At 34.5% G+C, this 143,771-nt stretch overlaps 16 protein-coding genes and 3 long non-coding RNA genes across 24 annotated transcripts in view; 12 read left to right on the forward strand and 7 right to left on the reverse strand.

Moving 5' to 3' along the window:
* The first annotated feature begins 3,905 nt into the window (after positions 1–3,905).
* Positions 3,906–6,702, forward strand: LOC148766791 (uncharacterized). Its single transcript, XR_016034327.1, has 2 exons — positions 3,906–4,418; positions 6,300–6,702. It is a non-coding gene; the product is annotated as an uncharacterized LOC148766791 (long non-coding RNA).
* A 5,433-nt stretch (positions 6,703–12,135) lies between these two features.
* Positions 12,136–18,407, forward strand: LOC105965533 (MATE efflux family protein). The gene is made up of 8 exons (XM_088825065.1): positions 12,136–12,621; positions 12,764–13,305; positions 15,911–15,997; positions 16,988–17,044; positions 17,418–17,656; positions 17,751–17,869; positions 17,966–18,052; positions 18,173–18,407. The coding sequence occupies exons 1-8, from the start codon at positions 12,277–12,279 to the stop codon at positions 18,239–18,241; spliced, it is 1,545 nt and encodes a 514-aa protein (XP_088681191.1). The 5' UTR covers positions 12,136–12,276; the 3' UTR covers positions 18,242–18,407.
* Positions 18,408–19,508: 1,101 nt separating this feature from the next.
* LOC105965541 (Ribosomal protein L18e/L15 superfamily protein) lies at positions 19,509–20,142 on the reverse strand. Its single transcript, XM_012990101.2, has one exon. It carries the CDS (start codon positions 19,979–19,981, stop codon positions 19,541–19,543), a length of 441 nt encoding a protein of 146 aa, XP_012845555.2. The 5' UTR covers positions 19,982–20,142; the 3' UTR covers positions 19,509–19,540.
* Positions 20,143–21,598: 1,456 nt separating this feature from the next.
* On the reverse strand, positions 21,599–24,046 carry LOC105965520 (Tetratricopeptide repeat (TPR)-like superfamily protein). Its single transcript, XM_012990076.2, has 4 exons — positions 23,371–24,046; positions 23,051–23,203; positions 22,737–22,942; positions 21,599–21,955 (listed from the first exon to the last, which is right to left on the reverse strand). The coding sequence occupies exons 1-4, from the start codon at positions 23,863–23,865 to the stop codon at positions 21,748–21,750; spliced, it is 1,062 nt and encodes a 353-aa protein (XP_012845530.2). The 5' UTR covers positions 23,866–24,046; the 3' UTR covers positions 21,599–21,747.
* A 3,800-nt stretch (positions 24,047–27,846) lies between these two features.
* Positions 27,847–33,519, forward strand: ABCB26 (transporter associated with antigen processing protein 1). Its single transcript, XM_088825786.1, has 18 exons — positions 27,847–28,497; positions 29,313–29,440; positions 29,615–29,657; positions 29,780–29,824; positions 29,936–30,058; positions 30,147–30,250; positions 30,332–30,386; positions 30,934–31,004; positions 31,122–31,224; positions 31,293–31,503; positions 31,682–31,755; positions 31,837–31,893; positions 31,993–32,067; positions 32,176–32,250; positions 32,348–32,629; positions 32,719–32,783; positions 32,867–32,927; positions 33,049–33,519. Exons 1-18 carry the CDS (start codon positions 28,045–28,047, stop codon positions 33,127–33,129), a joined length of 2,106 nt encoding a protein of 701 aa, XP_088681912.1. The 5' UTR covers positions 27,847–28,044; the 3' UTR covers positions 33,130–33,519.
* Positions 33,520–36,150: 2,631 nt separating this feature from the next.
* Positions 36,151–42,689, forward strand: LOC105965474 (cyclin-like protein). 5 transcript variants are annotated; one of them, XM_012990017.2, is made up of 12 exons: positions 36,151–36,719; positions 37,592–37,640; positions 38,027–38,437; positions 38,942–39,306; positions 39,396–39,581; positions 39,654–39,851; positions 40,100–40,174; positions 40,251–40,317; positions 40,475–41,630; positions 41,715–41,771; positions 42,107–42,181; positions 42,346–42,689. In XM_012990017.2, exons 1-12 carry the CDS (start codon positions 36,321–36,323, stop codon positions 42,398–42,400), a joined length of 3,093 nt encoding a protein of 1,030 aa, XP_012845471.2. In that variant the 5' UTR covers positions 36,151–36,320; the 3' UTR covers positions 42,401–42,689. The 5 variants fall into 5 exon arrangements, with proteins under 5 accessions (XP_012845471.2, XP_012845472.2, XP_088681159.1 ...); XM_012990018.2 differs by having other exon boundaries at positions 36,170–36,719; positions 40,481–41,630; XM_088825033.1 differs by having other exon boundaries at positions 36,189–36,719; positions 38,021–38,437.
* Positions 42,690–43,912: 1,223 nt separating this feature from the next.
* On the forward strand, positions 43,913–47,393 carry PHT2;1 (phosphate transporter 2;1). The gene is made up of 3 exons (XM_012990015.2): positions 43,913–44,863; positions 46,011–46,202; positions 46,303–47,393. The coding sequence occupies exons 1-3, from the start codon at positions 44,132–44,134 to the stop codon at positions 47,125–47,127; spliced, it is 1,749 nt and encodes a 582-aa protein (XP_012845469.2). The 5' UTR covers positions 43,913–44,131; the 3' UTR covers positions 47,128–47,393.
* On the reverse strand, positions 47,385–51,497 carry LOC105965470 (Nucleotide-diphospho-sugar transferase family protein). 2 transcript variants are annotated; one of them, XM_088825036.1, is made up of 7 exons: positions 51,053–51,277; positions 50,720–50,985; positions 50,294–50,622; positions 49,946–50,198; positions 49,121–49,870; positions 48,775–49,021; positions 47,385–48,673 (listed from the first exon to the last, which is right to left on the reverse strand). In XM_088825036.1, the coding sequence occupies exons 2-7, from the start codon at positions 50,765–50,767 to the stop codon at positions 48,225–48,227; spliced, it is 2,076 nt and encodes a 691-aa protein (XP_088681162.1). In that variant the 5' UTR covers positions 50,768–50,985; positions 51,053–51,277; the 3' UTR covers positions 47,385–48,224. The 2 variants fall into 2 exon arrangements, with proteins under 2 accessions (XP_088681162.1, XP_012845468.2); XM_012990014.2 differs by having other exon boundaries at positions 50,720–51,497.
* Positions 51,498–51,681: 184 nt separating this feature from the next.
* On the reverse strand, positions 51,682–54,987 carry LOC105958341 (subtilisin-like protease). The gene has a single exon (XM_012982348.2). The coding sequence runs from the start codon at positions 54,078–54,080 to the stop codon at positions 51,861–51,863; it is 2,220 nt and encodes a 739-aa protein (XP_012837802.2). The 5' UTR covers positions 54,081–54,987; the 3' UTR covers positions 51,682–51,860.
* Positions 54,988–62,235: 7,248 nt separating this feature from the next.
* Positions 62,236–63,476, forward strand: LOC105965469 (Octicosapeptide/Phox/Bem1p family protein). Its single transcript, XM_012990013.2, has 2 exons — positions 62,236–62,641; positions 62,757–63,476. Exons 1-2 carry the CDS (start codon positions 62,512–62,514, stop codon positions 63,191–63,193), a joined length of 567 nt encoding a protein of 188 aa, XP_012845467.2. The 5' UTR covers positions 62,236–62,511; the 3' UTR covers positions 63,194–63,476.
* Positions 63,477–65,328: 1,852 nt separating this feature from the next.
* PIRL2 (plant intracellular ras group-related LRR 2) lies at positions 65,329–67,091 on the forward strand. The gene is made up of 2 exons (XM_012990011.2): positions 65,329–65,821; positions 66,112–67,091. Exons 1-2 carry the CDS (start codon positions 65,585–65,587, stop codon positions 66,910–66,912), a joined length of 1,038 nt encoding a protein of 345 aa, XP_012845465.2. The 5' UTR covers positions 65,329–65,584; the 3' UTR covers positions 66,913–67,091.
* A 2,345-nt stretch (positions 67,092–69,436) lies between these two features.
* On the forward strand, positions 69,437–71,295 carry LOC105965410 (uncharacterized). Its single transcript, XM_088825285.1, has 4 exons — positions 69,437–69,680; positions 70,102–70,704; positions 70,802–70,951; positions 71,030–71,295. Exons 1-4 carry the CDS (start codon positions 69,525–69,527, stop codon positions 71,054–71,056), a joined length of 936 nt encoding a protein of 311 aa, XP_088681411.1. The 5' UTR covers positions 69,437–69,524; the 3' UTR covers positions 71,057–71,295.
* A 1,333-nt stretch (positions 71,296–72,628) lies between these two features.
* Positions 72,629–78,947, forward strand: LOC105965409 (uncharacterized). The gene is made up of 4 exons (XM_088825286.1): positions 72,629–73,522; positions 73,611–73,826; positions 76,347–78,353; positions 78,431–78,947. The coding sequence occupies exons 1-4, from the start codon at positions 72,658–72,660 to the stop codon at positions 78,793–78,795; spliced, it is 3,453 nt and encodes a 1,150-aa protein (XP_088681412.1). The 5' UTR covers positions 72,629–72,657; the 3' UTR covers positions 78,796–78,947.
* A 12,139-nt stretch (positions 78,948–91,086) lies between these two features.
* LOC105965408 (ethylene-responsive transcription factor ESR2) lies at positions 91,087–92,643 on the forward strand. Its single transcript, XM_088825270.1, has one exon. The coding sequence runs from the start codon at positions 91,237–91,239 to the stop codon at positions 92,470–92,472; it is 1,236 nt and encodes a 411-aa protein (XP_088681396.1). The 5' UTR covers positions 91,087–91,236; the 3' UTR covers positions 92,473–92,643.
* A 15,658-nt stretch (positions 92,644–108,301) lies between these two features.
* On the reverse strand, positions 108,302–111,246 carry LOC148766792 (Phototropic-responsive NPH3 family protein). The gene is made up of 4 exons (XM_088825171.1): positions 111,180–111,246; positions 110,973–111,042; positions 109,584–110,846; positions 108,302–109,024 (listed from the first exon to the last, which is right to left on the reverse strand). The coding sequence occupies exons 1-4, from the start codon at positions 111,236–111,238 to the stop codon at positions 108,509–108,511; spliced, it is 1,908 nt and encodes a 635-aa protein (XP_088681297.1). The 5' UTR covers positions 111,239–111,246; the 3' UTR covers positions 108,302–108,508.
* An 88-nt stretch (positions 111,247–111,334) lies between these two features.
* LOC148766793 (uncharacterized) lies at positions 111,335–111,799 on the reverse strand. The gene is made up of 2 exons (XR_016034201.1): positions 111,699–111,799; positions 111,335–111,452 (listed from the first exon to the last, which is right to left on the reverse strand). It is a non-coding gene; the product is annotated as an uncharacterized LOC148766793 (long non-coding RNA).
* Positions 111,800–125,901: 14,102 nt separating this feature from the next.
* LOC148766794 (uncharacterized) lies at positions 125,902–127,404 on the forward strand. The gene is made up of 2 exons (XR_016034396.1): positions 125,902–126,319; positions 126,929–127,404. It is a non-coding gene; the product is annotated as an uncharacterized LOC148766794 (long non-coding RNA).
* A 10,993-nt stretch (positions 127,405–138,397) lies between these two features.
* On the forward strand, positions 138,398–141,050 carry LOC105965530 (uncharacterized). The gene is made up of 2 exons (XM_012990088.2): positions 138,398–139,006; positions 139,576–141,050. Exons 1-2 carry the CDS (start codon positions 138,899–138,901, stop codon positions 140,671–140,673), a joined length of 1,206 nt encoding a protein of 401 aa, XP_012845542.1. The 5' UTR covers positions 138,398–138,898; the 3' UTR covers positions 140,674–141,050.
* A 1,803-nt stretch (positions 141,051–142,853) lies between these two features.
* The window catches only part of LOC105965564 (uncharacterized), a 2,609-nt gene continuing 1,691 nt past the window's right edge, over positions 142,854–143,771 (reverse strand). The window contains exon 3 of the mRNA XM_012990127.2: positions 142,854–143,632. Within this exon, the coding sequence (XP_012845581.2) occupies positions 142,934–143,632 (699 nt within the window). The 3' untranslated portion in view covers positions 142,854–142,933. The remainder of the gene's footprint in view (positions 143,633–143,771) is intronic.

Genomic DNA, 143,771 nt, shown 5'->3' on the forward strand with positions numbered 1-143,771 from the left:
ATTACAATCGCCACCCTCCTCAACTAGGAAAATTTGGAAGAGCGGAATCCAATCCTCCATTCTGATCAACTAGGGTTTTTGATTTAGGGAATTTTTTTTTTTTTTGGGTACCTCCTCAATGGCTAATCCCATATTAACAATTTAAAATCTCCCACGAACAATTTAAAACCCTTATTGTCCGCGGCGTAATAATAATGTATTTTCTTACACGCTTATCCTTACTTTGTGAAATTTACATAGGGGTGTTTATCCAGTCGGTAAACCAGCTGAACTGAACCGTATGAAAATTCGGTACACTCCGAAGAGGTATTTCGGTTCGATATTCAGTTATTTATTTATTATATATATGTTTTATATGAATATTAGTATTTAAACTAAACTGAATTAAAAATAAAAATTAAAAACAAATTTTTAAATATTTTTAATAGAATTTCGATAATTCAAATATTTACCGAACCGTACAATAAACCGTATGAAAATTTGGCGAACCGAATTTTCAGTACGATTTTATCGAATGAACAACTCTAAATTTACCAACTTAAAGTGTTTTTTCGTAAGACAATACATAGTTGAGGAGTGGCTGTAATTATGCAAACAAAAAGATTTTTTCGTAATTTAACCTTACCTTAAGGGGTGACTATATTTGCCCTAAAAAAAATATGGCTTGAATCAGCTTAATTTATGTTAATTAAAAGCAAAATATGCATTTGCAAAACATTCTATGAGCCGAGAAAAGCTTATAATTTGTTTCCAAAAACTTTTGCAATCACAACTCAACTTTGTAGTGCTTTTCATAACTGTGGAAAGTGGCGTAAACGTATCGTTTCGAGTCGAATGCATGTTTGTTCAAATTTATTTCAAAATTTTATCTAGTTTTATCTATTGATTACTCAAAATTGATTTTCATAATATTTTTGCAAAAACACCCAATAGAGTTTTAAAATTAGCACTTATTTTAAGGTTGATTCAGACTAACTTATGCTCATGTAAAAGTCTCTGCACACAAAACATTACATGAAAACTAATTTCAATTAGAAAATCTTCGTTGAAGATGAATTTAATACCACGCCATGATCGAGCCCACATATAATGATAAATTAAATAAGTAATAATAATAAAATAAGGGTAAATTACACATATACCCCTGACGTATGTTATAATAACTTTAAGGTCCTTATAGTATAAATAATTACAATCATTCCCCTAAAACATTGTAAGAAACCGAACGAAATAATGCATTAGATAAGTTATTCCGTTAGGGTTCTAACATGCTATTAGTTTCAGGCAGCTGTTGAAAAACCAAAAAGCTAAGGGATGACATTGCTTTCCTAACAGTTCTTCAATCCTTATTATTTTATATAAGATTTATAAGTTTTCGTCTATGGTAGCATTAACGGTCCCGCGGGAAACAAATATAGCGCTTATCGGTCATCCGGACATGAAATCTTGGCTCTAATAATTGTTTACGGGGTGTGGCTGTAATTACCAATACAACAGGGATCTTAAACTTATTTTAGCATACATCAGGGGTGTAGGTGTAATTTACCATAAAAATAATAATGATAGCAATAATAATTAAAAAAAAAGGGCAAATTACGGCCACCCCTGAGGTATTGCCAAATTACGAAAACACCCCTCTTGTTTGGGTAATTATAGCCACCCCTAAACTATGTATTATAATCTTACAAAAATACCCTCTGGAGGTAAATTTAGTGATGTTAAATCGGTAAAACCGAACAGAAATTTCGGTACGCCAATATTTCATACAGTTTACCGAACTAAATATAATATTTGGTTCGGTAAATAATCGAATTACATGAATTTTATGTAAAAATATTTAAAAGGAGGGGTGGGGTGGCTGTAATTAACCAAACAAGATGGGTGTTTTCGTAATTTGACCATATCTCAGGGGGTGGCCGTAATTTTCCCTAAAAAAATATAAACAAATCGACAAACCACCTCTATATAAGAAAAATACAATTTTCAGCCCCCACGTTTGCACCGATTTTACATTTAAAAAATAAAAAAAGAAAATTAACTGTTAAAATATTGTCACCGACAGTTAAATAACTGCTGGAGACAGTAATTTAGCACCAAATACAGTAATATTAATTAAAAATATTTTTTTAAGAATAAAAAAAGTCAGTTAACAATAAAATTACTGTCTCCGACAGTTAAATAACTGCTGGAGACAGTAATTTAGCAACGAATACAGTAATATTAATTAAAATATTTTTAAAAAAAATTAATTAACAGTTAAATTACTGTCTCCGACAGTTAAATAACTGCTGGAGACAGTAATTTAGTAGCAAAGACAATAATATTAATTAAAATATTTTTGCAGAAAAAAAAAAAAAAGTCAATTTACAGTTAAATTACTGTCTCCGACAGTTAAATAACTGCCGGAGACAGTAATTTAGCAGCCATGACAGTAATATTAATTAAAATATTTTTTTTAAGAAAAAAACAAAATTATAAAAAAAAAAAAAAAAGTCAACGCCAGAGACCGCGGTCAACGGCAGTTGACCGGCCGGAAAAAAATTATGGGGAAAAAAAAGTTTTTCAAAAAAAAAAAAAAAAAAAAAAAAAAAAGTCAACGCCGGTCAACGGCGGCGGTTGGCGGTCTCCGGTGGTGGCGGGTCAAAATTGAAATTAGGGTTAAAATTTGTTAATTGATGAAATTTGGCTAAATTGGGGTGTAAATCATGAAATTTGAGTTGAATTGGGTTTCAATGAATTGGAGGTAATTTTGGTATATATAAAGGGATTTTCCTTATTTGCAAATAAGTTTGAATTGGCTGGATTTATTTGAAAGACAAAAAAGTTGAATGTCCCTCATTTAATTAAGTTCATTTAATTAAGTGCCCTTGTCATGGGCTTATTTGCCATTTACCCTATTAAATATTTGTTGTGTTGATGTCATGCTTTATCCCTAATGTATTGTTGATGTCTGTTTTAAATACATCCTAAATAGCTTACATGCTAGAATTCAATTGGGGAAAGTAAAAAAAAAAATTTGGGGAAACAACAAAAAAAAAACGAATGGATTTTTTAGGAAGAAAAAAGAAAGATTAAGCCTAACTTCAAATGTGAAAGAACGTATGAATTCGAAGTTTCACCATTGAAACTCAACTATGAATTTTTATAATTGTTTCTAACTATTGTCAAACTCATGATTTGGTTTAAGATTAAATAAATAAGTTGTTCACAATATCCCTGTAAAGAAGAATTGATTCTACTGAATACTTTTATCTATCACAAAAACTAATTATGATTCATGTTTTATTTTTATAGGAGTTTTGTTACGGATATAAGATTTGCTCTGACGGTGGAAACGTCATCGAATAAAAGCTGATTGGACTTCTTTGAGTGCATATAGTTATTGTCACTTCAGATGTTATTGGTAAATAAATATATCGATCAATAAATTGAATCTTGACTTGGATTGGTGAATTATTTTATATCTTTTTATCGTAGTTTTGAAGTACATTATATTAATCAACTATAAAAGAACGTACAAAAGCGTATGATAAACGCTAACATAGCATTTACAATAGCGCAAGGAAAACACTATTGTAGGTTTTTATGCCACAGCGTTTCAAAACGCTATTAAAAATCAGATATCTATTATAGCTATTAAAAATCAGATATCTATTATAACTCCGGCAGACATAGCGTTTGCAAAAACGCTATGATAGCCTATGATAGCGTTTTTCAAGCCCTATGGATGACGTTTTATGTTGTAGTTGTTCTAGAAAACTATCCAGAAGTCTCTGCACTAGAAGCTTCATTAGGCTAACTAATTTTAATTATAACATTAATTAGGTTGGTGGATTTAAGTACTGCTCCCAAACCTCCGTCTTTATTATGTATAAATAGGCATGAGGCTAATATAATGCGGAATAGAGAGAAAATAGCAGTATTCAAAAGATGTATTATTTGATATCTTATCTCTCTACACAAATGTGTCTTTTATGAACAAGGAGAACTAAATGTGAAATCGTTACAAACTTGAGGGATGAAATTGTAAATTTCCCCCTCTATCTCATTATATATAACAGTCCCCCACCACTGCACAAATCAAAGCCCAAATAAGTTCCACCATCCCTTGTATTAATTGGTTCTGCTCTAATCAGAGTGTGAAAATGGAGTGCAACACCAAACTACAGCAGCCATATTCAGCCGCAGTTGCCGGAGATGACATTGATCCGGTCATCGGAGTTGATGGATTCTTAAGGGCTTTCAAACTGGAGTCGAGAAAGCTTTGGTCTTTGGCGGGGCCCGCCATTTTAACTTCCGTTTGCCAGTACTCTCTTAACGCCGTCACACAAACATTCGCCGGCCACATCGGCACATTTGAGCTAGCCACTTTCTCCGTCGAGAATTCCATCATCAGCGGTTTATGTTACGGCATCATGGTATACCAATCCCACTTCATATCACCGTCTATATATATATATATATATATATATATATATATATATATATATATATATATATATATATATATATATATATATATATATATATATCATAATTATCGAATCGGAAAATATCGGCGTATCGTTTTCCTCCGTGTATCGTATCGTACGATATTTAACCAACTATTAAAAATAATTATATATATATATATATATATATATATATATATATATATATATATATATATATATATATATATATATATATATATATATATATATATATATATATATATACATGATAAAAATACTATAAAAATGTAAAATTTAATATTTTAAAGTCAAACCACTCATTCCTAATTTCTTAAAAACAATAATCTATCATAAAATATATCATAAAATAGGACAGAAGTCATAGATGCTCACAAAGTTCAAATTTTGATCTCTAATTTGTAAAAAACTAATCTTTCACTCATAATTTTCAAGATCAATGTAACTTAAATTTTTTTTACCCACCAATTTCAAACGAGTGTCTTCATCCTCATGTTCATCAATCTCTTCAACTTCATCAACTCAAACTTTGACCTTTTTTCCTATTTTCTCTTATCAATGTAAAACTTGGCGTGTAAATTTCTTGAATCTAATATATGTAAAAAATAACATTAAATAATATTGAAATTCGTTTTCAGGCCTCATAATGTGAATATTTCGTTTTCTTTTTTTTTTTTTTCTTTTTTTTCCCTTTAATTTTTTAATTTTTTTTTTAATAATTTGACTAATATCGTAAATATCGTATCGTATCGTGATATGGCGATACGATACGATATCTCGCGATATTTAATGATATTTATGCATAGCCGACACATATTATGAGTTGTATCGTTTTGATTGGGACCGTACCGTCTCGCGATATATATCGCGGTATCTCGCGAGTTTAACTAATATATATATATATATATATATATATATATATATATATATATATATATATATATATATATATATATATATATATATATATATATATATATATATATATATATATATATATATATATATATATATATATATATATATATATATATATATATATATATATATATAATATTACGGTAGAACCTTATTATATTAATAACCGTTGTTTAAATAATAGTTTCTTCTGGTCCCGACTTGGTAAAAACCTACTAAATTATTAGTTCGATAATTTAATATTTTGCTAAATTAATAAAAGTTCGCTAGTCTTGACTGTATTAATTTATAGAAATTTAACTATATATACGATGTTGGTATATATTAAAAGAAAAAACATTAAATGCAATTTTTTTTGGGATGATTACAAATAAGCCCATCAATGGTTACTTATTTATAAAGAGATCCAGACAAAAAACTCATTTACAAATAAGTCCACGCATGCTCCAGATTTTTGTAAAAAAACTAAAAATAGCCCATCATACTTTAACATGCTCCAATTTCATCCTTAATTTAATTTAACCTCTATTTGACCCCAAATTTCACAAATTATTCAATTTTGACCCAAAACTTTTTTTTTTTCAAAAAACTTTTTTTTCCGCCGGTTCCGGCGTTGACTTTTCGATTTTTTTTTTCTGTAACATTTTTTTAGTTTAAACAGCAATATTGCTATGATTGACAGTAATATTAAATATATTACTGTTAAACACAATAAAATTAACTAAACTACAGTTTAACACGTCAATATTGATATATTAATCTCTAGCACAGTAATATTAACACAACAAAACTCATTATTATTGTATAATAGAGTAATATTACTATGTTGACCGCTCTCTCCATCTTGTTCTCTTCTTCTCCATCTCCCCTCTCTCCAACTTTTCTCTTCCATCTTCTCAACGAAAACAGTTTGCTATGTTCAGCAAAGGTGAAGGGCCAGCGGTGTGCACTAGCGGCGATGGGATGCGGTTTACACGTTGGCGGCGGAAGACGGTTATGTGCAGCACGGCGGTGAGCGGTTGTGTGCAGGGACGTTGAAGACCGGTGGTTTGCGACGACCATATGTGACGGTTCAGAATACTGCTTGGTTGATTACTCAATAATAGAGTTTTTAAACAATCTTTTTTTTAGATCTACGAATCCATGGTCGCATTATTTGATGACTCGTAAATTTTGTTTCCCACGAAATTTATTTTATCAGAGTCCACAACAAAGAAGGGATCATATGGCAAAAAGCATAAAATATTGTAGTCATCTACACCGAGAGTCAACTATAAATTACGGGTAGTTCACTATATTGTTCCGAAGTAAACTATAATTTTTTCCGATGTCAACTATAAAAAATTGTAGTCAACTATAAAAGAAATGGGTAGTTAACAATATTGCTGCCAGAGTCAACTATAAATTTAGATAGTCAACTATAATTTTTCCGATGTCAACTATAAAAAATTGGTAGTTAACTATATTTTTTTCTGTAATTCACTATATTATTATTCGATTGAAGAAACTATGGTGTTGTAAAATGGAATATTGACGATAATAAATCTCATCTCCAGTGAAAACACGACATTTTATAGAGTAGAAAATAAATTGATTTCAACGGCAAAAAAAATGAGATGTAGAAGAAAAGGCAAAGTAGTGTGAAGAAATGGGGAAAAATACAGAGAAAAAAAAAAGAATCAGAAAATGACGAGAAGAGAGAAAATGGCAGAAGAGAGGAATGAGAGGGGAGAGAGGAGAGAGGAGATAGGGAGAAGAAAAATAAAACAAAAAACAATTCAAAGTGAGAAAAAAAAAGGAATAGAGAGAAATGAATGGAGAATATAAAATGACGGATAAAAGAGAAATAATGAGAAAAATATGGACAAAAAGGGCATAATGGGTATTAACATAAGACTAGGGGGTCATACAATTCAAAAAATATTATATGAGTTTATTTATAAAGTGTCAATTATAAATTGGGCTCACACTCTATTATTTTACCTAATGAGGGGTTATCCCTCGTTTTCCCTAATAATAATTGGTAAATATAAACCCAATAAATAAAGTATTGAATAATTGGAAAAGGACTTGACGAATTAATATAAAAGGCATGGTCAAAGAAAGTACCAACTAGAGTAAAAAAGAAGGACCATTTGTGATTTTGTGTGATGTTCTTTGTTAAGAAATAGCAAGGCAATGTCTGGCCCCCTTTCGAGTGCTATATTTCGATTTTATTCTCTTAGAAAAAGAAAAGTAAATAAATAAAAAAGAACGTAATTAGAGGGCAATGTGAGAAATAAAGTTTCTTTTTATTTTCCGAAAAAGAAAAATAATAATAATAACAACTCATAGCCACGGTCAAATTATATTTAAAAATGTTTCGATAAAGTATTATTTATTATAAAAAAAAAAAATAGTCTGTCAATAGGATAAGTAGAGATCCATTTACCCATAAGGATGACTTAGTCGTTGACCCGGGTTTGGATAGTCTCGCCAATGCAACTAACATAACTAATGCCTCGTGTGATTTGTTTAAGGAATATTATATTTTTCGATCATCAAGTTTGCATTGATTTCACATTTGATTTCTCATAGTTTAAAAAAAATACATTTGATCCCTCATGTTTCAATAATTTAACAGTTTTGGTTATTTCCGTTAGTCCATCAGTTAAAGTAATGACGGGCGCACGCTTGATTCTGAGGGACTAAAAATTGAAAGAAATTACTAAAAATATTGAATTTTTGAAACACGAGGGACCGATCTTGAGGGACCAGATGTGACATTATTGTAAACTTGAGGAACGAAAACTATATTTCCCCTTTTTTTGTATAAAAGGATAAATAATTGATAAAGTAACAGTTATTAAAAAAAAAATTGAAGCATGTAATGGTAAAAAAATAACAGGTAAAACAATAATAAGCAATTATGCAGCTTATTATCAATCACTAGTTTATCAATGATTAGCTTAAACTTACAAAACAAATATACATAAATGGTTTGTAATAAATAAACAAATGATTGGTATAAAAGGGCCAAGAAACCAGCTTTTTATTCATCATAGTGTCAGAAAAAGAAAAAAAAAAAAAAAAAAAGGAAAAATGAATTTTTGAATCTTTGGTACGATTTGATAATCTTTTACCGTCAAGTGCACTTTGGTCCCCTACTGCAAATAAAAAAAATTGCACGATCGTACATGGATTCACTAACTTGTTGCATCGGTGATTAAAAAAATTCATTTTTGGCAACAGAAATGCCCAATATAATCCAAATTTAAGTCAGTTGCCACAAGTTCACTTGATCCAACCGCTAAGTTACGCGCGGACATAAAAAGTATAATTTGATTTCATGAAAAGAAGACATATATTGACATGTATGGGCATTATTGTAATAAATAGAAGTGTATGAATCACCTTATTAGTCGAAACAACTTAACCCTATTGATTTAGACACAAACTCGTCACAGATTTTGCAGTTACATCTAGTTAAATATATTGAATAATTTTTTTTATATCGATAATATGTGAATATGTAAAATAGAAAGTGAATATATGAATCTATCCATTATATAATATTACTGCGTAAATTACAACTACCTCTGAGGTATGGTCAATTTACGAAAAAAATCTTCTTGTTTGGATAATTACATCTACCCCTCAATTATGATTTTTTTCTTACATGTACATCCTTATGGTGTCAAATTCAACATAATCATCTAGATTTCGTAGAATGTGCTCTAGTTTGTACTCGTTTTGTGTAAACATACAGTTTCTGATGCACCACAATCTGATATATATATATACAAGCCAAAGAACACATATTATGATCATCTTGCTTCAAAATGTGGAGTTCGAATGGGATAAAACGGGTACAAAAGTGATAATATTCTATATAATCACGAAGATTCCACTAAATTTGAAACCGCAAGGGTGGACGTATAAGAAAATTTATAGTTGGAACTTGAGAGAATGGTTGTAATTACCGAAACAAGATGAGGGTTTTTGTAATTTAACCATACATCACGGGTGGTTGTAATTTACCCAATATTATATAACTCGTGACAAGCATAAATCACGTTGAACCACGTCTTTGAATCTATTAATTAATTAGTTGGTTAACCCATAGATTTGATGTTAACTTGGCCACTAATTCTCATTAATTAAGGATCGATCGTGAGCATAATATGTCCATAAACAATAATTAATAATTAAAACTCATTAGAAGCTAATTAGATGGAATCTTCTATTTAGTATTTGATTAAAAAACCGTTAAAATTTATTATTTGACGTTCAATTTAAATATAAGAAAATATCAACGAGATCTATGTAGTCGTCAATTAAATTTAAAGTCAACCAACATATTCTGGAATCTTCCCAAATACACACGAATAGTTTCTTTTAATTATTTTTAATTTAATTTGTTTTTTTTTTAAATAATAGAATAGTTTGATAACACGACTCTTCAATTTGAGTGAATTTGAACCGTCGATTAGATTAAATAATTATGCACTAAATACTCACACATATAAATGTGTGTGATTATATGTAGATTTATGGTTCAAATAACCAAGTGTGTGACATCTAATTCCCAATTAGCGTTAATGTTATATTATTCTTTGTTGTGATTAAAATCAAATTGACTATTAATAGAAGTTTATAAGTATAAACTGAATTACGTTTCATCAATGTTTATAATGATAAATATAATTGAATTAATTATGATATAAACATGGCTCGAAATGATCAAAATAGTCAAACAATCCACATAGTTCACATTTCTTTATGGCCATGACTGGTCAACAATTAGGTAAAAGAGCTAATCCAAAAGCATGTGATTAACGAAACTTTAGACTAATTATTGCCAATATTGAGGATATTAAAATATTAAAAATTCAACAACAAAAAAATTGTTTTATATTTTCCATTTTTTTTTACATGTTCTTCATTAGATGGCCTCCATAAATCTCAATTAAACTACTACATACATATATGTTATTTCTTATCTTTTGAGGAAAAATGGTTTTATGTTTTCCCTTTGGTCTTTCGAGTTTATGTGATTAGCGGTTTCAAATATGCAGTTCAAGAAATGACTAATTTTCTCAAACTGAAATAGTAAATGTCGTTTATATTTTACTAATATTGTTTTGATTACAAAAGTAATTTTGAAAACTTTTTTTTTCTTTTTTCTGATTTTGATAAAATGTGAAACGCGAAAATTGTAGTCATTTGAGATAGCTTTTAAATTCAACTTGAATCATCTAGATTGGGTCTTGGGAATCATTATAGTTTTGTAACTTTGGAAAGTTTAGGTACAGTAATGCGTGAATAAGTTACGTTTTGAATTTCAAACAACTCAAAACATCAAAATTATTGGCAGTGTTCATTGAATCATGTTGGATTCAAAAGTTAACTCAAACAAGTACAAATTCCGTGTTTTGAGTTTTGCCAAATCCTCAAAACCATGTTTGGAGTTGAAACGGTGCATTTAAAAATGAAATGACATTTATCTCATCTAAAACTACATTTTTTTTAGGACATAATTATGATTGAATGTTGGTCATGAAATAAGAAATTAACCTCATATTAAGAGTCATTAAAAATTTCCGTATAGAAGCCCCTTAAATAAACAACAAGTGTGCACAAGCCGATTTTCCTAATTAATTGTAGATTATAGATAGGCTGAAAACACTTATTAAATTCACGGTACTACAAATTTAATGTAACGTAGAAAATGCTGCAGAACTCGATAATTACATTTTTGAAACTCCAACAAAATTAAATCGATTTCAAAGATCAAGATTACTTACTCGGACTGTTCAATTTTATCCATACAATTTGGCCCTTATAATTTATTATTATTTTACATTTTTTTAGAGAGAATTTGACCATTTAATTTTTAATAGTAGTAATATTTTCAATATCAAGATTATTTTATTATTATTTTATTTCAACCATAAAAATAGCAGTTTCAATATACTCCTCTGTTTCTAAATAGGTGTCGTTTTTCACATTGGCACAAATCTTAAGAATCTCAATAAATATGTCTTGATTTTAGAAAAATATATATTGATGGACCAAAATACCCTTGTTTAATAATTAATGCAGGAAGTGTGCTGCAGAGTTAATAAGGGTAAAATTGAAAAATAAGCAATTAATGCAGCATTGGAATTGTAAAGTAACAGATAATATGAAACAAAATAAATCCTCAAAAAGACAGATATTACGGAACAGAGGGAGTATCGTGGAAGATTTGTACAAAAATCATGTTAGCAACTCCATTTTCCCCTCTTTTATTCATTTTATTATTTAGGGTAAATTACGCTCACACCCCTGAGGTATGCTTAAATAATTTTAAGGTCCATGTGGTATCGATAATTATACTCACCCCCTGAAATGTAGTTAGAAACTCTAACGGGATAATGCATTGGATACATTATTTCGATAGAGTTCTAATGGACTACTACTTTTAGCTAGTGGTGGAGATAACATCGAGTTATTGGGAGTTTTGGGGTGACATGGTTCCCCCAATATTTCTTAAATCACCAATAACTCTTTGTTGTCTCTACCACTTCCTGAAACCAATAGTCCGTTAGAACTCTACCGTAATAACTTATCCAATGCATTATCCTATTAGAGTTTATAACTACGTTTCAAGGGGGTGAGTGTAATTATCGATACCACAAGGATCTTAAAGTTATTTAAGCATACCTCAGGGGTGTGGGTGTAATTTACCCTATTATTTATTATTCTACATACGAATACAATTATTAAAAACCTGACACAAATTCCCAACAATCCAAACACGCCCTTCTTCCTTCACCACAACTAATTAGATCATAAATCAAACACATAATAACAAGAAGAAGAAGAAGAAAGAAGAATCATTAGTTACTCTGCTGCTATATCAATGGAAAACACCTCTTCGAACCAGCCACTTCTTCCGGCGGCGGCGGCGGACGATGAACACCAATTATATCAAACGCAGAGATGGTCGACCAATTCCTTCGTTTCATCCTTCGTCGTCGACGGCGAGGATATTCCTCCGATCACCGGAGCCGGCCTCTTCTTCAAGGCGTTCACCAGAGAGTCGAAGAAGCTCTGGTACTTGGCCGGACCGGCCATCTTCACCTCCATCTGCCAATACTCCCTCGGCGCCATCACCCAAACCTTCGCCGGCCACGTCGGAACCCTAGACCTCGCCGCCTTCTCCATCGAGAACTCCGTCATCGCCGGTTTATCTTTCGGCGTCATGGTAATTTAGTAATTATATCATACCAATTCGTACCAATTTTTTTTTTTAGATCCTAAATTAACACGTGCGAGTATGTGTAAAAGTGTGTCACGTGACGGAAACTGAATTTTCGGAGTTTGTTACGCTTTTGATGAACGTACAGTTGGGAATGGGGAGCGCGTTGGAAACGCTGTGCGGGCAGGCGTACGGCGCCGGGCAGATCGAGATGCTCGGCGTGTATATGCAGAGATCGTGGGTGATCCTCGTCGCGACGGCGTTCCTGCTGATGTTCCTGTACATCTTCGCGACGCCGTTCCTGCTGCTGATCGGGCAGACGGAGGACATCTCACGCGCCGCCGGGAAGTTCGCGCTGTGGATGATCCCGCAGCTCTACGCCTACGCGCTCAACTTTCCGATCGCCAAGTTCCTGCAGGCGCAGAGCAGGATCATGGCCATGGCGTGGATCGCCGCGGCGGCGCTCGTGCTGCACGTGGCGTTCAGCTGGCTGCTGATGCTGAAGCTCGGCTGGGGGATGGCCGGAGGTGCGGTGGTTTTGAACTTGTCGTGGTGGTTCATAGTGGTGGCGCAGCTGGTGTATATATTCAGCGGGAGCTGCGGCGGCGCTTGGACGGGGTTCTCGTGGAGGGCGTTTCAGAATCTATGGGGTTTTGTGAGGTTATCGCTTGCGTCAGCAGTCATGCTGTGGTAAGTAAAATATCTAACTATTTTATTTACGGTAAATTACGAAAACCTCCATGAATTTAGGCTAAATATCAAAAAACTCATCAACCTATTCGTAATTACGTAAAAACCCTTGAGGTTTGTTTCCGTTATACACCAACTCTAACCGTGTGACTTTTCATGATTTTTTTTTTGTTCAAGGGAATAGACTTTACACAATTTTAGATATTATTTTTTTTATTTTTCACCTATTTAACATAAGGTATAATAAGTTGTACATATTTTCTGTTAAAAAACTTGATAAACAGTTAATCAGAGGAAATTTTGGTTATTACAAATAGATTAAAGTGTTTTTCGTTATTCAGCTTAAGTTTAGGGGATTTTCATAATTTACCCTTTTTAATGTTCAATGCCTAATGAATCTAACTGAATTAAGTGATTATGGTAATTAGGTGGTGTTTGCATAAACTTACTTAAAAACATATGCTATGGGTTATAATTTAAGTGCATATTTTTTAGAGTTGAATGTGTTTACAAATTTATTGGAAAATAAACTTAAATTGAAAAAAATAGAATTATACGTGTTTCACGAATTATAGTTTAAAGTTGTTTATTTTAAAAGTAACGAAAGCAAAAGTTCATTTTACAAACACTTCAAATCGATTATGAGCAAAAAAGAAGAAATAAAAATTTACAATTTATTTGTAAAAACTTTTGTCAACACCACCTAACTGAATGGAGTGAGTATGGTAATTAATATTTTTGAAAGGATTTTTCATCTTACAAAAAATATTTAAAGCACATGCCTTATTAAATTAAATCCACGTGCCTTATTAAATGTAAACCAACCCTATGACGGTGTCCACAATTCGATGCACAATATAATACATGCATAATATATTAATCCATAAACATTCTCATTTACCAAAAAAACTTTGCATTTTGGACTATGCACATAAATTTATTTTAAAAAATTGATACATATTATTTTAGGAGAAATATATATAAAGCCACTAAATAATATTACACCTTAAAATCATCTTTCAACTAATTAAAAGCTACTATAATTAAGAGTGATACAAAAAGTTAGAAAAAGTGCAATTGATATTCATATTAAAAATCTAAAAAATAACAATTAATTTAATAAATTTCCTCAAAACGATCAGCATTGAATCAGTATAACGTGGAAGGTAGGCATTCACATCTATCAATCATAATTGTCAAAAAAAAAGACATCTATCAATCATAATCTATAATTAATAATTATTTATTAAATTAAATGTACCTTTTTTAAGAAAAATAATTCCACCTAAAACGTATAGTTGGTATTATTAATATTTTTTTAATTGCTGATGATAATGACTTGCATGTATTGAAATTAATTTAAAGAAACTGAAATGCTAATTGTAGCGGGACTTTTACTGAAATTGACTTATTTGCAGCAATAGTCTCATTTGTCAATTTTCTAACTTTCTAAAAAAATCGAAACTCTCTCAACTAAAAACAGTCGAAAACTTAGAATTTGAAACTCGTTCGACAAATTCAAAAACGAACAATGACTTATTCGATGGCTGATCAGAATAACTTTTATATGGTAAAAATAAAGAAAAAAAAAATTATAAGATGGTGTAATCGTGCTATACAACACGAGAAGTATCAAAAAAGTCCAAAATTTTGGAGTTACCCGCGTTGTACAGCACGGGAACTTGGTTCTGAATTTTCAATTTTTTTTTTCCTTTGTATTATTAAATTTCATAATTTGGTAGGGTGATGATGGTGATTTTGACGAAAAAATTGACGATGAATGTACACACGAGTACAATAATCCGAATATGTGTTATCATGCTTCTCAAATAATTATAAAATTCGATATTTAGAAAAAAAGATTAAAAAAAATAAAAAAATATTAACTTTAAGTTCCCGTTCTGCAGAACACGGGAACTTGAATAATCTTCAAGTTCCCGTGTTCTGCAGAACGGGAACTTCATGTTTTTGGAGTCCTCCGTTCTGCAGAGCACGGGAACATGAAGATTATTCAAGTTCCTGTGTTCTACAGCACGGGTGATTCATATTAAAATTTTTTTTTTTGCGAAAATAAAAATTCAAAAAACTGTTTGAAGGTCCCGTTTTCTGGAGCACGAAATTTTGAATCTCCCGTTTTCTGGAGCACGGAAACTCGAAGAAAATTCAAGTTCCCGTGCTCTGCAGAACGGGGGATTCAAGCCGTTTGAATCTCTCGTTCTGCAGGGCACGGAAACTCGAATGTTCTTCGAGTTCCCGTGCTCCATAATACGTAAGCTTTAAATTTTTTTTTTTTCGAAATTTTGCTAGATCTAATCCTAAACATGTGTTTTTATCTAAATCGGAAATTAAACTAATTAAAAGTAGTAGGATATTGAAAATTTACCGGAATCGAGCCTCGTTTGCTACGGTTTGAATATCGAAAAATTTACGAAATTCGAATTTCTAGAGAGAGTTTGGGAATAGGAGAGAGAAATTAAATGAAAAAGGTACCGCTGCAAATAAACCAATTTCAGTAAACGTCCCGCTGCAAATAGTAACACTGTTAAAGAAAATGTATTAAATATTTATTGATGACTTTAATTAATTGTGTTAAATGTGTGGACAGTTTGGAAACGTGGTACTTTATGGCACTGGTCCTGTTCGCTGGATATTTGAAGAACGCAGAAATTGCAGTGGATGCCCTCTCAATATGGTAATCTATTTATTTACATCTTTGCCCATAAATAGTAATAAATAGTAATACCAACCCCCGTTTCAAACTTTTCCTCCATCGGTCAAAATCTCATCTCATTTAAAGCTTGCTTATCTTATCTCTTCTAAACCATGCTGCCCGATTCGTGATCGTCTCGTCATTCTATCTGATTTCGTAGTTCGTTCGATTATCGTTGTTAAGTAGGTGTTTGGTTAAGTTTATAAGCTGTTAAAAAAAGTTTATAAAATGTTTAAGTTTTTGTTATCAGTTGTTTCAAAGTATTAGATCATTTTTTGAAAAAAAATCTTAACAATGCAAAAGGTAAGTTGTTGTAGAGCTTTTCTAAAAATTAGTTCTGAATAAATACATAATAACTTATTAGCTCTTAAAATAACTTATCAGATATAAGTGTTTATCGGCCGTTTAAAATAAATTTAGCCAACTCTGTATTATCTAAAAAATATGTATATGGTGGTAATATTTAAATTGTTTACACGTGCAACAAAAATTAAGATCGGGACTTAGGAAATTTTATTCGTCAAATTAGAATTTTGTAAAATTAATATTTGATTAATTGTTTATTAACTAAATTATTTTCTTTATTCCAATTAGAAAAGTTAGATAATAATATTTATAACTGCAAATACCTCTTCATACTTATCTTTTATTTACACATGCCAAGTTCTTTATAAATAGATCCAGCATTAAATAAGTTTTATAATTTATCATATTCTATGGTTTGAGTGATAACGCCAAGTATATAATTAATTAATTATACACGACCACGAAAAAAATTGATTTTTATCGGGGTTTTTTTTCATTTTTTTTAACTACAGTGATTTCTAATTAATTCCCCTCTCTCTCTCTCTCTCTCTCTCTCTCTCTCTCTCTCTCTCTCTCTCTCTCTCTCTCTCTCTCTCTCCCTTTATTTATTTATTTTTAATGAAACTGAATAAGGCTAATTTTAAAATTATTTATATGTTTTTGTAGCACAAACATACTTGGGTGGACAGTCATGGTTTCCATGGGATTCAATGCAGCAATAAGGTAACCAAATTCAATTATTTAAAAGTCCATCTCTCTCTCTCTCTCTCTCTCTCTCTCTCTCTCTCTCTCTCTCTCTCTCTATATATATATATATATATATATATATATATATATATATATATGTTTATTTATTTATTTAAATACATATAAAACACAATACAAACACAATACAGTTAAACATCTATAAATTAATAGAATCAGGACTAGCAAAATTCTATTAATTTAGCGAAATATTAAATTACCGAAATTTTACTCGAGTCGGGACGAGAATAAACTATTATTTAAGTGAGATTATTAATTTATCGAGTACAAATTTATTGAGGTTTATACAATTGTATAATGTATGTATTTAACTCGATTCACCGTGGTGCAGTGTAAGAGTTTCTAACGAATTAGGAGCAGACCATCCAAGAACGGCGAAATTTTCCGTACTAGTGGTGGTCGTTTCTTCATTCGCAATCGGCCTTTTAATCACAACAGTTCTTCTCGTCTTCCAAAAGCAATATCCATCTTTATTTTCAGACAGCTCGGCGGTGAAAGAAGTTGTTTATCAGCTCACACCTTTGCTTGCGTTCTGTATCGTGGTCAACAACGTTCAACCTTCTCTTTCGGGTAACTCTATAAATCGGATCTTTATCTCGATCATTACATAAATGATCTCTATTCGTAAAAATAAATTTCGATTTCGGGATGAATGGTTGAGCAGGAGTTGCTATTGGAGCTGGATGGCAAGCTTTGGTTGCCTATGTTAATATTGCATGCTACTATATTTTTGGCATTCCATTGGGTCTAATATTGGGATATTCACTTGACATGGGTGTCAAAGTAAGTATATATATATACAATTAAATGTATAGATACAACTTTGAAATGACAAAAAAAAAAAGAAAAAAAAAATGAAATTTTGAATGTGATTTGCAGGGTATATGGTATGGAATGGTAACAGGAACACTTGTGCAAACAATAATCCTCTTTTACATTGTTTACAGAACTAATTGGCAGAAAGAGGTATGTATGCACTTATAAACAACATTGATTTGATTTGATTTTATTTTATTTTATTTTTATTTGTTTCGAAGTTTTCGATTTTCTTTTTCTGTTTGTGAAATGTATTTTTGGGATTTTTAGGCTTCTGTGGCGGCTCAAAGGATCAAGATGTGGGGAGGCGACGATAAAGAACAAGATATCGAGAAATAAAATTTTAGAAAAAGAAAAAAAACACGAGAAAAACCCCAGAATTAAGGGGCTTTCGATTTCTGGGGATCTTTTTGAAATGTTGGTTGACGAATTTGATTCCAATAGAAGAATTATGATCTGGATAGAGATAATAAATTATAGACATAATTAATTATCATCACTCAAATCACACACTTAGATTTGCAGATGTTAGATGAATACATTATCGTAAAACCGCACATAATCACATTGCACATCAACGAACATAATAATCTACACTACGATTGGGTATCATATCACTAAATGATGGAACTAGTAGCTTCGTCGTGTATAGCATGTAATAAACATATTTATTTACATATATACTTTTATCCATAACCGATAAAAATTCACGGAGACATGTACAGTCGGATCTAAACCGATAAAATTCACATTCACGGAAATTAGTTCTATCATGAACAGCACAAAATGTGCCGATGTAAAACAGCCAAAAAGATATTCTGGTCTTTGCAGCTAAACATAACAGCACACATAAATATATTGATGTAGGCGTATGAAGGTACATTAACATATTGACTCATTTATATATATCGGGTGCAACATCGAGTAAATCAACAAATTTACGATTAAAATCCAAAGCTAAACACATAGGATAAATAAACCAATATACACGTACAATAAGACGGATATAATTCGAACTCACTGAATTTCGCATAGAGTGATTGACAATGCATATGCTACACACAAACATATTTGTACATACATACATACATTTGAATATGTGATAAGCAAATTGCCAATGCCAATGTACACGAGGTTGTAAGATGCTAAAGCCTCAACGAGCATACGACAACAGTATTATCATAAAATTTGACTGAAACGATACGCATATTCATCATGTGTAAAATGTGAGTAAAGTAATTCAAAAAAATAGCACATGATTTCACATTCGTATATACCAATGCACAGAATAAGGCAGAAAACATATCTATAATTATGCTAACAACAACACCCAAAAGGCCCGTTAACTCGATTTCTAGTGCAGAATCTTTCGATTATGCATTATTCGAATTTTTCAGAATGCCACAGAGACAAATTCACAAACACATAGCATGCACATTTGGAGAATACAGCAGCAAAAATCAGAATGAAACACATAAATGCAAAAGAATCTAAGCATAAGCAAAATCTGCATAAACCCGAATTAAAATATAACAGCATCACGTTCAGAAACAAAAAAAAAAAAGAAAAACTCATAAAACTGTATCTAAAAATCTCATCTTTTAAAAAAAAAAAAGAAAAACAGAAATGCAGGAAATTCTAAGCAGTGAGAACAACAGCACCTCCGGCTTCCTTGATCTTCTTCTCGGCGACCTTGGAGATGAGCTTCGCCTTCACGACCAACGGCTTGTTCTCCGGCAGGAGCCCCTTGCCCAGAACCTTGAAGTACCCGAACTGGGTGACGTCGATCATCGGCGCGTTGTCCTTTGTCGCCTTGTCCCTGACATCCTGTGGAATCATCGACCAGAGCTTCTCGATGTTGACAATGGGGCAGTGGAACTGGTTTCGGAGCTTGTGGAAGTAGCGCATACCGACCTTCCCGAAGTATCCGGGATGGTACTTGTCGAAAAGGATGCGGTGGTGGTGCATGCCTCCGGCGTTTCCTCTGCCTCCGGGATGCTTGCGGTGCTTTCCGATACGGCCGTGTCCGGCGCTGACGTGGCCTCTCTTCTTCCTGTTCTTCCTCAGGCGGGTCGTCATTGCTGCTTACTGTGTGTGTGTGTGGATCGGCGGCGCAACGGAGGCGATGAGAGATGGAGAAATGGGACTAGGGTTTTTGTATTTGAGGCTGAAGATTTGGGGATCGGATGGGTAGAGATGGAATTACGAATTTGACCTTCGTGTGGGTGTGATGTATCGCTTGTGTGCTGAGGGTGAAGATGTAAATTCACATGTCTAGGGTTTCTTGAGGGGTAATGGGCTTTTTTAAGCCTTGAAATGTATGGGCTTTCATTCAGTGTGTTTTTAGATGGGGCCGAGTATTGTTGACCTAGTACAACCATTTAATTCGAATTGTTCTTAAGAAAGGGGTTTACTATTCATAGTGTAATTTTTTACAGTTACAGTGCGAAATAATTCATTTGTCAAGAATTCATTTAACTTTTTTCCAAATTCTCTCAACCTCCGAATTTTTAAACTTTCGAATCGTCAAATTTTTTCGATAATATCAATTAAAACACAATAATTATCAATACGAAAGAAACCTACTTCGATTTTGAGATAAAAAAAAAACGTATTTTTTATCGAATTTTGACATTTTTATGCATTTCGTGTTGTATTGCACGAAATGAAACACTGCATTCCGTGCAATATAACACGAAATGCCTTTTTTTTCACAAATTTGTTTTATTTCGTGTAAATTTACACGAAATGCAAGCTTGTATTTCGTGTAAATTTATACGAAATAAAACAAATTTGTGAAAAAAAAGGCATTTCGTGTTACATTGCACGAAATGCAGTATTTCATTTCGTGCAATACAACACGAAATGCATAAAAAACTTAAATTTATGGTTTCGTGTATCGTGAAAAAACACTATTTCGTGCTTCTTTGCACGAAATGCCTTCATTCATTTCGTGTTAGGGAATACGAAATGTCCATGCACGAAATACAGTTGGGAAATGATTTGAGAGGATTGTGGTTTTTTACTTTGAAAATTACAAATGAAATAAAGTCGCACTGCAAGGTGGTAAAATATGTTCTATGAATAGCATTTCAGTTAAGAAATTATTCATTTATTTACCACAAATTAATAAAAAAAAAAAAAAAAATAGCATTTATCGCTAAATGAATAAACTTTATTTCTCCTCTAAAATAAATAAATAAATCAAGTATATTTCCTAAAATATATTAATTGATCTCATTAATATTCATTGTGGAGATTTTAAAATTAGCTTGTGTGCCTCTGCGGTTGTACTAAGGGGCGGAACGAATATGAATTAACACTTTCGAGAAAAATGGAAATAAAGTAATTCCAATTCCAATAAGAAATTAATTGAAAATCTTTTTTTTTTTAATTCGAATGAAAATTTTGTAGCAAAATTGAAAATTCGGACAAAAAATCAAAAAAAATGTTATTATATTATAGTTGTACTATTTGGAGATCTAAATCTCATATATTATATAATTTCAATAAAATAAAACTTCCGAAAAAATTGAAAATCAGAATTCTTGAAATTCAGAATAATTTTTTTTTTAATTCCAAAATTGGAAATTTGGATCGAATATTCAAAAAATAATTTTATTCTGATTTTCGCCCATAGTTTGTATGTATATATATGTATATGGCATTTTCGGACATTTGATAAACATATGCTCATTAATAGACAACAAATATATTTCATTAGTGGAAATATGGTACAAGTACAACAGCAATCATGCATACATATATGGAGACACCAAACTGTAATAGAATTGCAGCAAACTAACAATACCAGCTCTAAAATGACATCTGTACAAATGTGAGCTTCATCTCTGCAGTAAGAGAGCAGCTCCGACGAGACCCATCCACAAAGTTAGAGAAACCCAGAATGTTCGATTCTTCTCCATTCCGACGGGCGGTTTCCACACCAGAAAATCCCCCAAATAGTCTTTTGATGATGTCAGCTGATTCGTCGTGGAGCCGCTCATCCTTTCGTCTTTGTCCTTGTTTTTATCCGTCCAAGTAGCTGCGTAACTGATTATAAGAACAATGCACCAGTCACTTATCGAACTTTCCGGTTAATTCTCAATCATGAAAAGCAAACTACTGATCTAGAGACTAAAAACCGATCAAATTCATGTGAACTCGAAGACCAGAACGGAGGGCCATGGGGGGCCATGCCCCCCCCACCGCGTCTCAAAAACAAAATCCTGGTTTGGCTAACGGTAACATAACAAGGTGTATAAACACTACTGTCTCAAGCTGGGGTGGGGCGGTATCTGAGATATATGTGAGGTTTCGAAGGTCATATAACTAAAATACCTACAAATACGAGATTTCAGATACAAACCCCCAAATCGACTATATGGAAATCCAGTTATAACTGAAAAAAAACGAGTACAATTTCTCGAAATCTCCCTGTTTCAGAAATCGTTAACAAGAATCGGAACCCTCTTTTTCAAGAAAAGGGCAAGTTAAGGAAGAAGCTATGGGCAGTCATTTCAATCCGACAATAACATGGAAACGTGTAATTTACACTCAAAGCACCAAATTCTTTGCATCAGAAATTTAAGTTAATCACTTCACAGAAAGTGAAAAGGTATCTTTTGGCGCTAATGTTCGTTCAAGCCCACAATCAGTGTTTGTCTAGTTCATTTCTGACCGGAGATCATGAATAACCTCAATTAAACTAGAGAGAAACCTAATAAATTTCATTATTTATTATTTTATTTTTTTGCGCTGTATTATGGTCCGGAAACGAGAAATATATACTGCTGGAAATAATAGAAAAGTAATGGCAGAAAAATAAGCTTACCTATCATAACTGGAACCTATTAGTGGGATGGTGACCATCTCTTCCTGCGATATCTTAAGCTTGGGTGCTTGCAGAATGTAGCGCAGCTCCGAGGCTTGCCTTCGAATACTGACACTGGGATGCTTCCTTTCCAACTGCTTATAAAGATCAATGCAGTCCGCATGGCGATTGCTAGCCTCGTAAGCCATTGCCAGCCATATTTGTATCTGGTTTCACAAGAACATAATCGAAGTACTAAATTGAGAAACGTGAAAAGAAATAAAACAATCATAGATTATTATACGAAAAAATTGTAGAGGCCATTAATCACCGACCTCACCGCCAAACAAGGTTGGCCTGGGAATGATTGTGAGTGCACCTTCGAGAAATTCAATGGCGCGTCCGTACATACCCCTTCCGTATGCTTTTTGCCCCAAATCGAACATCAATTGAGCGGTTTTCCTCCGTTCTGCTTGCTCCTTTGCTACCTATTAACACATACCTTGCTAAGAGATTCATCGAACCGGATATGAGATAACATAAATCTTATTACTTTATTTTTCCCCCCTTTTCATATAGAAAACCTCAGATTTTCAATTTCGTAATTCGAGGTTTATGGAAAATGATTGAATTCAGGAATACTAATCGAACAAACCTTCTCTAGTTCTTTCTTAACCCTCATCCGCTTCTGTTCTTCAGTTTCGTCATCCGGCTCGCCGTTGCCACCGCGGCCGTCGCCGAACTCCTGATCGACTTTGTACTGCAATTCTTCGGCTTTCTTCTCCAACTCCCTCATTTCTTCAATTTCTTTCACTCTCTTCCTCATCTCCTTCTCCCAGTTGAATTCATCGGCTTCATCTCCGAGCTCATCCTCGAACCCGCTGCCGTTCTCGTCGTCGCTGGAATTGTCGTACTCCACTCCGTTCACCTTCGACTGGTTCGATTTCCTCTTGTTCGAGTGCCTCTCACGGTTATCGAACACCGATTCGAACGCCGCGTGGAAATTAGGGTTCTGGTGGAGGTCTTTGTTGAAGAGGTTCAGGAGCGCGTCGGAGGGGAAGGGGCGGAGGCGGCGGTCGGGGATTATGGGCCGAGGCGGCGAGGTGGAGAGGTCTAGGAACGGAGAAACGTTGCCGAGCACTACCGCCATGGAAAAATGGCGTCGGAATTCTTCAAACAGAGAGATGAAATTTGAGGGTTTTTGATTTTTTGTTTTTGAGCTACAGTTGTTGATTTAGGAATTTCTGTTGGGGAAGAAAGATGCAGTGAGATTTTTTTGGCAAGTGGGAGATGAAAAGACTGAAATGGGTCTGGGGATTTTAGCTTGGTGTGAGGCGGAACTGCGTTGAGCTTAGTGGGATTTTGAGGGGTAATATTGTCTACATGAAAAGAGAGACGTGGCGTGTGGCGGCAATTGTAGCTATGATTGATTTCCACACGATATATAATAATAAATAATAATAATAATAATAATAATAATAATAATCTCAAGAAACAAGCTATAGAAAGGATATATTTGGTAGAAGTGTTAATTTCAATTAATTAGAAATTTAGAATTTTGAAAAACAAAATGTATTAGAATTTAAAAAGCTTTTAGTTGGCACCTTTGATCGAAGAACTTAATGAAGTGTTAATTTCAATTAATTAGATATGTTTAGGTGCACATGTTAATAGTCTATTTCAATATTCGTCATTTTTTCGAACTTCAATTTAATGAGCCCTTGAAGTTATCTTGATAACTACTGTTATGCTTATATGCAAAATTAGTTAGCTAATTTGATTGGGTTGTGATCAGTTGTTCTCTTTATGTGCATAATTAGTTGATTATCTAAAAGTAATGTATACCGTAAGAATTTCCATTGCAATGATTGGGTGTGTAGTCTGATTATCTGTATTTGATTGTAGTCTGTATTCTTTTTTTGGACAGATTTAAAAAAAATGAGAATTAATACCTTCAAAATTTGTTTCCATACATCATCCCCCGCGGTTACAACGTTAGTAGCTTGATCCCACTCCACCCCCGGTAGAGTTAACATCCAACCAAATGTATCGTACCTCATTTCGAGAATGGTTAACTTCTTAAGAAAATATTTTGAAGAGAAGTGTTTGCCATGTTTTTTTTGGATAATATTTTTTGCCATTCGGATGGAATCTCTCTCTTTTTTTTTTCCAACAATGAAATCCCCCAGACGAGCTTGGTAGGACAAAACTTGAATGAAGGTATCATCCACCTTCTCATCCCAATCTAACTCATACATGAAATCAGCTTGGGAGAAGATGATGGATTTATTGGCAGCCATACAATGATATGAGGAGGAGGAATGCAGAAGCAAATTGTGTATGTTTGTGGCTTGGGAAAGTCATTTGAAGTTCATCTATGTATAGGCAAGAATGGTGTAATGTACTGCATTTTCTTCCCAATAACAATGATGATTTTTATGAAATATGTTACTTTGCGTGGGAATATATCATTTGGCAGAAAAAAAGAATATTGTGGTGCAGAAAAAGCACAATATTCTCTACATAACCACTGTAATTACAGAATGGCTAAACTAGATAATAATATTCATTTGAAATTTGTCAAATTAAAAGAATAATCATAAAAATAGATAATAATTTATTTACTTTCAATAATAGAAACATACAATAAGCAAAATACAACTTTTTGTTGTTTTACTACACCATAGATAAACGAGTAGTACATCATATCTAAAAACAAGAAGAGCATTACAACTACACAACAATTAATTATACTACAATGTATACAACACCACCAACATGAGGAAAAGTAAGATTAGAGCAAGTGATGAACATATAGCAACCGTTCTATAGAATTTCGTTTTGCTGGATTCAAGATCCAGCTGCAATTTCAACCCTTCAATTCTTTCCTTCAATGCGTAAATAACGCCACTGAATTTTCACAAAATTCGTCGTTAACCCATCTGAAGAACTTGCATTTTAAATCATGTAGGATATTATAATTTTATAAAAAAAATTTGAGCAATTAAAATTTGGCTTTTACTTTTAAATGAATAACTGATATAAATAATTAATTAACAATGAATATGGAAAATTGACCAACTAAATTACCCTCCTTTGTTCCGGACATGAAACAAACCGACGACCTGGATTGGCACTCGTCGACGACGTCTTTACTGATAACTTCAACCCACAGTAGCAAAATAGCGGCTCTGCTTCACCAAAATGACGACCACAACCTGTAGAACCGCTTCCACGTGCCCTCGCACCCGAAGAATTGCTGCTACTCATGGCGAGATGGTGAACAATACGGTCAATACGAACTATTGGAACAAACAATCGATGTGATTTTGAGATGAGCAAATCGTATGCCACACAATCGAGAAAAGATGAATGAGTTAGGGTAAGTTTTTTTTTATTTGGGGAAAAATCAAAACGTATGGTTTTTTTTTTTTTAATAAGTGGCCCCCTGCAAAAATAAAGAAATTTCAGAATATTTTAAATGGCTCCAAGGGGGCAATTTTATAATTTCACACAAAATCCGGAATCAATCAAACAAAACTAATGCAAGATTGATAAGGGATGCCACAATCCAAATGTTCAAATCAAAGATACCAAACCTGAGCTACGTACCAATTTACCTTTTCCAAACAGTGTAATCCGACCAAAATAGTCCAATCCCACAAAAACCCTTCCAAGAAACCAAAACAGCCTTATAGGGACTGATCTGCATGTTAAACTTCTGAAACCGGGAATAATGCAATGGTGGAAACCATATATGGACTAACTAACATTTTGCATTTCATTTAAAGATTCATCTCTATTTACCTTTTTTATATATAAAAGCTATATTTAAATAGTTCAAATGGTTTCAAAATTCACATAAATTTGCTTCAATCAAGCTTTAAAATGTTGTCAATTTGGATTTCCATATCATCACATGTTTATTGAAAAATGTTAATATATATGTTTTTTTTTTGAGAAAAACAGACTCATAATTGCATTAATGAGAAAAATCAGAAATTACAATGCTAGATATGAAATCTGGGAAAAACATCAGCCGTAAAAGTTGATCTTAAGGACAATTTTGCGATTTCGTAGGCAGCACGGTTACCTTCCCTTTTGACATGGCAAACTTTGAAGTCTTTAAATACGGATGAGAGTCTTTTAATATCGTCGATGAGGTGACCAAAGCTGAAAAAAATACCCTCCTTCACCTTGGATAGCTGCAACAATCAGGGGCGGAACCAGAATCAAAATGTAGGGGGGGCTAACTAAAATTTCGTGGTTCGGGGCAGCGCCCCGAAAAAAAAATTTATGTTCACAAGACATAGTAAAAAAAAGTTTATATTGATAATTTTTAATTAAATTAGCATATATATTATAGTTTTATCATATTTTAAGCATGACAAAAAAATCTTAATGTATTGCACTTAAGTATTTTGGAGATTAATGGCATCGTCTCATATTATTTTTAAGAGACATAGATAAATAAATCAAAAATAAGTAAATATTCATAAATATTATATAAAATAATACCAATTTTAACCATTTTATTAAATATTTTTATGTTAAATATGATATATACAAATATAATTTATATAAGATTGTGGAGAGAAAATAAAAAAATTGAAGGTTAAGACATATATTTACTAAAACTTTAGGGGGGCCAAAAGTAATATTCTAAAACTACAATGCAAAAATACCTAAAAAATTTTTTTTTTTTTTTGGGGGGGGGCAACGGCCCCCCCTGCCCCTTATATGTTCCGCCGCTGGCAACAATGGTGCTGGAATCGCTTTCTAAAATAACTCGATGCATATCATGATTGCGAGCGAACTCCATCGCTCTGAGTGCTGCCATTGTCTCTGCTGTAGTTGCGTCTAGACGTTGATTGCAGCAAGAAGAGAACCAAACAACACATTTACCGTCAAAAGATCTTGCTAATCCACCTAAACCGCAACTATTTTCATCTGAATCAAGGGAAGCATCAAAAATTATTTTAACATTCTTCCAACGGCTCGAGACGAGTGGAAAAATGTTAATATTTAATGTATAAGAAAAAAAAAAAAAAAAAAAAAAAAAAAAAAAAAAGAAAAATGACAATCAAATCAATGGATCCTACTTAAATATATCAATTAATATCAGATTTGTAATTTAATTGCCTTCTTATTTTAATTTTACCTTTGGGCTCTACGTGGAACGAGTGGTGCCGCCGCAACACAACAATCACATCCACCAGAAAATTACAGGAAAATCAAAATCCAAACTCAATTTTTTTTTTTCTCCATTACCCAGAAATTCACTAAGCAAAATCATGCATATCTTCCGATTCCTAACTGAAATTCATTAATGGCTCTCCGTTTATGCAATCTCCAACCCCTATCTGCATTCCCACCCGCGCAAAGAAAATTCCCCATAAAAATCCGTTCTTTAGTGAATCTCCACTCCAATCAAGAAAAACCCCGCCTTCAATTCTTCGCCCACCCCAGCAAAAGATTCCATCGCATTCCTCCATTAAATTCAGCTTCAGTTAATGGGCACCCGTTAATCAACAGCTCGAACGACGGAGCTTCCGCGGAGAGCGAGAAAGTAGAGTTGAGTGAGAAGTTGAAGAAATGGGTGAAGTTCGTGGGACAAGTATTCCCCGGCGGAGAGTGGTGGAGGCTTTCGACCGAAGAGGTCGAAAGCGTCTTCTCCGCGAAGCCCGTTACGGTCATTCGGGCTTTGAGGAAAATGTGGGAGTTGGTGGCCGAGGATCGGTGGGTTGTGTTTTTCGCCTTTGTTGCACTCATCATCACAGCTGTATGTACACAAAATTCAGTAGTTAATTTATTGTTTTTTTGAGTGTTGCGTTGTGAAAATGCACTCGAATTCGGAATGATTTTGTTTCGTTAAGTAGTTAGTATTCTTGTTGTTTTGACTCGACATTGTTGGACAACGATCTCGTTTTTGTGAATGTCGACGGGATTGATAAGATTGATTGACTTGCATTTTGAGTATTGGATTTTGAAAATGAACTCGAATTTGGAATGATTTTGTTTCGTTAAGTAGTTAGTAGTATTCTTGTTGTTTTGACTCGACATTGTTGGACAACGATCTCGTTTTTGTGAATGTTGATGGGATTGATAAGATTGATTGAGTTGCCTTTTCAGTATTGGATTTTGAAAATGAACTCGAATTTGGAATGATTTATTTTCGTTAAGTAGTTAATATTCTTGTTGTTTTGACTGGACTTTGGACTCGTTTTGCGTATGTCGATGGGATTGATAAGATTGATTGAGTTGGATAGGATTGCATTGTTCATGATGATATAATATGTTATTATCTTATGTTTTGAGATTTATAGTTACGCAATCAATAGCTTTCGTAGGAATCATGTAATACTAGGGGGTTGAGTTTGGCCTCATTATCATTTCATATGCTTGATAAAAATTCCGAGCCCGTTTAAAAATTTGATACACCTTGATTATATTGTCTATCAAGTTATATATCCTTATTCCCAAACGAGTCTTTTGTCGCTTGACCTGTTAATCATAAAATTGTCGAGTTAGACTTTCTTGCTTACTTTCATTAGCTTAAAATATCTCATCCCGAATTGCGTTTTTTTTACGGCTCAGGTTTCAGAGGTATCGATTCCACATTATCTGACAGCATCAATCTTTTCTGCGCAAAGTAGTACGATTCCCCTGTTTCATCAGAATGTACGGCGTTTGGTTCTGTTGTGCATTACTGCAGGAATATGCAGGTTAAGATCTTGTACGGTCGTAACTCCCTTCTTCTTAACGTGCAATTTGAGTTTAGTTTATTTTAAAAATATTGCCCCCAATAACTCAACTAGCTCTTGTGAAGTAAAAGTTGCGGCATTCGCTAGAATTTATGTCTGTATAAACTGATTCTCTCACTGTACTAAAATTTTCAGTGGCATTCGAGGTTGCTTGTTTGGGGTAGCAAATATGATCCTCGTGAGTTCTCTCTTTCTCTCTCTCTCTCTCTCTCTCTCTCTCTCTCTCTCACACACACACACACACACACACACTAGTAATACGTGTTTATATTGGTTACATAGTTTAATCTTGTTTATTAGGTCAAGCGACTGAGGGAAAAATTATACTCGACTCTTCTTCTTCAGGTTAACCGATTCTTATACCTTTTTTTTTTTTTTTCGTCTCTCAAATAATTTTACGCATTTTATTTTGCACCACACGATGCTAAATTTGTACGGTGAATATATTCTTTGTAGGACATATCGTTTTTTGACTCGGAAACAGTTGGCGGTTTGACGAGTAGGCTCGGTTCCGATTGTCAGCAAGTCTCGCGTGTGATAGGAAACGACCTAAACCTGATAATGCGCAATGTTCTTCAGGTACGCCTGTTAATTTTTACACGTAAAATAAGACGCATTTTATAGTTACGGTTTGAAAACTGAGAATCTCATTACGAAAACCATGTAGGGAACAGGTGCATTGGCTTACTTGCTGTTTTTGTCGTTGCCACTTGGACTTTGCGTATTGGTCATTTGCATCTCTCTCTCTGCCATTATGCTGATATACGGACAGTACGATTCTCTTTCTTCTTTATTTCCGTCGTATATTCGATATTTTTTTTGTCGGTTAATCATCTTGCATGTGTTGTGTAGGTATCAAAAGAAATCTGCCAAGTTGACTCAAGAATTCACTGCTTCTGCTAACGAAGTTAATCTTGAATCTTTCTTATTACATTGATTTATAGGGTAAATTACAGCCACACTGAGGTAATGTCAAATTACGAAAAAATCCCTCATATTTGGGTAATTACAACCACCCCTTTAACTATGAATCTTCGTACACGTCCACCCTTATGGTGTCAAATTCAACATAATCTTTAAATTCCGTGGAATGTTCTCTAGTTTGTACTCGTTTTGTGCAAAAATGCAGTTTCTGATGCACCACAATCTGATATTTACAAGCTGATAGAGACATCTTATGATCATCTTGTTTCAAAATGTGGAGCTCGAATGGGGTAAAACGGGTACAAACTGGAGAATATTCCACATAATCTAGAAGATTCCACTAAATTTGACACCGCAAGGGTGGATGTGTAAGAAGATTCATAGTTGAGGGTGGTGGTTGTAATTACCCAAACATGAGGGATTTTTCGTAATTCGACCTTACCTCAGGGGTGGCCGTAATTTACCCTTGATTTATAATTATTCAGTTAATTGATTTTCTCATATTACAAGACTTTCTCTTTGCTGTATAGGTTGCACAAGAGACGTTCTCTTTGATGAGAACTGTTCGTGTATACGGGACAGAAAAACTCGAACTTGGACGGTAAAAAATTCAACTCGTGTTATTTTTCAAGATGTACTTGAACTAGTTATATTTCTTTGACGGTAGCACAAAAATCGTAACCGTTTCCGAATATATTTTAATTCTCTTGGTAAATAGGTATAAGCAATGGCTGGACAAATTAGCTGGCATAAGCTTACGACAAAGTGCTGCTTACGGTTTCTGGAACTTCGGCTTCAACACTCTGTATCACTCGACTCAGGTTCAAAATCTTGAGAAAATCTAATTTTTTTTTTTTTAAATATCTAACTGCCGATTTATTTTTTATAGGTTATTGCGGTGCTGATAGGGGGAATGTCGATTCTGAGCGGTCAAATAACAGCCGAGCAGCTTACGAAATTTATTTTGTATAGCGAATGGCTAATCTATTCAACTTGGTGGGTCGGAGATAATTTATCGAATTTGATGCAATCTATAGGAGCTAGTGAAAAAGTCTTCCATTTGATCGATCTTTCGCCCAGCGATCAGTTCACTGCAAAAGGCATGCACTTTTTTTTTCGATTTTTTTCCGATATTTTTAGTATTTACTAGTAGCACGAGAATCCTCTAATCAGTTCAAAAAAAAAAAAAAAAATCGGGCTATATATTCTCGATTGTTTATTGTTGGATTGTTATAGCGTCACTTCATTGATTTGGATATAAAATCGAATACATTACAGGATTGAAGTTGCAGAAGTTGACGGGGCGAGTTGAATTTGTGAACGTGTCTTTTCACTATCCTTCCAGAACAATGGTGAGCTTTTCACTATCGTTCGAGAACAGTGCCTTATATAAAATTTCATACTTGGTAATTCTTATTTTTTGGAGCTAACAGGTGCCTGTATTGCAACATTTCAACTTAACAGTTCATCCCGGGGAAGTAGTTGCTCTTGTAAGTACAAGTGTTTTCGTTTCCGTTTTTCGTGATATTTAATCGACGTTTAATTTTTATGACACAAATCCCTTTTTTTATATTCTTAAAAATTCTTAGGTTGGCCTTAGTGGTAGTGGGAAGAGCACCATCGTAAATCTTTTGCTACGTCTTTATGAGCCAGCAAACGGCGAGGTAAAACCCTTTATCCTAATCCCCGATAATTAATTAGCACATAATTTCGATTATTTATTTTGTGATTCTTATAAAAATTTTATCGACATTTTCTTTGTCCAAAATCAGATACTGATTGACGGATATCCGATGAAAGAACTGAACGTTAAGTATTTGAGGGAAAAGATTGGATACGTCGGACAGGTATGTATATATAACTCAATATCTTCTTTCTTCCGTAAACGAATTTAATTTGAAAAAAAATAAATAGAAAATTGTTGAATATAATATTCATGTGTAGGAGCCAAGATTATTCCGTATGGATGTTAGTTCGAATATAAAATACGGGTGCCCTCGAGAAGTTAGTGAGCAGGAAGTGGAGTGGGCAGCCAAACAGGCCTTTGCTCATGATTTCATTTCGGCCCTACCTAATGGCTACCAAACACTAGTGGACGATGATTTGCTTAGTGGGGGGCAGAAGCAACGAATTGCTATTGCCAGAGCTGTTCTTCGAGACCCGAGCATTTTGATCCTTGATGAAGCTACTAGCGCTCTTGATGCCGAGAGCGAACACAATGTTAAGGTATATATATATATATATATATATATATATATATATGCAAGTGAAAACCTAATTTTGTTCGAGTTGATTAATTTGGCGTTGTTAAATAGGGTGTTCTTCGTGCTGTGGAAAGTGACCAAGAAACCAAGAGGACGGTTTTCGTAATCGCGCATAGGTAAGTGGGTTCAGTCAAAATACTTATTACGTGGCAATGGCATAATTGAAATTTTGGCATTTATTGACAACCGTCTTTGGCAGGCTTTCGACCATCCAAACTGCGGACCGAATAATCGTAATGGATGGTGGTAGAATTATCGAGGTATGTTCTCTAGGCCTCGTTTGGTTGCCCGAAAAGTCATTCGGCTAATCAAACATCAATCCCTAATTATTTAATTTATCGTGACTTAATTTTTACGCAATTTTTCTTTGAATTTTTTCAGATGGGAAGCCACACAGATCTTGTAAAAAACGACGGCTTATATGCTCGATTAATCAGAAGGCAGGCAGATGCAGTTGCCTGAATACTATAGCCACCTTTTCATTACTAAAAAAAAAAAAGACAAATATACCCCTCATATACGCCCCCCTAAACCAATAGAAACAGAGAATAACGGAACTTCTTTTTCAAGAAATGGAAATCGAAATTCTCGACATTATTTTACGATGGCTCGAGATGTGAAAAGACAAAGGTATATTTTTGTGTCTTCTTTCTTTTCTACGTATTTCCATTTTTCATTTATACGTAATGCGATTGAGTTATCGAAGAGCGTACATTGTGTAATATGAAAATTGTAATCTGAGCATTTGTAAATGTTTTATTGCAGAAAGTGAAAGAAGAACTAGTTTAATGCCTTTTGCAGGAATATTGATTGTGGTATATATTTCATAATAATACATTTGTTGGTTCATTATATTTTCGGGCGAATGGCAAAAAGGCCCATTACATGGGACTTAAATGCATTTTGGTCCACAAAAAAAACAGTCTCTCAATTAAACACATCCCCATGTCTTTAGTCTAAAATACCCTCCATAATATAATTCTTATCAATTCCACCCATTATGCTCTAACTTCCTTAATATTACACATTGACCCCGGATTTAAACAAATATATCGCATTAACCCCCAAAATTTTTTTTTTCAGAAAATAATTTTTTTTCTGAAATGTTTTTTTTTTCCGACCAGATTCCGGCGTTGACTTTTTTTTTTTCTTTTTTTGAAAATATTTTTTTTTTCCTGAAATTTTTTTCCGGCCGGTCAACCACCGTTGACCGTCGATCTCCGGCGTTGACTTTTTTTTTTTTTTTTGAATTTTTTGACAGTAATATTATTAATATTATTGTCTAAGACAGTTAAATTACTGTTGGAGACAGTAATTTAGCAGTCAATGCAGTCAATGCAGTAATATTAATTAAAATAATTTTTTTTAAGAAAAATTTAAAAAAAAAAAAAAAAGTCAATTAACAGTTAAATTACTGTCTACGACAGTTAAATAACTGCTGGAGACAGTAATTTAGCAAAGAATACAGTAATATTAATTAAAAATATTTTTTTGAAGAATAAAAAAGTCAATTAACCGTTAAATTATTGTCTCCGACAGTTAAATAACTGCTGGAGACAGTAATTTAGCAACGAATACAGTAATATTAATTAAAAATATTTTTTTTAAGAATAAAAAAGTCAATTAACAGTTAAATTACTATCTCCGACAGTTAAATAACTGCTGGAGACAGTAATTTATCAACGAATACAGTAATATTAATTAAATTATTTTTTTTAAGAAAAAACAAAATTATAAATAAAAAAAAAAAGGTCAACGTCGATCGCCGGAAAAAAATTTCTGGGAAAAAAAAAGTTTTTCAAAAAAAAAAACAAAAAAACAAAAAGTCAACGCCGGAGACCGCCGGTCTCCGGTGGTGGCGGGTCAAAATTGAAATTATGGTTAAAATTGGTTAATTGATGAAATTTGGCTAAATTGTGGTGTAAATCATGAAATTGGAGTTGAATTGGGTTTCAATGAATTGTGGGTAATTTTGGTATATATAAAAGGATTTTCCTTATTTGCAAATAAGTTTGAATGGGCAGGATTTATTTGAAAGACAAAAAAGTTGGATGCCCCTCTTTTAATTAAGTGCCCTTGTCATGGACCTATTTGCCATTTACCCTATATTTTCTTTACTTACTATAAATGAGTAATGACAAAACTAGGTTTATGATACAAAATTAGTTTTGCCATTAGTGGTGTAAATTAGTCGAGCGATGCAAGCTCGAGCTTAAGTTCAAACATTTTTAGTTGATCATGAGCTGACTCGTCAGTTTTCTTTCATCATTTTTTAATTATAAAAATTTAGTATATAATTATACAAAGTAAAATAATGTAATAAATAAATAATTTTAGGTCATGTTTAATTTTTTTTTATTAGGGCAAATTACGGCTACCCCGAGTTATGGTCAAATTAAGAAAACCCTCTTTTATTTGGTAATTACAGTCACCTCCTCAACTATGTATTATCTTACGAAAATATTGCTCTAGAGGTAAATTTAGGGATGTTAAATCGGTAAAACCGAACTGAAATTTCGGTACGCCAATATTTTATACTGTTTACCGAACTGAATATACGATTTGGTTCGGTAAGTAACCGAATTACATAAATTTTATGTAAAAATATTTAAAAGGAGGAGTGACTGTAATTACCCAAATAAAAAGGTTTTTTTTTTTTTTTTTTTTTTTTTTTTTTTTTTTCGTAATTTGACCTACCTTAAGGGTCGACGGAATTTGCCCTTTTTTATTATAGTATTAAATAACACTTAATATAATGTTCACAATATTAATCTAAAATTAAAAAAAAGGAAAACTAAAAATGAGTTTAAGATCGTCCAACTGAACTCGAGCTTGAGCTCCAAAAAAAATATTCGATGAACATTTATTTTTAATATATGCATTTGGATGGAAATTCTTTGCTCAAATAGTCAAATAATTTGATGAACACGAAAACATTTAAATGAAATGTTAATTACCAAAATGGGTAAATTACAAACACCCCCCTGAGGTATGGTTGAATTACAAAAACACCCCTCTTGTTTGGATAATTACAACCACCCCCTCAACTCCTCAAATTTAGTGGAATCTTCGAGATTATATAGAATATTATCACTTTTGTACCCGTTTTATCCCATTCAAACTCTACATTATGAAGCAAGATGATCATAATTTGTGATTTTTAGCTTGTATATATCAGTTTGTGGTGCATCAAAAACTGTATTTTTTACACAAAACGAGTACAAACTAGAGCACATTTCACGGAATCTAGATGACTATGTTGAATTTGGCACCATAAAGGTGGAGGTCTAAGAAAAAATCATAGTTGAGGGGTAGATGTAATTATCCAAACAAGAGGGGTTTTTTTTGTAATTTGACCATACCTCAGGGGGGTGTTTGTAATTTACCCATACCAAAATATTAGTAGGTGCCAAATTACTAAATTGTCCCTTAATAACATGTCTTCTACAGAAAATTTATTATTAAATTATTATTATTATTATTATTTATATTATTATTTTACAGATTCGTGTTTCTGAAAGTGCCCCTTTCGTTCTCAATTTCGTTCCACCAACTCAGAAGAGAAACATTAAAGAAAAAGGTCGACCAATAATAAAACCCTTAAACCCAAACAGATATTTGGGCAAAAAAAAAAAAAAAAAATTAATTCCGATATGGAATACCAGCAGCCCCACGGCTACATGAGACCACCGCCTCCACCCCCACCGCCGCCGCAGCAGCAGCCTCCGTCCGCGACGGATCCCTACCCAAGACCACCACCTCCACTCCCTCCGCCACCTTCCAACCACCCCTGGCCTTACTCCGCTACTCAATTTCAGTATCAACCTCAAACTCAACACTCCCCATCTCCTCCTCCGCCGCAGTGGCCGCCGCCGCCCCCGCCGCCACCTAACTCCTCCGACAACGCTCAGTATCACCAGTATCCTCTTCCTCCTCCCCCTCCTCCTCCTTATTCCGCGCATCAGCCCCCACCTTACCCTACGCACTCTCACTACCCACCCCCACACCCGTATCCGCCAAGACCGCCTCATGTTGCCCAATCTTATTCGCAGGTATTTATTTATTTATTTATTTATTTTTTAAATTCGGTTTGATTTACATCGAACTGTAGATACAGGAGCATTGATTTTCCTGGTTGAATTGTAAGATTAGGCTTTCTAGGGGTGGTTTGCTCTGTGATTGAGCTAGGTCTTTGGTAATGCCTCATTTTAAGTGAAAAAAAATCAGTTCGGAGATTGAATAGCCGGTGAAACTGTTCTGGCTTCCGCTTTTGAGGGATTTGATTATAGTTGCCTGGCATTGATGTTACGATTTAACCGAATTTTATTTGCTGAAATGATGGGAAAACATGGCCGTAATTTTATGTTGTTTGCTTCTTATATATACTGCTCCAAGGTTTTGAGTGATTTGCTTATAGTTTTTCTTCATCCATTTTCTTATCCGAGGTTGGTTATTGTTAGTATAGTAGCCGTGGATAATATGCTCCGATTTTGTGCTAAATCCTTTATTCTTAGTTTTGTCAATCTTAGCTCAAGTCTATCTTAAAGAAGTTGATTAATGCCAGTCGGTTATCTGTGAAATCAAATTATTTTTCGGAATGCCATAATAGATGCTAAACATGTGAGTGAACCAATTCCTGCGAAAGTTTTCTTCATTGATGCGAAATTTCTTTAAAAAATCCATCAACCTGCTTGCTTATTCTTAAAAAAATCTATCAAATTATTTAATTTAGTAATGTATGTTTAACATTAACCTCATATTCTTATATTAACCATTGCTAAAGTGTCATATTTGCACATGTATTATATGAACTTCCAAATATTAGTTGCTTAGACATCTGCTACGGTTTGGTATCGTACTACAGTATGAACATTCTTAAGGTGAATATTTTTGGATTTCTAACAATGTATCGATATTATTGTAGGATTGGGGGAATGGCAGCTGGAGTCAACACCAGAGTTGGCAGTACCCAAGTCAGTACATTAGTTTCTATTTTGCTTGAAGATAGTTATTCTTTGATTTGTTATGCTTGGATACTTTAATCTTTATTATTTTCTTGTTTCTTGTTTGTTAAGGTTGTAGTAAACAATTTTCTGTCTGAAGACATTTTTTTTGTATATATTATCTCTTTCTTGGGATCGAATCTCTGTTCATCTATTTTCCGCAGCTTGATAATCAGTACATAGGTTTTTTTTTAAATAGAAGTTAAGATGAGAAGTACTCATTGTTGACCTTCCATCACATAGTTACCTTTCCTTTAATTTCCTGAATGTGTGATACTTGAAGTTCTGAACAGCATGAAATTTTAATTGTATATTTTGTTGCAAGTCTGTGTTGAATTTTCATCGTTCGGCTGCAGCAAATAACAATGAAGAAGATTGGGCAGCAAAAGCTAGAGCATGGGCTGCTGGAAAAGCTGTTACAGACAATCAACACACTTCGTCACAGTTTGTAGCAGCCGGAAGACCAGAAGAGCAGAATCATTTCCGTGATCAATATTCTCAATCAGTTGATCCTCAGTTATCAAATTATCAACAGTACCCAGGTACAGCAGGCCCCTTAAACAGGTCAGGGTTAGGTCAGTCGCATGATTCACAGTGCATCAGCACTGGACAATCAGCTTATGCTCCAGACTCGCATGTGCCGTTTGCTGCTAGAGATGGAAGCCTAACTGGAGATTCAAATGCACCATACCTGCAGCAAGAGAAATCATCTATAAGTCCATTAGTCCATCAGCAGGAGGTACCTTCTAGTTATTCTTCTGTTGCAGGTAAAAACTAAATTAGTATATCGATATTGCGTGTGAATCTTCTGCTCAAGACACTGAATCTGTTGTCTGCAATTAAGAATGTTCAAATAAGATATAACCACTACCAAAAAAAAAAGAAAAAGAAAATAGAAATGCATATGATAGGAAAAAGGAAGAAAAACAAATCAACCGATTGCTAAGACTTGGTTTAGTGTTATAACTTTCTGGGAGTTGTTCTAATAGCTTTTTGAGAACCTAACCAAAACGGGTTAATAGAGCTACATCGGCTACTTAGTTTGGTCAAAGAGTTGTCACTTATCGGAAGGTTATCCATTATCAAGCAGACCACATATTGATATGGTCAAATACAACTTCAATTTTAAGTTGGAGTTTTCATTTTGCCAAATGGAAAACTCTTTTTTTGCTCACACCACTGTTAGTCATGTAGCAACTTCGAATTTTCTTTCGAGTAAGGCTGGTGTGTATTGACCAGGAAAGCTTCCTGATTTTTATTCTTTATTGCAGGTAATGAGGAGGCTGGAGATAGATATGGAGGATTCAATAGCTCCTCATCTCTTTTACAGCACCATGTGCAGACGCTGCCACCTTCAGTGGACAGATCGCGATGGATGGAGCAGCATCATCATTTAGTTGGTAATCAGCCAGCTGAGACTCCAACCGATCTAAGCAATCAGCCTCTCAGTTTTGCACCACATTTTAACCGTGACTTGGACCCTCATATACAACCCAGCTATGCTCATTCTTCAGGAGGTCCTGTAAGAGGTGGGGATCCTACAGTAGCTACATCTTCGAACTATTCATGGGCTCCCTCATCTGCAACAGGGGTCATTTATCCTTCAGTACCTCCAACAATTCCACCAGGGCCACAGGTTTTGGATCTAAAATCTGTATATTCTTGTAATTGTGTGCACCTGTTTCCATGTTCATTAATGTATTTGACTCGTTTCATATTTCATAGGTTGATCATCCAATAGCTATGTCTTCTCCAGCTTCTGGACATTCGGCTCCAATGTTTCCTACTGGACCTGGTTTCCAACCAACTGTCCCAATGATGGGTGCTGCTTTTGGTGTTGGCCCAGGTGTAACACCTCATCCTATGGCTTTTTCTGGAGAAGCTTATGGTGTTATGGAGCGTCCTAAAAAGGTAAGTTCTCTTTTATTAGCAGCTTGGCATTTAGTAACCACTCTAATATGAAGTAATTCTTTTGAATTTCAGGCATCGGTACCTAATTGGCTCAGAGAGGAAATAATTAAGAACAAAACTGTTATCATAAGTTCTGCCCATGAGATTCCGAAAGAGGATTCCCAGCCCATTGAAGAAGATATTAATGATAAGTATTCTAGGAAGGGAGATCAAGCAGATACCAAAAGCATTGATTCTTCTAGATCAATGGAAGATGAGGATGAGGATGAGGTGATTCTCTTTTCTCTCTATTTCTCTATCTCTCTTAATTTTTTTAAATTATCCTTTCTATGAAATATTAGAGATGGTGGAGATTTCATTCACTTATTTTGGAGCATCACATTCAGTGTACTTTATGGTTGATTGTGAGCATGTTACAATATTGTTCCTAATGTAACTTTTCTTCTTTGACTTTTCGTTATGGCATAGTTATTTTTATAGATTATGATTTATGTTCCAACACTTTTTGCTCTTTATAGGACGAGGTGGAAGCTGCTCGAACTGCAGCTATCAACCAGGAGATAAAGCGCGTGCTGACTGAAGTCCTTTTGAAGGTTGCGGCTGGTCAACAACTAATAAACTCCAAGTTACACTTTCAGGCATGTTTTTTGACCATATGTTCTTTGGCAGGTTACTGATGAACTTTTTGATGAAATAGCAACCAAAGTTCTGAACGAAGATGATCACTCCATTGAAGGTGACTTCCACAAGACTGTTTTTACATATTCCATCTTTTTCGTTATCCTATGGTAATTTTTATGTGGTTTGATTAGAATCAGTGTGCAAGAAATGATTCAGTACCCTTTTGGTCTCTTCTTTTGCATATTAATGTATCTTTTCATGCCCCTTTTTAGGTTCAGTTGGCCATGCCTTGTCAAACCACCAACAATTACCATCTGCTCCTCCTGTTTTGACTCCCAAGGCCTCTGCAAAGGTTCTGATTCCAAGCAAAATTAAAGAAATTGGTTATGAGGATACTAGTGTATCTACCTCTGGCACCCCTGGAAATGTACTAGGTCTGGCTAGTTATGGCACAGATGAGGAAGATGAGGAGATACAGAGTTCAGGTAAACTGAATACGAAAGGAAGACCATCGAATCAGCAATCGTCCTCAAGCAAGCATTTTGAAGGTAATCTTGTCACTGAGAACGGTGGTTCCAGGGAAGAAACAGAAGAAAAAGGAAATGCTCCTGCAAAATTGTTGACCGATGGCACTCCTGATCGTAGTGTTGCGAATCCAGAGTTCAATGATAATAAGGCAGCTAGAGAGTTAGCATCCAGTGATGATCGGCGTTCCTCTGAGAGACTGTCTGGTAGTGCAGAAGATGAGTTGCAACATGGTTCTGACATTTCCAAGATAAAAAAATCTTTCACTGAAAAGGCTTCTCAAAGAAACACCAGACCAGATGGAAATCTGGATGCCAGAAGTTTAGTTAATGATGATTCCCAAATCCAAACTACTGGGATTAGATATGATAAGAATGATAGACATGAAAACAAAAAGAGCTCGGTTAAGAAAGACCGCAAGGATTCAGAAAGTTCCAGAGAAAGAATTGACAAGAAGGAAGACGTAGAGCATGGAAGGCATGCTAGAACTGAAAGGATTGACTATCATGATATATCAAAAGATAAAGAGAAAGAGAAGGGTAGGGTTGATGAAAAAGTAAAGAATACCGAATCAAGGAAACGACCATCTCCTTCTTCCGGCAAGGAAGGAACAACTGAAACACAAAGAGACAGTAGAACTAGTGGTAGAAAAGATAACGATGAGAAAAGACATGATAGAACAGGGGATGAGAAAAGACATGATAGAACAGGGGATGATAAAAGACATGGTAGAACAGGGGATGAGAAAAAAGACCGATCCAGACATAAAAGCGGAGGTGAATCTAGCCGACATAAACGACATCGTTCGTCTTCAGTTGGTGACAGGGGTAGAGAGAGCAAGGATCGCTCGGTGGTTAGTCGTGCAAATCATTCTAGCGATGAGTCGTCAGACGATTCTAAAAGGTGTGTTCTTAGGACAAATACATTATTACCCTTTTCTTAGAATCTTCAGTCCATTTTTCTTATAACATATATTTTTGTGGGCAGAAAATCACATCACTCGAAAAGACGCAAGTCTCCGTCACCCATCAGATCAAGAAAAAGGTATTTCCCCAAAAATGTTGCTGACATTTTTGTTTAGATTATGTGTGTGTGTGTGCAAAAATTCTATATGCTTATAAGAAGCCTTTATTCTCAATTTCTTTCCAAGGATTTATCTTCGGCAATAGCTGCTTCTCTTAGCAGAAAAAAATGTGTGGTAGCACTGTTATTTCTGGTATACGCCTAACCTGTGATTGTTATGTTTGTCTCACCAGAAGAATTGTTATGCCAACAGCTAGATTCTTTATTTGAAGTCTAGATGTGTACAACGCTGAAAAAATAACGAGTAATTTTTATGTTGTTTACTCACTGGCTTAGTATGTAATGTTTCGTTTTAGACAAGTTTCGCGGTCTCCTCATAGCAAGCACTCTAAGCGCAGGCATTCTCCTTATTCTTCTCTTGAGACCACCAGGTATTATTCTAGTCTCTCTCATTAGATTTTTCTAGTTTTTTCGACACTTGTCCACTCATCAACAATGCCAATACGCAACTCAGGTGAAACAAAAGTTTATTTCTTAGCACTATAAACTCTACACTCGTCATTAGCATGAACATATTGAATATCCAAAATCTCAGGGGAAAAAGATCACTATCAAGGTCGAGATCACCCGTACATCGGCGGCGAAAGTAGGAAAAGAATGCTGTGGAGCAATTCAAACTATGGGAGAAACGGACATATTTGCTCGAGATTTTATGGTACAGTTTCTTTACTGTATAAGTTAAGTTTTGTTTGTTCATCTATAAGGTTTGTTATTATGGCAGTCCTGATTTTGTCGATCAGATGTTTATCAATGGCAGAGGTGTTCTAAGTTGTAGTTCGTTTCGGTTTTAATATTCGGTTATGACAGTTGATGAGTTTCAGCATTTGAAGAAGAAACATTCACTTTCTTGGATGTTTTCTTCACTTTTTTCATACAAAATAACGCCCCTTAGTTTGACTGAGTTTGTTATCCTTCGATTGGTTGGTAAGATCGATTGGGTTTCGGTTAGCATATTGGTTCGAGATTTTTTTATTATACAATCCTTGCATTGTGTTAATAGTTGTACTCTATTGTATTGTTTATAGGGCAATTTGCTAAACAGTATATAAACCTAATTTTGTATTAGATCAGGACACCCATATTTTCTCAATTTGGTGATGATAGTCCTTCAATATTTATATTGCAAATATACCCCAGTTTAACGCAGTACGGTAGGATATGGAAACATTCGTCTCCATTTATGTCGATTTCTCCAGAATATTCGAATAACGAAGGGGACACAAATTATGCGTTTAGCTTTCCAAATTTCACCCTCAAATCTTCTCATTTCATCACTTTATTTATAAATTTAAATACAAAATATTATAAATATCTTTAATAATTTTTAATTTTTTTAACAACATGATTGTACATCCACTACCTTCACTTAAATCTCAATTTACTTCCCCAAAAAATCCACCACAAAAGTCCATTTTCTCAATCAAGAAAAGTGTAGTCATTGTTTCAACTATTCACCAGGGGGTGACAAATAATCTATAATTAGCTAGAATGTCCTTATCCTTAACAACCATTCAAACAAATAGACCAATTTAAAACAATTGTTCCTCTAATTTAGAATGTAACGGTTACTTTACACTCTTGTGGGAGAAAAAAAAAAAAAGAAAAAAAAGGCACCATTAAGGACGGTTAATATATAATTAAGGTTGAGAATTTTTTTTTTAAAAAAAACATATGATTTCCATCGATTCCAATCCAAAAAAAAGTTCCATTTTGGAACAAATATTACTTGTGCACTGCGCTACACAATTGTGTTACAAATAAGTAAATTGAGTCAGTCCCATAAGGGATGACCAATATCTGTTAGAGTAAGTGGACTTACGTCAACTGACCTAAGTTTGATTCTTCTTGCCACCGGCCGTTAGGTGGAGCTTGTCACACATGATTAACCTAATGTGGTTTACGTCTCTCATATAATTTGCATGCTATTATACGAGAGTTGGCTGCAGATTCCTTCGTTACCCAAAAAAATAATTGTTCATCTTAGAACATGAAGACTAAAAATGAAATTTGAGTAAAGTTTAGGACTAAAAATGCAATCCACCAACTTCATTTTTTGTTTGGATAATTTTCAGGTAAAACAGCATAATAATAAATGATATAGTAGTAGTAGTGGATATATTGGATATAGTGGCTACTTCGAGTCTTGATCTCTCCACCACTCGTTCCGATCAACCAAAAATATTCAGACCAAAAAATCAAGAAATCAAGAAAATGCAAAATCCTCCACTCTCCTTCCTCCACCTCCCATGGCCGAATAATTCCCCCCAAATATTCTCTTTCTCTCTCTTCTTTTCCCCCTCTTTCTCTCTCTTCACCAAGTCATGACTTCTTCTTCTTCTTCTTACAGCAGTCTCTCTTCCACTAAAAACACATTCTTGCAGTTTCGTCCTTCTCAAATCTATCTCCCCAATTACAGGCCCTCCGTTGAGTTTGAACCCCATTCTCTCAGGAGGGACTTTCTCTCTCTAAAACCCCAGCTACAACCCTTCTCCAAACCATCTCTCTCACTTCTCACACTAAGCAGCAATGGCTTCTCCCGCCCTTTCGCCGCCGTTTCCTCCTTCGCCGAAGGCGACGGCGACGGCGACTCCGCACCACCCAAAGAAGAAAGCGCCGCCGACGGAGAAGAACTGCGCGGCATGGCGCAGGCGTTCCACATTTCCTCCGGCACCGCCTCCGCCATATCGGTCTGCATAGCGGTGGCGGCGCTGGTCGTGCCGCTGTTCATGACCTCTCTAGGGCAGGGTCTGCCGTTCAAGACTCGAGCTTTGTCGTACGCGACACTTCTGTTCGGGTTCTACATGGCCTGGAATATCGGGGCCAACGACGTGGCGAACGCGATGGGGACGTCGGTGGGTTCCGGCGCGCTGTCGCTCCGGCAGGCGGTGCTGACGGCGGCGGTTCTGGAGTTCTCCGGCGCGCTGCTGATGGGGACGCACGTGACTAGTACAATGCAGAAGGGGATACTTGTGGCTGATGTTTTCAGAGGGAAAGATACTCTGCTTTTTGCTGGGCTGCTCTCTTCTTTGGCTGCTGCTGGTACTTGGCTACAGGTTCATTTTTACTCTTTCTTCCTTTCTTTATTTTATTTATTATTTCATTATTTTTTTAGGCCCTGAGGTATGGTAAAATTACGAAAACCCCCCTTCTGTTTGGGTAATTAAAACAACCCCTCAACTATAAATTTTCTTACATGTCCACCCTTGTTGTTTCAAATTTAGTGGAATCTTCTTGATTATATGAAATATTATCACTTTTATACCCGTTTTATCCCATTCGAGCTTCACATTTTGAAACAAGATGATCATAAGATGTGTTTTTTGGTTTGTATATATCAGATTGGGGTGCATCAGAAACTGTATTTTTACAAAAAAATAGTACAAACTAGAGCACATTCCACGAAATCTAGATGATTATGTTGAATTTGACTCCATAATGGTAGAGGTGTAAGAAGATTCATAGTTGAGGGGTAGATGTAATTATTCAAACAAGAGGGGGGTTTTCGTAATTTGACCATACCTTAGGGGTGGTTGTAATTTACCCTTTTTTTACTAGTTTTTTGAACGGACAGTGTTGTGTAGTAGTTGATGCTGAGATCTTAATTCTGTCTAAATCAAGAGAATACGTGCTCGAATCTACGCCCACTACACTTGTTGAGGCAGATCGTGTAACGATCGTCTACACACACCAACATGGATGTGTGTGTGTGTGTGTGTGTGTTGGGTATTAAGAATTAGGCTTTCATGCAAACATATTCAAGAAAGATCGAAAATTGATAGTGTAATTCATTTCTAAGAATAGCATGTGTTCGTATATCGTGTTACGATATGCCATGGATCTCTCGATTCCGTGCTACGTAGTTTGTTCTAGACCGTGTTTTGAGAAATTCTCGAAAGTATGAATCACATAGAGCACTTAAACCTTGTTTCTGTTTTTTTTTTTCAAGAAATTCAAATCATGTTACGAATAGAAAGATTTGAACTTTGTAACGAAACGAAGCACGTTGCGAATTGTCAAATAGCATAAGCTCTACCTACATTCAAGGAAATAGCTAAATCTGTGATTTTCAGTTGGTTTGCCTAGTAGCATCAAGTAAAAACTTTCGAGTCCCGATGGATAATCGAGATAATACACACACATGTGGTTCGAGTTCTATTTTCCACCAATGTCTGAATTCGTAAATTTTCCAATGTTTCCCAGGTAGCATCGTACTACGGTTGGCCAGTGTCGACCACACATTGCATCGTAGGATCAATGGTCGGATTCGGCCTCGTTTACGGAGGAACCGGAGCCGTCTTTTGGAGTTCACTCGCAAGGGTAACTTCTTCGTGGGTTGTCTCTCCTCTAGTCGGAGCACTCGCATCTTTCCTCGTCTACAAATGCATTCGCAGGGTATATATTCTCTTCACACCAAAAGATACCCATTTTTTTTTTTATTCAAATTTCAAACTAATAAAAAAATTGCTAACCCTCTTTAATTTTCACCTCTCAGTTTGTCTACAGTGCCCCAAATCCCGGCCAAGCGGCCGCCGCAGCAGCACCGATAGCAGTCTTTCTCGGAGTCACAGGAATTTCATTCGCTGCATTCCCACTCAGCAAAACCCTCCCGATCGCCGTCGCCCAAGCTCTAACCGCCGGGACAGCTGGCGCATTCCTAGTGGATAGAACCATCCGGAAACAATTAGGCCACCTCCTCGCCAACTCAGCTGAAGAAGAAGCCGACTCAGCGGGGGCGAAATCGGAAAGCAAAAATATAGGGTTCCTATCCGACATTGCGGGGCCTACCGGCACAAACCTAGAAATAGTGTACGGAGTTTTCGGCTACATGCAGATCTTATCCGCCTGCTTCATGTCCTTCGCACATGGCGGAAACGATGTTTCGAACGCGATCGGCCCTTTGGCGGCGGCGCTCTCGATTTTGCAAGGGGGAATGACGGGGGGAGAAATCGTGATCCCGAACGACGTGCTTGCGTGGGGAGGGTTCGGGATTGTGGCGGGGCTGATGATGTGGGGGTACCGGGTGATTGCCACGATCGGGAAGAAAATTACGGAGTTGACGCCGACGAGGGGTTTCGCGGCGGAGTTTGCAGCGGCGTCGGTGGTGCTGGGGGCGTCGAAGCTGGGGCTGCCGATATCGGCGACGCACACGCTGGTGGGGGCGGTGATGGGGGTAGGGTTTGCGAGGGGGCTGAATAGTGTGAGGGCGGAGACCGTTAGGGAGATTGTGACCTCGTGGGCAGTTACCATACCTGCCGGTGCCACGTTTGCAGTTATTTACACGTGGATTTTGACCAAGGTCTTATCCTACGTACTGTGAGTGTGTGTGTACATTGCATGGTGAATTTTCTTTTTTCTTTTCTTTTTTTATAAAAGATTGAGAAGCTGCAGCAGTAAATTTTTTCGGTTCAACTGATTTAACTGACGTTGAATCACGATCGGACACGTGTCAGAACTTTTTCTTGTATTAATCTTTTTTTCTTCTGTCGAATATTTTTTGTTGTCGACGTACGGAATTAGGGTTGGAAATCGAAATGAAATTTGAATTCAACCGATTTTCGAAACAAAGAATTTCGGTTTTGGAAATGATTCTCTTTATTCATTTTGAAACGAAATGCTGCACCTGGTAGTTTTGCACCACAAATCTGCACACAATCCACTAAAATTCGTAGAACGAAAAAAAAAAAAAAAAAAGAAGAGATATTTATGGAGAAATCTCTTGTATAGAAGTTAGACCCGGCTCCCACTCGGGTTCCTTCGACAGCCTCGGCCTTTGTATAGGAGGCACAAACGCTCTCTTCCTCTCTTTCACTTGTTTCGTCACTCTACAATTCAACCAACTCTCTTTCGACACAAAAAAATCCCTAGCAGAAGAAATCGAAATCGAATCATCTTCACTCTCGTTCGACTCTTTAAACACCCCCTCACCATTACCACCTTCGTAAATCCTCCGTTTCCTCGATTGCCTGCGTTTCAATTTCTCCACAGTAGTGCACCGAACAATAAAGTATTTATTCCCCGGCAATAAAATGTCATCCCCAGTTAAAACGGACTCGTGCACGCATTCGAACACATTGGGCCTAGCAATGCACATACCTGGATATTTCTCTATCAATTTCAATGCCGAAATTGCGTCTGGGTACATCTCTATTCGCCCGCCCGCATGAATTATCCTGACCGTTTTACCCCTGAGATTTGTGCCACTCACACCGAACGAAATAGTTTCCTCCTGCCCCTCGTTTTTTCTCCTCCTCGAGCTCGACCGGAAACAAGAACACATTTTTTTCGTGATAAGAAAAAATATACTTCAACCCTTTTAGCATTAGCCTGTGATAATAGCACCAAAGCTTTCCTCGATTTCTCCACCCTCCGTTAATAACAAAGTTGTCATGACAAATTTGTTTTTCTTTTTTTCCACTAAAAATAATTTCTTGTATTAATATTACCGTGCCAGCTCTGCAAGCACATTCTCGTGTTGATATCGTAATCCCAAAGGCCAGATAAAACCTGTCTTTCGAGCTTCTTCTTTCTTCCGTTAATCCAATTATTATGGAGAATAAAACAATTTATTCTCAGACAGGCTTTCTTTGTATCTCTCTCCTCCCACAGACCTCGATATGCACCGTTTGGAAAGAGATCTCTATCCAAGAAATGAACCAACAACTTTGTTTCGGGTTCTAAGCACTGATTATCACCTAATCTGTAGGACCCACCTTCGCCGCACAACGTATCGTAAAAACTCGGCTGTTCGGACAAGTTGGAATTAGCTGCATGCTCGACCACTTTATGCAATGCTGCGATCGTTATATTGTCTGAATGAGCATAATAGAAGCCTGAGTTAAGTCGTCGAGGTAAGTTTATTGGTCCTGCAAATAAACAAATAAAAATAAAAAGATTGCAGTTATTTCTAAAGCATACATATATAAATATTACAGGAATTTTTCTCGAAAGTTATTTATTAAAATACCCGTCGAATTGTATTCATCGGATTGTGCCACGAGAACCGAGGGACCAAAAGAAGTAAGATAGGGCAATGGATTCTTGAACCAATATACATCAACATCACTCAAAACGACACTATATCCAAGCTTCAATATTTGCAGCACCATTCTTGATTTCACTTTAGTTACTCTCTGAAAGCAATCGGTTCCAAAATGGCAGTTATCGAAGCTGATGTTTGTCGGACGATACGCACAATCGATAACCGGCAAACCCTAGCATCATATAATATGACTACGTAAACGACGCAATTTCCAATACATTTTCCCCAAAAAAAAATTCCAAAAAAAAAATTAATAATCAAAGCAAGTCACCTGCAAGACTGAGAACTCGTATATTTCATGATCGAGAGCACAGACTAAAAAGTTCGATACTTGGAGGTGTCTTAGCCTGCAAATCCAGCTCATCAGCATATCCTTGTAACTGTATCCAGCAACTCCAAGTACAATTGTCTTGTTATTATCAGAGAGAATCGACAACAGATTTTCCAAGGACAGAGAAAGCGAAATTGATGATGTCAGCAGTTTTAACGGCTCTTTCGCAAAGCACACTTGGATTCCTTCGAGTGATTTTACCACATCAACGCAATTCAATATTTCCTCTCTCGTTGATGATAAAGAGATGACCTTGTTCCTCAAGTTCAGCGATCTCTTGTATCCCAATGGATACGCAACGTTTTGGTGTGTATTAACGAAAAGATAGTTACGACCACATTTACAGAATCTGAACAAATTAGAACAATTAGCTTCTCGAAAAGAAAACGACCCGTAAAGCCTTCCTAGAAGAGAATTTCCAGTTAGTTCCCACTTTCTTCCCGAGACATAATTCTCTGGGTCAATATTATCGAGATAGAAACTCGAAATAGTCAAACTTGCATCGATCACGAGCCTAAAATCCGAGATCAAGGCTTCAGTGACAATCCAATGGTTGTGAAGTCCCTTTCCGTACAAGAAGGGGGGGAGGACCCCCTTGTGAAGTGGCACATCGCCACCATTGTTCCATGCAATAATCATCTTATCTCCACATGGTTTCGAAGAAAAATTTCGAGCAAGAAACTCCTGCAACTGATGGAAGAAAGACTAATTTTAATATAAGATTGTCCAAATCGAGCTCACATATGAACTGTGCAATTCGGCTACCTTTTGTATTCTAACGTGTTTACCGTTATCTGCCAGCCATTTTTTCCCATCGGAGTGCAAGAGAAAAGGAAAATTAGAAACATTTTGTGATGAAGAGACAACGAGCCAGTTTTCATCGAGCTTGTGAGCATATTCCATAGTTGAATAAAAGTTTGACAGTAGAATTGTCTCGGGGTCAACCAATGCAGAAATATCCGACGTTGATGCTAGAGATCTTGCGATCATTGAATGGAAAAACGGGGTACCAAGAAACCTATTTTCAGCAAATTCACAAAGAATGATCAAGAAACCAATATGTTTTGTGCTGTAATCGAACAATAATTTAAGAACACGCTTAGAGATACTAACGTAAAGTCAATGCCGGATTCGACGGACACCCGCGAACCGTATGAATCAGCAAAGGAGAAAACAGAAGGATCTTGGCCGAAAAGAACAACGTTTATATTTTCGGACAGTCCAAGCCATGATCTTACAGCAAGAGATTGCCTTTCGCCTATTGAACCAACAAACGGCATCGGCGCAGCGAAAATCGTGATTTTCGGGGAGCTGAAATCGTCAAATTTCTTGACTTTGATCCGTTCTTTCAGAAAAGTGGGCAGCATTTGAGTACCGTAGAAGGAGAAACCAATCAAGAAGAACCCACAAATCCAAACAGCCCACAGCCCACTTCGCAGAATCTACAAAATTCAAAAATAAAATAAAAATCGCAGATGATTAAATTAATGAATTAATGTACTCAGAAAATACAGCCCAATCAGAATTCATTTGGATTACCTTCTTGTTGTAGAGATTGGATAGCGAAAATGGGGAGCGGGATTCCATTTCCGCGGTTCAATTTAGGGAAACCCTAGCGATGAAATTGAATTGGGGGTTTTCGCCTAGAAAAAGAGGGGATTTTATGACACTGTGTGCTATGTGCTGTGTGTGTGTGTGTTTTTTGAAGGTTGAACAAAAGGGAGTGGGAAGAGTGGAATTGCAGCAACGACCATATTGAACATGTGAGCGTCACCATTTTCACACACAACACGCAGTACAATTTCCTGTAAATGGAGAAAAGTAATTTTAGAAATTGTGGAGTCAACCGCTTTAGTTTAATTACCTATTTACATTAATCTAATCACTTCAACGTGGGTTCAACTCATAACGTTGAGTGGAAAATTGGGATTTCCGCCGACTTCGATTTGAAAATTTCCGTTTTTGGAATGGTTTTTTCAATACTGAATCCCGAAATCCCGATTTCTGATTTATTTTTTTAAAAGTAGGATTTGAATCGGTATATATTTCAAATTTTGGAAACTTCCGAATTCCGATTCGAAATAGTTTCGAATTTTCCGACATTTTTCTGATTATTTCCTATATTATTTTCGACATGTTCCAAGTATTTTCGAATTTGTTATTTCTTTTTGGAATAAAACCATACTTTTAAAAAAATCTGAAAAATATTCCGAAAATGAATCATTCCGACAAAAAATCCGATTTTCCGAATTTTTTTTTGGAATCGGAATCAATAATGGAATTTCAAAAAAAAAACTAAAATTTTCCGAAAGAGTCATCTGATTCGTCCGATTTCCAGTCGCTGATTCTCCGGAACCGAGAATTAAGAGAAGTTAAATTTTAAATAGTATTTTATATCATTATTTATAAATATCAATACATGTCAAGGAAATAAATAAACCTTGTAGATGCTATAGATTTTAAATAACATTGTATTTATATATTATTAAATAAATAAATAAAAAGGATAAAATAACCTTCCTATAAATAAATCTTTTGACTAGAATTGGTACAATAGCACAAGAACTTGTCTTCCTAGACTTTGATTTCCTTGGACTGTATACTAAATGACATTATCACATCATTGCATGATCACTTGAACACAATTTTATTTTCCATTATCTGTTGTTTTAAAAAAAAATTACAAAACCAATTTCACCGAAATCGGGATTCTGACGACATGCTTCGTCGAAATCAAGGCAATGGAACCTTGAACATACGAACCATTTGTAATAAACTCTGTTCTGCTAAAGTAAACCTTGTACGTGAGCTGCTGCTTCACCTCCGTGAAGCTAAGTACTCTTGGCTCGACAGTTACATTCACTCCCGGAACACTCTCTATACTCGCATAGTAAGTCGATTTCGGCTCCCCAACATTCGTCACTGTCCGTGAATATCCATAGCCGGTATATCCAAGCACAACGGAAAACGAGGGGTAATTCAATTGCGCTTCCGGCACACCCGTGTATTCCGGTCCGCTGCAGTTGATCTTTCGGTTAACTATGGCTGCAACTTGTTTCTCTTCGTAGAGAAAACACAAGTACGAAATGTAGTCGCGGGTCGAAATATCGTAAACGAGGCCCGGATCCAAGGCCGCGGGCGGGTTCACATGTCCCGCCCCAACGGCAAACACGTCAGCGGTCCGATGCAGTTGGTCGAGAATCGGAATCTTGCCGAGGTTTGTCTGAGTGCTGGACGTCATTATTGCTGACTTCACCATCGCGGGAGACCAATCGGGATGCACGCTCTTGATAAGAGCCGCGACCCCACTCAGGTGCGGGCACGACATTGAAGTGCCCGAAACCATTTTTAAATTAGTTGTCTTGTTGTCGAATGTGGATACGGAGACAGACCAGCCTGCGAGAATGCTGGAACCGGGGCCGATAATATCAGGTTTCAGAATTCCGGGACTGACCAAATTGGGACCCCTAGACGAGAACGGTGTAACCATTGGAGCAGTCTTGTCCCCGATAGTTGTGCCTCTGAATGAGATAGCTGCAGTAGAGGTCGAAGAATTAGCACCTTCTATGTATGCTTTGATCTTTAGCCCGGCTTCGTAACTCACGAGCGTTGCAGGAAGTACGTGCGGTAAGGGTTCGGTGTAATAGCCGTGGGTCTCGTCATTCATCCCAATCATGGCGGCACCACCGGCATCTTTCACGGTTTCTCCATTGTCGTCCTCGCCCATCTCACACAAGACTACTTTCCCCTTTACGTCCAACGATTCGGACCCGGACCATGAACCGTACACGAGGGGCAAAAAATTTTCGGGCGAGCCATCATCTTTCAGCTGGTAAAGCGATTCACCTTCGTAAGCCTCCCCGTTTCCGAGAAGCACGGTTGCTTTTATCTTCCTGTCGGTGGTGCTGGCACCGACCGTGAGAATCCAAGGCGCCGTGTTGTACAACGACGAATTGCCAGGGCCGCCGTTTCCAGCCGAGCAGCTGACGAAAATGCCCCTCTCGATGGCGCTGAATGCGCCTATGGCAACGACGTCTTCGTAGAACGGAGTAGTATGAGTTACATCTCCTCCGAAAGAGATGGAAATGACATCGACGCCGTCCTCGATAGCCGCGTCCATTGCGGCCAATACGTCGCTGTCAAACATGGACTCTAGCGAACCGACCTTGTAGATAGCAAGGTGGGCGAGAGGAGCGATGCCGGAAGCGGTTCCATTGGCTTGGCCAGACACATTTGCGTTGGAGATGAAGTTTCCGGCGGCCGTGCTGGCTGTATGGGTCCCATGCCCGAAGGTGTCGATAGGCGGGCCCGGCAGATTGCTGGCAAAATTTCTCGCACCGATGAGCTTATTATTACACGTTAGAGTTCCGTTCAATTCACATTTTCCTTTCCATTTTGTAGGCGGTGGTGGCATTCCTTGGTCATTGAACGAGGGGTGGCCCGGTGTGATTCCGGAGTCTATCACACCGATAATCACACCCTTGCCGTAGTTTGATTCCGGCCACGCTCCGACGCCCTGGTGCAACCCCAAGAAGTTGGGACTGTGGGTCGTGTGGAAATGGTACTTCTTCTGCGGCCTTGCGTGCATAAATCCTTCTTTCTTCGCCATCTCTTCCACTTCGTCTGCCGATAATTTCGCTGCGAATCCTGTGATCACATTGCGGTACATGTGAACTATGCGAGACGAGGGCGTGTAATGATTGTTCGCGGCATCGGATGATGGCAGGAACGAACGGTACCATGTTTCGAGACTTGACGATGATAATCGTCCCGAAACTCCGTATTCTTCGGGCGGCGGCAAGTCGACATGGACAATGTAAGTTTGGTAGCTGGTATTTGCAGAAGAGGCTGAATGGAAATTGAAGATGAAAATGGCTGCAAGAAGGAAAAGGCTAGCCATTTTTTTAAGCTTGCTTCTGTTATGTTTGAATGATGGTTAATTGTGTGTGTGTGTGTGTGTATATATATAAATTAACTTTGGCTTGATAGGCTGATTAATGGCATAAATTAATACCAACACGAAATCAATGAAATTATTATAAACAAATTTGTTACAAATACAATTCGTCTAAGTATTAACATTTCTAGAATATAAGGTAGAACGTCCTTCTCCAATTTCACTTTGTCTATTTCACCTCAAATCGGTGTAAATAATATAAATTCCCTATTTTACAAGAGTTCGAATTCACAACGTATTGGCTGATTTTTCACAATAATGAGATTCCATTCACACTTGGAGCATTTAACTTATGGAAAAATTGCTGTTTTTTAAGCTCTCAAGTTTGTATTAATTTTACATTTTGCCCTTCATATTCACAAAAAAAAATATCTTTAGTCCGCCATGTTTCAAAAATTCAATATACGCTCAGAAGTTTCATAAAACAAGATCAGCTACTGTTGGAATGACTAGAGCTCAACTAATTCTGGGTTGGTAAGTTGGTATAAGATCCTAGAATCGCAGTCGCAATGTGAAAATTTCAATACCAATGACGGTTGATTCTTTACGGGCACCAGATCAAGGTCCGGTATCCTAACGAGCCGGGGCCCGAGGGATTTTTTTTTCTTGGCAATTTTTTTTTAAAAACGACAAATATTCCCGCCCGAAAGAAATAGTTATTTTCCAATTAGAATATAGCATTCAAAATCCAGTTATATATGTGTGAAACTTGGCGGAAATAATCAAGATTAAAGAAAGAAAAAAACACAATTAATCGAGTAGAAAGAATATTCTACAATATTGAGTTTCGCTATATTCAATAAGAATAACAAAAAGGGGGAGAAAAAGAAAAACCCTATGAATTGAATCAGTAAGGAAGCAGAGTTTCGAAACAATAAATCCCATCAAGCTCCCGTGCGAGCCTCGGCGCTCTAATACTCCGGCGATCTTCCGGCTTCTTCGTCGTCGGCATCAAAGAGGAATTGACGACGGTTTCAGCGGCGGCAGCCGCCGCCGCGCCGTGCTTGTTAGTATTGGGAGGCGGCGGAGCACAAGAAAAGCCGGCGACTTTCTGGCCGAAATAATAGTCGGCGGAAAGCGCCTCGAACGGGCTGAAAATCGACGTCGACATATCAGTAGAATTTGGGGGAAAGCAACAAAATTTGAGAAGATTTTTTTTTTTTTTTTTTTCTTTTGATGCGGTTATGATGCAGGAGAACTTGTGAATGAAGAGTTGGACACGTTAATTAGGGTATTTATAGGAGTAATAAATAGTGTATAATTGTATATAGTATTTTATTTATTCCCAAATTTCATAAGGAAATAAAATTATTTTCATTTAAATAGGTATTTGTTAAACAAAAATAATATATAAAAATAGTTGTTATATCAGTGTCTAGATTTACTCAGTGCACTTATATGATTGGCTCAGAGTTTCTTTATTATTTAAAAGAAAAGTGCATAATACTTCATTCCTATGTAATTTCACTTATTATTTAGTTTAATTTTTAATTTCTAGTTATTGAATTTGAATTATAATAAAGGATTTACATCTTCTAATTAAATTATCTCTCGTAACATCATTAGTTAAATAAAAGGACGACGTTTTATGTTTCTCTTTTCGTATACTATACTATGGTGTTGTTTGCAAGAACTTATTTAAAAGCAAAAGTTCGAGACTGTGAAGTAAGTAGATTCTAAGTACTTATTTTTATAAGTTTAGAGTATTTGTAAATATAGTGGAAAATCAACTTACATTGAAAATGCACATTGCTTTTATAATTACACCTTAAAGCATCTTATTTTAAAAAAAAACAAAAACTGATTTTACAAATACCAAAAAACAAATTATGAGATTAATAAAAACTTAAAAATCTATTTCTAAAAACGTTTGCAAATACCGATTATACCAATCGATCGGTTACAAAAATTGTAGGAGTTAATTAAACTAGTGGTGGAGAAGAATGTTAGGTCATCAAGTATATTGCTTTTTTATGGACCTCATATATTATTAAAATATTATTGTGTTATAACTTATAATAATATGGACCTCATAATCAAGTATGTTACTTCATTGATTATGGACCTCATATATAATGTGTTCTAATACTTATGAAGATGGACGTGCATAAATCAAAGTTTTCCTCAACTTATATTGAGTTTTTACCTAATTTGAGGGTTTTTTTTTTTTTTTTTAAATAAAATGTAAAATCAACATTTATAAAAGTGGTTATTTTTGTGTGTGAATAAAAATTACGAATTTTTTTGTGCTTTTGCAAATTCTCTTTTACAGTTGCTGGGTACCCTAACAATACTGGACCAATTTTAAATTTGACTGATTATATACATAATAAGGCAAAACAGAAAATCATAGTTCTGCATGAAACCTAGCATGAAATTAATTGAATCTGAAAATATGATAAATGAACAATAATTCAAACACAATTATTGGAGGGAATGTGATCTTTATTTCACTATGAATCAAGAAGTTCTTTCAATCAATACAAGAATATCAAAACTTCAAATTTCCCTCTCTCTCTCTCTCTCTCTCTCTCTCTCTCTCTCTCTCTCTCTCTCTCTCTCTCTCTTATGTTACAATCTATTGTCTCTCTCTCTTGATATAACCGAATACAACAACTCCGTCCTATTTATATCCTTTCGAGAAGTCAGTTTTCCTCCAAGTCTTCAGATCACATGCCTTGATCCTCCCTCAGTCGATCAATAAACTCCACCTCAACTTAATTGATTACATTGTTATCAGCATGTGCTCCATCCCACAGCATTCAAGTGTTAATTCAATTAATCGCTTAACTGACACTCCTTATATTCCTTAATTAGCATCACTATAATAATTCTCCGTATTAATATTGGCATGTTTTTAGTTTAAAAAGATCATCTATAAATTATATATATATATATATATACTCTAGTTACATTTATTTATATATTTTAAATATCTATAAAATAAATAAGGGTTGGTTACAAGGTTGAAATGTTTTTTCTAATGCATGAAATCTCAAGAATATATTTTTTTTTTTCTTAATGAATTTATTATTTTGCAACTCTTTTCTTTGGTCGTTTTACGTAACACATGGCATTCGCTAGCAAAATATTTGTCACTAAACTATGTTGGGATTTGATTTTCTAACATAGTCACATGCAACCAACATAATTATAAATTAGTGGTTCTCGTTTGTTATTACGTTGTTTGGTGAGCGATGATGAGTCATCATCATTTGGCATGTCACAAACACTTAAATTAGGTTTACATCTCTTCAACAACATCTGTCAAATAAATCAATCAATAAATAAATAATTCCACAAATTAGGAACCATAATTTTTTTTAGGGTAAATTACAAACACCCTCCTGAGGTATGGTCAAATTACAAAAACACCCCTCTTGTTTGAATAATTACAACCACCCCCCTCAACTCATCAAATTTAGTGGAATCTTCGAGATTATATGGAATATTATCACTTTTATACCCGTTTTATCCCATTCAAACTCTACATTATGAAGCAAGATGATCATAATATGTGATTTTTAGCTTGTATATATCAGTTTGTGGTGCATCGGAAACTGTATTTCTTACACAAAAAGAGTACAAACTAGATCACATTTCACGGAATCTAGATGACAATGTTGAATTTGGCACCATAAAGGTGGAGGTCTAAGAAAAAATCATAGTTGAGGGGGGTATATGTAATTATCCAAACAAGAGGGTTTTTTTTGTAATTTAACCATACCTCAGGGGGTGTTTGTAATTTACCCTTTTTTTAATACAAATTAATTTAATTTGTGTTACTTTCCCACATTTACCAAACGATTGAGTAAATAAACTATAACGAAATATGCCAATTCCTTATTAAAGAAGGTATCTATTACCCTAATAACCCTATACTAAATTTTAGTATTTTCATTTATTAAGCTAAACATTTATATATAAGTATTTTGTAAAATCTGTCACGACCAAATATTAGACAAAAGTTAACTGTTGAGGTTGGCATTTTAATTCCACGTGTAAATGTTCTTTTATTTATGCTAATGGCCCTTTCAAATATAATATTCTTTCACCAAAATAGAGTTCAACGTTGTTTGGAATCAATCAGCCATTGTCGATTTTATCCTGTTGCATTAATCAAATTATTTCAACTATAATTCCACCAAATAATTTGTTTATATTGAATAATTTTAAGGGTTCGAATCAATATCATAATTATTTGTTTATATCCACCGATTCCGATTTTGGAACGATAGTTTTCAATGCGAATATCGAAATTCCAACTTTCGATTTTTACGAAATTACTTGGATCAGAATTGAAATATACATGAATTTCGATTTTAGATCCAATTAAAGTTTCAAAAATAATTCCATTTTTTTTGCTTTTTTCCTGAATATTACAATTAAATTACCAATATTATTATTGGAAAATTCGGAACTCTGCCGGTTCCTATCCAAAAAATTTCAATTTTGGAAAAAGTTTTTGTGTTCCAATTTTTGAAATTCCGATTTCTGGTTTTTTTTTTTTATAACGAAATTGGAACTAGTTTTTCACTTTAAAAAAAATTCATAATTTTTCCGAAATAGGGCTAATTCTGATGCGATCCGTCCAATTTACACCCCTAATAACCACTATCGATCTCACATTTTCTTTCTCACGATTTGAATTTTTCTTCTCTCTTTCCTCCAAAGAACAACCACCCAATATCTCCTTCCTCCAAACGACCACCGCCGCTCCTCCATAATTGTATTCTCCTAAATAATTTGCGGTACCGATCGCGTTCGTGTTAGTATCTTGTTTGGATCGCACTTTGTGGTGGTTTGATTTTCTGAAACGAATATTGATACATAAGAACAGACAATTATAATTTTCATTGATTTTTTGAGGCGATTTTATGTATCAATATTCCTTAAAATAACATACAATTATAATTTTCATTTAGGTACCGAATTAAATGAACCTAAGAACATGGGAAATTGACAAATGTATGGCAAATTATGAACAAAGGAACATGTTTCTTTCTTTCGATTTCATTCAAAGGGATAAGATAATAAAGGTGGATATGATCCAAGCCACTTAAAAATAGCTTACAAAAACTTATGGAAAAAAATGAAATGAATGAAAAGGAAATCTAAAAGCGTGCCAACGATTTTGCCTCAAAAGATTGGGACCCATTTCGGCAGTTTTGCATGTTCAAATGGGACCCAATTATGATATTAAATTAATTGAATGACATTAAACTTAGATTAAATACAATTTGCACCCTTAAAGTATGACACTTGCCTTTCTGAAGTATATATCTCGTAAAACTTACCCCCTTAATTATCATAGAAATTGTCAGATTAAATTTTAAATGACACTCATACCCTTCGAATTATTATTTATTATTGGATGATTTTTTTAACTATCTAATTAGAAATAATAATTGAAAACGCTAATGCATTAATTTTTGTTTTAAAATCATCCCAATTTATTGAATGAAATAGTTTAAAGAAATAAGATTGATTCACATGTTTATAAGAAAATTCATTTACTTGCAATTTCAAATTTGCAGCTTGTACTGTTCAAAAAACAAAATTAATATATCATGCACCCACAATTATCGAAACTCGAAATCCAAAAAAAATCGATCATAGCCTTTTGAATGTACCTTTAACCTTAACAAATGAATTATAACCTTTATTTATACTGAATTTGTTAGGCTGAAATTGGGCCCAAACCTTAAACATTATTTGAAGATGATTGAACCTCTGTTGAAGTGGTCTTCAAACTTATGCTCGTGGCCCGGTAAATTAAGAAATTATAGGCACATTGAGCTGGTCCAATTAGACTTATCGTCGCGTCTTATAAAAAGTGAAAATATGTGTTTTCCATATTTGATATACGACATGCAATTTCTAATATATATATATATATATATATATATATATATAAGGAAATATTTTGTTTATTTTTACATCTAAAATAGTCAATAATAAAAATTAAATAATAAGAAGAAAAATTAAATAGTTCATATCGTGACAATTGTGTTAAGGTTTTCATAGGCCCACGCCATCTTAATAGTCTTTTCGATTCAAACAAACTGGTCCTCGTCGTGGAGGACCATTTCTTGGAAATTGATTGCAATTTAATTTACATATTATTCGATTTTATTATAATTTGATATTTAGTGATTTCTCATAGTTAACTTAATGTTAATATATTATTTAAATAATTAACTGAGATAACGAATCAAACCATTTGAAATTGACTTAATTCCACTTTGCACCCTTGAAATATACTATTTTGGCACTCTTGAAATAATTTAATAGTACTATGCACCCTCGAAACACAATATATCATGCATAATGCACCCCACATGAGTTTTTAAAGCTAATAAAGGTAATTTAATATTTTTAGTGGTATTTAAAAATTATATTTTATATCACAAAAAAATAGTTTACGAGAAAAAAAAATCTTTCAACTATTTCATTATCAAGTTACCTGAAAATCATACTTTCTTTCAAATATTTCTACCTAATATTTCCACCAATTATAATAAAAGATCTATCAATCGAATAATTTAGTGAGAAAAGTTTATTTGATTTTATTTTTTAAGAATTTTTTTTTCAATTATCCGGTGTGATTTTTATTTTTTTCGCACTTTGTGCGCTCAAAATTAGGTTGGAGGTTGAAGAAAATAACAATTTAATTTGTTATTTTGCACCCTGGAAAAAAAACTAATAAAAAATGAATTGTCTTTTATTATTCAATTTAGGGTGCATTGTGAATGATTTATTGTGTTTTGAGGGTGTAAAGTGCTATTATTGATTTTTAAGGGTGCAAAGGGCTAAAATTCTCAATTTCAAGGGTGCAAAGTGGGATTAAACCATTTGAAATTTGTAATAGGAGATGTTGAAATATCTAGGTGTCTAAATCTATAATCTACAACAAATTGTTAGAACCAAAATCTGGTAAGAAATCGAATCTGAAATGTGTTCTAATTTTAGTCAACAAAACTTTGTAAAGATTGTAATCCTTACTTTTAAGATTCAAAATAAAAAATGGGGTTAAACGCAAATTGCATACATGTACTATCACCACTATTGCATATATCTCCCTATACCATAAACCCATCGAGTCATGTTAAAGAATCTCTCTCTTTTCAAAGTTGACCGACCATTGCATTACATGTTGGACAATTTCGGACGAAAATACCCCTCTAATAAAAGGTGCATCTTTATTTCTCTCTTGTACTTAATTTACTCCAATTTTCTTTTTTTCACATTTCTTCCCTAATTTAATATTCTAACAACCAAAAAATTTCATCCAAAATTTCTAACAAAAAATTATATTCTGAAAATTATTTATAATTTCCTTTTAAATTTATGAAAGTTTGCAATTTTGTTCCCAATAAAAAAATTTCACCAAAAATTTATAAATTTCTTTTATTCTGGCTATTTTTTTTGTAAATTTTAAATATTATAATTTATTTTTTACTCCAAAATATGTCGATTGCTTCCCGTAGTCCTAATTCTCAAAATTCATGCATTCCATTCTTTTACATCTAAATACTATATGACATATTGTTCAAGAACCACTTCTCGATGAAACAGAAGTGGTAAGTAATACCCGCAAGGGTGGCCTAGCGGTTGGAAGCAAGGGAGCTTGGGTCAATTGACCCAAGTTCAAATCCCCTTGACAACGGTCGCTAGGTCGAGCTTGTCACACATGGTTAGCCTAGTGTGGTTTAAATCTCTCGTATGGTTTGCAAGCTATTATACGAGAGTGTAGGTTTACCCAGTGCACCTATATGGTTGGCTGCGGGTTCCTGCATTATCAAAAAAAAAAAAAAAAGAAGTGGTAAGTAATAAAGTAAAAAAAATGCATATAATTGTAAAGATAAAAAAAGTAATTACGCTACATAAACTAACCATGTTATAGATTTGATGGTTGACCGTTGAGTCGAGGGGCTACTTTATCGCATTTTGTAATACAGAGGAGTATAAATGATACTAATGATAATAAAGGGATATAATTTGTATTTAACCGAAATATGATTCGAAAATTTAAATCAGAATCTACAAAATTCAAAAATTGGGTGGCAAATTTGAAATATCAGTTAATAGGAAAATGGGAGAAAGCCCAACAGCGAGAGTGAAAATAGGGAATAATGGATAACCGGATAATCAAAGAAACTATGGAGGTGGGACCCATCCCCACCATTTCAGCCCACCATTCTCAATCTCTCTTACACCTTCTGAGATCTCTCTATAAATAAGTGTTGAAGATTTCTTTGCAAAGGCTTAGAGGATCTCACACTCACTCCCTCTCTCTCTAGAATCTTCTTCTTACTTTCTCTCTCTACACCAAAAAAAAGGCAATCAATCAATCAGTTGGACCACATCGAATATGGCTGGGCCAATTAAGTTTCTGTGTAGCTACGGCGGCCGGATTCTCCCCCGCTACCCTGACGGCAAGCTCCGTTATAACGGCGGCGAAACCCGCGTGCTCTCCGTCGACTCGTCCGTTTCATTTTCCGGTTAGTTCCCGTTTGCTTTGCACGTGTCAGTCGTGTGCCTTTTTTTTTTTTTTCCGGAAATGAAATGAAAGATCCTTTTTTTTGGGATTTTGTTTTTTTTTTTTTCTATTTATAGAATTGTTGGCGAAAATGGGTGAGATTTGTGGATCTACTGTGAATCTGAGGTGCCAATTGCCGGCGGAAGATCTCGACGCGCTTGTGTCGGTCACCTCCGACGAAGATCTCGCCCATCTTATTGAGGAATACGATTGCGCCGCCGCCGCGGCGGCGGCGCCGATCAAAATTAGGGCTTTTCTCTCCGCGCCCAAAGCCATTAACAAGGTGTCTCCGCCAAAATCGCCGTATTCATATTCCGCCGGCGGCGGCGGCGGCATGCCGCCTAGATGTCCGACATCGGCGGGGCGGCGATGCCTTCGGAGTGCAATACGGCTGGCGCCGGCGTACCCTGTTTTGAGCGGGAAAATTGGGGGAAGGATTCCGAATCAGTATAACAGTGGATCGAGAAATGGTTGCCTTGTTCATCTGATTCACAATGGGAACCAGTGGCAGTAGTAGATAATAATTATTATTCCGGTGAACCCTAGTTTACTTTTGGGAGTGAATTACAGTGGAAATCATCTACTAGTATAGAAAAGGAAAAATAAGAGGAAATATATTTAATTATATATATATAGGAAAAATAGTATTTTTATTTTTTATTTTTTATGTAAGATGCATATATATGTATAATATATATGTGTGTGGGGTAAATGAATGTATGTGTTGATTAAGAGGGGATCCATTTTTTGTAGATACCACTCTGCGAGGAAGATTAATATAAATTTTCCATGTTGATTTTCTTGATTTTGTGAATGATTTTGTTGATCAAGAGGGGATCCATCAATTGAAAGTAGGGATGGCAGCGAGAGCGGATACCTGCAAAAATATGAAATACCAGAACTATTACGGTCAATATATTTCAAGTTAGAACTATGTCAAATTCATTTAAAATTAATTTATAATATTCATTTAGCAATTAGTCAATATATTTCAAGTTAGAACTATGTCAAATTCATTTAAAAAATTAATTTATAATATTCATTTAGCAATTAGTATACGGATACCCACAATATTCATTTACCATTTAAATTATGTTCATTTATAATATCTCAAGATCTTGAAAGTATAAGTAATTAACTTAAGAAGTATGAACTTTACGGCATACAATTGATCGGAATGATATGTAACTTACATAATTGAGCAATTCATCAAGGTAAATTACGGCCACCCTCCAGTTGTAAGGTTAAATTACGAAAAAATTTCTCATACTTTGGTAATTACCACCACCCCTCAACTATGAATCTTCTTACACGTTAACCCTTGCAGCGTCAAATTCAGTAGAATACTAGAATCTTTTAGATTATGTGGAATGTTCTATAGTTTGTACCCGTTTTATTCCATTCGAGCTCCACATTTTGAAACGAGATGATCATAAGATGTGTCTCTTGGTTTGTAAATATCAAATTGTGGTGCATCAGAAGCTGCATTTTTGCACAAGACGAGTACAAACTAAAGAACTTTCCACGAAATCTAAAAGATTATGTTGAATTTGACACCATAAAAATGGATGATGTATAAGAATATTCATAGTTGGAGATTGGTTGTAATTACTCAAACATGAGGGGTGTTTTCGTAATTTACTCTTAGATGATTATAATTTACTCATTAAATAGTGAAATTATATACCTCTATGTTGTTTAATATTTTATTTAAAATTTTGGAACCAAAACAATACCAAACGTTTGTATTTCTTCTACCAAAATTATTAATCCTCTATTTATTTGATTGAACTATTGACAATGTGACAAATTAATCGTCGTTATCTCTTGAATATTGATCACGGAATATGTATATAAAAAAATATATCCAAATACTTCCCCCCATCTTATCTAAATTCCTTATTTTGTTTGCTTGTCCATAAAAGTGTCGATGTGCGTGTAATTAAAATGTAAATCACCTCTTTATTTAAACAAAAAAGAAAATGAGACAAGTAATAAAATAAATACATAATAATAGTGTTATTTAAGATATAAAGTTTTCAAAAAAAAATTGATATTTTCGAGAATCAAAAGGAATCGGAATTCAGAATCTAATACCCGCCCTGAAAAATCGAAAATAGGAATTTTTCAGATTCCAGAATGAAAAAAATATTGTACTAACACCAAGAATATTCGTATCGAAATCGACCAAAATCGAAAACACCATTTCATTTGTTTTCTCAAATGAACACACATATTATAATTAGTATATTTAATATATAAATAAAGAAAAAACCTTTTTTTAAATATAATTGAAGGAACAAGATGATTTTATATTGGGAAACCACAGTTTTCACCCCTCAAGTTTGAACCGATTTCACAGTTGGTCCCTTATATTAACAAGAACACATTTGTTCCCTCATGAAAATTAACAATGTTAGTCATTTTCGTCAATTTTCTGTTAAAATTAACGGAATTAAACATGTGCCCATCACTACCGTAACTGACCGATTAACGGTAAATTGACAGAAATCACAAAAAATATCAAATTATTGAAACATAAATGTATTTTCTGTGGACACGGTGGACCAAATGTGGAATTATTGCAAACTTGAGGGGTGAAAACTGTAAATTTCCCATTTTATATTATTTTTTTCCTGATTGTTGCCTGGCCCATGTATGTAATTTCCATGATCTGCAAATACCTCGTATACGACGTCGTCCCTTGCACCACCCCCCACCCCCACCCCCACCCCCACCCCCACCAAAAGTAAACGAGAAATGAAATTGAGAAGAAAAATCAACGATTTCATACTTGTATGATCAAACCTCCTCTACTACAAATACCAATTCCACAACTTCCCACAAATTCCCAATGTTGAATTATTCGTCTCGCATCTCTTTTCTCTGAAAATTTTCACAAATTATGGAGAAAAATACCGGCAAGGAGTTTGTGGAGGTTGAACTCAGCGACGGCGGCGTTGATAACGACGACAACGGCGGCGTCGACGAAGAAGTCGTTAGGGTTTTGAGAGAAGCCCTAACCGAAGGTAAGGTGATCCAAAGAGTTGACCTCTCCGGCCGCCACCTGAAATTTCTGCCGGAACCCTTCGGCAAGATTCACGCTTTGGTCGTTCTCAACGTATCCAATAATCAACTCGAGGTTTGTTTAATTTAATCCAATTTTTTTTTTAATTGTAAATTAGATGATTTTTTTTAATATTTGTTTTGGTTAAATGATGAAGTGAATTGGTTAATCAGCGAATTGGGGGTGATCTGGGAAGTATTTGTTTGTGTGTATGATTTTCGATTTATTCGATATGATTTTCGATTTATGCGAAGAGCTCTATTGATATTTTCATGAACTTTGTTACTTTAAACATGTTTTTTGTATTCAAACTTCGTATGCATGATTGTCGAAATCCGTTCGGATATGTGAATTTTTCGTTACAGGTTATTCCCGATTCGATCTCGGGGCTGCAGAAGCTAGAGGAGTTCAATGTTTCATCCAACCTTCTAGAAACCTTGCCAGATGGCATCGGCTTATTGGTCAACCTCAAGGTCATCAACGTATCGAGCAATAAACTGAAAAAACTCCCCGAAAGCATCGCCGGTTGCAGGTCTTTAATCGAGTTGGACGCAAGCTTCAACGACCTCATGTTTCTGCCGAAAACCTTCGGCTACGGATTAGTGAATCTCGAAAAGCTGTTTCTCCAGTTGAACAAACTAAGAGCACTCCCGAATTCAATCTGCGAAATGAAATCCTTGAAGAAATTAGACGCGCACTTCAATGCGATCCACGGTCTCCCGCACGCAATCGGCCGCCTCGTGAATCTCGAAATCTTGAACATGAGCAGCAATTTCAGCGACCTAACCGAAGTGCCCGACACGATCGGTGATTTGGTCAATTTAAGAGAGCTCGATTTAAGCAACAACCAACTCCGAGCTCTACCAGAGACGGTTTATCTTCTTCAGCGTTTGGATAAGCTGATCTTGGATCAGAATCCACTCGTAATCCCTCCGATAGAGATTGCGAATCAAGGGGTCGAAGCTGTAAAGGAGTACATGTTGAAGAGAAGGCTCGATATTTTGGAAGCTGAGCAGAAGCAGAGTTTGCTGCTCGCAGAAAAAGGAGAAGCTGACGTGGGGTGGGTTGCTTGGGGAACAAGCATGTTATACAACGTCTCGAATACTGTTGGAGGCTATGTCGGAGGAAACGCACCAAAGGATCCGTTTCTCGATCAACAGTTGTAAGTGGAGAATATATGTTTTTTGGTACGTTGCTTCATGTTTGTTGCTATATGTATTCGTATCCGAGTCTATTTCATAATTGCTGAATCAGGGTGTCTGTTGTACGAAACTGTTGTGTAGAATACGTTGTTTTTTGCATTTACCAGCAGACGAATAAAAATCTGATCTTTTTTGTTACTAAATTTGCGATTACCGGATGATTAATCTTTTGTCGACATCTTCGTGTTTCTTATTAAATGTATTGCCTGTGGGTCTATGTATAATTTCGGATTTCGGATTCTATTGTATGAAACTCTTGTGTAGATATGTGATTATATTTTTTTCCCCAGCGGAGCAATAAAAATTCCGTCTTTTTGGTTATAAAAATTTACGATTATCGGATACTCGTTCTTGTCGAGTTTTTATCCTCATTGGGTTTAAAAGCACTTAATCTAGAGAGACGAAGATCGAAAAATGAGCGATAAGATCATTTTTTACGACTGCAATTTATCTGAATACACAACAATTGGACTACGGACAGTGTGAACACCAACAAACCATTCCAACGCAGCCGATACCATTTCTTCCACATCAATCTTTCCACTTATAGAAGGTTCCACCCGTATATAATATTTCGAATTTTGCCTTGTTCATGCCTTGTACGGTGAATTCGGAAGCCCTACATTTGTGACCGTCCTTTTAAATATCTCCGAAAACGTTATTCCACTTGTTGCAGGTGAAGTTTTTGCCACCTTTGCAAGATCCTTCCCATTTCTTGGGAGGGGGCCGAGGCCCCCGCTGTTGAAACTAATGGAATAGGGCCAAAGCCCGGTTTCGATTACGCCGATGATTATGTCGCTCTCGATTGTGGGATTTCGACAGACATTTCGAGTGAATCCCATGATCTTCGTGTTTGTGGGTAATAAGTTGGAAAAATTGATACTACCTCTGCGTGACGTGATCATTGTGAATAACGGTGCTCGAGATGGGACGAGCGAAATGCAGGAAAATAGACGAAGAAAGTAATTAGCCATGGATGTAATTAAACAAAGCTTGGTGAATATTAACGCTACCATGCTCTTCTTGTGTTTGTAGAATAAATCCAATTGTTTGTTTACTCAAAAAAAAAAAAAAAAAAAAAATCCAATTGTTTGTAACTGTTATTAATACTTGGGATTAGGGTAAATTCCACTTTCCCCCTTTAATTTTGGCTGGATATTGCTTCACCCCTCCTACTCTCGATTGCATCGATTTGCCCCCTCGCTTGAAAAATTGTCTCAATGTGACCCTCGTCGTTAGTTTTCAGACTTTTGACCTTAACACCGTTTGGTCTAAGGTCTGAAAATTACAAAAAAACCATTCCTCCCAATTTTAATAATTATAAAAAAAAATTAAAAAAAAATGAGGCTATTTATTACCAGATTTTTTAACATTTCAATTTTTTTTGTTAATTGACAAGAATTTTTTTTATATAAAAAAGGGTAAATTCCACTTTCCCCCTTTGTACTTTGGTTGGATATCACTTTACCCCCTTATACTCTCAATTGCATCGATTTGCCCCATGTAATTGAAAAATTGTGTCAATGTGGCCCTCGCCGTTAGTTTTCAGACCTTTGACCTTAACACCGTCTGATTTAAGTCTGAAAACTACTAAAATGTCACCCCTCTAGTTTAAAAAAATAAAAAAATGAAAAATAAATAAATAAACAAAAAATAAAATAATAAAAAATTCCAGACAACGAGAAAAACATAGTCCACGATGCCAGCCACAATTTTTTTTAATTCTATTAATAATTATTTAAACTGGGAGGGGTGGCTTTTTTGTTATTTTCAAACTTAAATCAAACGGTGTTAAGATCAAAGGTCTGAAAACTAACGGAAATGGCCACATCGGGACAATTTTTCAAGTACAAGGGGGCAAATCGATGCAATTGAGAGTAGAAGAGGGTAAAGTGATATCGAGCCAAAGTACAAGGGGACAAATTGATGAATTGAGAGTAGGAGGGGTAAGGTGATATCGAACCAAAGTACAAGGGGGCAAATCGATGCAATTGAGAGTACAATAGGATAAAGTGATATCTAGCCAAAGTACAAGGGGTAAAGTGGAATTTACCCTAAAGAAAAATGAGGCTTTTAAAAAAAAAAGATATGTTTGCGTTTACCAATTACCATAAATAGGCGCGAGTTAGATGCATGCTACACTTGGTTATTGACACCAAGTGAATTTGAATCGTAGATTTGATTAAATCACTATCCATTAAGCTCAAATAAACATGTATGTATGTAAGATTTACGGATCAATTCCACTCAGTATAAATAATCAGGTGTAACATCTACTTTTCCTATAAACAACATATTGGAGGTAGGGAGCACGAAGTAGCACGATAATTTCGCATAAGAAATTTATAATAATTTATTTTAATTATTGTGACTAGATTAAATTGTATTTAACCAGATGAAACAATTGAGATGCTATAATCACTCCCTAGACAAATACTCACAATTATGTGTGATTATGCACAAATCAACGACTAATAATCGGCCAATATTTTTCACAAGATCTAGCAATCAAAATAAAATGGTTAGAGAAATACTCGCCGATTTGAAATATCAAATCTATCTAAACCTATTTTGAAATGGTAGAATTATTCTACCACTATAACCAGTTCTTCTCTACCTATATTTATATTTATCTCTCGTTAAATTCACCATATTTCCTGAACAAATCGGTAACTTTTTTTTTTCTGTGCAACCAAACCCTAGTACTCATGGATCGTCCAATCATTATCAAGGTAATAATTTTTTTTTTTTTTTTTTCTCTCTAATTCCACTTTCTACTGCTGATACTTTTTGATTTTGTTTTTGGTTTTTTTTTGCTATTTTTTATTTATAGTTTTTTTTTTATGTATATATTTTTTTGAAGTGTTCGATTTTTATGGTGATTTCAAAAGCTATAGCCACCATGGTTGTCTGCAACTTCATGTGTATACATTAATTTTTATTTTATTTTATTTACTTGTTAGCAATATATGTTCCCTTCGGTTTCATTTTTAAATTCAAATGTATGTTCGGTTTCGGTTTCGGTTTCGATTTTGCAAATCCCTAAGGCATTTTCCAGGAAAAAAAGAAAAGAAAAGGGCAAAGGAAAGATTTCGAAATCTTCGCTTGTTTTGCACATCAAGAAATTATTTGTAACAGCTTTTCTTAGTACAGGCACAAAACTTGAGAATTAATGCAGCCCTCGAAAAAAGCAATGCAGCGGGATGCGAATCACTTCCCGAATCGAATTCTTGTTCGTCACCCAACGAATGGGTCCTTTTAGAGAATTCATCATCTTGTACGGATTATGCTAATACAGAAGAAGCCTTCGAATCGGGTTATAGTAATAAAAGTTTTTTCACGAGAATCCGCAATAAGTTAGTCCGAAAATCAGCTTCTCTAGCTCGGAATAAACAAGTCGAACGTCCGTCCAAGAACCGAGACGGTGATAGCGTCTCGATGGATAATTCAGAATTAGCTAAAAAGTCCGACGAGGATCAACGTGTGAAATGTCCAAATTGCCCTCGAGACCTGGCTGGAGATTGTTCCAAGAACTGTGATGCAGTACCGTTGCCCCAACACTACGCTCGTAGACTTTTTAACTGTCGATTTTTGTTGGATTTGAATGAATCGAAGTTTACTACTGTGGCTCCGAACGAAAGGTTTAGCAAAAAAATGAGGCTGCTTAACAATGGTTCGAGACCGTGGTCTCGTAAGTCGAAGCTTGTGTGGGTTGATGGTGATCGATTAAGTGATGAAATCTCCGTCGAAATAGAGGTAAGAATTTTTTATTATTTTTTTTTTCGCTTTTTTTCGTAGTAATTGGCCTTAATTCCGATAAAAAAATCATCAGTTGATCCGATTGTTTTTCAAGATTCCGTTTGATGGCCGCCCCATTGGCTCAGAAATCGACTTGGTGGTAAATTTTAGAGCTCCGGAATTGCCAGGCGATTATATCTCCTTTTGGAATATGTCGTTGCCTAGTGGAGCGGCGTTCGGGGAGCAAATACCGATTCGAATTTGGGTAAAATTTGTTGGTTTTCACTGAACTATAGACATTAATTTTATCCTCTTTTGATTTTTTTTTTTTTTTTTTGTGCAGGTGTATGATCTACCGGAGATTGCGTAAAAAAAAAAAATATATATATATATATATATATATATATATATATATATATATATATATATATATATATATACACATTTATTGAATCGCAATTAATAATGTGTCTCCGTTGTGGTAGGATGTGTAAATAGAGACGTGATTTGAGTCGTCGAGGAAAATTGCATCCCGATAATTGCAAATAATTACGCAGATCATTGACTCTGTTATTTTTTTCATTCAATTTGAATTATTATTTTTTTGAATTTTTGATTGATTTTGGTGACATTGTTAAATGAGTGAGTCAAGTTTTATGAAGATGTTTCTCATTTAGTATTTCAAACATGTTTTTATAACCAAGTAGTCTCTTGTCCTTCAAAGAAAATGAAGACCGCGGTTTTTTATTTTTGGTTCGGTTTTTCGATTTGTGAATCGGTAGAAGAAGATTTCAAAATCTTTGCCCTTTTAGCAGACATCGTGGATTAAATCGACAAAAATTGAACCAAAAATTGGAAATTGCATCATTGTGCATTTTTTTTCCTAATAAAATTTATAGGACTTCCTTACAAGATTTTTCTTTCCCCATAAAATTTAAAGAACCAAATATATTATTGATATATCTAATTGGGCCAATTCAGTGGGCCTGCAAATTATTTACCTACTGGGTCACGAGCCAAATATTGAAGACCACTATCACCGAGGTCCAATCACCTTCAAGTAAGGTTTGGGCCCGACAATCTCAACTAAGCTATAAATAAATGTTTGAACTCATTCCTTAAGGTACACCTTATTATTTGAATAATACGATAATTCATGTTCTCTCAACAATTTCTACAATCCGCACGTCTGACTTGAGCGTCGGAGGGGTTTCCGCCGGATCAACCCCGGCCTAGTTCACGTGTTCTATCTTCGCAGGTATCTCAGGGCCATCTAGCACATGAGCAGTGATCCACTTTGCTCTCCCAGCTCAACTACTTGAGGTGATCTATTTTTAGCATTATCAATTACTAATTAAATAATTAAATCAGTAGGGATTTAATCCAATTCGATATAGAAAAGCAAACGAGGGCATTTGTGTACAAAATTGGTTTTTCTAATTGTTCCATATATTACGCCAAACAGAACATACATAACTATTTGTGGAGTGGAGTCAATAGTCCACTGGTAAAGACTTTAAAGTCAAGACATATATTCAATTAAAATCATAATTTCGTAGCATTTTCCTATCCTTTTTTCTCCATTTTATTCAAAGTCTCCGTTGACTCAATTAAGACTCATTGGCTAATAAATTCCACACTATCATTGTGTATATATTATTTTGTTTTATTGCAATTAATGCTCGCTAGTTATATCGAATTGCTAAAAGAACCACTCAACGTTATTTTATTGGTTAAATACCCCCAACAATTTAACTTTGTTAGCGCACAACCCCTAAACAGAGTACCAACTGGCAAAAAAAATTAAATTATAAAGGGATTTTACAAATAAAATAACATAGAATACTTTTTTTTATCAGTTCGATATAACACAGGGTACCAATTGCAATCTACTTTATATATATATTATATTATATTATATATATATATATATATATGAAGAGTTTATCAACATTAATATTGCATGTAGTCATGGTGAAAACTAATTGTTGTTACATTCTTGCATATGCAAAAGGCCTCCTACTACTATTAGTGGCTACATACTTCCAAACATCATATTGCCTAGCCTTAAATTCGACGACGGATCAATCGACTCTTCTCGTCTTCAAATCTCACATCGTTTCCGATCCATATCAAATACTTTCCGAAAATTGGACCGATTCAAGCTCCCCGTGCAGCTGGATTGGCGTCACATGCGGCTCACGCCGCCACCGCGACAGAGTCACTGCACTGGATATTTCCGGCATGAGCCTCTCCGGCACCATTCCACCGCAAATAGGAAACCTCTCATTCCTCGTGTCACTCAATCTCGGTGACAACCTTTTCAGCGGTGTTATTCCTCAACAACTATCCCTCCTCCGGAGATTGAAGTTTCTCTCTCTACAAAACAACGGTTTCACGGGTTTCGTCCCGAATTCTCTCTCTAACCTTTCGAATATACAAGTAGTAGATTTATCTACCAATTATCTGAAAGGGAATATCCCACGAGATTTGGGGAAGCTTCAAAATCTGCAGGCTTTGGCCATCCAAGACAATCATCTCTCGGGCGATATACCGTCAACCGTATTTAACCTCTCCAACTTGGAAATCTTGGCTTTCATGGGGAACGAATTGAGTGGTGGTCTACCAAGCGACATGTGCGTCAAACTTCCACTTCTTCGAGGAATTTACCTATCTCAAAATAAGTTGACCGGCGAAATCCCGTCAACACTATCTCAATGTTCGCAACTTCGAACTGTATATTTGACTTCCAACTCCATTAGTGGACATATACCAAAGGAAATCGGCAAGTTGAAATTTCTTCGAAACGTAGGTCTCGGAGGTAACAATTTAAACGGTACGTATTTCTATATAATTTTTCTATGTATAATAATACTATACGCACGTTCGATAACACTCGAAAATATTCCGAAAACTTTCTGCAGGCGTTATCCCGGAGGGGATCGGCAATCTTCAAAACCTGGTCGTGTTCGGAATTGAAAGAAATAGTATCACTGGTGCATTGCCCCTTGGTATTTTCAACATCCCTTCTCTGCAAGAATTATTCCTACACAATAATAAATTAACGGGCAACCTCCCAAGCGATATCGGCAATCTTACGAGCCTCAAAACTTTGCACCTCGCTTACAACAATTTAACAGGCACGTACGACTTATTGGAGATATTAATATCTTCAATACGACTCCTATAAATTTTTATTAACCTATATATATATATATATATATATATATATATATATATATATATATATATATATATATATATATATATATATATGACTTTCTCTGGTAGGTGTATTCTCAAATAGAAATAGTGGTAAAAGCTTAGGAAAAAAAACTCTTATTTCAACTAGGGGTGTTTCATCCGACCGAATCGAACTGAAAATTCGGTACGTGCCGAATACCTAACCGATAATTCGATTTTACAGAATGCCGAATAAATTATATATATATATATATATATATATATATATATATATATATATATATATATATATATATAGGTGATAATGATATCTATACTAAAATATATTATTTTAATACTACCAATTTATAAAAATAAATAAAAATTCAATGTTTTAAAAATATTTTTAATAAAGAAAATCGAAAATTCGGTTATTTACCGAACCAAACTGCATATTTCAATTCGGTAAACTGTATGAAATTTTGGCGTACAGTACCATTTTACTCTATATGATGATGCTATATAGCGATGACAACCAGTCCCACGGCTCGAGAGACTACCGGGAAAAACGAAATATGAAGCCCCTTGTATATTTTTTTTCCAAATAAATTAATCAACTTAATACATAAACTCAATAACTCAATTTTGATCACCAATAGAATAAGAAAAAGGAAATTTGAGTTAACTTTCTCTGGTCACCGATAGATGTTTTTTCTTCTTTCTTTCTAGACAATCACTCATGTAGTGGCCTTCTTTGTTGCAGTGCCAACACTTGTTGACACTATTGCATCTGACTTCCTTTGCAATAATTCCTTGGAATTAAGTGTTAGACTTTACTTCTGACATGGTAAGTGTTTGCTTCCCATACAGCATGGTGTCAACAAAATGCTCATAAGCTTTTGGAAGTGAAACACAGAAGAATAATAGCTTGGTCTTCTTCTTCAATCTTGATTCTCCATAGATTGAAAAACTTATCCAAATCAAACTTGCTTGAACTCATGTTGCAGATGTTGAATGACCATCTTAACCAAAAGCTTAAGCTTTTAGTTGAGATGGTCATTCAACATGGTATCAGAGCCAGGCCAAATGAAAGGTCCTGAGTTCGAATCCCACAGCCACCCATTTAAAAATATGACAAGTGCAAGGCTTCAAATGTAATTCGCCTGCACTTGAGGGGGCGTATTGGAGATATTAATATTAAATGATACATTTCACTAACAGCTTAAGCTTTTAGTTGAGATGGTCATTCAATATTTCACTAACAGCTTAAGCTTAAGCTTTTAGTTGAGATGGTCATTCAACAGCAGAAACCAGTTTGATCTTCTTCCGGCATGGTTCAGGATCGTTTTCTTGTTCAATTGATCTGAGATGATCTTCGTTTTGAATTAATTTAATTCAACAGATCTCCACGCTCCCCGCACCACTTGTTAAAGAATATTTGGCTTTTATGAATATTGTGTGAAAAAATGTGTTTGTGTGTGTAATAGAAACCAGAAACTTAAATCAAATAATGAACACCAAATTTACCGTGGTTCGACTCAATAAGAGCCTACATCCACCAAACGATCCAAGAACTATATATTTATTAAGAGATTTACAGGTTACAATCAATCCACAATAATCTAAGACTAATTCACGCAGTACACCAAGAACACAAACTAAAGAAAACCCTAAACTGTTTTTCTCTCTTCAAGTATGTATCTCTCTTGGTGATTCTATTGTCTCTCGAAATCTATCTTCCTTTGCGCATAGCTCAAGGTTTATATAGCATTTACAACGTCCTTGTAGCTCCTTGGATGACTAGGAAAGATTCCTGCTGCAACAAGAAAACTTACATGAGTTAGGAGACTTGCATGGGAAGTTTGTCTCACAAGGTAACTCCTAAGTTTTCCTTCTCAGCTTGCAATCTCTTCCGTTGGATCTTCGTCTTCTCTTGATTATATACTTCGGAAGTTGAATCATAGACCAACAATGACTTTCAGATGTTAAATCGGATCAAGAATCATAATCTAACATGTATTCCGAAAAATCGAAACTTTGGAATTCTAAATGAAGAATATTGTTTCATAATTGAAAAATATTAGGATCGTAATAGGAGGAATTCAGACATCTCGTTCCAATTTCTACCCCTAGTTATGATGCGTGTTTGTGTCTGATGAGTGCGAAAAAATGTGTAATTGGGCTAGGGGTACTCATTTGGTAAATCCGTACAGGAATTACCAAAATTCCAAAACTTCGAAAATACGCGCGGTTTACCGAATCGAACACTTTTAAAAAGTTTGAAGTAGCATGAGCTACAATTGATTTCTCCAAGGCCCAAGAAGTGGCCTTGCCCATCTTGGGCTTGGCCCGGCCCAAAAGAGAGAAATTTTACATAATTGAAATATATTTTGGCGGTTATTTTTAATTTAAATTTTCATTTTTTTTTTCTTTATTCATTTTCATTTACAGTGTGTTTAATTTTGAATAACTGACAGGAGGTTTGCCGCGGGAATTCGGGAAACTTCACCAATTGGAAGAACTATTATTACAGTTCAACACCCTCGCTGGTTTAATTCCATCGGAGCTCTTCAACATGACGAATCTCCGAATCCTCGCACTCGGAGCCAACGGTTTTTTCGGCGATCTTCCGACTAATTTATGTTCCTCGTTACCCGCTCTCGAACAACTCTACCTCAGTTTAGGTTACATGACCGGACCGATTCCCGAATCGGTCGGTAATTGTTCGAAACTCAAAAATCTAGAACTCAATTCCAACAAATTCACCGGCATTGTTCCTCAATCCCTCGGCAACCTAAGACTCCTCGAAACCCTCGGCCTCTTCGACAATAATCTCACGACCGAATCGTTTTCGTCGGAATTGAGCTTCATTTCTTCCCTGACGAATTGCAGATCTTTAAATCGTCTTGCGTTTGGGGATAATCCACTTGACGGCGTCATTCCACCTTCCGTCGGGAATTTATCGTCCTCGTTGCGAATGCTCCACGCCTCCAATTGTAAAATCAAGGGTGTTTTTCCGACAGAAATCGGCAATTTAAGCAACCTTGTGATTGTTTCTCTAGGCGGAAACGAGTTGTCCGGTAATATCCCAATTACTGTCGGATATCTGCATAAGCTTCAAGGTTTGTACCTATCGAGAAACAACATAAGAGGTTCCATTACAGAGGGTCTCTGTGATCTACAGAGCTTGTTTGAGTTATATTTAAGCCGAAATGAATTGTCGGGTCGAATACCCGAGTGTCTGGGAAACCTCACATCACTACGAAGTCTCGTTCTACACTCCAACATGCTGACTTCGAGCATACCGTCAAGTGTATGGCGCAACAAAGATTTGTTGGAACTAGACTTGTCGTCCAATTTCTTGAGTGGTTCTTTACCTCCAGAAATAGGTAATTTAGTGAAAGCAACTTTGATTGATCTAACGATGAATCGGTTGTCGAATTCTATCCCAACCACGGTAGGGAATTTAATATCTCTGACCGATCTATCTTTCGCGCATAATGGACTCGAAGGTTCGATTCCAATATCTATGGGGAGCATGGCGAGTTTGGTGAATCTAGACTTGTCTTATAATAACTTGTCCGGTTCAATCCCGAAGTCGTTGGAGGCGCTTCAATACCTCGACTACTTTAATATCTCTTTCAATGCTTTCAGAGGAGAAATCCCCACCGGCGGTCGTTTCGGTAACTTCACTATGGAGTCTTTTAAGGGTAACGAGGGATTGTGTGGAATTCCAAGGTTTCGTCTACCACTTTGCCGTAGTATTTCTAAAAACAATTCGAGGATGAAAAGAGCACGTTTTGCGTTATTTATTCTCTCCGGGGTTGTTGTATTTGTCATGCTCGTCTCTTTGGCCTTCATCCTCTTTGTAAGATACAGAAGAAAAGGTAGGGCGGTTACTGGAATTGACGGGACCGTGGCCATTGTACCGCAGAGGATTTCTTATTATGAACTGTTACAAGCGACCGAACGGTTCAATGAAACGAATTTGCTCGGGGTGGGGAGTTTCGGTTCTGTTTACAAAGGTGTGTTAAGAGATGGGAAAGTTTTGGCTGTAAAGGTGTTCAATTTGATGTCGTCAGAAGCTGCTTCGAAGAGCTTTGACGTGGAATGTGAGGTACTGCGTAACATTCGTCACAGAAATCTCGTAAAAGTTGTTAGCAGCTGCGCCAACGAGGATTTCAAGGCGTTGGTACTCGAATATATGCCGAAAGGAAACCTTGACAAATGGTTGTATTGTCACAACTATTGCTTGGATTTAACGCAAAGATTGAATATAATTATCGACGTTGCATCTGCATTGGAATATCTCCACCATGGCTATTTGACACCTATCGTGCACTGCGATCTCAAGCCCAACAATGTGTTGTTAGATGAAGAGATGGTTGCCCGTGTTTGCGATTTCGGGATTGCAAAATTATTGGGAGATGGCGAGAGCACGGTGCACACCGACACCCTGGCAACTATGGGTTACATCGCGCCGGGTGAGTATTTTTTTCCCTTCATCGATTAGATTACATTTTTTTAATATTTTTGTTCTTGTTCGTTCAACGTTATACAGAGTACGGTTCGGAAGGGCTAGTTTCGACGAAATGTGATGTATATAGTTACGGAGTGATGGTGATGGAAACATTCACAAGGAAGAAGCCGAGTGATGATATGTTTGTCAGGGGTTTGAGCTTGAAGAGTTGGGTTCAAAACTCGGTTGTTCGCGAGTCGTCGAGCGAAGTTATAGATCCCAACTTATTAAATCCCGAGAATCAACACTTTGAGAAACAGTTGCAATGTGTGTCTCTTATACTGGAGTTGGCTTTGAAGTGCTCGGCGGAATCTCCCGGGGATAGAATAAACATGAAAGAAGCCGTAGCGGAGTTAAAAAAAATCAAAGGTCGATTTTCCCGTATAATGCCGTTTAACGATGCGTAATCTTAAATCTTGTCCTGATGCAGCTTCAAACATTGTAAACTGATTATTTGTCTGCAATAAACTTTGTAATAAGAATATAGGGTATGAACTCATTAAGAATGTACTCATATTTTACAAGTGGTTTTGTATAAATTCACATAGTTTTTATTTTATTTTAAATTGCAAGTCCTATAGTTTATGATTAAATTGAAATTTAGTGAATTATTGGGGCAACTCATAGGGGTAGGAGGAGTAATTAATTCCTTCAACCCCCACCACCTTAACATAAATTCGATTTGTCTACTATACAATGTTGGATTGACCTATTAATTAGCTAATTATACAAGTTGATTATTATTAAGGTTAAATATCATTTTTAAAAATTAAGGTATTTTGAAGTATGTATAAAGATACGACGTTTATTAAATTATTTTTAGATTTTATAAGTTGTTTAAAAGTTTGACAATATAAATTCTATTTGTTGTCAATTGCCATATATAGTGAGAAAAGAGGACAGACAATACTCCATACTGGTTATTACAATTATTTACCAATGGTTTACTTTTTACTTAAATATTTTTATAATATATCACCTGCACATAAATTAAAACAAAAAAAGGGGTTTTTCTTATCTTTATATGGCATTTGATTATTTTTCAAATTAATTTAGTTATTGATTATGAATCACCCGCCTTAATGGATTTAAATAGATACATCTCTACGCGCAAATAAATGATCCAACTAAACAACCGATGCTCAAATCAGATGCTTGGATCAAATGTTGGGTAGATAATGCTCAATCACTAGAACTCACGAAATTCGCTGGAACGTACATTTTACAATGCGCCAATATACTAAAATAATTAGTGGGCCGAATAAAAATACACTTTTTTTTTTACATATAAAATATAAATAAATAGTTTTATATATATATATATATAATTATTATGATACTGGTTAATAATCTTGCCGTACCTATGATTGCATCTATGAATTGGTGTGTAGTAAAGCTAAGACAAGTAATTAAGTAGGCACTCTTGCACGCCTGCCTTTTAGCATCTACATATGATTGGTTGACTATTATCCATAAAGTAATGGGTAATGATATACGCAGGCCAAATTAAACATTCAGGCACTTTTTTACCATGATTTTTTACCTTTTTACCATAACTATTTACCTTTTGTACTATTCCTACCCAATTAAAAAAAAAAAAAAGAAAAAAATTAAATTTTTGTGCTCGTGCAAAAACACACGAGCATTTCAACAGTGCTCATCTGATTTCACACGAGCACTGTTGAAATGCTCGCATGTTTTTGCACGAGCATCTTATAATTCTATAAAAAAAATTATATAAAAAAAAAAAAAATTAATCTGCTCGTGTAAAAACACACGAGTGGTTGCAAAGTGCTCGTGTGATTTCACACGAGCACTTTGCAACCACTCGTGTGTTTTTACACGAGCAATTAAAAAAAAAAAATAATAATAAAAAGGCCTACTCGTGTGGATTTACACGAGCACAGTGGATGCGCTCGTGTAAATTCACACGAGCAGGCCAACGTGTGATTTTTTTCGTTTTTTTTTCCCGGATTCGTAATCTACATAACAAGAGGATCGTAAAAACGTAAAAATTACCTCCGATCTGTTGACGATTTGCACGGGCTTTGCGAAAGAAAATCGAAAGGTTGAGAGAGTTTTTGAGTTTTTTTACTTTTTTCTTTTTTGAAGAATGGTAAAAAATGTGCCTGAATGTTTAATTTTGGCCTGCACAAATCATTTCAGTAAAGTAATTAATACACTATCAATATTATTTTTTTTTAAATACAAATAATTTTAGAATTCCCTATTTAAATTTAAGAAATTAAATCTTAGGAGTAATATATTATTTCCTATTTGATAATTACTAACATGCTTCAACGAGCTTGTGATTACAATTTTTTTGGCGTATTTATTTTTTACTCTAACTTGAAAGGTTGAAATTTAAGCATTTTTTCTTCAAACAAACAAAAAAAAAAAAAAAAAACACACACACACACTTTTGTACGTGTGTATGTAAAGCTGAAGAAAATACAGAAAGTCAACCAACGCACGGGCGCATGAGTGCCCATCTGCAACCAACAAAGCTAAGAAAAATGTAGCTATTTTTTTAATTCTTAATTTTTAATTTTCTCTAATTTGTTGTTGAATTAATTGAAATCGTATATTTTTTATTTAAATTTTCAGAGAGTGGAAAGTAACGTTTCATGCACATTTAAGGGGCAAACCCGACATAAATACTTTTCAATAAAACGTTGTCGTTGCATAATTTTGGAAACTGCCAGTAAAAGTGAGTTGAACTCATACCATAAGTTATTAGCAGGGATAATTACACTTTTGGTTCCTCATGTTTGGCTCGATTTCACTTTTGGTCCCCCTTGTTTCAAAGCGAACAAAGTTCATCTCCAAGTTTCAATTTTGAACACTTTTGGTCCCTGCCGTTACATGTCCGTTAGCAAGTAACGGAAAACACTATTTTGGGGCGAAAATTAATTTTTTTATTTTTTTTGGGGCTGAAAAATAATTAAAAATGTAAAATAGACTACTTATAATTAAACTTTTAATAATATTAAGTATAATGAAATTGATTTAGTTAATTTCTTTTTTTATTATTAAAACATAATCATAGGTAGTATACTGAAAACTAATATTAAGTATAATGCACAATAATTTATTTAGTTAATTTATTTTTTATTATTAAAAAATTAATTATAAGTAGTATAATTATAATAATATTAAGTATAATTATACATGACTTGTTCAGCTATTTTTTTATTATTATTATTATTTTTTATTATAAGTAGTATAATTAAAAATACTATCAAGTATAATTAAAAATAACTTTTTTAGTTAATTTATTTTTTATTATTAAAAAATTAATTATAAGTAGTACAATTATAATAATATTAAGTATAATTAAAAATAATTTGTTTAGTTAATTTATTTTTTTGTTATTAATTGTTTTTTTATCATAAGTAGTATAATTAAAAACACTATTAAGTATGATTAAAACAATTTATTTAATTAATTTTTTTATTATTAAAAAATTAATTATAAGTAGTATAATTATAATAATATTAAGTATATTAAAAAGAATTGTTTCGTTGATTTTTTTTATTATTAAATATAAGTAGTCTAATTTAAATTTATAATTATTTTCAGCCCCAAAAGATTTTAAAATTTCAATTTTGACCCCAAAATAGTGTTTTCCGTTACTTGCTAACGGATATGTAACGGCGGGGACCAAAAATGTTTAAAATTGAAACCTGGAGGTGAACTTTGTTCACTTTGGAACAAGGGGGACCAAAAGTGAAATTGGGCCAAACATGATGGACCAAAAGTGTAATTATCCCGTTATTAGCATATATATATTTGTGGAAGAAACTTGTCTCAATTAAACGTGAAAAACTATTTATAGGGTAAATTACAAACACCCCTGAGGTATGTACAATTTACGAAAAAACTCATCTTGTTTGGATAATTATATATACCCCTCAACTATGATTTTTTTCTTACACCTCCACTCTTCTAGTGTCAAATTCAATATAATCATCTAGATTTCGTGGAATATACTCTAGTTTGTACTCGTTTTGCGTAAAAATACAGTTTCTGATGCACTACAATCTGATATATACAAGCCAAAAAACACATATTATGATCATCTTGCTTCAAAATGTGGAGTTCGAATGGGATATTAAAACGGGTACAAAAATGATAATATTCCACATAATCTCGAAGATCCCACTAAATTTGAAACCGCAAGGGTGGACGTGTAAAAAAACTTATAGTTGAGGGAGGTGGTTATAATTACCCAAATAGGAGGGGGGTTTTCGTAATTTAACCATACTTCAGGAGTGGTTGTAATTTACCCTATATTATGGAGGCTTAAGCTCGAGCTCGAACTCGCACGAGCTCCGGTGAACTCGAGCTTTTGTCGAGTCGAGTCACGTCGAGTTCACGAGCCGACTCTGCTCGTTTAAGTATAATTCTAATTTAGTAATGAGATGAAAACAAAAATAAAATAAAAATGAAAACTTGAAAATCAGGATAAAGAATTAATGGTGTTGGTTTAGTTTTATAACTGCCGGTTCTTTTGACACAAATATATGCAGAATGTTACACCTATAGACCAAACCTAATATAACAACAAAAGGGAAGGACAAAATATATGTATATATTATTGGATGGCGCATGCCTTAGGTTTAAGGTTATTACAGGCTTTTTATTTATTGAGTTATCAGAGTATGTAATTAATAAAATAATGTTGTGTTTGGACTTTGGAAAAATATATTTAATTATAGTTTTCTTTTTTTTTTCTTTTTTGATAATTAATATATTTTAAATATGTGACAAATTAATGGCGAAGAGGGAGTCCTGCAATCACTGCCACTTTTCAGTGCCAGATGTATCTCTTCAGATTTTACCTACAATCTTTAGTGTCGATATATTAATTATGTTACCAAATTAAATTTAATTTTGGAGTATATATAGTAGGGGAAAAATATTTCGAAAATAATATTATGTTCTCTTTCAACTGCAAGTGTAGTACTTTAAGGTCACGTTTGGTTGACAAGATAAGATTAAACAAATCGAATGAAAATTCAATTATTTTATCGGATCATGGACCGTTCAACAAAAAAATTAACTGAAAGAGAAGATAAGTCACGATAATATAACATTTAGTTAATAATGGTTTAACCAAACGAGTTCTAAGTATTTGTTTATCGGATCCTGGGCTGTTCAACAAAAAAACTACGATAAGCGTCGTTTAGCTTGAAAGACAAAATAAGTTACGATAATATAATATTTAGTTAATAATGGTTTAACCAAACGAGTTCTAAGTATTTGCACTATATGGAGTTTTATCGTTGTCAGTGTCACCTCAAATCTTAATAATATTCTATGTTAATATATTGGATACGATAAGCGTCGTTTAGCTTTAAGAATACAGTTTTGGCTTTAAATTTGATTTTGATTTTAATTATGATTTTTTAGTTTGAATAGGCAAAACTCAAAACATGAAATTTGTTTTTCTTCGAGTTATCTTTTTAGTCCAAGATGAGTCGTCAAGATTGGATTTTGGATTATAAACATACACTTTAATCAATTTTATATTGTCCACAATTTTTATGTTATTGGTAATCTACAATTAAAAATATAACTCATGCATGCATAACTTTGTCATTCGGCATTCAATCTGCATGATTTAAGTTACATTAGAAAAACTAACTCAAATGGCTAAAGTTTCTTTGTTTTGAATTTTACCAAAATCAAATTAGAGGGAGTCAAGCTTACCCTCAAAAATGTTCATCGGTGGAAAAGGCCAATTCTCTAAGCAAAAGTTTTTTTTTTTAATTTTTTTTTAATTATAATTTTAAAGTTTGCATACAATAATTCTAAATTTTATACAAAATTAAGAATCAAAGCCATCATTTCACATGATCTTATAATTTTTTTTAAATTGAATATATATAAATTACAATTAATCACTTATCTCTAATTAAATGATGGAATTAATGACAACACTTGGGTTTCATGGATGATTTGTGTTGATAATTGATGTAGAGTAAGTAATTAAATTTGACTTAAAGCTTAACTCGAAAACTCTAGCCCTATAAGTGGTAGATTTGGATACTGGGCCACAAATCAAGGGTCCAAGTAAGTAAAATTTAGGACAAATTACAACCGCCCCCTAAAGTAAAATTTATTTACGAAAAAGCCCTCATTCTTTTTCATAATTACTACATTCATCCATACAATTTGTACGTTTCTTTTGTATGGATGTGTTTTAATTGATATAAAAAAAAATTACAAATTGCAGGAGGGTTGGATGTAATTTCTCAGAAAAGATGGAATTTTTCGTAATAACTTTACGTAAATATCCAAATTGGCATTTATATGGAACCAATTGAAAAATCTTGATTAACAAACAATTATTTGTGTAATAATTAAATAGGACAACACGTGGGAGCAAGATGGTTAAACAAGTGCAATTAAGTAGTAGACTAGGCATCCCACATAATAAAAGTCACAATAATTATTAATTATTTAAAACCATACAATAAATTACCCATAATGAAGTTATTAAATATATATATATGTAGGTAGACCCTAGTCCTCATCATGCCAACTTAATCACTATTACAAAGCCCACGTGGCATTAACCACCATTATTTTTAGAATTTCCGTGAGCATGAAGGCATGTTTAATTAGAAATTAGCATAACACATTTTGGGGTATAGGTTTATTGATATTACAATATTATTACAAGATACTACCTAATTTTTTTTTATTTTTTTTTGCACGTGCACATGTAAAGAGAATTAAATAATACTTATAATTTGATTATAAAAATAGGCTTAGGGATAGCAAACTACAATTTTTACCCAATGGTTATTTGTCGGTGTTCCAATTACTAAATATCCGAAACTAATATGACTTACACCGTCACAATTTTGGTATGATTTCCGGTTTATGACTTGATTTTGGGGGTACTGAGAGCGACTGCTTCGGCAATTGGGCCTAACTAGGCCTCAAGGTCCAAATATGGATCAAATCTATGTTACGAGGCAATGTAGGTCGAGTTTGGCAAAAGTTTTGTTCGGTTTCATCTAAATTGTGAACAATTAACATTATATTCAGGAAGAAGTAACGAATTAACATCCCTACTTTTGGAGGGGTCTTTTCGTAAGATAGTACATAGTTGAGAGAAGTGACAGTAATTATCCAAACAAATGGGGTTTTTCGTAATTTGATCATAATTCAGAAGTGGCCGTAATTTGCCTTATTATTTATTATAGTATTTTGAATTTCTGATTGTATGTTGGAGCACATGGTCTATAAAATATTTAGATTTGTAATCTAATATTGTTGAAATAACATATATGGCTTGTACTATTTTGAATATTTTTCTTTGTAATTTTAATGGTGCACAACTATACTGTGGAGACTGAAAGTACACGAAGTATTCATGTATCTAATATATATATAACAATAAATAAAAAATTGACTTTTGACTCGATTATAAAAATAATTTATTTTGCAAACTATATATAAACATTGTTTAATATTTATTTTTTAATACACACAAAAAAATGGGTGCATGGGATTAAAATTATACACGTACCAAAAGAAATCTTTTGATGGATCCATTTCTGAATAAATCTCTGCCACTTCCCATAATTCTGTTCTTTTGTTTTCTTAGATTATACAAAACTGCTACTTCCAGAATTATAAGGCTGCACTTTTTTTTTAACTTTTCGTTAATTCAATTTTACCCTTGGGTAATTAGTATCTAAATATAATACAATTTCTTGTCATATATAAACTCCAGTCTTGTTTGGTTAACAGGATAAAATTAGGCATGATAAAATAAATAATATATAAAATTCAATTATATTGGAAGAACCAATAGTAAACATGGCTAGAAGGCAAGATACGGCATAATAACACAATATTTGTCGGTCGACACGGAAAATTGTTTGGGATACAAAACATCAAACAATATCTAATTATTTAGTTAACAATAGTTAATCTCTCCAATCAAACGAGACGTTATTGTAGGTTTATTCTATGCTACATTGAGTGAAATGCACCGGGTAGATATTTACTATTCATAAGCACACAAACACACACACATCCATATTAGTGTGTGCAGATCAACGAAAAATTCACCCGATGTAACCTTCATCGGTGTAGCATAGAAATTAATCTTATTGTACCGTGTTTATTGAACCATACCCTATGGGAACTCGGATTCTTTTTTTTTTTTTTTTGGAGTTATTATTTATTAAGCATTTTGGTGCAAATAAATAAATAAATAAATAAATAAAGAGCAAAAAGTGTAAGAAAACAAAGCAGATTTTTACATTGAATATAACATCATCTCACAGGATCTTCTACTTGTCGTTAAAATCTAGTTGGGCTTTATTGTTCCCCTGAAGATATGGCCTACCGTCATAATTTATACTCTGCACCACTAATTTTAATTATTTAATTTTAGCCTCTACTTTATTGTCTCATCATAAATACTACTCCTTTATTGTTTATTGTTATTAATCAAATCTCCATTATTATTATTATTATTATCTAATTTTTTTATTTTTTTTCAATAACAAATTTCTCAAATTATATGTAAGTTGGTGGTGGATTAAAATCAAGTACAAGTTAAGTACAATTAAGAACTCACAAAATATGAATTGATATAACTAAAACAACTAAAAGAAAACGGCAAATTACGAAAAACCCCCTCTTATTTGAGTAATTACAACAATTCCTCTCTAACTATTTATTATCTTAAAAAAAAAACAAAAAAAAAAAACCCTTATTTCAAAAGATAATTAGTGTAGACAAGTATTCTTCTTTTTCTGACTTTAGGGTAAGTAAACATAAATCTGCAATTCCAACCCTTAAACAAGCCTACTGTAATTAAGCCTAGCTATATATATACTTGAGACAAAGCCATGTGAAAACCCTTTGGTTTTCGGACCATTAATTACTGCCATGCCCCTAAGCCCTAAATAAAATATTTTTATAATACATACACATAAATACACATTTATATGTAACATTATAAGTAAAGCAAGAAAGTAGAAACTACCTGCAGCAAAAAAAGAGAAAAATTATATATAACCCAAAAAACTTTCTAAATGGAAAAAAAGTAAATAAAAACAAACAGTTTTTACAGTACACCAAAGTGAGAGAGACAAAATCTGAGCGCCGCCAGAGTAATCATTCCTCAGAAATTATATACAGATTAAGTTTCAACTTTTTTTTTATTTTTTTTTTTATTTTTTAATCTTGAAAATAAATAATAATAAAATAAACTAAAATCTACATCCAATCTTGGTAGCCCGAAAATCGCGACTCTTTTTATAATTTCATGTTCGATTGAGACCTTTTGACGTTGACCCTTTGAAAAGGAGAATTTTTTTGCCAAGTACATAAAATATTGGATATTATATTATATATATTCTGTAGTTTTAATTTTTTCTTTTCAAGATATAAAAATATTTGGAGACGCAACATTTGATTCTTTTTATTCTTTTTTTCCCGCAACGACGGTCAGCGGATGTAGCAAGTAAACATGAGCTGCATAGTTTGAAATTATTATACGAAATTGTAAATTTACTCAATACACATATATGGTTGTCTGTGGTTTTCTTTATTAAAAAAAATAGATTTTTTTTACTCCAACGGAGTGATCAAATCAAGGTTCTATTTTGATAATTAACCTTTTGAGATTTAAATGTAATTGATGGAAATTGAGTTATCAAAATGTAACCCCTTAAACATCTGAGTGCAAGTTGACATGTGACAATTATAAATAAAACCACCCGTAGACTTCTAATTGTTAATTCATTTGATAACTAAGATTGAAGTAGATGAATTTTAAATGAAATATTATCTCGAACATCAAATGAATGTTTGATAACTCAATTTTTATGTTTAGGAAACTAGAACAACTCCAACCGAGTTATTAAATGGTTAATCCAAAATCTTTAATCACTATTTACATATTTAAGAATAGAAATCACTATTAGCAACTAAATATATAGATCAATTTTTTTTTTTTTTTTTTTTATGAACAAATCTTTAATACCTACAAATGCATTTAAATAAATTTTAAAAAATAGTAAATATGAAAATATAATTTGTTAACATATTTTGATACTTTTGGGTTGCAGCTATTCTTATAAATCAAAGCAAAATATTCATTTACCAACATCATCTCAATTTGATTTTACTTATATGATATAAATCAGTTGAATCGAAAGAGATAATATAGAATTGATCGTTCAATCGGTTGATTCAACTCATTTATTTTGTTAAGGCAAATTTGTTCAAAACTAATTAAAAGATGGGATTATTTCACAAAAGCCCCCCATTAGACAAGTCCAGTTACATTAGGTCCAAAAATAATTCTCAATTTTATGATAAATCTAAAATATTTTTTATTAATTAAAAAAAATTAAGTTTTACCATTATACCTTTTAATTATTTATTCAACCCTAAATTTATTGCGTATAATAATCACCCCCTCTTACTCAAAAATAAAAAATAAAAATCACAGCCACTGGGGTTGGTAGCAGAGTGGTGGTCGGAAGGCACAAGATCCGGATTCGGCCGTGGCCGCATCCGGATTCGGCCGTGACCGCATCCAGATTGAAAAATATACAGAGTGGATTTCGAAAATATATAGAGTGGTTTTCGTAAATATACAGAGTGATATTCAGATTTATATGTTTTTTTTTATTCGTCCTTTTTTTATACCAGATACATAAAAAACTACACAACACAACGCAACATTTGCAGAATATTTTTACACAATATACAAAAAACAAAACACTTGAATTCAACAAAAAAATAATACTAGTAAACCACGCTGCAAAAACCACTCTGCAAAACCACTCTGCAAAAACCACACTGCAAAATCACACTGCAAAAATCTTCAAAGGAAGAAGATCGGTAGACTTATCTTTTTGGGTTTTTGTGGTTAATCCGTCTACACATGTTTGTGTAATTTACCACCATAGTTTCGACTAAATTAAAGAATAAATTACATTAATAAGCTATGTTAGTGTTAACAAATCGAAGAAATATCAATTGTTTGAAGGCGAATTCTGAAAACAAGGGACAAGGGGCTATGCCGGAGTGGATTTCTATCGTGATATGGGGGGGGGGGTTATTTTCTGTAACTTGATTTGGGAGAGATTTGATATTAATTTACCGTATTTTTTATTTTAATAATTATATTAATTAGTGGGGGCATATATGGTTTATTAAGCCCATTGAATTTATGTCAAATAGCATTTACAAATAAATGATTTATCAAGAAATAAAATTTCAGTGGGAGGTGTTTGGCAAATAGTCCCTTAAAAGATACACGGATGAACTAATTAACATAAATAAAAATAAGTGAGGTAATTTTATTTAATTGTTTTTTTTTTTTTTAATTATTACGAAAATATAGAGACATGACTATAAATTGTGAGTTAAATATGTAAACTCACCTTTTCTTGGAAATAGCCGATTGCAATTACTGTCCAGTAGCTTTTTTGCTGTCACGCTTTCAATAATGGGGTTTTCTTGGAATTAATACAAATATAATAAATTTAATTTAATTGCAAATTGAACTGATTATTGATTTGATGTAAGTGGGAAGTTAATTTTTTTTTTAGGGTTAAGGATTAATGCATATGATTTGGTGCTTAAATTATTCTCTGGCGGTGATGGCTCGAAACACAAGAGAGTAACATTAATAATAGGATTAAATTCACTAACCCTCTTTCTTCTGTCACATTTTACATTAATTATTACACTCCGTGTGCTAATTACACCTTCATTTACTTCCTCTGTTAACTGAAATTTTTATTTTCTGGACAAATTTACCCTCCAAAATTTTACAGTTAGATCATTATTGGGTTTTCCTTTTTTTTAACAGTCATGAAAATTTATCTCTTAATTTTTTCATAAAAAAACAAATTAAGATCATTTTATTTTTTTAATTCTTCTAATAAATTACCCTTTCTCGAAGTCTTAATTTATGCATGATTATATATGACTATTAGGGCATCCCCGATGTAGTCTCTAAATTTTATGATTCAGGTTCAAATTTATCGTCAACGGTCGTTAGATGGAGTTTGTCAAACATGGTTAATCTAGTGTAGTTTTTGTTTTTGGTATGATTTGCAAATTATTATACGAGAATGTATTTTTACTCAGTGCACATATATATTTGGCTGCAGATTCTTTCGTTATAAAAAAAAAATCCTGTGAGATGCATAATGATTTATGACCTTAATATGGAGATCCAATTTTATAGAACCCCACACTATTCATTGTACATTTTTTTTCGTATATGGACCTTATAGTTCAACCGATCTCTAAATGAGTTTTTGAAATAAAATTAGAAGAAAGACAGAATTTTTGAAGAAAAAATAATCGCAATTAAAATTAGATCGGAAATAATAAATATATGCGTGTGTTCAATTTGCCTTATTTCCTAAAAATATTTTTTCACTTCATATTAATATTCCAATTCCCAATCCAACAAAAGAAATGAAATAAAAATCATAAACTAGAATTTTAGAATAAAAAATATTATTTCAATATTCACCCTGAGAAATTGAATTCCATTATTCATCCAATTTCCTAATTCAACCATACCAAAAAAAAAAAAGAAACATCTAAAATAAAAACCCTAACACACGCGCGCGCGCGCGTAGAAAGAAATGAATTCCCATTATAAATATTCGGGCGCACCCCCACGGTTAAACACACGGTTTCAGGTGCTAACTCTCGCAATACACACTCACACCCTCCGCTACTGAAACTTTAGTCTTATTATTACAATCATTTTTTTCTCTCTCTCTAAACAGTAAACCCTCATCTCTCTCTTACTTTCTCTCTCTTAAAATCAACAAACAATGGAAGAAGCCCTCCGGCGCCTCAACGGCTCCCTCACCAGAGATTCCGACCCTCTCCTCCCTCCCACCGCCGTCCCCAAACGCTGCTCCGCCGCCACCAAGAGGTCCCTCAAAGACGGCCCCCCCGCCCCCTCCTCCGCCGGCACCATGAGGTACCGCGGCGTCCGCCGCCGCCCCTGGGGCCGCTACGCCGCCGAGATAAGAGACCCCCAGTCCAAGGAGAGGCGCTGGCTCGGCACCTTCGACACGGCGGAGGAGGCCGCCTGCGCCTACGACTGCGCCGCCCGTGCCATGCGCGGCGTCAAAGCCAGGACCAACTTCGTCTACCCCACCTCCCCTCCTCCGCCTCACCACCACCACCACCTTTACCCTACCGCGGCCGAGAATCTCCTCCCTTCGTTCGTCACCTACGCCAAATCATCGTCACAGCCGTCCATCCTGGGCGGCGGCAACCACCACCGCCACAGCTTCGCTCCGCCGTCTTCCTTCGCAAACCCTAATCTTGATTTCAACGGGCCTTCTTACCGGAGCGGCAGCAACTCCATCAACATGCTTCTCCTCCGCGACTACTTAAATTCCACCACCACCACCAAATTCTCCGAACCCTCTTCTTTCAACTACGATCAAATCCCACTCAATTTTCCCGCAACTCCAAATGATTTCATGGGCTCCTCTTCCTTAACCCCACGCGCCGCCACAGTAGACTCCACAATAGTTTCTGACGTCGGATTCGATAATCCCATCTCCGCCGCCCCTTTCGCCGACGACGACTCCATGGAATTTTTCCCGACAGAGAGGTCTGACTCAGGTTTGCTCCAAGAAGTTATTCACGGGTTCTTCCCCAAACCAAAGACCACGGCGGCGGCGGCGCAGCCGCCGCCGGCTACAAAATCCGAGCCACTACAGCCGTCTTGCATAAAGCCATTTGCATCGTTGCCGTTATCTATCAAGCAGGAAAACAACGAGAACTATGTTAAATATTCGAATTCAGACAACGGGTTTTTAGGGTTTCCAGTTGACGGTTATTATCAAAGAGTTCAGCATCAACAGTACGAGAATTTGAATTATTCGAGTAGCGCTTTCTCTGGTACTGAAAGGAACTGCACCGAACCGCACTGCAGCGATCACATGAATTTCCCAACGGCGGGGGCTAATGCACCAAATGGAATATTCGGTGACATTTTCCACTACCAGGAAGCATTAAATTTATTTTCAGCCAAAGTGCAGAATGCTTGATCACCTATCTTTTTTTTTTTTTTTTTAATTCAATTTCCATGTTTAAATTAATTTAGTTTCTCTTAATTTCTAAGATTATCTAACAAATGTTATCTTTAATTTTATATATTTTGAGAAATTAATTATGTTTTTTTTTTTTGCAATTTTAATTTAATTTACTAGTGTGTACTAAGTTGATGTGTATCTAATAAAAAATATGTTACTCCACTATTTATTGTTGAAATTAATTATTATTTTCTTGATTTTTAATTGTGCATGGGGAAATAGAAATTGTGTTTTAATTTATGAGAATTTAGGGTGGGGGGGCCGGCCCCCATTTGTTGTGGCGGCCGCAAATTCTGAGGATTTGATTCAGTGAAAAAGATTTTGATTTTTTTCCTATAGATCCCATTCTTTGATATTGAAAGATTGAAAAAGTTGTTCTACTTTTCATGCTTTTGGCTTCTGGCTTTTGGCTTTTAGGGGGTTTTCTTGAGTTGACCTTCGACTTTGCAAAGAAAAGCTGCTCTTTTCTCCGGCTTTTTCTAGACAATGTTTTGATTATTTGTGTAATTGTGTCCTTGTTATTTAAATTTATTATATCTCAAAATTATAATTTACAAAAAAAAAAAAAAACAATTTCCAATATTATTTTTATTGTTCTTGGACATGTGAGTTTTTGTTTGAGCAAGTAAAGCTTCTCAAGAATCAATGAACACTACAATGATAAACTTTCTAGTAATAGTATTTAGGGTAAATTACGGTAAAACCATGAGGTAAAGATGATATTACGAAAACCCCCTTCATGTTTGCGTAATTACAACCAATTGTTGAACTATGAATTTTCTTACATGTCCACTCTTATGTTGTCAAATTCAACAGAATCTTCTAGATTACGTGGAAATGTTCTGTAGTTTGTACTCGTTTGTGTAAAAATGCAGTTTTTGATGCACCACAATCTGATATTTACAAGTCAAGAGACACATCTTGTGAACACCTTTGTTTCAAATATATGGAGATGAATGGGATAAAACGAGTACAATTTTTAGTATATTCCATATATTCTAGAAGGTTCCACTAAATTTGACACCATGAGTGTCACTGTAAGAAGATTTATAGTTGATGAAGGTCATTGCAATTACACAAACATGATGGATTGTTTCACAATTTGACCTTACCCGAGGGGATGATCGTAATCTACCCTAATATTTATTAATAATTTTCATAACAATATATTTTCTAGAATAAAGTATAAAATATTATCATATTATGTAAGTATAATATAATATATGAGTGACAGTATATTTTCTAGTATCAAGTTTGTCAATCACTAATTTAGGATAATGACACTCAAAAAATAAGAATTAATAAAATAAATTATTTATGACAAAATAAACACAAAATGCTTAAAATGACAATATCTGATACTGTATATATTTATTGTAGTAGAAGCCCTTCCCATTGATAAAAATATAATTCAAAATAATATATATATATATATATATATATATATATATATATATATATATATATATATATATATATATAATTAAAAAAAAGAAAAAGAAAAATGAAGACATAGAGTAATAACAAAATAAATGAAAATCTCTTTGGTAGGAAATACATTAAAGAAGAGCCGGTTAAAATAGCTACCTTCTTTTCCTTTCTCTTATGTTTTGACTTTTGAGTTAAAATATCAAGTATTATTTCATTGAGTTCTAATACTAATTATCATTCGTAAACTCATTAATTATCATTGCATTAATTAATTATGAAAATAATCGTTATTAACGAACATACACTAGCTCATTATTCAATGCCGTGAAAGTGACAATTATTCATCACTAAGTCTTTCATATATTTATACGACGTGACGAATTTTCGCATTCTTAATAATGAGCTCGATTGATTATTTTGCAGGAAAAAAAAAAAAACCCCGACAAGGACGTCAATTTTACGTGGAAAAGTGAATTATAAATCCTTAATTGAGTCGATCGACTTCGTCACTTTCCCTTTTTTTTTATTATTAAATTCGAGTATTTTTTCGACGCCTAAAGTTGTGATATGAAAATTTAAAAAAAAAAAAAAAGAAAAGAAAAAAAAAATTACATAAACGTCACAAGAATTGGAAAAATAATAAAGAATGTAGTTTACAGAGATCTTTGCCCCTCATCACATGTTTCTAATTAACACCCTATACTACGAACTCACTTTAATAATAATTAACAATAATTAAGGATGGGACCATATTAATTAGTTTAATTAATTATGCCCATATATCGTGGTTACAAGGTAAGTCCAAAAATGGAGTCAAGTCAAGCCCTTTTTTTTAATACAAAGTTTTGTATATTATTAAGTACATTTTTAATTAAATTAAATTACATAGGTTTTCTTTTTCTTTTTTTCTTTTTTATATGTATTTTACTATTGTGTATATATAATATTTATACAGTTGTATGAAAATTTATTTGGTGATTCGTATTTAAGAAGGTGGTCACTGTTCATTCTACACAAACAGCCAAATTTCTAGGTATAGATAAAACCATGTCGATCATCCTCCATTAAATGAAAAATATTTTTCCCTAACTATTTATTTTATTTTATTTTTTATTCAACGACGCGAGTTTAGAAATGTTAAATATTAATTAATGTCTGTTGGTTCTATTCGATCTATTCTATGCTACAACGGATGAAATACACATCTACATTGGTGTTTGTAGATTCAACGATAAAGTATATCAACTTTTGATCTTCTTTGTGTATTTCCCTTTTTTTTTTGGGGGCGAAGAAAATGTTTGTGGTAACAAACTGTACCACAACAGAAATATAATAAAGTTGGGGAGGCAAAAAATTAAATAACAGTGTTGGGTAGTTACATAAATGCATGATGCAATATCTTAATATACATATAATAATTATATTTATTTATTACGTAAGCATGGAATCATGTTATTGTTCTGTACATTGTGACGAATGGTGCAGTGATTCCATCAATGCTCCTTTAGTGATGTTTGCACAAACTGCCCACCGTAATTAATTTAATTTTACCAATAATTAATTTAATTATATGCATTTGTAATCGGATATACGTTATATTCCTCAGTTCCATTTTAATTGTCGTTTTTCAACTTTGTAAAAGTATTAAGAGGGTGTTTGCAAATGCTATTGCAAACAGCTTATGAGCTTTTCTTGCCTTATAATCTATTTTTTGGTGTTTGTGACACAAACTTTTACTTTTGCTTCTCTAAAAATAAGCTATGTTAAGCTATAATCTCAAAAGCAGGCTTGACCCAACTTTTTCGGTTGATGGCATTTCTGTAAATAAAAATAAGTTGTATTAAATATTTTAATTCATTTTTACCCTTTTAATAAATTTAATTAATCCCCACGTTTACCCAGCATTACCCTGTATTCACATCAAAACTCTGTCACATAAAACACCTCCACCTCCACCTCCACTCTGTTTCAGCAAGAAATTCACCGTCACAATCACAATAGGTATGAACCTTCATCTTTTTTTTTCCGTGTTGTATTTTAAGGATTAATAACATTAAATCTATATATTTGTGAATTACGCACCTATGTTTTTCATCAAATATATGTAGCAATTTGGCTTATATGATTTTGGGCTTTTCTGATTTCTGTAAGAATATGGCTAAAATCTTGTTTCACAAACTTTGTGTTTTGAATATATATTTGATTTTGTTTTAATTTGAAACATTTGTCCTCATGTATTCTAACATGGGTTTTGCATATATTTTTTGTTCATGTACTTACGCAATATGTTGCAATCTTTGTGTTTAGCTATGAGAGTCGGTATGAAAGGGCTTTTAGGAAAAAAAAATATATAATTTGCTTATCTGTAATCTACACATCAATATTAGTTTATCCAAATTATGGTCTATTTGATTATAATCATTCTTTAATGATAATCTTTGATTTTGTTTTATCAGCACAACACAGTGTGTGTCTATGGGTTCTTCATTTAATTATTTTAACATCTCACCTACTGTGTCTGAGAATCTTTCATCGTATAACGATGAAGACTCGCATCCGATTAATGTCACTAGCCACAGAGTTCGTGTTGGTAAAAACTCTGACTCGGTCAAGGCTAATTGGGATAAATAAACCACAGAGGTATTCATTAGGCTGTGTGTCCAAGAAACCACGGCGGGAAATCTTCCTGGTAGCCACTTTAATAAAATCGGATGGGATAACCTCGTTAAAAAATTCTCTTCTGCTACACACTGCAACTATACAAGAATCCAACTTAAGAACAAATGGGATATAATGAAAAATGAATGGGGTTAGTGGAAAGCTATTTTACATGGTGAGTCGGGATTAGGCTGGAATCAAATAAAATGCACAGTTGATGCAACTCCAGAATGGTGGCATAAGAAGATACAGGTAGCTTGAATTTTAAAAAAATGTGTTTAGTTTCTTTATTTTATTGAAGTAGTATTTTAAAATGTTTGGTTTGAATTTCAGACAAATCCACTCGCAGCCAAATTTCGAGAGAGGGGTCCTTCGTGTCTATATGAGCAAGAGATGTTATTCTCGGATGTGATTGCAACTGGAACAAGTTCATGGACTCCAAGCTCTGGTATATTGCCACCCCACATGCAAGAGGAAAGAGAACAAGAATCTCAAGGTGAAGCATTCGAGGATCTTGAAAGTGGATATCCGCAGTCTGAGGCTCCAATATATACACCTACACCTACTGATGAAACAACCGAAATATCAACTGAAGTTCCAAGAGAAGCACCACCAACTAGTTCGATGAGAAAAAGCACTGAATTTCTTAATCGTATCCGTAAAAGGAAAACTAAGAAGGTCTCTAATGCTGACAAGATCTCAAAGTGTCTTGAAAGAATCTTTGATGCAATGGAATATGACTCATCTCGCCTTAATGGTGATACAAGACGTCAATACAGCATACAAGAATGTCTCGATATATTGGAAAATATGCCCGGAATTGATGAAGGTGGTCCTCTGTGGATGTATGCGACTCGCATTTTCTTAAAGCCAGCTATTCGTGAGTTGTTTTTTACCATAAAAAAAAATGAGATCCGCTTGAAGTGGCTTGAGGAACAAATGGAACGGGACATTAGACGCCGCACTACTTCAACTACTTTAGTTCATGGTTCTCATGAAAATGACCATGCATTAGATGGATGAAAGAGAATATTTGATTTAATACTCTAGAATTGGATGTTATTTTTTTCTAATCTACTTTCTTGTTTGTTTGGTTTGTTGCTGCTTATTAAGAATTGAACTACTTTGGATCTTCATCCTATTTGGTTTGTTAAGATTTTTTAAGATTTATTTATTAAATGTCATGGCAGTTGAATTTGTTTTTCTAAGTACTTTCTCTTGTTATTGACAGAATGGATGATACTGATGACGACTCAAACTCAAACATGGATTCTCTTTCTAAATCATCAGGTAGCCATGATTTAGATTCTTTAAGCAGTGATGAAGAAAAAGAAAGTGTTATATCAACATCTAACAAAACCGGAGCTCAGGTTCTAAATTCAATATGTATCGCGGTTGTATCTTACTATCAAAACTATTTACATAAAACTCCATGTCACAATAGAGAGTATAGCGGATGGGCTGCTTTGTTGTCTATTTTTAATGGAAATCCTCGACGTTGTAAGGAAAACTTAAGAATGAGAATATATACTTTTTTTCTACTTTGTAAGTTATTAGTTGATGAATATGGTCTTGTACCAATGAGAAAAGTTGCAGTTGAGGAACAAGTTGCTACATTCCTTATGCTAGTGGGTTCAAGATGTGGAAATAGACAGTGTCAAGAAATGTTGCAAAGATCTGAATTTACAATAAGTAAATCATTTCACAGGGTTCTAAAAGCATGTACATTGATGTCCATCGACTGGGTTCTTCCATTCACAGATAACTTTGTCACACATAAGTACATTCGAACTAACAAGAGATTTTATCCTCACTTTAAGGTAATTTTCTTTGAAATACTGTTTAAAGTAAATCTTGTTCTTGTTCTTTATTTCTAAGCGATTAATATTCATTTTATTAAGGATTGTATCGGAGCAATTGACGGAACCCACATTAAGGCGGCGCTTCAGAAGGAGCAACAAACTCCTTTTATTGGAAGAAAAGGAACTCCCACTCAAAATATTATGGTCGTATGTGATTTTGATATGTGTTTCACGTACGTATTGCCAGGTTGGGAGGGAAGTGCGCACGACACACGAATATTTTATGACACTATCAGAAATCCGGAAAAAATTTTTCCAATGCCACCTCCTAGTTTGATTATTTTCAAGCTCATATTTTTTTTATACATTTTAGCTTATCTGTGAGTGCATTCATTATATATGAGTCTTCTAATATTTGTGATAGGTAAGTACTACTTGGTTGATGCCGGTTATCCAAATATATCAGGATTTCTTGCACCATACAAAGGTGAGAAATATCATCTTCCAGATTTTCAACGAGCTATTGCATATACTAATCAGTATGAAGTGTTCAATCATTTGCACTCGTCATTAAGAAGTACAATCGAACGAACATTTGGGTGCTGGAAAGGAAGATTTTATACAATAAAAGATGTGCCCGTTAATATTCTTTGGAAAGATCAATTTGCGCTTGTCCCGGCTACAATGGCAATCCATATTTTTATTCGTAAAGTCGCGCACTAGATGAGGATTTCTTACAATATGACAATGACCCAAACAATTTGCCAAAGGACAGAAGCATTCCTCGATCTAATGCCAATATTCATGGACCAGATTTGAACGTCCGTGATGGTGGAATGGACAAAGTTAGAGACGATATTTGTACGTCGATTGCATTTTCTAGAATTGGATTACATATTCATTAGTGGTTAGGTGTAGTTATGTTTTATTTTCTTATTGTTCAGACTTCAGCCTATTGTATTTGAATATATAAATTAAAATATTCCCCAACAATTATAAACTATTTGGTAGTAATCCATAGTCGTATAGAAAATCTAAAATAACAACTTGCAGAACTCATGATATATATATATATATATATATATATATATATATATATATATATATATATATATATATATATATATATATATATATATATATATATATATATATATTTCCGTTGAAAAAAATTAACAGCAAATTGATTGTAAATGGATTAATTTATTGATATGCCTAATTGGCCCAACCCAATGGGTTTACAAATTATTTACCTACTGGGCCACGAGCCCAATATCGAAGACCACTATCACCGAGGCCCAATCACCTTCAAGTAAGGTTTGGGCCCGACAATCTCGACTAAGCTATAAATAAAGGTTTGAACTCATTCCTTAAGGTACGTCCTATTAACTGAGCAATACTATTAACTGTATTCTCGGGACTATTTCCACTATCAGCACGTCTGACTTGAGCGTCGGAGGGGTTTCCGCCGGATCAACCCCCGGCGTAGTTCACGTGTGTTCATTTCGCAGGTACCTCAGGATCATCAAGTTGTCAAGCTATTGATCTGCTTTGCTCTCCCAGTTCATTTTCTACACTACCCCAGATGATCTAAACATTTTAGCATCATCATTTTGGCGCCGTCTGTGGGAACGATGCAAACCAGATCACGTAGCCAACAAGATCCTCCTGAGGCGTCAGCTCGGAGAAAAAATAACACAGCTAATCAAGATCCTCCTGAGGCGTCAGCTCGGAGAGAAAATGACACAGCTAATCAAGATCCTCCTGAGGCGTCAGCTCGGAGAGAAAATGACACAACTAATAACCTCCCAGTCCGTGGAGGATCTGGCATGCCACCTCATCCACGTGACGCGGAGCCACCTCCTCCACATACCGCGGAGCCACTTCCTCCACGTGCCGCGGAGCCAGCTCCTCCACGTGCTGCAGATCCACCTCGCGAGGTTCAGGTGATCCCCTCTCGGGACCCACCACTCGCCGATCCACCACTCCATGCTCCTCGAATGGTTCAAATAACCGAGGATGCGCTTCAACGCATGATAGCAGAAGCTTCAACTCGCGCTGCCAAGGAGGCCGTGTTCCAATATATCGCCACGATGGAAGCAAATGCTCCCAACGCGATACCAACACCTGTTCCACATGTGGAGCCACATATGGCACCACCGCCATCGACTCCCTGGGGGCTTAAACTGCCCCCAAAATATTTCGCTCGCCAAGGGTTATCGACTCCCTGGGGGCTTACATCTGCCCCCAAAATATTTCGCTCGCCAAGGGTTATCGACTCCCTAGGGGTATACAGTGCCCCCAAAACATTTCGCTCGCCAAGGGTTATCGACTCCCTGGGGGCTTACATCTGCCCCCAAAATATTTCGTTCGCCAAGAGTTATCGACTCCCTGGGGGTTTATAGTGCCCCCAAAATATTTTGCTCGCCATGGGTCATCGACTCTCTGGGGGCCTACTTCCGCCCCCCTCGAACGGTTCAGATAACCGAAGAGGACTTTCAGCGTATGATCGCCGAAACTTCAACAATATCAACTTCTACTTGCTCCTCTAACGGTTCAGATAACCGACAAGGACCTTCAGCATACAACCGCGAAAGCTTCAACTCGTGTTGTCACTGAAGCAATGACACAACCGTGTGCATTCACCTCAGACCATAGGTTTCGAGCGCCTCATCCTACAGTGGGTGGTTAACCCATCACAGGGTTGGGCATCACCCTTACCTTTCAACCCCAAGTGGGTTCACTTCACATCACATCGCAAGAGACGAATATAATCTTCCTACTCAAAAAATAGAACATCCCAAAGGGTGAACATCAACCACCAAAAAAAAAAAAAAACAAAAAAAGGGTAAAATCGCGCACGCGAAACCCCAGAAAAAGAAGAAGGTGAAAAAAGAGCAGAAGAAAGAAAAAAGAAAAAAGAAGAAGATTAAGAAATAGAAGAAAAAAGAAGGAGATGAAACAAGAGAAGAAGAAAGAAGAAGAAAAATGAAGAAGATGAAAAAATAGAAGAAGTAGAAAAAAAAAAAAAAAAAAAAAAAAAAAAAAAAACTAAGCCGGTCGCGCGCCCCAACCACCCGCAAGCGCGCGCCCCGCGCCCTAACCGCCAGCAAGCGCGCGCCCCGCTCCCCTACAGCCATCGCGCGCGCTCCCCGCTCCACAGCAGCCCGCGAGCGCGCGCCCCACGCCAGAACCGTTCGCTCGAGCGCGACCCGCGCCTTAGCACCCCGCAACCCGACCGCCCGGCCGCGCGCGCCCCAGCAGCCCCACGCGCGCGCCGCGCCCCTGCTCCCCGACACATGCGCGCGCGCGCCCCTGCTCCCCGACACGCGCGCGCGCCCTGCTCCCCGACACATGCGCGCGCGCGCGCCCCGCTCCCCAACACGGGCGCCCGCGCCCCACTAGCCGCGCGCGCGCCGCCCTCCGACGCGCGCACGCCCGCGCCTCCGCTCCATGACACGCACGCGCGCGCCCTACTCCCAGACACGCGCGCGCGCGACCCCCTTGCCGCGCGCGCCCCGCCCTCCGACACGCGCGCACGCCCGCGCCCCGCTCTCCCACGCGCGCCCCCCCTACGATCTTGCCGGGTGCGCCCTCGCGCCGAGCTCCACGCCTAGCGCCCCGCGCCCCGTTCCCCGCGCGCTCAGCTAGCCTGCGCCCCGCGCCCTATCATGCGCGCACTCTGTGCCGCAAAAAAAAAAAAAAAAAAAAAAAAAAAGGGTAGAAACTGCAGCCAAGCCGAGCCCCGCGCGCGCGGCTTTATTTATAAAAAAAAAAAAAAGAAAAAAAAAAAAAAAAAACAAACTCGGGCACGATTTCCGAGACTCGTGCGGGCACGAATCCCGAGGCGCGCATCCGGCACGCTTGCCGAGGCAAAAAAAAAAAAGGCACGATTCGCAAGGCAAAAAATACTCGGGCACGATTTCCGAGACTCGCGCGGGCACGAATCCCGAGGCGCGCATCCGGCACGCTTGCCGAGGCAAAAAAAGGGCACGATTCTCGAGGCAAAAAAATACTTGGGCACGATTCCCGAGGCGCGCACGGTCATGAATCCCGAGACGCGCATTCGGCACGCTTTCCGATGCAAAAAACGGGCACGATTCCCAATGCAGAAAATACTCGGGCACGTGCACGAATCCCGAGGCACGCATCCGACACGCTTCCCAAGGAAAAAAAACGATCGCGGTTGAGGCGCACATTCGGCACGCTTCCTAATGCGCGCATCCGTCACGCTTCTTGAGACAAAAAAAAAACAAAAAAAAAAAAAGAGAAGAGAAGAAAAAATGAGTAAAGCAACATGCTGCGTCACTCTCGAGGAAGTCTCTATCAGCTCCTCATAAAATTCTTAATAGCTCCACACTCTCTCTCTCCGTGCACTACATGCGCGCGTGCCCCCCCCCATGTGGGCTACTACGAGCATGGACCCTAAGTGCACGCAAACTCAGGCACATCAGCGTCCTACAATGCGTGCCGCCTCTCCTACCTCGTAGCGCGCGCATACCTAGGGTCGCGCGCAACTCTCAAAATTCTACATCAAATCACGTGAAGATTTTGACGCACTTTACTAAATCGCGCGAGAATTTTTGTGCGCTCCACCAAATCACTTGATAGTTTCACCTCGCTTAACCAAATTGCGCGAGCTATTCAACGCGCCTACCAAGTCGCGCTCGCTATCAAACGGATAAAAAAAAAAAAAAAAATCTCCACGCCATGCCAACGATTAACGAAAGACTACAGCACCGATGTACTCTCGACACGATCCGGTACCCTTTTTGACTTGGCTCCCACATCGTCTCGAGAGTGGGGGGCTTGCGAGACAACTCCCACGAAGAGCCAACTCGCTGAGTACTACAACCCACAACGAGATTAGTCCCACGAGGAGCCAACTCCCTCGGGTCTACGAAATCATAGCGAGATAACTCTCACGAGGAGACCACTCGCTCTGTCCTACAACCCGCAGCGAGACAACTCCCACGATGAGCCAACTCCCTCGGGTCTACGAAACCATAGCGAGATAACTCCCACGAGGAGCCAACTCGCTCGGTACTACAACCGGCAGCAAGACAACTCCCACAAGGAGATAACTCGCTCAGTCATATAACCCGTTGCGAGGCAACTCCCACGAGGAGTCAACTCCCTCGGGTCTACGAACCCACAGCGAGATAACTCCTACGAGGAGACCACTCGCTCCATCCTAGGACCCGCGGCGAGGAATCTCCCACGAGGAGCCAACTCGCTCGGTACTACGAACCCGCAGTGAGACAACTCCCACGAGGAGCCAACTCGCTTGGTACCACAACCCGCAGCGAGACAACTCCCACGAGGAGCCAACTCGCTCGATACTACAAATTCGTTGCAAGGCAACTCCCACGTGCAACCACCTCGCTCAATAATAAGACTCGCTGCGAAACAACTCCCACAAGGAGACAACTCGCTCAGAGCAACCTCAATCCGCACGCGCCTCAATAGCGCATCATCCAATGCTCCTACAACTTCGCTGCAAGACAACTCTCTCGAAGAGACAACTCGCTCGCAATGCACTACATAATCGCAAGCTCAAGTTAGCACGATTACAACCCTAGAAACACTTAGAGATATTATGAGAATCTATATAGCCTGGCCAGCTTGATTACTCAAAATATATCTACTTGTTTTCGATGGGTCCTTCATTAAAACGTGGCCACGGTCCAAACATACTTACGACCCACGAGGTCTAACACAGGGCACGATCCCCATAAAAAAAATCTTGAGAGCCTGATCCCCTCCTCAAGTACATCACGCACAAGGCTATATGTAAACACATACAAGCAACGCGTCAAAACATTGACAATGTCGATAAATAACAACTCCCACGAGGAGAATACTAGCTCCGCGCTACTACATTATCGCGAGACAACTCCCACGAGGAGATAACTCGATCAACTCTATTACCCCACGACGAGATAACTCCCACGAGGAGATAACTTGATCCGCGCTACCACATCGTCGTGGGACAACACTGACGACTCAAGTAACTAACATCGCGACAACTTGGTCGCGCTACGCGCCAACGCGCCTTCACACCCCTCCGACACACGCTCTAACGTGTTTCGCACACCATCGACTACTACATTTTTTACTCTCGACACGATATGTCACCCATTTCAGCATGGCCCCCACATCGACTCGAGAGTGGGGGGCTTAATGATATGCCTAATTGGCCCAACCCAATGGGTTTACAAATTATTTACCTACTGGGCCACGAGCCCAATATCGAAGACCACTATCACCGAGGCCCAATCACCTTCAAGTAAGGTTTGGGCCCGACAATCTCGACTAAGCTATAAATAAAGGTTTGAACTCATTCCTTAAGGTACGTCCTATTAACTGAGCAATACTATTAACTGTATTCTCGGGACTATTTCCACTATCAGCACGTCTGACTTGAGCGTCGGAGGGGTTTCCGCCGGATCAACCCCCGGCGTAGTTCACGTGTGTTCATTTCGCAGGTACCTCAGGATCATCAAGTTGTCAAGCTATTGATCTGCTTTGCTCTCCCAGTTCATTTTCTACACTACCCCAGATGATCTAAACATTTTAGCATCATCATTTATATATTTATTTGTGTATTTATTAGGGTATTTAGGACATTTTATAAATAATAAGTTGAAATTTTAAGTTTGTTTGCAAACACTGCAACTTTTAAATTAACTGCTTAAAGTTGATTTTATAGGTCTTTTGCAAACATCCACAACTTTTACAAATAAGTGATTTTTTAGAGCTTAACTCATAATCACCAACTTCTGATTTTACATAAGCATTTGCAAACACCCCCTAAGAATGTCAATAAGCGTGTCTTGTTTTAAAAAAACTCTAGAACACACTAATCATTTAAAGTTAAATAAATAAAAGGGTTAAATACAAAAACACCCCTGTACTATGGACTTTGTATCATATACCCCCATGTGCTATGCCAAAATACAAAAACCCCTCTCACATTACACTTTTCCCAAAATATGACGAAAATACCCCTACTCAAGCATATATATATATATATATATATATATATATATATATATATATATATATATATATATATATATATATATACCCTCAATAAAAAATGAATTCCATCATATATATATACATATATATATATATATATATATATATATATATATATATATATATATATATATATATATATGTATATATATATAACGAAGCTGTTACTATTTCTTTTATGAATTTTAAAACGTAACTTCAATGTAGTTTTATCACCATTGAAATTATATCACAAGGACATTTATACCCTCAATAAAAAATGAATTCCATCATAAATATTTTTTATATTTTATTATTACTTGAAGTATTATTTTAATTAAATATCAAGTGTATTTTGAATTATTTCTCCGTAAATTAGTAGTAAGCATTATACATACTTCTCTAACATTTATTATTAATCTTTTTAACCTTTTATATATTGACAATGAGTTTTCTATTAATTATTATATATTTATATTATAAAAAAACTATTATGGTCCGGACCTCCAAGGGTCCAAATATCGCGATCGGGGCCCGTTATATATAGCTCATGCATGGTTATCGAATCGAAAAATATCGGCGTATCGTTTTCCTCCGTGTATCGTATCGTATCGTTATAGTATCGTATCGTATAATATTTAACCAACTATTAAAAATAATAAAATATATATATCTACATAATAAAAATAATATAAAAATTTAAAATTTAATATTTTAAAGTCAAACCACTAAATTCATAAAAAAAATTGTAACAGCTTCGTTTTATATATATATATATATATATATATATATATATATATATATATATATATATATATATATATATATATATATATATGTATGTATAACGTGTAAGCACGTGAAATAGGTTATTGTTTGATCAATAAATATGCACACTTATGAAATAGGCATGTACTTGTCTTTTAATTTGAGTGATAAATGGTAATGTTTCACTACTCCCATTACAGCCATTACTGCTTCTTAATGAAGGTTTCCCGCCAATAAATTTGAATATTTAAAAAAAAAAAAAACTAAATTAATAGTAACCGGACTATGAAATCGGTGGATCAGAATCGTAAACTTATCCAACGGAAACCGTGAGTCGTCAAGATAGAACCGGCCTGCAATTGTGTTTTTCAAATGTAGGTTAAGGGTCGGGTCAAAATTGAATCTATGTGCATTTTTTTTAAATATATTATTTTATTAACCTGACGTGTTATTAATTTAGCACCTTATCCCTAAATAGGGATTGACAAAAACTATTATTTAGACAATATATTAATTAACCCAATAATATTATATTTTAGATATTGATTCTACTGTTTATATAAATGGGAGTATTCCAAAACGCGGTTTTTAAATGCATGTAATTATTTTTTAGATTTGAGTACCTTTGTTTAAATGCAATGTATTATGTTGCACGAGTAACAATTATTGTTTATAATATTTATTATTCCAATAAAGGAAAATAAATGTCCAAAGTGAGTCATCCATATTATTAATTCGTAAATTAATGTTAAAATAAATAAAATAAATAATCATCAGTTGATGGGCCCAGCAAGCCCATTGATGGCCCGGACCCATTACAGTAACATTTTTAGAGGAATAAAATTTTAATTTCAAAACAATATTTGGTAACTATTTAAAGGGAAAGTATTTTAAGTCGGAGGATTTATGTTTTTCTTTTTTTTTTGGTTAAGAGGTTGTTTGGTTAAGCTTATAAGATGTTAAAAGAAGTTTATAAAATGTTTTAGAGCTTATAAGTTCTTCCAGAGTGTTTAGTAAATTAAAAAAAAAAAAATCTTATTTTTTTTAGCTGGAAAGCAAATAAGATCTTTTAAAAAAAATACCTTTACCCCACATTTTCATTTAAAACCTTATAATAAGTAAAAAGGCTCGTTATCTAAACACTCTAAAAATTAATCTTAAAAATAAGACGTAAGAGCTTATCAGCTCTTAAAACATCTTATCAGACAAGAACTTATCAGCTGTTTAAAATGAGATATTTATCATAATGCCTATTTTTTTTTTTTTTTTTTCTTATTTTATCTATTAACGGTAGTCCCGAGAGAGTATACGCAAATCGCACAACGAGATAAACATTTCTACAAGAGACGTCAAAATGGTATCTGACACTATTTGTAGCTTGACACCATGTCTCGACAAAATTCCTTCATGACTTCAAAATTGTAGTCGTACACCAATTAAACAACGAAGCGTATACCGAGTCAAAGATATTTGTGGACTTAAAGTTGTGCGCACAACGGCTGAGAACATCCTCGGTCCAATCCAATAGCATTCGAAGAATTGAAAGATCGCTCAATATTGGCAAAAGACTTAGATCGCTTGATTCTTCCGGGGACGATGATTCGCCAGGTTGATGACTCGATGCTCGTAAATTCCAAACGTATTCATATTTATTATGACGATGCTCATGGGACCAGACTACCACACGATTCGGAATCACGAGACGTTACAACTAAGGGTAATAACATCTTTAAAAATATGAGGGTAATTTTTGTCTTTAAAAATTAGCATGAAGAAATGTCATGTCTGCAGGGGTAGAACTGGTATTTTTCGGGGCAATATCCCATGGATTCAAAACGATTCTGTTGAATAATTACACCCTAAAGGAAATGGTGTAAGACGAAAATAAACCTCGAGGGAATTTTAGTAATTACGGATAAATAGGGGTGTTTTTTATTGTTTATCCTAAGTTCCGAGTTTTTTTTTATTCATACTTTTTTTGTTCTTAAATTTATATTTTACACCCGGTCAATATTATGTACATCAAACAAGCACAGTTAAAAAATATATAATAAATATCTATAGCCTAATTGGTTTTATTATCATAACTAAAACACCAGTAGTAACTTCACAAAGTGATTTTGCTTCTTCCTAGTTTATTACAAAGAGTTCTGCAAGAATTAGAACAACAAGAATATAGTAAAAAAAAATTAAAAAAAAAAACAAAAAAAAAAAACAAAAAGAAAATAATAAAAATAATTAAACAAAGAACAGAGTATTTATTTACCCTGGTAAATTTAAAATGAACCACAACATAAAATTTTCCTGAGTTAATTCTTTTCACTTGCACTTCTGCTAATTGGCCACAATTTGCTGAACATTCTTCTAGGCCTGTTTGGAGTCATACTAAACGACTTCAACTTCGAAGATTTTTCAACCCCGTTCGAATATCTCTCGTCCAGATCATCGTCTTCTTCATCGAGCTTCATTTTCAGCGTCGAAATGTTACTCGACTTCGACGACTTATTATTATTAATGCCCGAAACGCTCCACTGATCTTCTGGTTGAACGGCAGAAGAATTGGTGCTGAACGAGGCGGCGGCGGCCGCCGCCTTTGCCGGATTCTTGTGGCCGGCTAATAGTGCCTTGATGTTGCTGGGCAAATCGGTCATTTGACCACCGGCAATTGCCGCCCGTGCTTGCTCGAAGAAGAGAACTTGAACAACGACCCTTAATGGGAGCATCTCGTTTTGCGCGGCGTGCATGCACGATTCGATCGATAGTTTCTTGCAGTCCAAGATTCGGCATAGTCGTTTCCTTTCGCTCTTGTTGAGTTCCGGATGTGCCTGCATAGACAATTGAAATAAATTTATACCAAAACACAAAAATAAAAAAGCCAATTTAAACACAATGGCTATATATAATACCATGTATACTAACTATCGAGTTTGTCGTTTGGTTGGTAAATTCGTTGTGATTAATTATATAATTCAACTTGGACGTTCGGCAAGTCTAATAACTATTCGGGCCGACTTGCAATTGTGGAAAAAATGGAAATCTTGGCCGGTTGAGAAATTATTTATTGGACGTATGATGGTCCAATAATACAATTGGACTCGCATAAGATTATCGACTCTTATTTAATCTAATCTAATATCTTATATTCGGAACCAAACGAAGCCTAAAAAGATAACAACTTTGTACATAAGATAGTATGTCCTATACTGGCTCCGCCACTGTTAAGACGACACACAACCCTTCTTAAGTAAGTGTTTAATTTTTTGTTTTAACTTTCAAAATCCAAGTTACTTGCATTTCTAATGTTGGTCAATAAAATTGGATACTATGATGTAGGGAAAAAAAATCCAAAAATTCACAAAATAAGGTATATTTATTTATATATACCTTGAGATAGATGTCAATGGCTTTGTAGAGGTCATCATGGTCATGCCTCGAGAATTCCGGAATAGCTTCCGCGATTGCAATAAACTTCGACATCGGCAAATTCTCGTAATCCTTAGCTACCCTTTGAAGATACCCATCGACAAGCTTCGCCACCTTCAACTTCGAGCTATGAGAAGCCGAAGAAGACCTCCTGCTCTCTTGAAACATCAAGTCAACGTTCTCCGCGGATCTTGACCTCCTCCGCCTATCGAAACCCCCTTTCATCCTCGGCGGGCTAGTCGGGGGCGTTTGCCCCCCTTGCAACATGAATTGCTCCAATATCGTAATAACAACATCTACATCGTACACGACCTCGTCATCCGCGGTCGACGAATTAGAAAAGGGTATTAGCAAATCACCGACCGAGGCCTCCTCGAGTTGTAACCCTACTCTTCTCGCCAATTCCATCTTCGAAGAGGGGGAGGCTTTAAGAATATTCGCCGCCTTCAATAGCTTCAATAGAAAACTACACGAAACTTCGCCTTTTTCAATAGGGAGCAAACTAACGATCGACTCCAAGAGAAGCCTATGCTTCGAAGCTACCATCTCGTCACATTCGAATTGCTTCGATATATTCGGTAGCCATTTAGACGCGTAGATACGCAAAGCGTGCCCGATCAAGCTCGACGGGACTTTCCCGCTAGATTTCACCGCGATCATCGTTCGCCAATAGAGATCGATCCCGAGTTGGGCCAAATCCTCGGCCCACCACCCTTTACGGCCCGCGGACTTATGATCAAGTTCCGACCCGTTTAAGGACTCGGTTATAGACCCGTGGTCGTCCCTCCCGCCCCGTCTCGAGTAGCTATGCGATAAGCTCACTTTCGTGGGGTTCGCCGCGACTTTCGAGGCGATTGATTCGATGCAACGGCCGGTTATTCCGAGATCTTCGGACCAAACGGGGAACGATTTGGTGGTTTGTAGTGTCGTGAGGGAGTCTCTCCATCCGTGGAGGATGCACGAGTTGAGGAAGACTTCGATTTTGTAGATTAGGTTTCCCTTCTCGACTTCCTCGGTCATTTGAAGGTACTCGGCCCCACACCGGATCGCGACGATGTTGTAGGCGCTTAGCGTGACGGTTATGCCGTAGCAGAATTTGGCGCAAAGTTCGAACGATTCGACTCCCCCCGGAAAATCCGGGAGCTGGATTATTTGGACATGTGTCGATTCGGGGGTTTCGGAACATAGTCTTTGTAAACGCAAACATTTCGAAAGCAGGGGAAACTGCAAATAAATTATAAAAAAATTAAAAAAAAAAAGAATTTTGTAATTTCAAATGTAAATAAATTAGAGGTGTGAAGAAAAACAAGAAGAAATCAAAAAATAAAAAAATAAAAAAAATTTGTGTACCTTATGGAGTAAATATCTGCTACCTTTCACTTGAATAATGAGATCACTAGATACTTCTGATGATACAGACCTTTGAAATAAATAAAATAAAATCAAGAAAATCAAGAAAAACAAGAAAAACACAAACCTTAATTTCGTCGAACAAATTAAACACACGAGATTAAAGAATTTATTTTATTTAAAGAATTATTATATATTATTATTTACCTGACAGTCTCTGTTGAGTAGAAAGTATCAGGGCGAGATCCGAGTTTCATAAACTTCATTTTTTTTTCCGGTAAAAAATAAATTAAAAAAATATATGGTGGAATTAAATCAGCAAAAGAGCAGCAGCACCACCATATTTTGTTTTTATTTATTTATTATTTGTTAAGACAAATAAAAGAAGAGAAAAAACAAAAAAACAAGTTCTTTTGAAGAAACACCACTACCGCAGAAAGTTCCACATCCAGCTGCAACCATTAGATTTTGTCGGAAACCCTATATTATTATTTTTTATTAGAAAAAATTAAATAAAATCAAGAACAATTAAAATAAATATGCAGAACTTAGCAAATAGATATATCCCAAAATTCAAATAAAAACAAATAAAAAAATCAAACACTAATGAAAAAATCCTTGTCCCAAGAAAACAGAAACCGAAACCCAAAAACCGAAATCCGAAACCGAAACCAATTTACAGAAATAAAAACATTCATAGAAAGAATAAAAAGTAAGACAAATTACCTGATTTTTTTTTTTTTAATTTTTAATTTTCAGCTTTTGTAATACTCACAAGTAACTGCCAATCATTTGCTGGTGGCTGTTTTTTTCTTTTTTTTTTTTTTGAAATAAAATTGTTTTTTCTCTTTTTTGGCTTTGGCTTGAAGAGTAATATTGGAGAGAGAGAGAGAGCTAAACCAAAACCACCATTACAGCGTGCAAGAGAAAAGCAGCGGGCCACGTGCTTAACCTGCGCCCCACCTTGTCATCATTACCAAACAGCGAAAATCTTTCACTACCACCCTTCTTCTTCACTTCCCGGATTATTTTAGTCAAACCCCCACTAACGTACGCCGCTCGCTCTCTGTATTTCAATAATGGGATTTTACGTATGTATATTAAGCTCTGGCCTCAAATTCTTGATATATATATATATATAACAAAAATTGCCCTTGTTTTTAATTTCCATGGAAATTAATTAAATACTGCTTTTTTTTTTTTTTTTCAATATTGCTTTAATGCATGGGGGGCCTGCAAATTGAATGCTTCGTATGAATGAAAGAAATTTTTTATTTAAGTAAATACAAATCTTTACATGTCATTCATTGGTTTGGATATTATTATCCAATTTATTTTATTATAACAAAATTGACATTATTATTATCCAATTTATTTTTTGTAAAAGTTTGCTGTTATTTTTACAATTAACCACTTTGAGAAGTTCACTGTCATAATTTGTTAAAATGCTCTACGTTCGAGTTTTGGAGCATGTTTTTAACCAATTTTCGAAAGTTTACTGTCATTGGCGGAACTAGAATTTTTTATATATATATATTTTGAATCGAGTTGATTGTTTATCGATCAAACTAAATACAAATACAATTTAAAAACTGCGATGCAAATTCAGACAAACATAAACAGTGCATGCATTCAGCTCGATTCAACTCGTTTACACCCCTAGTTATAATAGAGCACAAACTCATTCGATATAATAAATTGGACTTTCCATAATGGAATGAACAAGCATAAGTTTTCGACGTTGCAAAAACTTTAGCTTTTAAGCTAAACTTGTAAGCTTATTTCTTTTCTAATTAATGACAATTATTTATAGCCAAATATGCCCCACTGAACCAAATAAAAAGGAAATTCTTTTAATTATTATGACCCAGTAAATAATAAATATATAGCACCCAGTTTCTAATAACCAAAAATAAAAAAAAATAAAAATTGTCGAGGAGTAAAGGAGTTAGCTGGCACATCATCAATATCTTCTTGCTTTTCATTACAAGATAAGTTCTCTTGAATTCTTTAATTTCCTATTTATGGATAAAGTAATTCTATATAGGGTAAATTACGATCACACCTGAGATAAGATTAAATTATGAAAAAATCCTTTATATTTGGATAATTACAACAATTTCTTTAACTATGAATCTTCTTACACGTCCATCCTTACGGTGTCAAATTAACAGAATTTTCTAGATTCCGTAGAATGTTCTCTGGATTGTACTCGTTTTGTGCAAAAATGCAATTTCTGATGCACCATAATCTGATATTTACAAGCCAAACAGACACATCTTATGATCATCTTGTTTTAAAATATGAAGCTCGAACGAGGTAAAACGAGTACAAACTGGAAAATATTCATATAATCTAGAAAAAAATTCATTAAATTTGACACCGCAAAGATAGACGTGTAAGAAGATTCATAACTGATGGTGTTACAGTTACCCAAATATGAAGTGTATTTTGGTAATTTGACATTACTCAGGGGTGAGCGTAATTTATTCTTAGATATATGTATTTGATTTACTGACTAATTAATTAATATTAAAACATGGAAAAAAACAATAGAACATTTAAATTAACTGAAATGCTATTCATAGAACAACTTTTACCGGCTTGCAGTGCGACTTTATTTCATTTGTAATTTTTCTTAAGAAAATTCAAAATTCTCTCAAACTCTATCCAAGGTTCTTCGAGTTCTTGCGGATTAAACGAGCAATTCAACAACGATTAAGGTAAAATTCGAACTCGAAATCATTGACCCAATGTTTTTATAGTAGTATATTAACAAATTTCGTCGAAAATCTATACGTTTTGAGTATTTTGATTATGTTCGAAAGTTTTCGGAAATAAACTTACATTTCGTGTAGAAACTCACGAAATGAAGGGGCTAATTTCGTGAGTTTGTACACGAAATAGACGTATTTGTTTGTTTTTCTTACGTTTCGTGTACAATTACACGAAATGAAAGCTTACATTTCGTGAGAAATCTCACGAAATGTAAGCTTTCATTTCGTGTAATTGTACACGAAACGTATGTACTTTGGCTGTTTCACTGTCATTTCGTGGACAAACACACGAAATAGGGCTTGTATTTCGTGTGTTCTTACACGAAATGGAGGCACTAATTTCGTGTGGTTGTCCACGAAATGACAGTGAAACAGCCAAAGTTCATATTTTTTTTTTCAAGATTTATTTTATTTATTATTATTATTTAGACTGATGTTAATAGTGTTTTATTTAACAGATGGCAGGCAAAGGGAAATTAAGTGCAATTATGCGAGCAGTTCGTGAAGAGGCTGAACATCAAGAGCGCGAGCGCGAGCGCATGACTATGTCTACACGACGTAGGCGAGAGGCTGAGAGAGCTGGTGAAGCCAGATCATCAGTTCCACATCCCGATGTTGGGTCTTCTCGTGCTATGGAGGAGGAGGAATATGTGGCCCCCGTTCACGAGACTGAGGTTGTAGGTCGTGGAGGTCGTAGAGGTCGTGGAGGCCGAGGACGGGGCCGTGGAGGTCGACCTTATACTCGAGTCAATCCGGATGTGCTAGATGGTCCATTTCCCGGTGGCCCGCGGGATCCGTCTTTGATACCGAGTTTCAAGTCGCACGTAGCGGCATATATTTGGAGGGGAGAAGTAAGTTAATTACTTGTTTTAATTTTAATATTATAATTTTTGTATCTTCTATTAAAATATTTTTATAGTTGATTAATTAATATGTTTTCTAAATAAATGATTGCAGGAACGTCCGGTTGGCCGAGTGGAGTCCCGTATCAACTCCCTGAACCAATTCAACTACGAGAAGATAGCAGATGCCCTAGAAGACGTAGATGTATCCGTAGACAAGCATTTTCTGCGGATGACCGGTTTGTATCCCCTAGCCCGATGTTATTTACAGGGCCTAGATATTCCGCTGTTGTTTGCATTCGTGGAGCGGTGGCAGCCGGAGACGAACAGCTTCCATATGCCGTGGGGAGAGATGACTATCACTCTCCACGATGTCCAGATGATTCTAGGTGCCAATGTGGAGGGACGGGTGGTCGCGCCTAGGTACGACGATGCCACCGAGCGGACAAACTGCGTGTATTTGCTGTCCGAGGCCTTAAACCTCGAGTTTGAGGAGATTGACGAGTCGTGGAAGCATGGGGGCCCCACATGGAGGATGTTACAGGGACAGTTGTTGATGCCCGACACGCCCATGAGACGCCGAGTTCAGATATACCTGGTGTTTCTCCTCGGATCGATTTTATTCCCCGACAAGACATGTGATCGGGTGAAACCGTGGTATATGCACGTGCTCGAGGATTCAGTGCTTGATCAGGTCGGCACGTATTCGTGGGGTTCGGCCTGCTTGGCCAATCTATACAGAGAGTTGGGTATATGCAGCCGAGCACAGTCGAGGGGCTTGGCGGGTTGCACCACCCTTCTTCAGGTAAACTTTAATATATTTGGAACTTATTTTGTTCATTTTAATATATTTTAATAAATTTTAATATATTAAAATAAAATATTTGCAGTGCTGGATATACGAGTATTTCCCGAGATTCCAGCCGCCGGATGAGAGCGAGCGCTACCGCGAGTTTCAGCCTCGATGCAAGAGGTGGAACGCGCCACCAAAAGCGGGCACGCTCGAGCATATTCGAGGTTTACTCGATAATATGACAGCGGATGATGTAAGTCTTTTATATTTATGTATTTATATTTTTTGAAATATGAATTTTTCGATATGAATTTTAATTATGAATTTTTTGATTTAAATATGTCTTGTAGTTTGTTTAAATATGAATTTTTTTATTTATGTATTTATATTGTTTTCTGTTTAGGTCGAGTGGCTACCGTATGGTCGGGATATACACGAGAGTATCCCTCGTACGTTGTATCATGGCACGATCCAGTACATGTGGGTCGTATAGCCGTATATGCCTGATCGTTGCGTCCGACAGTTTGGATGGGTTCAGGATATACCACGCGGCTTGATTCCGTCGATGGAGCCATGTTCACGCGGTCCCAAAGGAGGTACATCGTACAAAGTCAACTACCCATTTCCGGGTGGGATGTGGGACATGGTCCAGGCTCATTCCATTCATGCCCGCGCATACAAGACGGCACGACAACGGGGGGAAGTCGACGAGCACTACATGGAGTGGTACACCGATCGGACTCATTCGAAGATCAACAACCCCGACGTAGGCCCGTCTCCAGTGCATCGAGAGAATGTGAGGCCACCAGATCAGCCGGCTTTTTACCAGGTAGTACGTGCCCTGTACCCGATCACCAGGAGCACTGGACAGGACTGGATGCAGCAGTTTGCCGATCTACGTGCCGATCTTGGAGATATTATGCAGCCCGCCGCCCGATATCTTGGCATCGACCGTGACAACGACGACGACGATGACGACGACGACGATCATGAGGTGCAGCCGCCGAGGAGAGCGAGGCGGTAGTTTATCGGTTTTTTTTGCCAGTTATATATTTTTATGAACTATTTAATTTTAAAGTTTATTTTTATTATTATTAGGACTATGCATTTTTATTATTGTTAGGAACTATTTAATTTAATAATTTATTTTACTAATTTTGTTTATTATTATTACGAACTATTTAATTTACTAGTTTGTTGTTTTGTATTTTAATTCACTAGTTTTATTATTTGAATTTAGAAACTACGTACAACTGAAGCAATTAAAGTACATATTTAAACAACCTTACAAACAATCTTACAAATTTAATACATTCCAAAAACATAGATTAAACATATAAAATGCAAAACACAACGCTACAAATTTAAATATTCCAAAACATAAGTTTGAATGCAAAATTAAAACAAATATAAATTTAAACATAAGTTAAACTTTCAAATACCCGGCAGATGGTTATGATTACCATTACTCACACTCAATCGCCATAATCCATCCTCCGTTGATTTTTTGCCAATTAACCTGAACGGACAAGAACGTTTCTTCAATAGTCCGTGTCGTCCAGATTGATATCTTGCACACGTTAAAACATGATATTTTTCTGATTTACAATGATTAATCAGTCGATGATTATGACTAATTGCTGTGTCTTTTGCCCACATAATTAACGCTTCTCTACTATCACACACAATACCACGTTCAAAGAAGTGACTATGATCGTGAGATTGTTCTCTTAGTTCCTGCATAAATATTTAAAATTAAAAGACAATATTCAAGGGATTTCGTAGAAAAACCTACGAAATGTAGCCTACATTTCGTGTAAACACACACGAAATAATAGCTTCCATTTCGTAGGTTTTACCACGAAATGTAAGCTTCCATTTCGTGTGATTGTATACGAAACAAACAACTAACGATTTTAAGACATATTTCGTATAGTATTACACGAAATGAAAGCATATATTTCGTGTGTTATGACACGAAATCGCTAAAAACGTTGGAAACGAACAAAAAACGTGTATTTTCACCTCAAAATCGAAGACGTTGTCATCCATGTCGATAATACTTGTGCTCTAACTGATATTGGTCGAAAAAACACTAAAATTGATAAATTTTAAGAGTAAAAGGTTGAGAGTGTTTGAGAGGGTATTTGGATAAGATTTGGAAAAGAAAAAAAAAATGAATTATTTTGCACTGCGAGTGGTAAAAATCGCACTGATAATAGCAAGCCCCTAAATTAATCATCAGCTTACAGTACCAAAATTTCTACATTGGATTCTTCTTCTGCAGGTAAAGTTAGATCATATCTTTGTTATTACATCTTGGTACAAGTGGTTGTTGATGACTCAAGAAAATTAAAAAAAAAATCAAAAAATTAATGAGCAATATTTGAAAAATATGTGTGGGTGCAATATTTTATGGGGTCCCTTTTAATTTAATTGATCAGCAAAAAACCTAGGAGTTGTGACAACAAATAACATGTGAATACTGATTAATTATCTTCTTATTTAATTAATCAAGTGCAATCTGCTTTAATCATAGTGGTTCAACCGAATAATCCGACAAGATTAGGAATTATGAAAATGAGTTTGTAATATTATGCTATGTCAGCATGCATAACTTGATTTGATTGATTTTGCATGTGTATACTAATTCATAATTAATAAATTAAAGAAATTAAGAGAAAATTTTATTTAAAAAAAACAATTGTAACAACAAAAAATAAAATTAAAATTGTCATCAATCAATTGATTCCCCCTTGAGACAGTCAACTTACAGCAATATAGCTTTTTTGAAAGGAATAATGAATGATTGAAATAATTAATTAACAGTTTCTCTTATGAAATTTGGATTTTCCACAAGACAAAATAGATAAATAATAATAATTAAAAAAATGTGACTATACAGTTAAAATATAATTTTCTTTTATCCCATTATGACTTTTTGAGTAAAAGATAATATATATACTTTTAAATAGGAAAAAATAGTATGAATTGCATTTATAAGCAAAAGAACTAAAGTTACACAATCACCAAATGACAATAACAATTAATTTCCAGATTGTAACCTGAATTTTGTCGCGACAAAAAAATATCGCATGATGAATTATTTCATACACACATTAATTATATATTATTACTATATGATAAATAAATATTAATAAAAAATCCCAAGGAGTGGTCTAGTTGATAAAATAAAGAGATGGCACCGTCTAATAATTTAGAATATTTTTTTGCTCAAATTTATCGTGAAGATTTTCTAGTGCAACCAGTACTAATGAGAGATATGATTTACTCAGTGCACATATTAATATAATTCAAGTAATTTGTGAATTATTGCACGAGAAGAAAAATTATTCAGTACTATTCCCTCCGTTTTAATTAACTGTCGTTTTTCAGCGTCACAACGATTAAGAATCTCGATAAATATGTCTTAATTATAAGGAGAAAAAAAAGTATATGAAAAAGACTAAAATAAGCTTAATTATTTAATAATATTATAAGAGATACTTAATACTTAAAGCTGAATTAATAGTAGTAAAACTTGAAAAAATATATTTAAATGGTGTTTGCAAATGAGTGATTGTGAGTTAAGTCAGTTTTAAGTGTTTATTTCTAAAAGTTGGGAGTGTTTGCTTCTGGAAAATAAACTTAAATAGAAAAAACAGAGTTATTGGTGCTTTTAAAAAAATAGCTTAAAGCAGATTATTTTAAAAGAAATAAAAATAAAAATTGATTTTGTAAACACTTGAAAACAAATTATGAGCAAAAAATAACTCACAATCACTTTCAAAAAACGTTTGCAAACACCATTTTAATATAGTATTAAAAATCTAATTTGACAAATAATGGGAGTAATTAATTTGTAAATGCGAATTGGTTTGTAAAATAAAATAAGAAACAAAACAAAATAAAACAAAACGAAACGTGTGGTTGTGTATTGGCTTAATCAATGTCTAGGAAAACTAAGATGGCTCCAAAAGCCAAGCCGTGAGTTGGCTCAATCAATGTCTCCTAAGGACCACGGCTCGGCTATGTGTAGCCTCAATCCATGGTTCCACCACCCTTTTAAGTTCAAAGCTAAGTGGCAATTACGATATTTTGCCAGGGGAACCAAGGGTAAATTGGGGAAATAATTATCGGTGGTGGTGCTGGGAAAAGGCATCATTCTGAACGGTGTACGGGGTCTTAATTCGTGCTTCCCAAACGGGGTTGCGGTAAACACGTGGACCCCCCATATTATTTGTATTTCTTCATGGGTAGGGCCCCTTAATTATTAAATAATTCAAAATAATAATAATAATTAGTATTCTAATAATATCAATAATAATAACTTTATGTTCTTAATAGCTTGTAGCAATGTGGTGGAGTCCGAGTGTGTGAAGCTTTGAATTAATTAATAGCGTCGAAATTAGTACGATGGTTTAGTTGGTGAAATAATCGAATAATTTGAATTTGAATTTGAATCTGCTCGCTAAAATACGTATAACATCGAAATAACCTCGTAAGATGGTCTTGTCAGTCAAGAATTATTTATATTTATTGTGATTTATTATGTATATCTTTCGTTTGGTTTGCAAGTTAGTGCACAAGGGTGAGTTTTACCGGTACGCTTATATGGTTGGTTACAGACTATTTTGTTTTTTTATGAAGAAAATCAAAATTAAATATCGATAACAAGTTAAGATAACTTTAATTTGGAATTAAAATTTGAGATCCTCGTACGATTTTGACGATCAATATTGAATTAGGTACAAATTTATAAGGAAGCGATATATGAATATATGTCGAACCCTTGACCGCCTAGTGGGTAGAAATCGGACGGATCAACGTAATTAGGCCTTTTTTTTAATTCATTTATAATACGTTAACATACGTAATAATATTCATATCGTAAGTGTTTTGAAACTATTTTCGAAAATAAAATTGGATCGGAAATCACCAGAAAAATATATTCTGAAATCGAAATAATTCTGATCGAAATCGACGAAATTCTGAAATCCAGTTCTAGTAAATTTGTCTCACAAAATTTAATTTTACACGTCATAAAGAAAAAGGCTTATCCCCTTTTTTTTTTATGTTATCAAAAAAAAAATGTAAAAATAAATATTTTTTTCTCCCAAATTGACATTAGTGTAAGTCTTAATATTGAGAAAAAGAAAGGTCCACAAGAGAGATAATCATGTAACCAAAGTGGGGTTTTTGTGTTGGGCCCATTTCACCAAAAAAGTAGAGACTGACTTTTCTTTAATTTCTTCTAGCATCAAAATTGCCAGTTCACTCAGTAAACCACCCCCCTACCCCCCCCCCCCCCCCCCCCACCCCCCACCCTACCCCACCCCACCTGTGGCAGAAAAATGGATGTCTACAACTCAAATAACGTAACGAATCAGAAATAAAATAAAAAGATTAAAGATATATATTTATTTAAATACATGATCTATAACACATCGATTTCATGTGTGCATGTGTGCATGCACATTTACATACAAAAAAAACAAGCTCTAAAGTGAAATGACAAGAGCTAAACTACAATGCCATAACACTGATTAAATATACAATTTGTGTTCTCTTTTTCTGCCAGCAAAAATTTGCATATATATATATATATATATATATATATATATATATATATATATATATATATATATATATATATATATATATATATATATATATATATATATATATATATATATATATATATATATATATATATATCCAGCATTTTTTCTTGAAATGTCTTGAGAAATTGGAGCACCGACTGACCAATGTAAATTAATTGTGTTCCCCTACTCGATATATATATATATATATATATATATATATATATATATATATATATATATATATATATATATATATATATATATATATATATATATAAAAGAAATATATATATTTATCTGGTCTTGTCAACTAAAAAAAAAAAAAAATCACAGGCTGGTTTAATTCCAAATTGGGATCAATTGAAGACAAATTTAAGAAGGTATGGACTTTGGAGTCATTTCAGTATGAGTGAGATTTATGAGTGGAGTTCATGGAACTTCATTTTTTGTAAACATATGGGGTATTGTTTGTTGGCCCTATAATTTTGTTTTTGTTTAATTTTTGGTAGCATTTTGGGAACTTTTCTACACATTTTATTATTGTAAATCCTTGTCGATCACTCATGTATATAAGGGTTGAAATCGGACGGAACTGATTGGAAATGGCTTTTTTCCGGAAAAAAAAATCATTTTATTTCAGAAGTTAAAAATGGGTTTTATTTTCCATTCCAAAAAATTGGAATTCAAAAATCCATTCCGATTTCGGAATGCCCCGGGATCAACGAAATTTCTGAGATTACATTAATTTATAATCTCTTGTTCCAAATTTGGATATAACGAGAATTTTCACAATTTTTTTCATTATTTTTTGGAATTTTCCAGCGAAATGCAAGAAAATCTAAAAAAGAAGCCAACAAAATGTAATAAATAAAACCACATGTAACAGCAAAATGCAACAGAGTTTTTTAATAAAAGAAAAAAAATGCAAAAAACAGTTTCTAAAACCTTTTTATAGGATTTTAGTTTATTTGGTCTTTGGGAATTCATAATTACAAAAATATATCATAAAATTATATTATATATTTCAAAACAAAATCAAAATATTCGGAACTTAAATTAGATCGAAAATCAGAATTTGCAGTATTTCATATACAATTTCAATTCCGTTAAAAAAAATCAGAAATCAGATCTTCGGAAATCTGAATGAAAAATACGGTTCTAAATTCAACATTTTTCTGTATCGAATTTGACGAAATTCAGATATTGTACTCCAATTTCCACCCTTTTCTTTATGGAAAATGAGAATTTATTATACGTGGATCGCCGTAAATATTTAGCCCACCCTTTAGGATTCAATTTTCACCCTCATGTACAGTGGCGGAACCACCCTTTGGCAAGGGTGGGCTCCAGCCCACTGTGAATTTCTAAAAGTTTCTACTATATATTATAGCTATATGTAATTAACCCATTCAAATAATTTAATTTAGTCCATCAAAGTAATTTATTTTAGCCCATTCACCAAAAAAAATATGTATTATTAGTTAAAGTTTATAAATTTGTAGTTATTTTGTGCTACTTAATGTGAATGAATTTAAAAAAAAAATCGAAGGCGCTGCCCCGAATCCCCGTAAATATTCAGCCCACCCTATCTGAAATTTCTGTTCTGCCACTGCTCATATATATATATGTTTAGTTCTTTGATTTTATTAGGTAAATACCAATTAGAACAATAGTAGCTTGTTATATATTTTCATAATAATTGTTTTATCAACTTTCCCAATATATTGATTTATTCTTGAAATTAATTAAATTAAATTCCTTAATGTTTGTCAAAGATTCGCGTGCAAATGGGCAGGGTGAGTGTGACATGACAAAATTTGCCTTCTACTTTCTTTTACCTTTTGTTATATTGACTGTGACAAATTAAAAAAAAAAATGATTTTAAGTCATTCATAAAAAGGTGTGTGTTCATACCCTAAAAAACTCTATTGCTATTTTAATAATTATTTATTTTTAATATTTTTCATGTATTAATTTTCTAACTATATTTTTCAATAATTATCAAAATTGACACTGAACCATAATGAATCCATCCGGCTTCAATCTCCTATTTTCGCCAATATATCTCAAATTTTAAGAGATAAAGATAGAAATTAGATTTGTTAAATCTTAACTTATTTGTTTGGATTATAATTCTTACTACCTAAAAAATTAATATTACATAAAATATGAATAGTACTTTCTTAAATTTTATTATGTTATTGTATTATATTTTTATTGTTATGTATTAAATTAATTATTTTCTTTCACTTTTAAAATACGATCATGTGCATCGCACGGGAAAAGAAATGCTAATTATTATTAAAAATAAGATACGCAATTATGAATGAAAGTTTGGTTCCTACCTAATCTTATCGTTTGACTTGAAAATTGTTACTAGTAATATTCACATCCATTATTGTAATCATTGACAAAATATAATAATTACTGTTAATATGTGACCATGATTCTAACTTTACCTAATTTGTTTTTTGAACTATTTCATTTGGAGCTATTAACCATTTTGAGAAAAATGTGAACTCGTACAATTTAGGGTGTGCTACTGGCCTATAAGTTCACGAACAAAGCTCGATGCCAAATTTCAGAAGTTCGATAGCAATTTTCGACCAACTGCTGTCAGATTTTACGAATTTAACAAGTTCGTGGCATATCTTTAATAGTTTATTGTCAAATTTTCAGTCATTTTAGATGTTGAATGACAATTTTTCAGTCAATTTCAGAAGTTAATTGTCGACTTTTAGCCAATTTTAGAAGATTATTGCATTTTCGACCTGTTTTCATAATTTCAGTGATATGTAAGGTTAAAATACTCAAATTTCAAAATTCCACTGCCAATTTTGAGTAATTCAGTGCCAATATTAATAAGTTTACTGTCATATTTTCGTTTGTTTCTTGTCATATTTTTCTAATTTAAAAAATAATTATTATTAAATTATAAAAATACAAAAAAAAAATTACAATAAATTGCAAAAATACTTTAAGCCCGAGTCCATTAGATTTTAAATTTTTAAGAACAATTCAATATGTACCGAATTGTAACTTGAATTTTCCTATCAAAAAAAAAAAAAGAATTGTAACTTGAATTTCCTACTAAGAGTTAATACATTTTTAAACAAAACCTGAAATAGAAAAACACGTTTGAGGTAAACACAACATCCAACAATAGAAAAATCGATCGTTCGTCAATAGCTGCAGAGTTCTTTCCAATTTGCCGATTCACTTAATAAGGCTGATCGCGCGTTTCAGTTATTAACGGTGAAATGAAGTAAGTTTTAGCGATTAAAATTTGAGCGGATGAAACTGTATTGTAACTTCGATGTTAGATTATTCAAAATTGTGTCGTAGAACTTACTAATAGAGATTGAACCCAGGTGCGGTCAAAATACGAGGAAGGGACCAGAACGAATTTTCGGTACAAGTCCAAACTCCATGTCCCTGAAATTAATATCAAATATTTTGTTCTTATGGGTAAGTTAAATTGTGATCATGTTACAAACTTACAGAAAATCATAAATTCAGACTAACCAAATTTTAAATAAAAAAAATGTGGTACCAGAATAAATTAAATTACGTGCAATATTTTTATTTTAAATTTTGTGGGGCTAAATGAATCTATTTTTGGACCCACGAAAACTTCACCTTATCTTATGGAGATTTCAGATTGGTTATGAATGATAGGACTAACTATCCCTATATATGAGTCATATTTTTTTTTCTGGATATTTTTAATCTTAATTAATATTTTTTAGGTCGAATTTATTATCTATTTAAAGATATAAATATAATAATTTTCAGGTCGAATCTAGTTTTTTTTTTTTAATATATAACATGACTTATTTACCTCGCCTTAAGGTGGTCTATGCAGAAGCTTATTCAAAAGTAGAAGTTAGTGATTGTGAGTTAAGTGGATATTAAGCGCTTAGTTTTAAAAGTTGAAGTTGTTTGCAAATATTATGAAAATGAACTTAAATAAGAAAAGGCATGTTCATGGGTGCTTTTGAAAAAAAAAATAGCTTGAAACAACTTATTTTAACGGAAGCATAAACAAAATTTGATTTTACAAACACCTGAAAATTGATTATGAGCAAAAAAAAAAAAAAACAAAAAGCTCAGAAGTTGTTTCTAAAAGCTTCTGCAAACACCAACCTAAGTATAAACGAATCGAAATTAATTCGGCTGTCCAATTATTATATATAACCTTCAAATTCTCTTACAAATTATTGTATCGTAAAATTCTCCGTGAGTGTTTGTAAATAAACGATAGATATAAATTCGGGATATATATAGCCACAATGAATGTAGAAATTGAGGAGACAAAATAATAGAATTGCCAGCCATATTTTGGGTCCATCTTTAATAATTTCTAGCTAGAGTGCTGTAAAATTGTTACCCAAAATTCATGCAAAAATACATAAATAGCTTCATCAATTGCTTGGTTGTTTTAGGACAAAAAAAAAATTAATAATAAAAGTAAATAAATAAATAAATAAAATTGTGGACATAAGCCATGTGTACACGCATGGGATTGTCTAAACTATTGCAACCTTTGTTGCAAGTGAAAGAGTTAAATGGCCTGTTGTTAAGGGAACATTTCACTGCCAAAAATACAAAAAAAAAAAAAAAAAAAAAATTGAAGATTTTTTAGTTAAATAAAAAAAAAATCATATGATTTTTATTTTTATTTTAATTTATGCCACACGTGCAAACTTGCTATTCGGGTAGAAAAAATCGTGTGGGATTGAACCACCCACCCACCGAACCACACCCTATGACTTGAGAGTTGACCTATTTTTTAGGTTAGGTATCCATCGAATCCAATTGGACTCAATTCCAAATATTATTGGTTACGATAATTTAATTCCCTATAAATTTGGTACATTTATTTGCAAATGTATTACATTAGACAGAAAATACAAAATGTTTTAAAAATCATACTCGATAAGTTATTGGGCGAGGGTTCAACCGGTGTTTTCATTTTCATTTTACAATTATTTGTATTTAGTTTTCATAGCAAATGAAGCATATTTTTTTTTTTTCACATACATTAACTTATTACTCATTTTCAATTAAAAGGTAAACCATTGTTTACACCACACAACATATCAACAAACATAGGAATTGTAATCTAAAATACTGTCTTCCAATTTCAAAGTTTTTTATTCTGAATTAGTGTTTTTCTTTTCTTCAAATGGGCAGTAAAAAAGACTTCGTTTAGCCGTTTTGTTTTTTTATTTAAAAATACGCCAAAAACTCAGGTTCCAATATTGCAGTTCAACCGGTCAAATCGGACCGAGCAAGACAACTGTTCGCTGTTCAACTAGCTGGTCAGGTCTGGATTTCCAAATATTGAAAAATATTTTATAATCGTGATGTATATTTTTAAGCTTGATAAACAAGTTGTGGATGTTTTTGAACGGATGTTTTTTACTATAATTAATTATTATATTGGTCTTTTGATTATTTTGAACTAAAGACTTTTAGTAACATAATTGTGTTACTTTTATAATATATCCAAGCACGTTTTACAAAAGGCTAATTTGATTGTTTAAGCACAGATTATAGCACAATTATTGTGCAAGCCCATTTAATTAACAACTTGGGCCTGTTTGGGCTTATACCAATTTAAGCCTGTTTGGGTTAATTGAAATTCTTTTGGGGATTCATGGAAAGAGCATCCCACACATTATTTTTTAAGGTTGTTGATAGGAAATAACACAAAATAAATAAAATTTATGGACTTTAATAAAAATAAACGTAGTTCAATATATTGTCGATTTCCACAAATTAGAGACTATGCAATGCAATTGGATTAGGATGTAATTTTGTAAGAAAAAATACTATTTTATTTATATTTTTAAATCTTCAAGACTCTTTTATTTTTATTCACATTTCGTTTTAAATGTCAAAATCTGAAGTTTTTCCATTTTTTCTTCTCTAGATTTGGCAATCCACCACATCTATTCGACAACCCATGACTAGATCTGGCCACCTACAACTAACTGCGTTAATGTTCGCTCAAATTCGGCCATACATAACCAACTCCGCGGTGGTTTAAGCTGTTTTGGCAACAAATAAACCCTCGAACTCGACTCGTCTGAAAGTTCGAATTCGAATTTTTTAGAGTCGGCTCATCGAGCTCACAAGTCGATTCAGTTCGTTTTTTATTTATAAATCTAATGGTCAGTTTAAGTTCTATTTTACCAAAAGTAGGGAACTTTTTTTGTTAATTTTTTATGTATTTCCTAAACAACAACAAAGTGTGAACCATTAATTAGGATGTAGGAGCACATCTTCAACGGCAATGAAGTTGCGTTGACTAAAAAGTAAAAAGCCAAGAGAATGGATGCAATAATTATGGAGAAATAAATTAAAGCCACCTTAAATACTCCATTATTTAATTATATGTCCCTACTACTTTTATTAGCACATATGTTAACGTTCATAATTTTTTAAGTATTATTTAAATTTTTTTTTTGAGTAAATTCAAGTCCATTACAAGGGGAAATAGGGAAGGAGGATTATTCGAACCATAGACCTTTATCCTATTGATAAAAGTTAGGTACCAACTCTCCTGATGAAAATCCAACTCTTTTAAAGTGAATTTCACAGTTGAAGAACCACTTAATATATTATTTATTTTTTCCTTTATTTTTTGAAGGAACTCTTTACTTCATTGGGATAATAAATTACATCATCTTTAAATGTTTTAATATACCTTTAGGCCTCGTTTGGTTGGCAAGATAAGATTAGTCAAGATAAGATCAAATAATTTAATGAGACCCAATTATTTTATTGGAGCTTGAAAGGTGCAACAAAAAAAACTCATTAAAAGGCAAGATAAGCCAAGATAAGGCAAGATAAGCCATGATTATATAATTTTGGCGGGTCGACCCGGCAAGTTATTGAGGATACCAAACATCAAATTAAGTCCAACTATTTAGTTAATCATGGTTTATCTTGGCAACCAAACGGGGCCTTAATCATTTATGGGATTAATTATTTGCAAATTAGTTCCAAATAAATCAACAACAGTGGAATAAGTTACTTCTCGATGATTTTTAATTGATCATTAGAAATTTGCTCAAGTTTTTAATTTTCTTTTTAAGGGTATATAGAAAGTTGTTTATATACTCTAATATAAACTTAACAATAATAATTTGTGAATTAGTTAAGGGCAGCACTCTAATATCTAATCAAAGAAATTAATATGAACATAGTGGATCAGGTTGGCATTGATTCATCCAATGCAACAAGAAAATTAATTCATTATGCAAACTTTGCAGCAATTTATATATATATATATATATATATATATATATATATATATATATATATATATATATATATATATATATATATATCAAGGTTGTAAAAATCGGTAATCGGGTCCGAGTCGGTCAGGCACCGACTCACGATTAATCGGTGCGGCGGTGATTAATCGGTGATAAATCGGAAATAAATCGGTTTTTAAAATTTAATATAATATATTTTTAAATATTATTTATAAATACTCCAAACATATGTAAAAAGATATTTAAACATAGTTATATCTCCATCATGTATATATCCTAATAACATAATAAAAGTTTAATAATCATAAGATCATAATACATAAATATCCTTATAAAATATAAATAAAAAAACAAATTTTTTGAATTTACATTTATTCTTGAACATTCGTGGCATACATCATTAGTTCTTTAACAATAACAATCAACATAAACAAAATAAGGCATAAACTCATATTTTCTTTTATTAAAATCCAACTTTTATATTGAATTATAAAATAAAAAAAATAAAAAAAAATAAAAATAAAAATATAAAAACCGATTTTTAACCGATTTTTGACCGATTTTTTGCCACCGAGTTTGACCCGCCTTAAAGGTTTGACCGCCTCGAACCGCCTCGGACCGACTCAGACCGCCTTGGACCGACTCAGACCGCCTAAAACCGCCTCATAGGCAAAAAACCGATTTTTCAAACCTTTACACTAAAATCGTAAAGGTTTTGGACCGCCTCGGCCGAGGCGGCCGATTAATCGGCCGCCTCGGCCGATTTTTAGAACACTGATATATATATATAGTCTACTATTGAGAAAAAAATAAATACTTCCAAATTTTGGAAATTAGATATAAGCTAATAATCGTGATGTATTTGTCATATTCAATATAAAAAAACTCCTTAGTTGATTGTAAAGAAATCAACTTTGTCAACACAATTGATTGATTGATGATGTTTAAGTGCATCCATGAACAAATATGGATAACCATATGAGTTGATTTGATTTGATCAAGGGTGGAATTGGAATTTTTCGATTGGAGATCAGCCGAAGATTTAGTGGATGAACTAAAAGTTTACGAAATTTTTGGACAACCGTCTTAATTTTTTTAGTGGTATCTACGAAATAAGTAGATTTTATAAATTTTAAATAATGCAATATAGATTAATATATGACATGTAGAATAATAATAATAATTTGCATCTACATCCCTCAAACTATGTTTATTTGGCAACTACATCCTAAAAAGTTGTAGATAGGTTAAAGGAGAGGAGAAGGTGGTCGCTTATAGTTGTAGATGATGGGATGTTTGTGTAATTATACTTAACTTGAAGGACATGGTGGCGCAATTTACATATATAATATAAATTTTGGGCAATAGGTTAAAAGAGAAGTGAAGTAAGAAAAATGAAGTTGACCCAAATTATGAAACTACAAAGAAATGAAGAGGAAATGAGAAGGATTTTTCCAGTTGCATACTAATTTTGTATATGTGGTCCACTCATCAATCTCTTTCTTCTTTTTATTTATTTTGCCTCCTTATTTTCAAATAAATTGTATATAAGAAAAATAAATAAATAAAGGATAAATAATAATAATAATAATAATAATAATAATAATAATAATAATAATAATAATAATAATAATAATAATAATAATAATAATAATAATAATAATAATAATAATAATAATAATAATAATAATAATAATAATAATAAATCTTGCACTGAAATATTTGAAGTAAGAGGCGCTGGGATTCAAATTATGACCTTTTATTTGTTGTGCTTTGATACAATATCGAGTCTCGAACCAATAGCGCGTGTATTCGTTTGTATCCAAATATTACGATTTTTCGCTCGATTCATATACTACAGCCCTTCGATTCCATTCCATCTCACGATAGTTTTCATGTGCTTTTATCGCTAATAATGCTTAAAACAACATAAGCATTTATAATTGATAGCTCAAACTTACTGCACATCACAATTTCTTTCAAGGATTACAATATACTCTCGTGCAATAACACGTAAATTATATGAGAGATGTAAACTGCAGTAAAAAAAATTATGTTTCACACGTTTTATATATAAGGGTAAATTACAAACACCTCCCTGAGGTATGGTCAAATTATGAAAAAACTCCCTCTTGTTTGGATAATTACATATATCCCCTCAACTATGAATCTTCTTACACCTCCACCCTTTATGATGTCAAATTCAACATAATCATCTAGATTCCGTGGAATGCTCTCTATTTTGTACTCGTTTTGTGCAAAAATACAGTTTCTGATGCACCACAATCTGATATATACAAGCCAAAAAACACATCTTATGATCATCTTGCTTCAAAATGTGGAGCTCGAATGCGATAAAACGGGTAGAGGATTTAGAATATTCCATATAATCTAAAGATTCCACTAAATTTGAAACCGCAAGAATGGACGTGTAAAAAAATTTATAGTTGAGAGGTGATTGTAATTACCCAAACATGGGGGGATTTTGTAATTTGACCATATCTCAGGGGTTTTGTAATTTACCCTATATATAATAGGGGAAATATGCAATCCCCCCCTAAAATGGAAAATATTATGTAAAAAACCCACTTGACTTTTTAAACTTTTTCCCACACCCATATCCCAATCTTAATTAGTGAGACCCCCTTATTAAGATAGGATAAGACATAATTACCCTTAACAACAGTTTTTTCCCCTTATTCTTTGCCGTTCTCTCTCACGTGAAACTCTCTCTGTTCTCTCGTAATCTCTATTTCCTCTCTTTTTTTTTTTTTTCCGTATTCTTCTTTGCAGATCTGCCGCTGCCGCTTGCATTTGAGATTTACACCAGCGTCGCCGCCCTCCTCCCTCCTTTTCACATCACCGCCATTATCCACTCACCCAACCACCGAGATCACAGCCGCCGTCTAGGGTTGTGCCGTCAAGACTTGCTACGGTGTCAAACCTCCCAAAAAACTCATGTTGTCGCCTCCTACACATCACACCACCTTCCTTTCGTTATTTTCGATTTTTTTCTTTTTTTTTCTCTCCAGATCTGAAGCAGCAACATCAACGTGACTACAGTCTGGTTCGAATGTGACTATTCGATTTTTTTTTTCTACAGTCTGGTTCGAATGCCGTCAAGACTTGCTACGGTGTCAAACCTCCCAAAAAACTCATGTTGTCGCCTCCTACACATCACATCACCTTCCTTGCGTTATTTTCGATTTTTTTCTTTTTTTTTCTCTCCAGATCTGAAGCAGCAACATCAACGTGACTACAGTCTGGTTCGAATGTGACTATTCATTTTTTTTTTGGCTACAGTCTGGTTCGAATGCCGTCAAGACTTGCTATGGTGTCAAACCTCCCAAAAAACTCATGTTGTCGCCTCATACATATCACACCACCTTCCTTTCGTTATTTTTAATTTTTTTCTTTTTTTTTTCTCTCCAGATCTGAAGCAGCAACATCAACGTGACTACAGTTTGGTTCGAATGTGACTATTCGATTTTTTTTGCTACTTTCTGTTTTCGTGTTCTTGGAAGTTTCTCAGCAACTCATGATTACTTTTGGCATTTAAGGTTTTTTCATTGTGACTGTGTGCATGTGTTTAAATATTGGAGAGAGAGAGGGAGCCTATCATCATAATTGAGTTAGTGGAGTCGATATATATGTATATAATGATTTTTTATCAATTTTTTTATTTATGTATTTTTCAATTTCTCCTTCTTTTTTCTTTTTTTCCAAATCTGAAAATACAGTTCAAATATGTACAGTAGCAGCAACATGACTATAGTCATATTTATGTATTTTTCGAATATGACTACTGTTGAATATCATTGTAGTCATATTCGAATATGTTCTATATTCTCGTTTCAAGTTGACTTGTAATAACAAGATTCAAATTGTGATTTTTTGTGATCTTTTTGTGTGGATGTTGATTGATTGTTTCCCTAAACAATAGGGAATTTTAGTTGTTTTATATAATTTGATAAACATCACTTTACCTCACTATATAATTGGAATTTTGAAGTTACAAATTTTAAAAAATGCAATATAAAGAAAGAATATGACTACAGTTGATATAGTCACATATAGTCATATTAGACTATAGTCTTATTCAACTATAGTCATATTCGGCGTAGTACACTTGTCGGGGAAAAAAAATCAATTTTTCGTTAAAAAAAATTAAGAAAATATGCCTATAATCTTATTCAACTATAGTCATATTCGGCGTAGTAAACTTGTCGGGAAAAAAAATCAGTTTTTCGTTTAAAAGAATTTAAGAAAATATTAAAAAAATATGAACAAAAAAATAATTAAAAAAAAAAAACTTCTTTTGCACGTGGGTTTTGATTTTGTATGTGAAGAAGCAATTTTTCTTTTTTTTTTTAATTTGTTGGGTGATTTTATGGAGTATATTAAGGTGATTTTTTATTTTTTTAATTAGTTGGCTAATTTCAAGGGATTTGAATATTGAGTTGGAAAAAAATTACTATTATTTTTGCATTATTTAAGGAAAGGGACGTGTATTACTGGGATGAATTATTTTTTGGTAGGAGATTTTCTAATTTCAGAAGGGTAGTATTGGAATTAATATTTATAGGGGTTTATCACAAAGAAAGATTTAAGGGTTGGACATATCACCATTTATTACTCATCCAAGGGGTTTATTGCTAAAGACCCCTATATAATAAGTAGATAAGGATTAATGTTTTAATAGGCAATAAACAAGTGACAAATAATTGACCATTTCAGAATAAGGGGTTATCGGAAGTTGGACCACTATGAATGAGAAACAGTCAAATTGCACTTATAATTGTAGACTCAGTCACAAAAAATCAAATAAATCCACTATAAAAATCTAAACGGGATCGAAAAAAAGAAAAAGAAAAAATCAATTATTAGGAGCTCGTAGTTTTGTAGTAACTTATAAGATGAGACAACAATTAATTAAATAATTGATTGACCTCATATTTGGTCATTCAGTAACTTTTTAGACCATCTTGCAATTATTTAACAATTGACCTTTAATTTTGGTTTATTGAGACGTAACGTGATAAATCTTCCAAACTTTAATTGTCCAATTGAAATATCATAAGATTGTAATCACACGTTCTCGTCGACATGAGACCGAAATAAATTATTATTTAAGAGAAGTTATTAATTTATCGAAATTCTGCTGTATCGTATATAAACAAAGTTTGAAAGATATATATTTCACTACGGCTACTAAAAATTTTCTTTTATTATTGACTAGAGGAAGCAATTTCAAGTTATAGATATAGCCTACAAGCTTCAGAGCTGAATCTTCCAATCAGTGGCGAGGTCAGAAAGTATGGTGAGGGGGGCTTAAAAAGACGGGGGTTCGGGGGCAGCCCCCGAAAAAAATTTTGCTACGAAAGAAATTTGAGATGAAAATTCGATATGAATTTTTTTTCCTTCACTTTCAGAATATAATACCAAAACGAATCGCGAAAGCTAAATTGCTATGAAAATTTAAGAAACATGAATATCAAGTCGATTATCAAATTAACACAGAGAAGTTGTCAAATGGTAAAAAGATCGTCAGTGAGTGGCAATTTAATTGCTATTAGTGTGACTGTGGGAGTGAACAAAGTTTTTTTTTTTTTTTTTTCTTTCAAGAAACGTAATGAAGTTGAAAAATAGAAGATGAGAGCAAGTCATATATGGGAGATTTGAGTAAGTGGACTAACAATAAGTGGGCTTAAATAATATAATTAAATAGGCTAAAAAATTAAATAGTATATATATAGGAAAAAATTGGGAAGTGAGGGGGGGCTTGAGTCCACCCTAGCCCTTGGGTGGACTCGCCCCTGCTTCCAATAATAATAATAATAATAAATTGAAAATTCAACTCGAAATCCAAAAACCAGCAAACACAAGAACCCAAAAACTCGAGAATCAGAAAAATCAAAACTCGAAACCCGAAAATCCGAAATTCAAAATCCATAAACCAGAAAATCCGAGAACCCAAAAAACCGAAAATCCAAAAACTCAAAAACTCGAAACTCGAAAACCCAAAATCCGAAAATTTGAATCCAAAACCCAAAACCTATAATAAGACAATAATGTCGAGGTTGATAGTAAATACGACATGAAACATCATAGTTGACACCAAGTAAAGTGACAATGTGTATGTTTGATAGTAACAAATAATAAGACACTTGACATTGAACTAATTTATGTAATACGTAATGCATTGAATGTAGTACGTACTATTATTAAGAAATAAGAACATAAGTAATAGGCCCAGTTGACCGACTTTGAACCAAAAAAAAAAAGAAAAAAGAAGGGGGCTATTTGACAAAACCCCCTCATTCAATTTTAACTTCTTAATAAATCCATTTTTTTAAATTGATTTTTGTTATAAATCCAATTGACTCAAATCATCCAAAATGTCCCTATTTACTATTAGTCAAAGTTACCATATTATATTATTATGGAAAATCATTAAAAAAAATTAAATATTCAAATCCCTTATTTCTCTCAACTATCTCACCCACCCGCAATATTCTCTCCATATCTCACGCAGCAATCTTAATGTTTTTCCATTTTTATTTTTATTTTTATTTTTATTTTTTTTAATAGTTTATTTTATTTCAAATTTTTTTTTTCAAAATTTAAAACAAAACTTTGTTATTTTTTTATTTTTTTATTTTTTATTTTCTATTTTATTTCAGTTTTTTTAAATCGTTCATATTTTATATAAAAAAAATCCATTACATAATAATTGAAAACCACTAAATTTATCGAAAACCACTATGAAAATAAAGTAAAAATTACTATAAAATAAGCATAATCCACATTAATATTAATGTAATCCCGCTATTAAATTAGTGTAACTCGCTGTTAAATTAGTGTAATTCACTACATGTTCATCGAAACCACTATTAAATTAGTTAAATCCACTGTTAAATTAGTGTAATTCACTACATGTTCATCGAAAACCACTATTAAACTAGTGAAATCCACTTAATTTTTTTCCCACTCGGGTTACAAAAATTAAAATGCACTATATACTCAGTAGAAACTACTACGAATTTATCGAAAACCATTGTAAAATTACTATAAAATCACTGTAAAACACAACCCACAACAAACTTATTGAAATCCACACTAGTAACACAACTAAAAAATAACAAACGGAAAAAAACGTAAATTCACTATACATAAATCCACTATTCGAAAATCCCTATTTGAAACGTAAACCACTATTATGTCCAGAAAAAAAATGCAAGAAATGCTCGCACAAAAAATGTAGGAAAAAACGTAATTTCACTATACATAAATCCACTTAATTTGGAATTGCTCTGTATTTATTGACGCAGGGGGCATGAAATGCAGAACCTGAATAAGTCAACAAACTCGAAAACGACATTGCTGAGTTTTCTGTCTCTATTCATATCCATGTATGTAGTTGGGCTGCAGTTTTGGAATTTGAAATCATTATTTAAAAAGAAGAAGCTTATTTATTTTTTAGTTTTTTTAATTTTCACTAATGATGAACAATGACACACGACCTTTACAACCCCGAAATCAAGCAGCCCGTTATCTGCGTCACCACCTACCACGATTCCTCCTCCGACCGTCAGAAGTATTTCTGATGCAAGGCCTCCGTCGTCATAGGGTGTTAAACGGCGGCGTCCGCCTGCAACTAAATCCAACCACCGCCTCGCCTCTCGCCATAGATGACGCCAAGTCCACCGCGATGCAAATCAAACGCCTCGTATCTGAAACCCCAATCATCATCTTCAGCCGATTGTATTGTCGTAATGGAGGAAGAATCATCGAAAAGAAGAGAGAGGCGGAAGAGAGATTTGTGCGTTAACTGGGAACGTGATATCTACGGAAAATCAAAAGCGAGATTTGTGGATTTATTGGTAACGTGATTTAGAATAGAGTAAGGGTATAATAGTGATATTTAATTATTTTTTATTAATAAAAAGTGTTTTGGATTTATCTTAAAAATGCAAAATAAATTTGGGCCCATTGTAAGTGCACATATGTGACGAGGGGGTTTCGACAAATAATCCCAAAAAGAAGTGGTTATTTCTTACAACATTGAATTTCCACTGACGTGCAGTTGCATATACGTCTCTCACCAAGCAATTAAGGAGCAACTAGCAAATATAAGCTGACATTTATTCTACTGATGTATACATATTTATAAATACTATGTCAATTTACGTCAGGTAAGGTCCAATTACGACGAAATCCCTGTCGTTTTGGTGATTATAACTACCCGTTTCAATTATGTACATCCATTCTTGCGGTATTAAATTTATCTACTGAACGAGAATTTTTTCAGAAGAAAATACATATGTAAGAGGGTTGGTTGTAATTACCCAAATATGCAATATTTTTTTCTTTTCGTAATTTAATCGTAACTGATTTGCCCTAAATACAAATTAGTTGAGCAAGAAAAATAACTGATAATAGCAAAGTGACAAAGTCGTTGGGCTACAAGTAGTGTTTTTTGCTTTTCTTTCCTTTATTTATTTTTGATTTCAATTGAAAAGTGATTAGTGATTAGTATGACAAACAAAATTTGAGCATGGAATATACATAATTATATTCGAATATGAGATGAAAATACTATTTTGGCCTCCAAGAAAATGTCAATGATTATTTAGATCATGTGCCGCCGTTTGATATTTTTGTTTGGCATCTTATAATAACAAGCTATTATTCAAACATTAACGAATCGTTAGATTATGAAATTAGTAATTACCCAAAAATTGTAAACTCTAATCAATGAGTTCAATTGTCCTAACAAAATGAATGTTGGAACTATATTCAGAGATGTTGACTGACAAATAAATAATTGACATCATCTTGAGAACTTATAAAGATGATGAAGTTGAAAATGGTACTATAAAACCCGTTTCCCAAATGGAAGCTCTTACAGCAGCAACGCTATTAAACATTTTATTGTTTAAATTATGACCAAAGTACACTGATTGTTCTTACCATATTAAGAAAAATTGAGGAATGAGATTAAATGTGCTGTTCTTAACTTCAACAAGAAACAAAAGAAAATCAAATTATATATTATAAGTCTTTATAATTTATGATGAATCATAAATGTAACGTACCATGATTTGAAGAATTGTTTTTAGACATTATTAATTTATATATTAGATTGGTCAATGTATAAAAGTTGAGTAGCATAAAAGTTGAACACAAATAAATTGCAATCAAAACTTCATCCAAATCACAATAATTTAGAATCATCAATATGTGATAAGTCGTTAAAAATTACAATTTGGCCCCTCCTAAACCCTCTCATTGGAGAAGTCGACCGAAGCAAATTAAAAACTCATTTAGGAAATTAGAAAAATTCCACTTGCCACGAGTGACTAAGATCGGACATTTCAAATATTATTACTCCTTTTCTTTTTTAATTATTTAGGTTAATTCCACTTTACACCCTGATAGTTTTTTAGCACTTTGCACCCTCAAACTTTTTTTTTTGTAGTATTTTGCACCCTCAAAACACAATATATCACGCATAATGCTCACCGAATGAATTTTTAAAGCTAATGAAGGTATTGGTGTTTTTTAGGATGTCAAATATCAAACCATTTATTTTTAATTCATTAATCTTTTAGAAACTACGTGCAAAAATACAAATACATCTCATCGACATATTAAATTATGTTTTTTTCACAAAAAATGTTTTACAAAAACAAAAAAACAAAAATATACTTCAGCTATTTAGGTATCAAGTTATTTGAAAATTACAGTTTTTTTCTAAAGATTTCTATCAAATATTTTCTCTAATTACAATTAAAAAAAATCCATCAATCGAATAATTTGGTGACATTTGGAAGAATAAAAAAATGTAGCGTTTTTTTAGTAATTCATTGTCATTTTTATTTTTTTTCACATTTTGCACACTCAGAAATTATTTTGGGGATGGAAGAAAATAATAGTTTAATTTATTGTATGTTAATGGTGCTAAGTGCTATTAAATTTTTTTCAAGGATGCAAAGTGTGATTAAGACTAAACATACAGTCAAATATTTTAATTAATATAATTATTTCATACCCCTCCCAAAAAGGGAAAATTATGAATTCGCAATAGCACGCGCATAAGTTTATCTGAGCCAAGTCAATCGACGCGTTACAGGGACCAAGCCCCAAATTATATCCCATTACACACAATGACGAAAACACCCCTAGTCTAATGACCAACAACCCCATCCGGAGAAGGGCTTTTTAGTCAAATCAGGTCAGATATTCCACCCTCTATAAACCGGCCAGTAGACGTGGGGTAGAAGACGAGAAACGGCTCCCTTGTAATCTTTACAACTGCACGCAGAGCCCTTTTTCTGATTTTTCCCTATTTATTTATTTAATTTTTATTTATTTTTGGTAATTTTCAGGGAATTATTTTTTTTGTGTTTATTAGGGGATGGAAAACCAAAATTAGGGCTATTTGCATTTACATCTCTTCTATTTCGCCCTAGTTGCTTGAGATTTGAAATCTTCCATTTGCGTTTTTTTTTTCTAATTCGATTTGATTTGATTGTGGTGGGTTTCTGATTATTACTCGATCTCGAGATTAAGAGAGAGAGATTTCTAGTGAGAGAAAGTAGTGTGGGTGAGATATGTGTAGTGTATCTAGATTCTGTGATAAGGTGTGTACGATGGCGGAAGGGGGATCTCATTATTGCTCGAAGAAAACTGATGATATATGCGGCTCCGCTTATGATGAGGTAAAACCAAATATTCGATTTCTTCTTTCCGTTGTTTTCAGAGTGAATTTTTTGATTTTTGATTTTTGATTTTTGATTTTTGCTTTTGTTTAATTGTTTGATGGGGATTTGTGTACTGGATTGATTTTTCCAGTTTTTTTGGGGAAAAAGGAAAAAAAAATATCAATTCGTTTAAAATTCGTGAATATTCAAAGTTTAAAGTTTGAATTTTTAGGTTTCTGGAATAGCCCTTTTCAAAAAACAAATCTCGAAAAATTGCAAAAATGTTGTTAGTTTCTAGATCCTATATATATATATATATATATATATATATTTTAATTCCCTGTATTTTTTTCTTCCCCTTTTCTGTTCATTTATGCTTCTTCTGCAATTGATGGTGGACTTAATCAAGCCTGTGTTTTTAATCTTAAATCAATTTATAGAATACAGACTGGGCTATATTATCGAACCCCGTAATTTTCTACGAAATAGTTCTTATGCTTGGATGAAATATTGCATTCAATTTAACATCCTTTACATACAAATGTATATCTATTGTAATTGATGTTGTGCGATACTTAAATCTGCAGGACTCGTCACGAACTTTAAGCATGTCGAGATTAAAATGCATTCTACGCGGACTAGACATAAAAGCCTACCTATTCCTCTTCATGCTAGTACCGACATGTATCTTCTTTATATACGTGCACGGCCAAAAAATCACCTACTTTTTACGCCCACTGTGGGAATCTCCACCAAAACCCTTCAACGAAATCCCCCACTACTATCACGAAAACGTAACCATGGAGAATCTGTGCAGACTCCACGGCTGGAATGTACGAGAATACCCTCGACGAGTCTTCGATGCAGTCTTGTTCAGTAACGAGGTGGACCTCCTTCAAGTCCGCTGGAAGGAGTTGTACCCTTACGTATCGGAGTTTGTACTGCTCGAGTCAAATTCAACCTTCTCCGGTTTACCCAAGCCGTTAGTCTTCTCCACAGTTCGAGACAAATTCAAATTTCTTGAGCCACGGTTGACTTACGGTCAAGTTCCGGGCCGGTTCAAGAGGGGCGAAAACCCCTTTGTCGAGGAGGCTTACCAAAGGCTAGCGTTGGATTATCTACTCAAACAAGCCGGTATTCAAGATGATGATTTATTGATAATGTCGGATGTGGACGAAATTCCTAGTCGGCACACGATTAATCTGTTGAGGTGGTGCGATGAGATACCTAGGATTTTGCACCTCCGTCTGAAAAACTATCTCTATTCGTTCGAGTTCTTTTCGGACAATAGCAGCTGGCGGGCTTCGGTACACGTGTACCAATCTGGGAAAACGAGGTACGCTCACTATAGGCAGTCGGACGTGATTTTGTCCGATGCGGGGTGGCATTGTAGCTTTTGCTTTCGCAAGATTAGCGAGTTCATATTCAAGATGAAGGCTTATAGCCATGTTGACCGTGTGAGGTTTTCCCATTTCTTGAACCCTAAGAGGGTACAAAGGGTAATTTGCAAAGGTGCTGATTTGTTCGATATGCTGCCCGAGGAATACACTTTTAAGGAAATAATCGGAAAAATGGGGAATATTCCGCATTCTTATTCCGCCGTTCATCTTCCCGCTTATCTTTTGGAAAATGCTGACGATTTGAAATTCTTGTTGCCCGGGAATTGCGTAAGAGAGACTGAATGAGCTGTAAACGAACGGAGTTGATATATATTTATATAACTTCTATATATATATATATGCTTTTGTATAGGTTGAAGTCTTTCTCGGCTCCCAGCTAAGGGTATTTTGGTCCGACAGGTTGATGAAAAAAGACGTGTGATGATTTTTAAAAACACTGCTACATGTTGGGCTTAATTTATATCATTCTTTTTTCATCAGTGTTTTCTGAGGAAAATTTGGACTCCAATTAGTGAGGTTTTTGTATATAGAGTTGATTTTTGTATCCCCTGTACTATGTGTGGAGTAAGAGTCGTTTAACGAGTCGAGATTTGCGGGGTTTTCTTCACACTAGGAAATTTTTGATGTGGGACTAATTTATTTTATATGATTTCTGTTAATCATCTTCTTTTCTTAGTATTTGTCATAATTCTAATCCTTGGATATGTGCTAGGTGCTTATGATTTATCGTTACAGGTTCATCGACACGAAAAAAGCACACACATCCGTGTGGGTGAATAATCGGGTTTTTGCATCAGTGTATTTCATCGGATGTAATGTATATATTACCATTTTTTGCCATTATTATATATATACACTAGAGAAGTCTCACACACAGTTTTTTCTAGCTGTTTTGTTTAACTTATTATTCAGAGCAGATACTATTTCCTGGCAAAATTATTCTATTTGAAATGTTTGATGTGCCAAAAGTCAAATGAAGTGAGAATCTGATACCCCTTTTATTGTATATTAGATAGATTTAGATATTTGTGATGGTTATTATTTTTTTTATAAGGTTAGGTTGGCAAGTTCGAATATTATGATCTATTATTCTATGCCATATTCACTGTATTATGTTATACAACACTCATCGTATGTGACAAGCCCGACCTAGCAATTGTTGGCAAGGGGATTCGAACTTGAGTCGATTGACACAAACTCACTTGCTCCAATCGTTGGACAGGACAATTTACACGCATTTGCATGTTTATGCGTGCATGTGAAATTATCCGATGTTAGGCCAATTTGATGAGAATCAATGTTTTAAACTCATTTGCTGTCAACTATTTGGTCTTAGAGGATCACCAAAGAATAACGCGGTAATGGATAACCAAACTTTGTGTAACTTGTAAGAGCTGTATACCTTTTTACATTTTTTTCTTTCTCATTAAATATTCTTGATGAATTATTTAAACTTATTGTTTTGTTTTTTATTTTGAAATATTCTTTCGAGGTTTATTTCTTTTCCCTGCATTCCCTTTTAATCGTCGTGTTTTTAGGTTTGCATAAAGATTCAGGATTTTATTAATTGTGTCTTGATCTTAGGAAAATATATGTTTCTAGACTAAAATGACCTTACATTATAAACTGGAATTAAGTAATTAATGGAGTGTTGGAAATCTAAAGTAACAGATAATATGGAACAAAAAAATTCTAAAAAATGACCGATATTGTGGAATTAGAGTTATCAAGAAAATCTTTTAATTTAAATATATAATTTTTGTAATTAATACTGAAATAAATGAAGGGTGGTAGGTATGCATATAAAATGTCTTTAGGCATATTGTGTAGGTATTGAACTAAATATCATTGCCACATTACATTAACATGCGACTAACTAACATATTAAGTGACCTATAAATTACCAACACATATTTTTTTTTTATTTTTTTTTTAAAGAATAGTAGTTTGGACTAGAGAATTAATTAATTGGGTAATAAATAGGTTTAGGGATTGAATTCCATTACTGTTACTAGCCGTTGAGTTACAGTAGAGTATTAGGTTCAACTACTAATCTTAGGGTGCAATGATTTTGCATTCTTTAACATGGACAATTAATTTCAAAATTAAAAATGATAGGTGGAAAAGCAAATATCTAGCTGGAATTTTCCTACCAAGACAGAAGAGAATGCCACGTGGGTTGTTAGGAAAACTATCAATCAGCTGGAATTATTTCGGACCAACCGACTTTGATGTAAACTGAAAACCACCGACCGACTCATTCATATATGGGTCGGCTAAAATTACCGCCCCGACTATATGGGCCGATTAATTACCAATTACATGGTCAAGAAAATTGGGCCCGCAGTGGATCGGATGACCGACAAAACCGACCCATACCCAGCCCTAGAATCATGCATCGTGAAATAATTATGAGTACTTACATTTGGAGATTAAATAATCACAATAAAGTGCAATTATCATCAAAAAAGAAAAACGAAAATAAAATCATTATCATAAATATATATAAATATAACATTTACAAAAATTCCCCTACAAATGAAAATCACACAAGTCCAGTAAGCAACATAGAAACCCACTCTCTTCTTTCCTCTTTTGAAAGACTGTAAAAGAGGTCGAGTTTCGCAGAATCACTCACTATCAAAGTTGCAGCTCGAAGCCGAGCTTGTAAGCTAAGATTGGGCAATTTCGTCAATTCACCATTTAACCTCGTTCGTTTCTCACAGACTATTTTCTCCGCAGTTTTCTCCCTTCCGATTATTTCAGACAGCAAAGAAACATGCTCTTGATATTTATCGAGAAAACTCCCAAATATCTTCGCCAGTTCACACTCACTATTACAGCTCTTCTTGTTCGAATCTCCAACGTTTGGAGTACGAGGTTGTTTTTCATCATCTGATCTATTCGTCTCTTCAGCTGAATCCTCGGAATGATTTGTTGTTACATTTACATCCCTCTGCGATTTTCGCTTCTTGTAATGTTCGATATTGGGTGTTAGGTCCAACTCTGTGGCAAATGATCTATTCCGATACGACTCGGAATATTCTCTTTCTTCATCTTCTTCAAAAGTGTCGTTCACTACCATGAAGTTTGTGGCAGCAATAGTTACCTCGTCATCAAGAATTTTATCACTGTCCGTTTCATTATAAACGCCTTTTCTAGTGCCTCTATTTCCGAATAAAATATGCAGATCGTTGTAATAAGGGAACTGCTTATTCCTTAATCCTTTTGCATCGGTATGAATCTGTACAAAAAATAACAATTAAGACCTTGTTCAGTTACCACATCCGTAAACCTGCTACGAAAATGAAAGCATAAAATTAAATGCTATTATTTCGTACCCATGAGACTAATTTTGTAGGGGTGACTAAATGAGGAAGACT

Source organism: Erythranthe guttata, chromosome 11 (assembly GCF_056151865.1).
Source record: "Erythranthe guttata isolate IM_541 chromosome 11, IM_541, whole genome shotgun sequence".
Lineage (NCBI taxonomy): Eukaryota > Viridiplantae > Streptophyta > Magnoliopsida > Lamiales > Phrymaceae > Erythranthe > Erythranthe guttata.

Coding starts and splice junctions, on each gene's coding strand:
- LOC105965470 (XM_012990014.2), bottom strand. CDS start 50,767: ATGGAATCCCGCTCCCCATTTTCGCTATCCAATCTCTACAACAAGAAG. Junction 50,199..50,293: donor GAATCCGGCATTGACTTTAC/GTTAGTATCTCT, acceptor TGCTGAAAATAG/GTTTCTTGGTACCCCGTTTT. Junction 49,022..49,120: donor ACGAGTTCTCAGTCTTGCAG/GTGACTTGCTTT, acceptor ATATGATGCTAG/GGTTTGCCGGTTATCGATTG.
- LOC105965408 (XM_088825270.1), top strand. CDS start 91,237: ATGGAAGAAGCCCTCCGGCGCCTCAACGGCTCCCTCACCAGAGATTCC.
- ABCB26 (XM_088825786.1), top strand. CDS start 28,045: ATGGCTCTCCGTTTATGCAATCTCCAACCCCTATCTGCATTCCCACCC. Junction 29,658..29,779: donor GGGTAGCAAATATGATCCTC/GTGAGTTCTCTC, acceptor CTTGTTTATTAG/GTCAAGCGACTGAGGGAAAA. Junction 30,059..30,146: donor TAATGCGCAATGTTCTTCAG/GTACGCCTGTTA, acceptor AAAACCATGTAG/GGAACAGGTGCATTGGCTTA.
- LOC148766792 (XM_088825171.1), bottom strand. CDS start 111,238: ATGAAGTTTATGAAACTCGGATCTCGCCCTGATACTTTCTACTCAACA. Junction 111,043..111,179: donor TACTCAACAGAGACTGTCAG/GTAAATAATAAT, acceptor TTTATTTCAAAG/GTCTGTATCATCAGAAGTAT. Junction 109,025..109,583: donor CCATTGACATCTATCTCAAG/GTATATATAAAT, acceptor TTGTCTATGCAG/GCACATCCGGAACTCAACAA.
- LOC105965533 (XM_088825065.1), top strand. CDS start 12,277: ATGGAAAACACCTCTTCGAACCAGCCACTTCTTCCGGCGGCGGCGGCG. Junction 13,306..15,910: donor GCGTCAGCAGTCATGCTGTG/GTAAGTAAAATA, acceptor ATGTGTGGACAG/TTTGGAAACGTGGTACTTTA. Junction 17,045..17,417: donor GGATTCAATGCAGCAATAAG/GTAACCAAATTC, acceptor ACCGTGGTGCAG/TGTAAGAGTTTCTAACGAAT.
- LOC105965541 (XM_012990101.2), bottom strand. CDS start 19,981: ATGACGACCCGCCTGAGGAAGAACAGGAAGAAGAGAGGCCACGTCAGC.
- PIRL2 (XM_012990011.2), top strand. CDS start 65,585: ATGGAGAAAAATACCGGCAAGGAGTTTGTGGAGGTTGAACTCAGCGAC. Junction 65,822..66,111: donor TATCCAATAATCAACTCGAG/GTTTGTTTAATT, acceptor TTTTCGTTACAG/GTTATTCCCGATTCGATCTC.
- LOC105965474 (XM_088825033.1), top strand. CDS start 36,321: ATGGAATACCAGCAGCCCCACGGCTACATGAGACCACCGCCTCCACCC. Junction 40,318..40,474: donor AGATGATCACTCCATTGAAG/GTGACTTCCACA, acceptor GCCCCTTTTTAG/GTTCAGTTGGCCATGCCTTG. Junction 41,631..41,714: donor TCGTCAGACGATTCTAAAAG/GTGTGTTCTTAG, acceptor TTTTGTGGGCAG/AAAATCACATCACTCGAAAA.
- LOC105965410 (XM_088825285.1), top strand. CDS start 69,525: ATGGTAGAATTATTCTACCACTATAACCAGTTCTTCTCTACCTATATT. Junction 69,681..70,101: donor ATCGTCCAATCATTATCAAG/GTAATAATTTTT, acceptor TTCTTAGTACAG/GCACAAAACTTGAGAATTAA. Junction 70,952..71,029: donor AAATACCGATTCGAATTTGG/GTAAAATTTGTT, acceptor TTTTTTGTGCAG/GTGTATGATCTACCGGAGAT.
- LOC105965409 (XM_088825286.1), top strand. CDS start 72,658: ATGGTGAAAACTAATTGTTGTTACATTCTTGCATATGCAAAAGGCCTC. Junction 73,523..73,610: donor CGGAGGTAACAATTTAAACG/GTACGTATTTCT, acceptor AACTTTCTGCAG/GCGTTATCCCGGAGGGGATC. Junction 73,827..76,346: donor CGCTTACAACAATTTAACAG/GCACGTACGACT, acceptor AATAACTGACAG/GAGGTTTGCCGCGGGAATTC.
- LOC105965530 (XM_012990088.2), top strand. CDS start 138,899: ATGTGTAGTGTATCTAGATTCTGTGATAAGGTGTGTACGATGGCGGAA. Junction 139,007..139,575: donor GCGGCTCCGCTTATGATGAG/GTAAAACCAAAT, acceptor TTAAATCTGCAG/GACTCGTCACGAACTTTAAG.
- LOC105965469 (XM_012990013.2), top strand. CDS start 62,512: ATGGCTGGGCCAATTAAGTTTCTGTGTAGCTACGGCGGCCGGATTCTC. Junction 62,642..62,756: donor CTCGTCCGTTTCATTTTCCG/GTTAGTTCCCGT, acceptor TTCTATTTATAG/AATTGTTGGCGAAAATGGGT.
- LOC105965520 (XM_012990076.2), bottom strand. CDS start 23,865: ATGGCGGTAGTGCTCGGCAACGTTTCTCCGTTCCTAGACCTCTCCACC. Junction 23,204..23,370: donor TTAAGAAAGAACTAGAGAAG/GTTTGTTCGATT, acceptor ATGTGTTAATAG/GTAGCAAAGGAGCAAGCAGA. Junction 21,956..22,736: donor ATAGGTTCCAGTTATGATAG/GTAAGCTTATTT, acceptor TCTTATAATCAG/TTACGCAGCTACTTGGACGG.
- LOC105958341 (XM_012982348.2), bottom strand. CDS start 54,080: ATGGCTAGCCTTTTCCTTCTTGCAGCCATTTTCATCTTCAATTTCCAT.